General features: G+C 38.4%; 1 protein-coding gene across 8 annotated transcripts; it reads right to left on the bottom strand.

Annotated features, from left to right (window-relative positions):
- Positions 1-1,247: 1,247 nt before the first annotated feature.
- On the bottom strand, positions 1,248-97,563 carry LOC450461 (putative inactive neutral ceramidase B). 8 transcript variants are annotated; one of them, XM_054659598.2, is made up of 23 exons: positions 97,542-97,563; positions 95,466-97,054; positions 69,797-69,912; positions 66,891-67,053; positions 63,632-63,864; positions 61,611-61,760; positions 54,291-54,467; positions 52,828-52,955; positions 51,591-51,668; positions 36,967-37,087; positions 33,198-33,323; positions 31,428-31,514; positions 29,494-29,598; positions 29,287-29,368; positions 24,431-24,546; positions 23,308-23,402; positions 22,090-22,129; positions 21,283-21,378; positions 17,507-17,602; positions 15,233-15,379; positions 11,111-11,170; positions 7,953-8,041; positions 1,248-5,941 (listed from the first exon to the last, which is right to left on the bottom strand). In XM_054659598.2, the coding sequence occupies exons 4-23, from the start codon at positions 67,015-67,017 to the stop codon at positions 5,752-5,754; spliced, it is 2,343 nt and encodes a 780-aa protein (XP_054515573.2). In that variant the 5' UTR covers positions 67,018-67,053; positions 69,797-69,912; positions 95,466-97,054; positions 97,542-97,563; the 3' UTR covers positions 1,248-5,751. The 8 variants fall into 8 exon arrangements, 7 of the variants coding, with proteins under 7 accessions (XP_054515573.2, XP_009456737.2, XP_009456738.2 ...); XM_009458462.4 differs by lacking the exons at positions 11,111-11,170; positions 95,466-97,054; positions 97,542-97,563 and having other exon boundaries at positions 69,797-70,067; XR_010146888.1 differs by lacking the exons at positions 1,248-5,941; positions 7,953-8,041; positions 11,111-11,170; positions 95,466-97,054; positions 97,542-97,563 and adding exons at positions 15,775-15,815; positions 16,761-16,829 and having other exon boundaries at positions 15,320-15,379; positions 69,797-70,067.
- Between the last annotated feature and the right edge of the window lie 7,952 nt (positions 97,564-105,515).

Consider the following 105,515-nt stretch of genomic DNA (forward strand, 5'->3'; position numbering starts at 1 on the left):
TTTGTGTCTCTATTTCCTTCAGCTCTGCTCTGATCTTAGTTATTTCTTGCCTTCTGCTAGCTTTTGAATGTGTTTGCTCTTGCTTCTCTAGTTCTTTTAATTGTGATGTCAGGGTGTCAATTTTAGATCTTTCCTGCTTTCTCTTGTGGGCATTTAGTGCTATAAATTTCAAAACCGCTCAACTACATGGAAACTGAACAACCTGCTCCTGAATGACTACTGGGTACATAACAAAATGAAGGCAGAAATAAAGACATTCTTTGAAACCAATGAGAACAAAGACACAACATACCAGAATATCTGGGACACATTTAAAGCAGTGTGTAGAGTTCTTTCTTTTCTTTATACAACTTCCTATTTATGTTCCTCGGTTATAAATGAAGTTCTAGTCCCTGTGAGATTTCTTGCATTCGTGGATTATTGACATTAAGAGAAACTGAGAAGAGACAGGCAACAAGTCAGCACAATACAGTCCACAGTGTAGGAAAGCCTTCCAGAGGTTGTATTCTCCTCATAATAGTGGAATCAACTTTATAAAATCACAGATACTAGTTTCTTGAAATTCCACCTAAGGGTGTCTTTCTCCATGTTATCATCACTGTCCCTTGGCCATTTAGGGGATATGGTTGGACTTTGTCCTAAGCTTGCAATTGCTGGATTATTAAGTTCTTTTGTCTGTTTAGCCTATTTTGGTCTGGAAAAAAAGGGTAAATCTTTTATACTGAATATGAAAAATACAATGAGACAGAGAAAATGATCAAGTCAATGTTTCCAGATACCTGATTTCAGACAGGGATAGTAGATCTTCTATTCTCCTCTAGCTAGTATTGTCCCCATACCCCTAGGCTTCTAATTTTTCATTATGGTAAAAAAAATCCAGAAATAGGACTAACCGAAGCTGGGTCCCTGATAACTTGGCAGTATGCAGGCCAAGATGCTTTCAATTTTATGTGGGTGGCTCAAATTTTTAGCATTCACAAGTATTTATGAACTTGTAAGGCTGGAACTCTGAACCCTATCTAAAGGGAGAGAATGGTCTTCATTGGCTATACTTGCCATTTTAGCAGGTACAACAAACAAACGAACAAAAAACAAAAGAAATCATAGATTTGGAAATATGAAATTGACATAAGCAAAAGAAGTCTCTTAATAAATTCAATTCCATGGGTTTGTCTATGGACAGGGTTATAGCCCTGAAGACAGAAGCATGACACTAAGTGGTACTGGAAACTGGGAGTCAAGGTAAGTTTTTGGTTATAGAAAGTGTATTTTATTATTAGAGCAAATGGCAAATACATTCAAGGCCATTGATGTTATAGGGGAAGAGTCTCAAGGGGGAAAAATGTTAATACAAGTATAAAACCAAATTGCTATTTATGAAGGTAAAGTTTGGTGCTGCCTCACTGTCAACTCTTTCCTTATACTCTAACTATAGTCTTGATAAAGTACTCAATATTCCCTCTACATGGAATAGTCTATTTGCCCAGTACACAAACACAAACACACACTAATACACACATACATGCACACACCATTGCCTTTCTTCTAGCTAATTTCTACATAGCTTTTAAGTCTTAGCTTATATGTTATTTCTTCCAGGAAACTTACTGAAACATCCCCAAGACCATATTAGGTGCCCTCTCTAATTCCCTGAACAATAACAATATGGGTCACTCTGTACAGTAATTACCTTTTCATCCGTTTGCTTTGTTCGTTAAACGCTAAGTTCCTTTTGGCAGGGAATAGCTTTGCCTTCATTATTGTTTCATTCTTAGGATTTAGCATAATTTCTGCCATAAAGTATATAGGTGCTTGATATAAATCTGTTAAAGGAACGTATACATTTTGCAATACAGAAAGCAATTTTTTCATCATTATTCCAATGTGTGTTCTTTTCCAAAATATATTTTCTAGAGTAAAACGAGTTCTAATTATTTCAAAGAGCAGTTAATTTGGATATGCAGATATTGCTTGCCCACTGTGGTAACCTTCAGGGCTGCTTGCAAATATCCTGGTTCTGTCACCTGCCCAGTGAAAAATGCACAGTAATGTGGAAGCTTCACGAACTATTGCATGATTCTCCCTGTCCCTTCCCCCTAATCATGGAAGTACCTGTTCCTGTTCCCTCACAATGGAAGAATGTTTAGAATGGAAGTCTCTGTCAGCCTGTGAACTCAAATGAGATGTGGAACAGATCCTTCAGCTAACCCCAATGGACAGGTCATGAGATCAAGAAATAAATCTTTAATGTTGTAGCATAACTAATCTGTCTTGACTAACATAATTTTATGACAGCTACTTTGGCTATCTCTTCTTTCTTACTATCAGAACTTGCCTCACTCTCTAGAAGCACAAAATACTAAATATTCTTTTTTCCAGCCTCCCTTGCAGGTAAGAGTAGCTGTGTGGCACAGTTCTGAACAAAGAAATAGAAGGAAAATTCAACTTGTGTTCTTACTATTTTCCACCTTCTAAAAGGGGATTATAAAGAGAACTCTCTCCTCCCATTTTGCTGCTGCATTCAATTATATGTAGACTTGAGGTAGCGATCTTTTAGCTAAGAGGATAAGCCTAAGAATTAAGTCAATGTATTAAGAAGAGCCACTGAGTGGCTGCACCAAACCTGAATTTATCACTTCAAGATTTACTGCTATGTGAGGTTATAAATGTCTTTAGTGTTTGGATGGATGCTGATCAGGAATATTTTCTGAGTTACAGCTGAATGCATACTAACAAACTGCATAAGGAATGTGCAAATTTCCCTCTCCGATACCCTATCACTCTAAAATTTTGGAAGCCAATATAAACCAGCAAGTCAGGTTGGATACCCAGGAAGCAAGAGCATCATTTGGAAGAACTAAACACATGAGAAGTTCATCTAGTGATGAAACCTTTTGGCTAAAGATAGAATCCATGTGCTAATCTTAGAAAAAGACAGTAAGCTTGCTTACATTGGAGGAGAAGCATAAGAGGGCACATTAGAAAAGGACATTCATAAGTAAATTCATTCTTGGTCTTTTTGTTCAGAATTAGCACAGGAAACAATTTCATAGTTAGCTACCTGCCTAGGAAATTTTTTTGCCCAACTAGTAAAAAAGAGAAAGAAAATAAAAGAAATGCCAACCATACATGTGTTTTACCAGCAGTACATCTTCAGAAGTTAGAAAGGAACTGATAAAGAAGTGGTTCCCTTGTGCTTCAGTGGTTATTTACAAGTCATTTGTATCACTTTCCAACCTAATTTACATGTAATCTACCACCTTTTGTTCCACCTCTTTTTTTAAAAAAGTGTTCGTTTGTCTACATTACCTTTCATTAGACAATACTTTTATGAGTGTAATTCTTAATTTATTATTAAATAATCCATTGAATATTGACAATTTTACACAGTACTCATCAAAAAATCTAGACCTGGAAAAGAGATTATTCAGTGCTTTTCGAAGAAGTCAAAAAATCCTTAAAACCAGAGTAGGCAGGGTACAGCAAATAAAATGCAGACACTTTAACATGAGAAACAAAATCTCCAAAATTTTTCTCCTACCTACCCAATCTGCCATATTCCACTTTTTCCACCAATTTCAGGAGTTTCCACCACATGGTTTGGCTCCAATGAGCCAGTCCCTGCAGCATCCACAGACACGAATTGGATCTGTGTTTTTATATCAACAGATAAGTTCAATTACTTCATGATATTCTTTTATGCACAGGTAAAGAACTGATATTGATAATCCAGGAATTTGGTTTTATTTTTACACATGAACTGCGAACATAGAACTGCATGCCCTAGAAGGAATGACAGCTGGTGAGAAAATAGGTTTCTGTGCATTATCTGGAGCCAAGAGTGCTAGGTGCAGAAGGATCAGTAGATGATACAGTGGCCACCTTGGTACAGTTGCCAGTGAGCTATCAGGAATCACAAGTAGATTTGAGGAAAGCTTCAATAGAAGGAATAGAGGTAGTGGAAACTGATTCATGAACCCTTCTGAGTAATAACAAATACTTTAAAAAACCATATCATGAGTTCTAATATAATTTTCTTGTCTGGAATCAGCTACTTTCAGGATCACTTGTTCTTTTAGGCTTCTGAACTTTTACACTGAAGACTGTGGCATCATTAGAAAAAAGATCACAACACTTGGAATCCCTGATTACCTAATCCTCCAGCAGTTAATGCCCAAGGAAACAGCCTCTAGGATACCAATTCATCAAAAAGTGTTCCAGGTTCATTCTAATTCAATAAATTATGTTGAGATTAAGTTATACATAATAGATGTTAATACTACCATTATTAATATTGTTATTATTTTCAAACCTCAAAGTTTACTTTTGAAATACAGATTGATTTTTTTCCCTAAAATGCTAAAGCTTTTACATACATACAAAAGTATGACCTGGGGTTTGGAAATTTGCTTTGCAGTCTGGGAGCTTGTAGTTAACTTAAAGAATTGTAAATGCAATTAGTACTTTCAGACAATCGATGTCAGATTGTCATATCTTATTCTTTGGGGTATGAAGCAAGGTATTTTACAATGCCCAAAAATAACTTTCAAAATAGTATTTAGCAAACTGTCTGGAGCCTCTTTCCCCCCAAATTAGAGTATCCAACACAGATGATACACAAGATATAACTTAAAGATTACTGATTTTTTAAATGCCTCCCCAGAATTTACATATTAAATCGATTATTTTCTCCTTCATAATAGTTACCTTTTGACACTTACACATTCACCCCAAGTACAAATTCACTAATTATCAAGGCCTAGGCACTATTATAATTCTGGGCATATAAATCTTAAATATTCTATGATTGAATGGGTCCATGAGTGAGTGAGTGAGCAAATGGTAAAAGAACAGATAAATTAATTTAGAACCTCTGCTTTGAGGAGTGCTTTCCCAGACAGTAATATTTTTAATATCTACGCTAATGGCAAAACTTTCTGGTTTGGGGTGAATTTGATTAATGAGAAGAGTCAAAAAATCATTTGGAATAAGTCTTGGGAGTAAGAGACACAATCCAGTGGGATAAGGACACTTAGGAAAACACAAGGCATGATCAAAATATTGCAAGTCTGACTTTCTCATAATTGTGTCCTGAAGGCAATTCCAGAAATGATTTGAGCATCCACAGCAGCTCTGAACTAGGCATGTTAACTCCAGAATGACTGCTTAGAAAGACTATGTTATTTTGAATGAAGGAAAGACACATGCTGATTTTCTGTTTCTCTAATTAGGCTCATACATTTATGGTCAAGGTTTATATCATATTTTGTAAATGTGATTAGAAGAAAAGACCATTTTTCTTATATGTAAGATGAAGGGTAAGACTAGATGATTTCTATAAACTTTCCCAGTACTAATATTCAGGAATTCTATATATAAATAAATAGTTTAAACATTGTTCACATTAGTGAGCCATTCTCACTAATATTTCAGAGGTTTTATATTGAAGGGACTCTCCTTTAAACAACCCCAAGACTTCAAGGGAAATCATGCTTTAGGCTGTAGACCACAAGATATATGGCTGCTGGAACAAGATATATGGGACAAACCTCTCTCTGTCTCTCTGTCTCTCTCTCTCTCTCTCACACACACACACACACACCTCCACCCCATTAGCAGTAAACTATCTGTCCCCAAATAGGGACGATTATAGAAGTCAACATAGTAGTTCACTAGTTCACATTCATTTGAAATCACTTATATAATGTGTAGAGAGTAAAGCTGTTCTTTAAATGATCTATCAACTTTTCACTAAATAGTTACAACTTCAAAAGCCGGGGAAGTGCCTTCAAATGAAAGTACGACAGCAGGCTTCAGAATGTCCTGCTTCCGATTGTGTCCAAAATATCTTATTCTGTAGATTCCAGGCTGGGCAGTGTCTGGAATATGCCATTCCACTGTTGCATTACTCAGACCCAGGAGTCCCTTGTGCCAATAAAAACTGTTGATAAAAAACAAACAAGCAAGCAAAACTCAATTTTACTCTTAAAAATGTTTAATTAGAAAAATACATGATTATTCATTTAATGAATATTCAGGGAATACCTACAATGAGCAAGGCACTATCAAGACATTGAAGATACAGCAATGAACAAAACAGACAAAAACATCTATTTTCTAGAAGAGAAACTTTAAAGAACAGCAATTTGTAGAAATAGCTTTACTTGTTCTACCTTTCTACCTACCTAAATTATACTCACCCCAGGAAACCTTACCTGATAGCCACAAGATGTCTCTCCTGCTGTAGAACTGCAAAGCACTCTTTTAGCCCTTATCTGACACTTATTTTCACATCTAGATTCATTTGTTTTCTATATATATATATGTGTGTATATATATATACATATATATACACACACACACATATATATATATATATAGAAAATGAATACATGTCAGACTCTCTTCTAGAAGTGCTGAGGGTACAGTAAGGAGCAAGATAGATATGGTCCCAAGTTTTATGAAGCTTATGTTCTACTGAGTTGAGGATGGAAATAAATGCAATAAACAAAAAGCAATAAATATAAAAATCTTAAGAATGACAAGTTTAATGTAGAAAACAAGACGGAAGTTTTTTTAGGGAGATGTCATTTAAACTGAGTCTGCAGAAATCTGGAGGAAAAAACATTCTAACAAGAAGGAACAGAAAATACAAAGTGTCCAAAGCAGGAACAAACTTGATGTGGCCACAAAGCAGAAAGCAGGTCAGTTGGTACAGGGAATGGTAAACCATGGAAGAGTGCTTGAGATGAGAGAAACAGGTGGAACCAGATCATGTTGGCCCCTGCAGATCACAGCAGAGAGTTCAGACACTCTTCTAGACTCAGTGAGATACAACGGGCTAACTGATATCCTCAGTTATGCTGAAAGTAAATCTCTTGGGCACAGAGAGTGTGCTCGACATTCTGTGTTTCTCAGTGATGGGTTCAGTACTCTCAACAAATATTTGATTATTCTGCTTCTAATGAACAAGGCAGAGATCTAAACATATCCTCAGTATTGACTGCTATTAGCTAAAAACTTTGAGCATTTAAATATAAATCATTCTTTTTATTACCTGTATAACCTTTTTAATGATACGTATACATTACTTGTTTTAAAATGTACCTATACTCTACAGCTCTAAATACCAAAGAAAAATTTTGCCCATATTTGTATATGGGCCATGGTCAAATTCCTATTTTCAATTAACCATCTGAACCATACTAACATATTTACATTTAACAAACTAATATCACTTAGTTTGAGGCAATCTGAATTAGACCCAAATTGCCAAAAACTGTACCTACTTCCATGCCACTGTCATGGAATGTTAAATTTATAGACTTGGGAACAGAAGTATTGTCTTATTTCAGACACATTATCAAATCTTCAAAATATCTATTCAGCTCAGGAATTTGGTAGCAAAAGGCAAAGAGATATGTCTCTCCGGAGAAATTGCCTGAATATATTATCTCCTCACTCAAGTCATTAAGAGTTAAACACCCAAGCCTCTAGTGTTTTAGTAACTCAAATGAAGAATTATTGATCATATACAAACATGCAATACATGTCAGGTATAGACTCATTTTCCCTATAGAAATATCAAGCTCTACAGAGACATCTCAACACTTTTACTCTATACTCCTTTCAACCAATTTGCAAGGAAGCTAGTTAGATTTTACAAATAATACCTGTGTCCATGGGGAAAAAAAACAGAACAGATGTCTGTAAGAATGGAAGCCATAACCTCATTAGCACCTAATCTTACAGAAGCACACACCACACTGTTTTGTAGAAAAATGAATCAAAATGAAATCTAATAAATCAACTAAATATGTCCAGAAACCTCCTTGGGAATTTGATATCATTAATACCTTGTACTGAGCCAGTCTTTTCATTTGTCTTCCCAGCATTACAAGCCAACTGGTTTCGAAGCTTGAAAGACAAAAATATTCAATAAATGTGCTCACCGAGTCTCCCAGGAGGCATCGTTACACACTATCTGCCACGATGTTGAAGTAGCCTCATATTTCTCCACAGTGAGGAAGGTCTGATGGGTCTGAAATGCAATTAATAAAACTGATCAGGTACTGCACAGTCACAGAAGGAACCTGTTTGTAAATACTCCCCTTGTTGACCATATGTTAGCCTACCAATACCTTGTGTGAAAATGTGTTAGAATTTCATCCAAATTCTTAGGCTTTCCTCTTAACATTCTATGCAATGTACTCAGAATGTTAATTTATCCAGTCTATTAAAAAACATGATTTTTTTAGAAATGTGAAAGAAGTATAATTTTAGAGTTAGTAGCAAATTTTGGAAATTAGGGCAGAAAAGAGGCTGGGAATAAAACTTACTTGAGATTTTAAAAAGGTATAAGTCAAGCCTTTTCATGATATGTTTATTGATCTATATATCCCAAGACTTTCTCTAGTCACCTCAAAATTTAGAAGGGAAAATGGTAAAGTTTAGTCTACTTTCTGTCTCCAGGTGAATGAATTATTAGTTAACGTACCTCCCTGAGTGAAAGAATTGAAAAGAATACATAAATCTTCCCTATCCTGGGGTACTAAAGGAGGTCTTTAGATTTTTTATAATAGATTTCTAGAAACCACGTCATAAAAAGATTTTATTTCCCCATTGGAAGATTATTATAATAGAAGAATTTGTTTCAGACCAAGAATTCAGCTTCAAACAAAGCACAGATTTGAATGATATGACAAGTTAATAAAGACAAAGGCTATAAATTTCTAGTATCCTTTTAAATCCTTGAGATTGTGACCCTAAAAGGCACATGTCTAATGCACCTATATTTATCACAGTTCTTTATATCTGTCATTTACTGGTGTTCAAATAACCCCTTGCTAAATGTATCACCTATTTACATGTGGGCCATGGAATTGTTTAAAATTCTTCTTTAAGTATTCAACTGATGAATTACATTCAATAAGGAAGTTTTCATAACCATAGGAACTTGTAAAGAGAGTTATTTCTGTCTATTTATGGCAAATGACGTTGGGAAGGCCTTAGATGGAGAAGATATGGTGGGCTTTTTGAATATGTCTAGAGTATAGACTGAAGAACAAGTCTAGGCCTCTGAATACCAGGGATAAAACATATGACAATCTTTTCCCAACTGCTCTACCGTAATCTCTTCCAGATGCATAATTAGGTACTGCATACACTAATTATGCATAATATAAGTTACTTTATCTCTCTAGGCCTCAGTTTATTCATCTGGAAAGTAGGGGTAATAAAACTTAACTCATTGGGTAGTCGTAAGGATGGAATTAATCATGTGATAATGCATATAAAGCACTTTAATAGGAATACTTGCAAATACTACCTGCAAAATAGTAAGCATTCCATAAATAGTGATGATAACTACTAATGAAGAAGGGTGATAGAAATTGTTTTATACCAAGTCCCAGAGCATTCTTTGAAATTAATTCTATTACCACTATAGTAGTTTAAAGGTTTTGTTCTCCTGCTTCTCCATGGCAATAATGATGATAGAATTTCTCTACCCTAGGGATATCAGGTGACAGCTAAACATGCAGTTTTGATATAACACTTTGATATCTTCAGAAAATAATGTTATAAACACATAACTATTGTGGCACAGATTCACTTACTAAAGAAATTACTTCAAACAGGTGCATATTGACTACCTAAGAAGTAGAAGACTTTCCTCCAATGTCATATTTGAGAATGTCATATTGCCACAATTGTTATCTTGGCAATAATGACATTTTAATGAACAGGAATGGGAAGGTTCTTTTGGAAGGAAGGTATTTTTGGATTATAAGTGACTATAGGCCCTGGGAAGAACAGCTAATTGATATAAGGAATGCATCCTCAGCCACAGTGAAAACCATGACCTCGAAATCACAGTCACATGCCCACTCTTTTTCCACTATAAATTCCTTTATTATTTGAGGTTTTACAACTAGAATGTGTCCAGTTACTGCTTGTGTAGTTATAAGTATATTTTAAGGAAGTTATACAAGTATACATTAATTTTATTAATAGATATATTACATATGTATATAGTTTATCATACATATGATAAAATCAAAAAAGTCTGAAATGCTTTATTAAAAAACTCTTAACAGCTATTACCTCTGGAAAGCAGGTTTGTGGGTAGAAGAGCACTTATATATTCTATTTTCTACACTTCTATATTGTTTTAACATTGGGCATGTATTTTGAATGTCATTTTTTAGGTTTAATAAATAAATGCTCTATTAGCACCAGTAGTAAATAATAGGGAAATGGCCGATGCAAGATAAAGTAAAGCACATGCACCAGGACTCCAAGCCAGGAGAGTATACACCCGGGGATCTGTGACCGTTCCACAACAGTACAGGTAGGACAAGAGATAGTAGTGTAGAGGAGGAGGAGAGAGCCAAAAAGAGAAGAAGAAGCCAAAGACACACATCCTTCAGTTGGCCCTTTGACTATTTCACAACATTTGGTAGAGTTCTATATATTTGAATACAGTCATATATCGGATAAATCCTGAGAAGTGCATTGTTAGGCAAATTCATCATTGTATGAGCATCACAGACTTAGACTTATACAAACTTAGATGGTGTAACCTCCTACACACCTAGGCTATATGGTATAGCCCGTGGTTCCTAGGCTACAAATTTGTACAGCCCGTTACTGTATTGAATGTTGTAGGCAATTGTAACACAATGGTAAGTATTTGTGTATCTAAACATACCTAAACATAGAAAAGGTACAGTAAAAGTAGAGTATTATAATCTCATGGGACCAATGTCATAAATGCAGTTCATCTTTGACTGAAACATCATTGTATGTGGCGCATAATTATATATATGAGATTGTATTCAACTTAACATCTTCTTGACAGACAATGCAGTCATACATGCATTATGCTATACTTGGTCCTAAGTGAAGCCAATTTTATGTTTCCTGTGTGCTTTTACCCAGACTCAATCCACATTAACTACCTATTGAATATTTTCCCGTACCTACAAAATAAGATGGAAAACAAGTTGGAACATTTTGTCTTTATGTTATTAACCTCTAGAGGGATATTTAAATGAATGAATGGCTAAAAAGTGGATTACATTTGTAAAAGAAAATCATTGATACCTACCTGGTTTTGTACTGAATTCTTCGGGTTAGCACCTACAAATATAACTTCAGCAACTTCCCCCTGAAAGTAAAAATTCATTTAATGACTTCTAATAAAAGGTTTTTTGCTATACTCATATTTTGGACATTATTTATTATAAATTCTATAATTTAGGGTGCCTTTATAGGTTTTGTTCTATTTAATCAAGTAAGTTATCTTCTAAGAATATTAACCCTTGCAACAATAGACATAGGAATGTTTGGCCAATGAGTTTGCTTTGGGTAGACTCAGATACAAGTGAAGATCTAGAGCTGTAGTTTATATTAGTGACAGCATATTAAAATGGCTTCTTCAGGCCTTGATAATTCCTCACACCTCCCTCCCAACACAAATACAGGGAATATTTGAATCAAATTAGAACAGTCAAAACTTTCCACAGATGACTCATATTTATGCTTACATTTATAGTTAAGCTTTTATTTTTATAAGAGATGGAGTGGCAGGATGTGTATTTATCCTCCCACCTGAAACGACTAAAAAACTGGAAAAAATATATATTAAACAATGGATTTTCAAGTGACAAAGAAAGACAGTGATATTTGAGTGGCAGCAGACAAACAAGAACCCTGTAATCCACCAGCTCAATGTCATCAGAGTTTACGGGCCACGGCAGAAGGAGGAGAATTCAGGCCAAGTCTGGCAGTCTAAGTTGAGGATATGGAGCTGGGTGTCCACAAAAGCCAAACAGTCTTGAGTTTATAGCACAGAGCATCATAGAGAGGATAGCTGCACAGAGACAGAAATCTGGAGATTTGCAGAAAGCTCCCCTCAAGTTTGCATGCATATAAGGGAACTACTGGAAGCCAGGAAAAGAATGGGCTAACAGAATTACAGAGAACAGTCCCCAGGCTCATAGAGTTGTGACAAGATTCTGTTCCCACCAGGCCAGACTGGAAAACCTCATAATTCAAAAGAATTTTACATTAGTGTGTGAGGGGATGAGGGGTGCTGGGGGAAGTGAGGAAGGGATTTGCTCAAGATGAAAATCTGCTCTGGTCCTGCCTAAAAAATTTAGTAATAGGTAATGCAATAGGTAAAAGCAATAAAACTAAATGCTAGTTCTTTGAGGACACAAATTACCAAAATTAGAAAGAAAGAGGGGATATCATTGTCAACTCTTCAGAAATTAAAAGGATTATAGGGGATTATCATGAGCAACAACAACTTTTATATTACACCAACAAATTAAACAACTTATATGAAATGAGAAAATTCCTAGAATGATACCAATTCCTATAAAGATAAATTCCTAGAAAGACACAAAATTGACGCAAGGAAAAAAATAGGACATATGAATGGGCATATAACAAGTAAAGAAATTGAATTAGTAATAAAAATTTTGCCATAAAGAAAAGCCAGGTCCATATGGCCTTGCTGGTCAATCCAATCAAATATTTAAAGAGTAAATAATGCCAATCTTTTGGATACTTTTTCAGAAAGTACAAGAGAAAACATTTCCCAACTCATTCTTTGAAAGCACTATTGCCCCAATACCAAAGGCAAAGACAACACATAAAAAGAAAACTAAAAATATCCCTCATGGACATGAGTAGAAAACTCCTTACAATATATCAGCAAATCAAATTCAGCAACATCTAAAAAGGATTATACACCATGACTAAATGATATGGCATTTATTTAACATATGAAAACCAATGAATGTAAATACCTTATTAAAATAACAAAAGACAAAACCACATTGTCACCTCAGTAGAAAAAAAATTGCAAAACTCCAACACTGATTTCTGACAAAAACTTGCAATAAGCTAGGCATAAAACATGAAAAAGAGAATCTACAAAAATCCTAAAGAAAACATCATACTAAATGGTGAAAAACTGAATACTTTTCTACTAAGATTGGAAACAAGACAAGAGTGTCCAGTCTCACAACTTCTATTTGACATTGGATTGGATCTTCAGCAAAAAAAACAAAGATGAAGGTACCACACAACCTGACTTCAAAATATACTACAAAGCTATAGTAATCAACACAGCATGGTACTGGCCTAAAGTAATCAACACACCATTGGTACACATAGACCAATGGAGCCCAGAAATAAGCCCGCACATTTATGATAAATTGATTTTTGACAAAGGTGCCAAGAACGCACAATGGGGAAGTGACAGTCTCTTCAATAAATGCTGCTGGGAAAACTGGATATCCACATGCAGAAGAAGGAAATATAAAAATTAACTCAAAATTGATTAAAGATTTAAATATAAAACCTGAAACTATAAAACAACTGAAAGAAAACCTAGAGGAAAAGCTCCATGATGTTGGTGTAGGCGATGTTTTTTTTTTTTTAATATGACCCCTAATGCAAAAGCAACAAAAGCAAAAACAGACACATATTACATCAAACTAAACAGTTTCTGCACAACCAAAAAAACAATTAACAAAGTGAGGAGACAACCTAAAGAATGGGAGAAAACACTTGCAAACTATGCATCCAATAAAGAGTTAATATCCAAAAGATATAAGGTACTCAAACAACTCTATAGCAAGAAAACAAATAACCCAATTTGAAAATAAGAAAAGGACCTGAATAAACATTTCTCTAAAGAAGACATACAAATGCTCAACAGGGTATTTTTTTAAATGTTCAATATCAGTGATCATCGAAGAAATGCAAATTAAAACTACAACAAGATATCACCTAATACCTGTTAGAATGTATAATATTTAAAAAGACAAAAGACAAGTGTTGATAAGAATGTAGAAAAAGGTAACTCTTGCACACTGTTCATGACAATGTGAATTAGTGCAGCCATTATGAAAAGCAGCAAGAGGTTTCTCAAAAAATTAAAAATAAAACTACTGTAAAATATATACACAATACCATTTCTGGGTATATAGAGAAAGGAAATGAAATCAGTTTGTTGAAGAGATATGTGAACTCCCATGTTTATTGCAGCACTGTTCACAATAGCCAAGATATGAAACAACCTAAGTGTTCATCAATGGATGAATGGATAAAGAAAATGTAGTACATTTACACAATGGAATACTATTCAGTCATAAATAAGAATGAGATCCTTACATTTGATACAACATGGATAAACCTGGAGAACATTAGATTCAGTGAAATAAGCCAGGTACAGAAAGATAAATACCACATGATCTCACTTACATATAGAACCTTAAAGAGTTAAACTCATAGAAGTAGAGAGTAGAATGTTGGCAGAAGGTTAGTTACCAGGGGCTAGGAGGTTAGGGGGTTGGGGAGGTATTGATCAAAGAATATAAAATTTCATTTAGACAAAGTGAATAAGTTCAAGAGGGCTACTGTACAACTTGATGGCTTCAGTTAAAAACAACATATTGTGTTTTAAAAATTGTTAAGAAAGTCTCAAATTTTCTCACAACAAAAAATAATAAGGATGTGACATAATGTATATGTTAATTAGCTCAATTGAGCCATTCCCCATGTATACATATTTCAAAACATCATCTTGTACACAATAAATATATATAATTTTTATTTATCAAGTAGAAAATTAAATAAAATTTTTTAAAAAGCAGAACATTCTATTGAAGGTTCTAGCCAGTCCAATAAGGATAAATAATTAGGTGCATTTAGAAAAGAAATATAGAAAGGAATAAATAAGCTTATTTTTATTCACAGATGACATGATACTATATGTAGAAATTCCTAAGGAATCCAGACTCCCCTCTTACTCAACCCTCCTCCCCCCAGAAAAACTGTTGAAACTAATAACTGATTCAGCAAGCTTTCAGGACACAAGATTGATATAAAATAGTAATGGTACAAATTCTGCTTCATTTCTGTATGTTTTTCCTATCCTTGACTTAAGAGACAACTCTCAGTGCCAGTGAATAGTTCCATGATCATTCACTTAAGAAAAGGAATAATTTGGATTCTAGAATTTCAATTTGACACAATTACTTACAAAAAATAAATATTTCCCCATTCTCATTACTTTTGCAGAGATAAGAACAATTGTCAAAATTATCATTGCTAACAGTTGGTCTACAGCATAATTAGAGGCAAATGGTGACACTAAGTGACATCCCCCAAAACATCCCTCTAAAGGATTCCAAGGTCTGCTCATGAGTCTTACCACTCTGTATTCAGGTTTTGCTGGCTGCAGGACATCCCCAAAAGTTCTGCCTTTTGGTGCTCTATCCACAATACTAGGAATTAATGGAACTATTAATTGTTTGAAAAAGGGAGGTTCTGGACCTCTGCTCAGGTTGGCTACCGTGTCCTGGAACAGAGAGCATTTGTTAAGGAGTGCACAGGTAGAGTCAAAGACCCTTTCCCCAGGCCTCCAGACCCAGAAATGCCTGCATTAATGGAAGACTGCACACACACATATACATACTCCAAGAGCTAACAACCTTGAGCAAAATAGGAAGGTAGCCTTGCTAAGCATGAGCCTAGAAATTCATAATTTAAACTCTTGTCACTGGGAGAAAGTTTTGGTCATAGGCAACTCTTTTATTCCCCTGGACAACATAAGGACAGTGACCAGAGTACAAGGTTGGAAGCATACTTTCAAATTGTCTGACTTTGTACAGGGGCCTAACATGCAAAAAGGTAATTATACCATGACAGTGTAATTATTATTTTAATTTTTAAAAAGTATTGAGCCACTCTCACCTGGAGTGAGTACCAAGTTTTTTCCTAGCTTCTTGTCTGTGCTAATAAAAGAATATAATAAATATATTTTTAATTTAAAATTTAAGATCATCCCACATCCTGACTGGTTTAATCTATATTGCCCACAAAGTTTACCATTTTTAATAGTGTCATAAAAATACAAATCTCAATTTTCAAATATCCCTATATCTATATTAGGTTGGTACAAAAGTAATTGGCATTTTGCCATTACTTTCAATGAATATTTAACGCTCTTTATTCCTCACATTATAGATTTAATCTTTACAACTGCATATGAGATAGGTTATGTATTACCATTCCCATTTTGCAAATGAGAAAATAGGCTTAGACATATTCAGTGGTTTTTTTCAAGATCACATAGCTAGTTTTAAGGTGCTTGACCAGAAATTTGACTGTAAAACAAATTTCCACCAAATTAATTGCATTTTTCTTCATTGTCACTACAAAATTTGAAGAATCTATTTTCTTGGGAAGAACTATAGACCTATGAGCATAGTGACAGTTAAACAGTAGTTATCTCTAGGGATGGATTATAGGTTTATGCTTTTCTGTATAATCTAAATGACCTACAGATAGATTTGGATTTTATAATAGAAATAAATAAATAAATACAAACAGTTATTCAAAAAAAGTAACCTAAAACTGAGACCAAAATTATGATAAAATGAAAATAAACATCAATTGATTAAAATATGTGCAAAGAAATTATATAAAATACTGAAATTTCAAACACACAATCAGTAACTAATAATACAGGCATATGAAATTTTCAACGTTCGATTGATGCAACCTACAGAGACAACCATTTCATTTATTTCAATTTAATATATCCAAGCTTTTTCATTAAAAGGGCTTTATTTTCTTTGCTATGCCACAATTGTTTCACATTTTTTACTGAGGCTTACATATTATTATATAAGGGGCTGCTTATTATTTTAAGCTCTTTATCTTGTTTGTTGACTAACCTTCTGACATCACAGTTGCAGCTTCATAAACAACTGCATCCAAAGGGAAGATTTCCACAAGTGAAGTTCCTTTAAATCAAGTAAACTTGTTCAGTGGTATATATTTTAGGTAGATGCAATGTTTTCATTCCAAGGCACCACTATTTTTACATCAAATCTAAGCTTCCATTGATTTAACAACTCATATTATCTTTTGAACCACCAAGAAAGTAAAAGCATGCTACTAATTATAATAATAAGCTTCCTCTGATTGGAAAATGCATCCCAATTTCCAAGATATTATAATGTGGAAAATGGGCATCTTAGAATGCTGACCTACTCAACTTTTGGAGTGAGTGGGGAGAATCTGGCAAGGATTAGAGAACACAGGTTCAACTCCCAGGTGTAGTAAGCTTCATCACTTATCTTCAAGCCTATGTGCTCCTCTGAAAACTGGGGAGAAATGATATCTCCTTAATTTCACATGATGGTTGTAAAAATAGTGAGAAAATACATATGAAAGAAGCTGCCAGCATGAAAGGATGTTAACTAGATCCAAAATTTGGAAAGAAATTTTATTTATTTTCTTAGAGATACCACAAAACTATAAATTTTGTAAAATATAAAGGTTGTCAAACTGAACACTTGAAGCTAAGGTTCTCTTTCACTTCCCTCTGCATTTTCTTACCCAGACACAGACACATACAGACATACACACACACACACACACACACGCACGCACGCATGCACAAACAATATTTGATTACCGTAGCAATAGCCTTAGCAAGGTTTCTGAAGAGCTGAATGTAAGCAGATAATGTGTGCGGTCCATAAATTGTCGATGCTGCCTCATATCGCTGAGCCTGCAGGAAAGGCAGGGAGAGTTGTATATGGTTCTGCATATTTAAATCCATTTACAGAGGTGTAGCATTTTGGGTAAGTGTGATGCTTGACATCTCACATTATTCAAAACTGGCACAATCTTCAAGATTATGTATGACAAAAGAGGATGGGCATTTCCATTTACTGGCCAAGGTAAGTGACTCCTATGGACTACCTGTTAAAAGCAGTGGGTTCTCTCTGCTTATGCCATTTAGACTGTCACTCTATTTACTATGAAAGAGGGTGCTAGCTCCTAAGCTTTAGTCTATTGTAAGTACTTGTAATATAAGTGCTTTCCCCCAGGGCATATATCAGAAGAAAAATAAAACAAAGAGTCCTAGTAACTTCTGGATAAATAGTTAGAAGGTGCTAACTGGAGAAGGACATTTAATCCATCACAAAGCCATGAAATTGAGCCAAATGCATCTTTTAGCTGACCTCCAGGCCTTTGGTTCTTCTACAGGAACTTCAAAGTTATCAAATCTAAAACCAACCTCACCACTTCAGACATACCAGCTTCCTCCACAACATTCTCATCTCAGCGAATGTCATCTTTCCAGTCTCCCATGTGAGGATCAGCCGGCAGTTACCTTAGACTCCTCTCTCCCTCATCCTGTATCCTATCAGTCTCCACATCTGGTAATTCTGTCTCCTTCAAATCTCCTGAGATCTTTCATTTTCCTGTCTTACTTTCTCCTAAGGTACAAATAGATTTCACCTTAGTTCAAACCCTCATTTCTCACCCAGATCTCTTTTTTTATATTTGTATTAGGTTCAGAGGTACATGTGCAGGTTTGTTATATAGGTAAATCACATGTCATGAGGGTTGGTTATACAGATTATTTCATCATCCAGGTAATAAGCACAGTACCTGATAAGTAGTTTTTTGATCCTCTCCCTCCTCCCAGCCTTCACCCTCAAGTGTGCATGTCCATGTCTTGCCCAGATCTTAACTACACTATGGCTTCTTAATCAGTCCTCTGCCTATACACAAGCCCTTCCAATTCATTTTCTACACTGCCATCTATTGACCTTTCTAAATCACAAAATTTTATCAAAGCATTCTCTTGCTTAGAATCCTACTGCAGTTCCCCCAAAGCCTTCCTTACTGAGTGAAGGCTCAGTAGCATAGCATGCAAGACTATCCATCAGCTAACCTGTGTCTCCCACTCTGGCTACCATCTCCTTACCATCACCCTCCGCATACTTACTCCATGCTACTCAACTAATTGTGGTCCATCAATGTGCCTGCCGTCTGGACCTTTGCATATATAGTTTCTTCTATATAGGATACATTCTTACTCTTTATTTGCTTAACTCTCACTTGTTGTCAAGAACTCATACAGATGTTACATCTTCCTGAACAGTCCCAGTCCTCAAATACCCAGTCTGGGCTGGTGCTCTTTCTCTTTATTTTTATAACACCTTGTGCATGCCTTTCATGAAAATGTAATCATCTGTTCTGTTTTCTGTCTTCCTACTAGACCCCCGGCTTCCAGTGATCTTGAGGGAAGGGACAGATTCTTTTCATCATTATGCCCCAGAAAGTGGCTAGCACAGTATCTGTCACAATACATATCTGTTGAATGAATGAAGTAATTAATAGTAATACTTGCCGGAGTATATCCCTGTGATATGGACAGGAGACAGGAAAATACTGGGTAGAAGAGAGTGGTTCCCTGGCAAAGGCCCCACCCTTAAGCCTGGAAACCTGTGGCCCTAAACAAGAACAAGCATTTCTGCTTTTGCAACCAAACATTCCTGTTTTGCCTTTTTGTTCACTACGCCCCCCTATCCTATACCCATATAAACCCCAAACTCCCAGCTCCACAAGCAGACAAGGAGATGAACAGAAAAGCAGAATGGCAGAATGGCACAGCAGAGAAAAGAGAAGGAGCATCTGAACTCTGAGAGGAGTTCGGCTGTGGATGGTTGGAGAAGAGATTGGCCACTGGACAGCCAAACTCCAGGGGAAGATCATCTTCCCACACCATCCCCTTTCCAGCTCCCCATTCATCCCACGGAGAGCTACCTCTACCACTCAATAAAACCCTGAATTCATCCTTCATGTCTATTTGCAACCTGATTCTTCCTAGACACTGGACAAGGACCTGGGTACCAAGAGGGCACTGAGCTGTTTAACACTTAAGCTATCTGCAGACAGGAAAGCTAAAAAAGTGCACTGTATGTAATACATGCCCACTTGGGCTTCTGGAGTAGCAGGCACCCATACCTAGATACTGCTGCAGGGACCACATGGAATTTGCTCCTGCCAGCACCCAAAAGCACTTACCTTGGCTCCTGCACCTGCCTGTCTGTGTGCTCCCCTTCCCATTAAGGGTTTGAGCATATACAGCAGCCAAACAGATGAGCCACACCCCTGTTGCACATACTGCAGGGGGGTTCAGGGAACTTTCCCATCTCACCTGGACCAGGAGACAAGCTAGTAGGGGTTCCTAACCTTGTTTGTGACATGGACTCCTTTGGCAGCATGTGGAGACCTAAGGACCTCCCTCAGAATAATGTTTCTAAAGGTGTAAAATAAAATACATGGAATTGACAAAGGAAACCAATTAGGTTGAAATGTATTTACCATACTATAATAAACCAATGTTGTGATACAGTAATGTATGTGCTTCTTTATTATGCTATTGAATAACAAGATATATCTGTGGATCTAATAACTATTGTGATTATAAAATAGCAATAAGAGTAAAAGACATTTCTAGACCTGCAATCACTGTATGTGATATGAAAATATCTGTGGTGCCTATTGGTGACAGAGGTACTGCTAAAATAATTTGTTTGTTTCCTATGTTTATAATTGACTGAAATGCTTAATAATAGTTAGACGTAGTGAAGAAAGGATGTAATTATTCCTATCCAAGTTTAGCATCATTAAGATCCCTTTTTCAATGGGAATTCCTAGAAGGCAGGGACCTTCAGGAAAGCCAACAGAGGGTAGCAGGGCAGAGTCTACTCTTAGTATCACTGAATATTTACCAAGGGGTAGACTGTATGCTTCTGTATGCGCTGCTGTTATATACCAGCAGATATATTATTAACAGAAATTATTAATTATGAGACTCTGGACTGTTTTCATGTTTTACTTAAAAAGTACTTGGGCTGCTTTCTGGACTATTTATAAACAATGAAATATTACCAGCTACCAGCCTCCCTCAAACTCTCTGGGACTCTGTTTCTTAATATATATCATCAATATAATAACACCCTACTTCTGGATATACTGTGAGGATTACTTTAAATAACATTTGCAAAGTCTTAACCAGTGCATTCAATAAACGGCTACTAGTAGGAGCTTTCTCCAGTGCTACAGAGGCTTAAGGCATCAAATGCATTAAGAATAGTGTTAGAAATGTTTTATGCCACAACCCAGGCTTATTACCAGTGCCCCTGACAAAATAATTAATTTCAGGGAAAATGTAAGTCAGTAAAACTAGAATTCTGACCTGGACTTAAAATGATGTATTTGAAACTCTTAAATACGGCCTCTGGCTTATCATCCTCTTACCTGTTATACCTGAAACATAATCATCTCTCAGAAACATGACTAGGAAAGTTTACAAAGCAAGTCTGCATTTGACACAATAGTCTTTACTGGGGTATAATTCATTTAAATGATGAAAACGTTTTGCTTTACCTGGTATTCTTCATAAGTGGTAATGTAATGTGTATAGACATTGCATAGACCTGAAATAACAACAGTCATGTTCTGCATCCCATGAGATGCAAATTCCTAGGAGAGAAAGGTAAAACCCAATAAAATTACTCTTCATCTCTAAGTACATTTTCATTCTGTTATCCTTAACACACAAGCATTGATTACACTATTAGTTTAAGATATTTTTCTTAATAAAATTTTTCTAACTCTGCACTACAGTTGGACAAGTCAATGGATCTACAAATACCTTGATGATCACAGTTGCAGATGTAGAAACTTCTTACTACTAAAATAGGGGTTTAAAAAATCAACTTATTACAAAATCTAATGGGTGGCTATTAGCTAACCAGAATAGTAATTTCCAGCGCTAACAAGACATTTTTGACATGTCATTTTAGAACCATTTACAATACTGCCTGAATATAAAGAAAATTCAAAATACAGCACAGATAAAATACAGAATTCCCAAAATGTAATACATTTTATTTAGACTGTTCACAGGAATTTAAGATATTGAGGTACTTAGAGGTTACTTAGTATTTAATGTGTACAAACATTATCAAATTTTAAAATATTAATACATAAATACCAATAAAATATTTTTAACCTAATGATAATTCCCTTATGTTTTTTAAGTCTGGTTCTTATACTACCAATATTTCATATTAACCATAGCCATTAATTTCAAGAAATGTGGAACTCTAGATATAGGATCATAGGGATAGGATATACTTTCCTCTTCACCAAATATGAACATGTAGATATGTTATTTTATTTTTAACTTACTGCTTGAACTGCCTCTCGAAGTCTTCGTCCAGACATGGTCCTGAGTCAAGAAAACAATTATGTAAATGTTTTCCTACTAGACGTATGCAGAGTACGCAGAAACACTTGCAGTGAAAGCCAAAAAATTGCCCTGGCTCATCACACAATAGTAAAATATGTAGGAACCCAATGATTGTGAAAAGCTAAACTTGAACTTTTTTTCGCCTGTCCTAGCTTCAAAATAAATCCTAAACTGAAAACAGTCAATTTGACTAAAAGAAGGAAACAGAATCAGTGGTTATCACTGGCAAAAATCATCATTATTTTCCATTCTTGAGTCAACAAAATGATCAGTTGCAGTCTATGTTTATAAAAGCTGAGGTAGGTAGAAAATACATTACTGTATAAGTGTAATAAAGCCAATGTGGCTGAATCAGAGGTGAGTAAAGGGGAGAGAGGTGAGAAATCAGATATGAGAGCTTGATGAAGAACAGATCATGTAGGAGCTTGCAAGTTTGAGGATTTACCTGGAATGAAATGAGAAGCTACTGGAGGGTTTTGAGCAAAGACATGATATTATTTAATTTATACTTTAAAGGGCTTAATCTAGCTGCTGTGTTGAGAAAAAAAAACTGCAGAGGAGTAAAGGCAGAATGAAGCAGACCAGACAGCAGGTTATTGCAAAAATCTGTGTAAAAGATCGTGGTAACTTAGACCAGGAAGGGAAGTGACAGAAGGTGTTGGGTAGAGTGTACAAAATTTGCTGAAGAATTTAAAGAGGAAGAAACAGAAAAAGAGGGAATTCAAGGATGACTCCAAGAGATAGGACCTGCTGGAAAGATAAAATTGCCAGTTACTGAGATAGGAAGACAACATATCAAGGAGTTTTAAAACATTCTTCCATGCTTTTAATACCTAATCTGATTATTTCAAGTACCTGTATTTTAATATGACTGCAAATCTTTCTACTGATATAATAACTCATGGCATCATTTTAATTTGGGATAAGTTTTTTTTAATTTTCATGTCTGCTTCAGGTTAGCCATCAATAATAAGCATAGAGATAGTTATTCTTCAGAGGCCCCAGCAAAAGAGGGTAGGAATATTTGCCACTGTCACCAAACAGTACAGTAGGATACCAAGGGGTCAATACAGAATGATCTTTTCATGATAAGAAGCAATTCCAACAGAACATACAACAAACACATTTTTAACTAAGTAATAAAAAGAAAAACTTACGTAAACTCCCCGGGGATGGCAGTTATGGCCAAGGACCCAAGGGTAATAATCTGAACATCAACAATGTCTGGATGCCAGGGGTGAGGTTTTGATAGCTGAGAACCCAAAACAAGAAAATTATGTTAGGGATAACACTCGCTCTATGGTCAACAGACACATAGTGGTCCCAGAATTTCCTCTAGTTTCTAATTTATGATGTAGTATTAAATATTCTATATGGGCATTTATGTCCTAGTCATAACATGAGAATTTCAAATGCCAAAGCCCCATTCACCTGCAGAAATCAATGAAGTTTTTGGTGGATCTCTCATCATGAAATCACAATGTGTAACAGATAACCAAACATTTTCCTAGAGTACTGTTGGTGACTATTCTTATACACAATAAATAAGGAATTCCATTTGGAATAGTTTAACTTAATAATTTCTCTTTTTATTATAATCGCACTTTAAGTTTACAGTTTCCAAGTCTTACTTTATTTTCCAAGATTTCTCCCAAGAGAATTTAACCCTTTCCTTATTCAGAATACTATAGCCTGTCCCTCTATTCCTTCCTTTCCTCTCTTCTTTCAAGAATTTTAATAGGATATTAGGGGAAAAAATGTATTTTTAAAATGCTTCTAACTCAACAATCCAAGTTTTTATGAATACTGAAATGACCTTTTGACATTAAGAATGCAAAATATATGTTTCAAAGGAGTGTAAAAGAAAATTGCTTTAGTTGATAATGTTGCCTGAACTGTGAGAAAATTTAGACAGGAACATGTTTTGTTTTAGATGACCTGAAATGTTTTCTTCTGCAGAAAATTTGGTGCTGACTCCCTTCTTGGAACCAACAAAAATAAATTCTGAGTAAGATAAATGTTCATCTTATTCTGCCTTTCCCACTGTCCTAATTGTTGTATTTATTAATCATAAGGGCAATAGGTAAATCAATATAATTTATTACCATAACCTTCATTCCTTAGAGTCATGGAACCCATTTTTTAATATTAAAAACTTGATATGGGAATATCTAAATAAGACTTCCCATCTCAGTAGATATCTACCATTCATTACCTGACAGTTCACATATTTAAAAATAACAATATGCTGATTTCACCATGATAATGAAAATGCATTACTTCTCCGGTGTGAAGAAGGATGGGCTTTGGTTTATGACATTCTTTAATTTCTTCAGATGGCTTTCCCAGGATCTGGTCCCGAATGGTGTCCCAAAATGGATCCCCTTCTCTTTTCCCTATTAGAAATGTTAGGATTAGTATACTTCCTTGAACCAACCCTCTCAAAAAAGTCATTATCTTGACAAATATTGTACAATAATCTTTTAAGGAGTTTCAGAGATTTTATTAAGGTTGTTGTTCAATTATTCCAAACAGTTTGAGTAATAGAATAGGAAAAATGTCCTGTGCATCCTAAGACATGAGCCATTGTTTAATTAGATCTTCAGTGTGGTCAAGAGAACGACAGAGTATATGTTGTCAACGTCCTTAAAGTTTTGTTTCTATTACTCCTGCTCATTCATGTTGCAAATAAAAACAGTTTGACATAATTAACTGCAGATTTGTGGACTAAATCACTTTTTTCCTGTTTTGAAAATGAAAAATTACACCTCCAACTCACAATACCAGTTGTCTGACTTATGGTCCCTGAAATAATTTCTCCTGAATTTAGTTATCTACACACACACACACACACACACACACACACACACACACACAAAGCAGTAAAAAACAAAAATAAACTTCATATGCATAATCTGGGGTAAAAGGTTTTGTAACTATAAAACTTATGAATTAAGAATCTATACTCTATTCAAAAAATGTAATAATTATAAATGTCTGTGTAACATAAACTGAAAACTCACAGAAATGAAGAAAGAAATACACATTTCAGTAACAATACTGAAATTTTCAATAACCCACTCTCAATCATGGATAGAACAACTAGGCGGAAGATCAACAGAAAACTTGAACTAGACCTACCAATCTATAGAATACTCCACCCAACAATAACAGAATATACATTCTTCTCACGTGCACATGAAATATTATCTGTGGTAGATCATGTGCTGGCCAAAAGACAAATCTCATTAAATTTTACAAAGTAGAAATAATACAAAATATGTTTTCCAAATACAGTGAAATGAAATTAAAAATAAAGAATAGGAAAAAATGGAGAAGCTTACAAATATGCAGAAATTAAGCAGTATGATCTGAAATAGCTAATAATCAAGGAAGAAATCAAAGGAAAATCTGGAAATACTTTATCATGAATGAAAATGAAAACACAACACATCAAAACTTATGGTATGCAGTGACAGCTGTGTTCAGTGAGACATTTATAGTTGTAAATGCCCATATATTAAGAAAGAAGAAAAATCTCAAACCAATAACCTAATTTCCACCTGAAGACATTGGAAAAGGAAAGTAAACTAAATCAAATGTTGAAAAAGAAGGAAATAATCAGTATTCAAAACAAAATCAATTAAACAGTGAGTAGAAAGAAAACAGAAAAATCAATGAAACCAAAAGATGGTTTTTTGAAAAGGTCAACAAAATTGGCAAAACTTTAGCTAGATTGACCAAAAAAAAAAAAAAACAGAGAGAAGACTTAAATTATTAAAATCAGAAATTAGAACATTAATACTGACTTTAAAGAAATAAAAAGAATTATAAAGGAAAACTATAAGTAGTTGTACGCTAACAAATTAGATAACTTAGATAAAATGGAAAAATTTCTAGAAAGACAAACTACCAAAATTGACTCAAGAAGAAATAGGCAATCTAAAAAAAAAAACTATAAAAAGTAAAGAGATTGATTCATAACACATTTTTAACTACTTACAACAAATAACAGAGCTCAGATTGCTTTACTGCTGAATTCCACCAACCAAAGAATTAGTACTAGCTTTTCCAAAACTTTTCCAAAATAATAGAAAAGGGAACACTTCCTGATTCATTCTATGAGGCCAATATTATCCTGATATAAAACCAGACAAAGATATCACAAGAAAAGAAAACTACAGAACATTTTCTCTGATAAATAGGACACAAAAACCTACAACAAAATACTAGCAAACTGAATACAACAACACAGAGAAAGAATTGTTATAGAACATGACCAACTGGGATTTATTCCAGGAATACAAAGTTGGTTAAACATTCAAAAACTGATTAATGCAGTACAACATATTAATATAATTTTTTAATTACATGATAATCTGAGCAGATACAGAGAGAAATATTTGCCAAAAAACAATACCATTTTATGACAATAACACTCAACAAACTAGGAATAGAAGTAAATTTCCTCAACCTGATGAAGGATTAAAAACCCAGAGCTAACATTATACTTAATGATGAATGACTGAATGCTTTTTCCATACTATTAGGAACAACACAGAATATACACTCTTTTCACTTTTATTCAACATTGTTCTGAAGGTTCTAGGCAGGCAATTAGGCAAGAAAAAGAAATAAAAGGCATTCAGATTGGAAAAGAAAAATTAAAACTATTAATATTTCTATTTTAAGATGACATGATCTTGTATAGAGAAAAATCCTAAATCATCCATTAAAATATTAGAACTAATAAATGAGTTCAGCAAGGTTGTAGGATATAAGGTCAATACAGCTATCCATTGTATTTCTATACGTTTTCTATGAACAATCCAAAAATGAAATTAAGAAAAAATTTCCATTTACAATAGCATAGAAAAGAGTGAAATACTAAGAAATAAACTTAACAAAAAATACAAAATTTATTTTTTGTATTTGTCTTAAAATTACAAAACATTGTTGAAAAAAATTAAAGAAGGTCTAAATGAATCCTAAAACATCTATGTACGTGGATCAGATTACATAATATTGTTAAGATGGCAATACTCCCCCAAATTAATCTGTAAATTCAATGATATTCCCATCGGAATCCCAGCTGACTTCTTTGTAAAAATTTACAAGCTGATTCTAAAATTCCTGTGGAATCTCAAGAAACTCAGAAGTCAAAACAATCTTGGAAGAGGAGGACAAGGTAGAAAGACATACTTTCTGATCTTAAAGGAAACAATAACCAAGAGACGGTTATACTGGCACAAGGTTAGGCATATAGATCAATGGAATAGAATTGATCATCCAGACATAAAGCCATGTGTCAACTAATTTTTAACAAGTGTGCCAAGATTATAGAACGGGTAAATAATAATCTTTCCAATAAGTGGTGCTAGGATAACTGAATAGCCATATGCAAAAGAATAAAGGTAGGCCATTACCTCCATGATACACAAAGTTTAACTAAAAATGGATCCAAGACTTAAATGTAGAGCTAAAACCATAAAAATCTTATAAGAAAATAGGGGTAAATCTTCATGACATTGAATTTGGAAAAAGATTCCTATATATGACACAAAACCATGAGTAACAAAAGAAAATTTAGACTTCATAAAAATTAAGAATGTTTGTGCTTCAAATGATACAATCAATAAAGTGAAAAAACCTACAGAATGGAAGAAAAAAAATTTTTTTTGAGACAGAGTCTCACTCTGTTGCCAGGCTGGAGTGCAGTGGTGCAATCTTGTCTCACTGCAACATCTGCCTCCTGGGTTCAAGCGATTGTCCTACCTCAGCCTCCCGAGTAGCTGGGACTACAGGCGTGCGCCACAATGTCTGGCTAATTTTGTATTTTTAGTAGAGACAGGGTTTCACAATGTTGACCAGGGTGGTCTCAATTTCCTGACCTGATGATCTGCCCACCTCAGCCTCCCAAAGTGCTGGGAAAATATTTTTATATCACACATCTGATGAGAGAACGTATACAGAATACACAAAGAACACTTATAACTCAATAATAAAAAGAAAAATAACCCAAATTTTAAAAGAAGAAAACTACGGAAATGACATTTCTCCAAGGGAGATATACATGTGGTTAATATGCACATGAAAAGGTGTTTGACATCATTAATTATTAGGGAAATGCAAATCAAAACCACAATGAGATATCCCTCCACACCCACTAAGGTAGCTAGATTCAGTAAGTCAGATAATAACAAGTATTGGCAAATACATTAAAAAATCAGAAAACTATACACTGCCTGTGGAAATGTAAAATGGTGCAGCCATTTCAGAAATAGTCTGGCAGCTTTTCAGATGATTAAATATAGAGTTATATATTCCAGCAATTGCAATCCTAGATATATACCCAAGAGGATAGATGAAAACAAACACCCACATAAAAATCCCATGAATATTTATAGACTATTTATAGATTCATAATAACCAAAACATGGGATAACCCAAATGTTCATCAACTGAGGAAGGTTTAAACAAACTGATATGTTGATACAATGGAATATTATTCAACCATAAAAAAAGAATGAGGCTGGGAGCAGTGGCTCACACCTGTAATCCCAGCACTCTGGGAGGCTGAGGCGGGCGGATCACTTGAGGTCAGGAATTCCAGACCACCATGGCCAAATGGTGAAACCCCATCTCTACTAAAAATACAAAAATTAGCCAAGCGTGGTGGCAGGTGCCTGTAGTCTCAGCTACTTGGGAGGCTGAGGCAGGAGAATCGCTTGAACTTGAGAGGTGGAGGTTGCAGTAAGCTGAGATGGTGCCACTGTACTCCAGCCTGGGTGACAAGAGCAAAATTCTGTCTCAAAAAAAAAAAAATGCATGCTACAATGTCAATGAACCTTTGAAAGATGATGCTAAGTGAAAGAAGCCAAGAAAAAATGTCACATATTATATGATTCCATTTGTATTAAGTGTCCAGAATAGGAAAATATGGAGACAGAAATATTAGTGGTTGCTTAGGTCTGGGGGCGGCGGGTGCGGTACATGGTCATGTACAAACCTGGAAAACCAGCAGACCCTGAGTTTAAAAATTAATAAATGTATTGGCTACAATGAAACCTGATCAGAGAACAGAACCCAGAAGCTTCAGAAGCTGAAACCATAGATTTTACTGGACTTCACCTTACCCTGTGTAAAATTGAGGCCTCCAACTCCATCAATAGTGCCAGCCGCAAAACTGTAGCCCAATGCTGGTTTACATGTTTTTGACTAAAGGAAAAGTTTTAAAAACAAAACAAAAATGAAAAAGACAAAAGTTAAGCTGAAAGTAAATAATGAGATCAAACCAAAACTTCACCCTTGGGGCATAACCAGTGTGTCTCAGCAGCACTTACTGCATGTGTGGAATTGAGCCAGACGGTCACATCTGTCATATCCACCCACTGGTGTGCTGAAGCCAGTGGTCCCGTTACCTCCTGGGAGGCAGAGGCATAGAGTTCCTAGAAAACACACAGGCTTATTATTCCAAGCAAAAAGGCTAAAGTGAGTATCTCCAACTGTACTCAGGAAGTACCAATTTGATGCAATTTGGAAATGCATCTCTCAGCAAAGCTTTTGTTTTGCTGGTTGCTTAGAATTGGCCACCAACCACATGGGTCTCTCTCTACCAAACCCAGGAGTTTCCCAGAAGCTTGAAGTCTCCGAGGCTGTTGACCTGTGTCAACTCCCCACAAAAATGAAATTATAGTGATACAGGCTGTGGCACAAAAGGCCTCAATCTCACTTGAAAGATCACCAAGAAAATTTAAGATTAGGAATAACTGGACCAAATTACTTTCTTTGCTAGAGTGAGAGTGTATCTTTGTGTGTTCTTATAGGGTCTTCCTTTCAGAATACTTGAGTCCTGCAGCAGGTTGGGGCCAAAGGTAGCTTGGAAGACTTCAAGCCCTGCTTTGTCTGCAGCACCTCGCCCACCCACAATCCACTCTTCGGTGCTTTTGCTTTTGTGTTTTAATATGGTCAATTGATGCTTTTTCAATCTTATGGGAAACATGAGTCAAAACAAGTTTAAAAAACTCTTTGTTTTTATTAATTCGCATTATATAACATAGGCAAATCCTGTTTCATCAAACGTTCTCTTGCCTGACACTTAGCTCATTTCCACTCTGTCCCCACCTCAGTTTCAATGGCCACATGAGAGCTCTCATAAGTCATCAGCAAGACCAGCTGCAGCCTGCCACTCCTAATTAAGAGAGAAGTTGTGCCTTGCTGAGAAGAGAATGCAGAATGTGGGTCAAATCTCTATGACTCTCCTGCTCAGAATGGGAACAAAATTTCTGACACTAAAGTGTGTCATGGGTGCACACCCTAAATAGAATCTGTGAATTTAGAATAATCCACTGATAATACCACAGTAATTAAAAAGAAACTGCAGCAATTAGGCTGGCTGTTGCTACCAATTTTGTGTCAGATTGTTCTTTAAAGGTGCTTTTGTCCTTCCTTAGTTGCTCTTGAAAGATTTTAGAACCCTTGGAATAAACTATTTAAACACACACACACACACACACACGCAGCAAAGGTATGAATAAGCTATGAAAAGAAAGAGATTTAACCATATCAAGGACATCTCAGTTCGAGGTAATTTTTTTGTCTTTTTGCTTAGAAATCTGTCTCCATAGAAGCTGAAACAAAATATGGGGACAAAATGGGAAATAAAATTCAGGAGGGGGAGGAAATCAGAGTAATTCATAGTAATCTCACTGGAGACCAGATTTGATGAAGAGAGCTTCATCAAAAAGTTTTGTAAAAAGAAAAGAATAGATGGATGATCTTTGCATATTGAAGAACACCAGGAACTAATTTAAATCCAAGTTTCAAGAACTGGAGTTCTATGGCTCAGCTTTCTCTTGTCACCAAAGGAAAAGTTAAGAGATAGTTGGGTGACTTTTGGCAAGCAAAGGCCTTAAAGACTTCTGAGAATTTGAATCAATCTGGTCATATCTAATGCCACAAGAAATTGAAAATCTTATAGTCTATGTTCCTAGTGTCTAAGCAAGCACTCTGGCTTTCTAGACATTCTAAAATAGAATGTTTTCCTGATTACTTGGTTTTAAATTTACTTCCTATAAAAGTCAGACCTGAGCAGTCAGACAGAGGTTCCCATGTGGATTGCAAAGGCCACCTCCCAAGCTGACCTCTTCTAGACTCCCCAGCACAACCTGAGCATTTGCTGTTTTCTTTACAGTATTCAACTTCCTAATGAACCAAGTCAATGGATTTTAAAGGACAATTTTAAACGAAGATTAAAGGAGCGAGGCCCATGGCTTACCTTTGCTCTCTGATACATGGCCCGTCCTATAATTTGTGTGCTGTCAAACATATCCTGTCCAGGTCCCTTAGCAATGCACATGCTAGGCTGGAACAAAATAAGATAGGATGCATTCTTGGCCAAGTAAGAAATTATTTTAAGGAATAAAGAATTATAACTGAATCTAAGCAAATAGATTTTTAAAACCACATTCTTGCATTTCTTTTCAGGTAGTCTCTCAAAGTACAAACAATAAAAACAAAATCATACCTGGAATTAGAACAGTGAATGTCTTTAGAAATGATCTATTCTGGAGCCTTTCTTTTAAAAATAAGGAAATTGAGGCTCAGGTTAAAAGATGTGTTGCTGATTATGCAGGTATCTAATATCTGAGCTAAGACTTGAAGCCAGGTCTTTCTATTGACTGCACATCTTTCTACTTGCTTGTTCTTGCCTCTGATTCTTACTCATGATCACCTTAAACTGAAACTCGATTAAAATTATATTGGAACAACTAGCTGGACTTCTGGGGAAAAAATCAATAAACAAATCTGGCTCTATTTCCTACTTCTTATGTCAGAAAAAATTGAGATTGATCAAGCACTTAAATATTATAAGTGGAATCAAAAAATTACTAAAAGAAAATATGAATAAACATATTTTGTAGTATGAGGGTGTGGGCAGACCCTCCTGAAAGTTATCTAGAACAAGCTTAGTTAAACTGGACAGGTTAAACATCTTAAATTTCCACAGGGGGCAAAAGACATAAATAAGACAGAAAGACAACTGATAAACTTTAGGAAAACCTTGTACCATTTTGACAAAACTAAGACTTTAATATATTAGGAGCTTTAAAAAGTCGATAAGAAAAAAATCTTTATTAATACTGGTTTAACCCCGTTGGGTGGAGTTGACTGGGATGGAATAAACATCCCAGAAATAGTATACAAAAAAAGCATTATCACAGGTGAAATGTTCTACAAACACAAAGAATAAGAACCCAAAAAGTAGCATCTACTGCTCATGTCAAAGTTGAAAACAAAGCTAAATGAACATTGTGGGAGTTAAATAAATGATGGTATAGCCTAACTTGCTGTCTTTAAAACATATCACACAGATCTGGATATACTCGTTGAAAAGTTTCTAAGACAAATTAAGTGGAAAACTCAAGTCCTGGATACAAAACTCAAAATCCATAAATAAGTCATATAATGTTGTTTATAAATGCATAGGTAAATACATAGGAGGAGGTATGAGAATAGTAACTTCCGGGAAGAGCAAAGTATAGAGGAAAGGGAGGCGAAGACGGACTTTCACTTTTTACTATTCTCTGTACTTCCACATTATTTGAATTTTTACAGCAATTTTTTTTGCTTGTAATTTTTAAGAAAGGAGAAGCAATTTAGGTCTTATATTAAAAACCCTATAAACTTTATAATCCGTGAGAAATGTCTCAGGCAGGCAATTTTTACTACAAACTTGTGACTTCCAAAATGCCAAAGCAAAATGTTTCAGATTGAACAAGTTGGGGAAGGGTAGAGTTAATCTCTGACAGTTACTGAATTGTCTCATCATTCAAAAAACTTAACAGTCACTCAAATGGAAAAATATAACTTCACTCAGTTAAAATTTACTGGGTTTGGACAGGTGCTTTTGAGAAGGGCAGATGTTAGGGAGAACTAGGCCAGTGTATACTAGAAGACAAGGTATTTGTAAATTAATGATAAATATTCAAACATAAAATGTTTTTGAGATGCAAAAACAAAGATTTCATGTGCCATAATTACCTACCCCACCAATGGGACAAGTGCTATTGGCGTTATCACAGGACTCTCCTGTGTTGATGCAACGTGGTCCAAGAATGTTGGGGGACACATCTCCTAGGTTTGATGAAGCAAAGGCTGCTACAAATGGCCCCTGCCAAAAGAAATGCCAAGTTGCCTTTTATTCTTTCCTATTTCCTGTAATGAATGCCATTAGAAATACAAACATTAAATCCACTCTGGCAAACTATTCAAAATCATTTGCAGGCAATAAAAAGAGGATATAAAATATTCTGTAGGTTGCCTGTTCACTCTGATGATAGTTCCTTTTGCTGTGCAGAAGCTCTTTAGTTTAATTAGATCCCATTTGCCAATGTTGGCTTTTGCTGCTATTGCTTTTGGTGTTTTAGTCATGAAGTCTTTACCAATCCCTATGTCCTAAATGGTATTTGCCTAGGTTTTCTTCTAGGGTTTTTATGGTTTTGGGTCTTACGTTTAAGTCTTTAATCCATCTTGAGTTAATTTTTGTATAAGGTGTAAGGAAGGGGTTCAGTTTCGGTTTTCTGCATATGGCTAGCCAGTTTCCCCAATACCATTTATTAAATAGGGGATCCTTTGTTGCTATTGCTTTTGGTGTTTTAATCATGAAGTCTCTACCCATCCCTATGTCCTAAATGGTATTTGCCTAGGTTTTCTTCTAGGGTGTTTATGGTTTTAGGTCTTACATTTAAGTCTTTAATCCATCTTGAGTTAATTTTTGTATAAGGTGTAAGGAAGGGGTCCAGTTTCAATTTTCTGCATATGGCTAGCCAGTTTTCCCCACACCATTTATTAAACAGGGGATCCTTTCCCTATTGCTTGTTTTTGTCAGGTTTGTCGAAGATCAGATGGTTGTAGATCTGTGGTGTTATTTCTGAGGCCTCTGTTCTGTTCCAATGGTCTATATGTCTGTTTTGGTACCAGTACCATGCTGTTTTGGTTACTGTACCCTTGTAGTATAGTTTGAAGTTAGTTCAACCATTGGGGAAAACAGTGTGATGATTCCTCAAGGATCTACAACTGGAAATACCATTTGACCCAGCAATCCCATTACTGGGTATATACCCAAAGGATTATAAATCATTCTACTATAAAGACACATGCACACGTATGTTTATTGTAGCACTATTCGCAATAGCAAAGACCTGGAACCAACTCAAATGCCCATCAATGATAGACTGGATAAAGAAAATGTGGCAGATATATACCATGGAATACTATGCAGCCATAAAAAAGGATGAGTTCATATCCTTTGCAGGGACATGGACGAAGCTGGAAACCATCATTCTCAGCAAACTAACACAAGAACAGAAAACCAAACACCACATGTTCTCATAAGTGGGAGTTGAACAATGAGAACACATGGACACAGGGAGGGGAACATCACACACTGGGGCCTGTCAGGGGGTGGGGGGCTGGGGAGGGATAGCATTAGGAGAAATACCTAAGGTAGATGATGGGTTGATAGGTGCAGCAAACCACCATAGCACGTGTATACCTGTGTAACAAACCTGCATGTTCTGCACATGTATCCGAAAACTTAAAGTATAATAATAAAAAAAAATCCAGAAAAAAATATTCTGAGAAAACTTTTTATTCCGGTAAAGGCTCACATTACAGTCGGTATACATATTATTACTGAAAATATTCCAATTATCACTGATTCAAGTGGGAGAGTTTCAAATTATGCCTCAAACAGAAATATTTTAACCAGAAACACTGTGTGCAACAACAAATTATAAAATGCTGACCAGTCAATCTAGTCTATTGTGTTTTATCTGGAGCTCAGAGATCCCTTTGCCCTTTAAAAATAAATATGCTCTTGGCTTAAACAGAAAAAAGCAAATACAGACTTTCCTGTTGCACAATGAAACTAAATATACCATCCACAATCTGGACTTGCCCTTGATGTGTATTTTCTCTCTCTTTTCAACATAATTAGAGCCATGCAAGTCCTCTGCCTCAAACCAACCACTCTACCATTCTACCTTAAATGGCTCTAATTTTCTTAGGGAAAGAGATAACTAAGTATTGGAGATATAAATCTTTTTTGATACTAAAGAGATAATTTATTTCATAGTGCCTAGCACTCAGGCAGTGATCATAAATAGAAAACTCTCTTCTTTTCCCTAAAATGCAGGCTAAAGTGAGAAAATAGTAAGAGTGAGTTTTGCCAACAAAGGAGCTTGCTTTGGTTTGGATGTGGTTTATTCCTGCCAAAACTCATGTTGAAATTTGATCTCCATTGTGGCATTGCTGAGAGCTGTAGCCTAGTAGGAAGAGACTGATCCCTCCTGAATAGAATAATGCCCTCCCACAGGATGAGTGGCTTCTCACTCTCTAGGGAATGGATTGTAGTAGTTCTTGCAAGAGCAGGATTGTTAAAAAAGAGCCTGGCTTCCTCAGTTTTTCTCTCTTGCTTCCTCTTTCACATGTGATCTCTTTGCACATCCTAGTTCCTCTTGTTTTCTTTTTGTTTGTTTGTTTTTTTGAGACGGAGTCTCGCAATATCCCCCAGGCTGGAGTGCAATGGCACGATCTTGGCTCACTGCAACCTCTGCCTCCTGGGGTCAAGCAATTCTCCTGCCTCAGCCCTCAGCCTCCCAAGTAGCTGGGACTATAGGCACACACCACCATGCCCGATTAATGTTTTGTATTTTTAGCAGTGACAGGGTTTCACCATGTTGGCCAGGCTGATCTCGAACTCCTGACCTCGTGATTCACCCACCTCGGCCTCCCAAAGTGCTGGGATTACAGGTGTGAGCCACTGCATTCGGCCTCCTCTTCTGTTTTCTATCATGAATATTTATGTGCAATATTCTGAGAAAATTTTTATTTTATTGGTAATAGCATGAGGCCCTCACCAGATGCAGTTGTTCAGTCTTGAACTTTTCAACCAACAGAATCATGAGCCAAAATAAACCTCTTTTCTTTATAAATTACCCAGTCTCAGTTATTCTGCTAACAAAACAAACTAAGACAGAGCTAAATGATCAGGCTGAATGTTAATGGAAGCTAATATCTTTATAAGGGAATATTAATTGTAGGTAAGGGCCTGGGACTCTTATCCCATTATATAGTCTTCCAAATTTGGGCCTGGAGCAGTGGCTCATGCCTGTAATCATAACATTTTGGGAGGCCGAGGTGGGCAGATCACTTGAGGTTAGGAGTTCAAGACCAGCCTGACCAACATGGTGAAACCCTGTCTCTACTAAAAATACAAAAATTAGCTGGGCGTGGGGGTGTGCACCTGTAATTTCAGCTACTCAGGAGACTGAGGCACAAGAGTTGCTGAATCTGGGAGGCAGAGGTTTCAATGAGCTGAGATCGTGCCACTGCACTCCAGCTTGGGTGATAGAGTGAAACTCTGTCTCAAAAAATAAAAATAAAAATGGTGCTTAATCCTTGTATAGCTCTAAAAACAAAAGTAAATATCAACAGTTTGTCATATTTTCAGCTTAATCAAAAACTACTGTTATTATAAAAATCTTGAACTTTGCCCTTCCTTATTCAACTAATAACTTTATGAAGCAATGAATATAAGGACTATGTAACACAAAAAGCAAATGGTTAGTACTCATTTTTTATTTTTCTTTCCACATTAGGGAGGATGGTAAATGCTGTCTATCCAAGCATACCAATATGTGAGATTGATGATGACACTTTATTCTGGAGATTTGAATCACCTCTTCTGAATGCAGCATGAATGATGACACTCAGTGAATCAAGATGAAGCTTTCAATGATATAAATTCTCACCTGTCCAGGTAGATATCCTTTGTTCTTCTCTTGCTCAAGCAGGTAAGATGCATAGCCCACATTGTCACTGTTTACAAGATGGTTACTGTTGTTCATGCTGACCGGGTGGATGGCAAACCAGCTGTAAAGGAGCAAGAAGCTCTAAATTAATCAGGAGAACCAGAGAACTGGGACCAAGAACTATGACTGGGAGCTTAAGTTTTCTCCAGCAGGAAAAAATATTTTTAAATGATAGACATTCTACATCTAGATTCTTTCATTGTTCATGGGCTTAAAAATACAATGCAAAAAATGTACTCAAGAAGTCTGATCATTTTCTTAAATTAAAAATACAAAACTCCATTTTCATGACTATTTCATCATTGGCATCATCATTGGACTGGTCAGTTACCAGATGACATACCTAAAGAACTGTATATACATGGACTTTGTCCTTCAAGATAGGCACACAGGTAGTAATTGTTCAAATTTATCCAATCTGACATTTACTAAGGGTTACCTGTATGCTAAGCACTGAATAAACTGTGGTTTACTTTCAGAATCTCACCAAAGACACAGATGTGAACAAATGGCTTTAACACAGTGTGACAAACGTTGCGAAGAAACAGGCATAAAGTGTTCAGGGACCACAGATGACTAACAATTAATTCTTGTGGGCATTACAGGGAGAGGAAACAGCAGGGTAAATGCACAGAGGCATAAAAGAGGATGTTAGGCATAATTCAGTATATCCTTATGCCTAGTAATACCTTGTTTAAGTGTAAAGTTATACAGTTTACAAACTAATTTCACATCTGTTACCTTATTTGAACTTCACACAACTCTGAGAGACAGGCTGTTTTACCTCTACTCTGCATAGGTGACCCAGAGAAGCAAAATAATGGTCCACTGTTCACAGAGGCCCAGGACTCAAGTCTGGGTCTTGTGACACCGTGTCCAGTGGCCTTTGTAGGCTCAAACCCTCACACAGGTGAAAAGGATATTTACAGAGTGGAAGGCAGTAAAGCAGATTAACTGGAACGCTCAAGAAAAGAGAGATGCTAGTTCATAAACTGTCAGGTTAACTTAGAATTTAAAAAAAATTGTTGATTCAATTCTTTGTTGAAAAATCTTTAAACGTTTTTGCTTACATTCCTACCTAAGCACTGTAATGCACAAAACTAAGCATCTATTTAATGGCTAGGAAGGGTTTAGGACTTCAAGATCATCTTTCAAGCATCAGTTCTTATTGCCTATCAGAAGCAGATGTAGGGCAGAGGTGGCCTGCTCAAAGCCCATTGGCGCTAGGCAGGCAACACAAATGAGTCATGCTAGTTGGTACAATAGGGACTGGTGTGGACTGTAGAAAACTTGCAGTGTCTAAAGTTCACAGCCTCTACTCAGCTCCAGCCAAGTGTTGCATTATGGGAGTATAAACCAGTGCTGCCAGCTCTTCTCCTTTATTCAAAAGGGGCCACAAATCCATGTTTTCATATGTATTTATCAACTTTAAAATTCTTCAGGAAGTAAATGGCATGGAAACAAAGGACGGGAACTGCTATACATTAAGAGACTTAAAACTTGTAGCCAACAAATGTAGTTTGTGATCTGATTCAAACAAAACAACTATTTGAAACAAACAAACAAAAAAAGACTTTTTGATATAATCAGGGAAGACCGAACACAGATTTGGTGTCAGATCATATTAAGAAATTAATTTTAATTTTGTTGGTTGTAATAAATGATTGGGGTTACATATGTTTTAAAGTCTTTATCTGATGAAGATAAATACTGTAATATTTATGAGTGAATTTTATCTAAAGACACATGGACACGTATGTTCGTTGCAGCACTATTCACAATAGCAAGACATGAAATCAACCTAAATGCCCGTCAGTGATAGACTAGATAAAGGAAATGTGGTACATATACACCGTGGAATACTATGCAGCCATAAAAAGAACAAGAATATGTCCTTTGCCGGAACATAGATGGAGCTGGAGGCCATTACTCTTAGCAAACAAACACAGGAACAGAAAACCAAATACCACATGTTCTCACTTATAAGTGGGAACTGAATGATGAGAACACATGGACCAACAGATGCTGGGGCTTATTGGAGAGTGAAGGGTGGAAGGAGGGAGAAGATTAGGAAAAATAACTAATGGGTACTAGGCTTAATACCTCGGCGATGAAATAATCTGTACAATGAAGCCCCATGACACACATTTACCTATGTAACCAAACTGCAAATGTACCCCTGAACTTAAAATAAAAGTTAAGTTTTTTAAAAAGAAGTATATTATGTCCTGGTATTTGCTTTCAAATACTCTAGCCAAAAAAAAAAAAAAAAAAGTGAGGGGAAGGATATAACAGAATGACAGAGTCTTGCTAATTATTGAATCTGGGCAATAAGTTATATGGAGAGTCATTATATTAATCACTGTAGGCATTCGAAAATTTCTGTGTCGTTTCTTTTTTCATGTTGGCATCCATTTTGAATTTTTCGAAACACAATGTCAAGCCAAATCACCAATGAGTGAGCTGAATTCAGTCCCTGACATGGCTATTTGCCCCTGTGCTAAGGAATAAACATTTATTGGGCTGAAGATATTCTAAGAGTCATCCCCTCGCAGTTATTTGCAAGGTGTTTACATTTAGGAATATTCTTCTATTAGGTTTGTGTGTGTGGTTTTGTCTCTTTCTCTTAGAACTCAAGTATCAGGAAATTCTAATCAACTAGTGTTTTCCAGTTACATGGATTTTGCTTTTTTGGAGTTTCTTTAGTTTGGAAGAAAATGTGGTGGTAGCATTTTGGCTTCCCAACCAAAACATTTCCATCTGATACCATCACACTGAGGTCAGCCAGCTTCAGCCAACACTGAATATTTCCATTACAATCAAACAAAAACCATAGAACTATTCTGCTGACATTATTTAGCTCTTATTAGACAAAGGACTTTATGTACAAGATCTCATTTTATTCTCACAGGGAACCCTTTGAGTCAAGTACTATCATTATCTTCATTCCGCGACTAAGAAAACTAAGTCCCAGAGTGGTAACGTTACCTGACCTAGGTCACACAATGGTAAGTCAAGAAGCAGAGCAATGAATTCAGGTTGTGTGTGTGTGTGTATAGATAGATAGATGATAGATAGATAGATAGATAGATAGATAGATAGATAGATAGATAGAGATAGAGATATATGCTCTTATCCACTGTGGAATCCTGGTTCTGTCCCTTCTCTTCATTCACTTGCTCATTCACTACACATTTGGTTAACTTTGACTCTGTGCCAGCCACCAGGAACATAAAGATAAATGAGGTATCATCTTGGCCTTGAGAAATGCTTCACAAAAGATGTGACACTTGAGCTAGGTCTTAAAAGATGAGGAAGAGCTACGCAAAGGAATCACTAGATAACGAGTACTCCTAGCAGAGGAAATAACATCTGCAAAGGCATGGAGATATGAAGGAGGGCCCTGTGTTCAGAGAGTGGATAGTCAGGGCGGCCAGAGCAGAATGGATATGGACAAGGAAAGATGGCAGCTGTATCATTCATTCAATCAGAGTGAATTTATTGGGAATCATGTTGATTGGCATTGTGTGAAGGATCGTAAAGAGGAATCAGATGCATTTCCTACCATCAAGGACCTTGCACAATTGGCCACAATGGTAACTGTGGAGAAAGCATGTACTAAGAATTTCACTCTACTAGTTAGATATAGACTTGATTTCTTCTTCTTTTGAAAAAGTGTCTCACTCTGTTGCCCAGGCTGGAGTGCAGTGGTGCAATCATGGCTCACTTCAGCCTTGACCTCCCAGACTCAAGTGGTCCTCCTACTTCAGCCGCCCAAGTAGCTGGCACTACAGATGTGCACCACAATGCCAAGTTAATTCTTTTTATTTTTTGTAGAGATGGGGTCTCACTATGTTGCCCAGGCTGATCTCCAACTCCAGAGCTCAAGTGATCCTCCTGCCTCACCTTCCTAAAGTACTGCTTTTACAGGCATGAGCCACCACACCTGGCTTGATTTCTTCTTTATTCCATTTATTTTAAGCCTCAGAAAATAAACTGAACTTTTTCTCTAGAATATTAAAATAAGTGTTCAGAAAAAAGTTATTTAAATTGAAGGAAAGGAAGATGTCATATTTTTCCTCCATTGTCCTTTGAAATGTGCACTATTAAAATAGCAAACTTGTCACAGCAACCAAAGTACTATAGTTATGGATGAATATTTATAAAGATATGCAGGAAGGTGATCATTTTAATTTTAAAATGCAGTACTTATATTTTATTTTATCTGGCCAAAAAATATTTTTCCAAGCAAAGTTCAAAAGAAAGGAAGAAAGCTTTAGTTTCAGAAGTTAAGAATTCAGACATAAAAGGATGAATACATCTCTAATAATAAGCATTTTTAAATAATGCTTATGTCACAGCTAAATGTAAAATAGGAAGCAAGGTGCTACTTGAATCAGCATGATGTAATTAAAAGTACAGCAGAAAGTCAAGAGATTGGGGACCTTATCCTAGTTTGTAGCAAAGTTAGTCAAAATTTCTGGACTAAAATTTAAAAATTATTGAGACTGAAAAATAATAGATTTCAACGATTATAGAATCAGTAAACAACATATTAATATAAAACACTACAATTTTTTTTTCCTTCTGTGTAAAGGAGGCATTTGGAGAAAAAGATCTCTAGTGATTCTTTCAATTCAGACATTGCATGTGCCCTACTCTGAAACAAAGGTAAAAGCAGATTCCATGCACTCAGACCTGGGCCTCCATGTCCAGTGTGCAAGTTGTGCCCTGTACAAAGAACACTGGCAAAGGGGATAAGTAGGTGGTTAAATCCAGCCTCTGTGCAGCTCACTGAGCCCGGCACTTCAGCCAGCCCAGAAAAGAGGATGCGTTTGTGTAACTTAGACAAAGGTTCTACATACTAGCATGGCCCTCCCCGACCTAAATGTCCACAAATAGGGAAATAGAATACTGTGTATCCATTCAGAGGTACTGTTCATGAAGATTCATAGCAACATGGGAGCTCTTTAGGAAATAAAATATAGGAGGCTGTAATGGGTTGAATAGTGTCACTCAAAAATGCATGCTCATCTGGAACCTCAGAATGTGACTTACTTGCAAATATGGGTTTTATAGATGTAATCAAGGTAAAGATTAAGTGATATTATACTGACCACATGTAGGCTCTAAATCCAATGACTAGCATCGTTACAAGAGGGAAGGAACAGAGAGAAACCCAGAGACATAGAGAACAAGGTGATATGAAGATGGGGGCACAGATTGGAGGGATGTGTCTACAAGCCAATGAAGCCAAGGATTGATGGCAACCACTAGAAGCTAAAAGAGATGCAGGGAACAGATTCCCCCTTAGAGCCACCAGAAGGAACCAACCCTGCTAATGCCTTGAATTTGGACTTCTGGCTTCCTGACCTGTGAGAGAATAAATTTCTGTTGTTTTAAGCCACCTAGTCTTTGATAATGTGTGGCTTCCCTAGGAAACTAATACAGAGGCTAATATTGTGTTACAGTAGCTGAAAATACCAGCTCTGGGGTCAGACATGAGTTACTTAATTTATTTGAACCTCAGTGTTCATACCTGTAACATAATGATAATAGTAGTACCTGCATTTGACAATTAAAATAACTAATACATGTGAGGTGCTTAGCACAAAGACTGGCTGATACCAACAATGGAATAAATGTTCACTACAAGAATATTGGTGATGCTATACTGATACTACTGCTGCTGCAGCTGCAGATGATGATAATGATGATAAAGGAAAGAGATACAAAGCTCTGAGCATAAATAAATATATATATACATATATATATGATTCGTAAGATTAATACAATGTTAAATATATGGGGGCGGTGTTCAACATTCGCAGCACATGTATATTCAACCCACATGGTATGGGCATGAAATGATTCAGTGAGGATAGCCTGCCCTCTTGTGACAGAGACGTGAGTGCTCACAAAATGCCCATGTGCTCTTCTATTTCCCAGTCTCATTTGCAAGGTGGGGCGTGTGAATACCTCTGACTAATAACATGTGTGCAGAAGGACTACCCAATCTTCACTAGCCTTTCCATGAGTGGAAAATAAGTCTTCAATGTGTTAAGCCACTGGAATTTCACATTCTATCTTGTGTGGCACTTGCCATTAATTACCTTCACACCCTCGTTTTCACTCCCTCACAATCATCCTCACCCCAACCCACTGCAAACTGTTTGGAGAAGAAGAGGAAAGGGTGTTTCATTGTCTTATACTGGAAGGATTACTGGGCCCAGACTTTTACCTAAAGGGCAAGCTAAATTTTAAACCAGCAGAAGAAAACAATACACACCGGACTGCTCAGATTTTAAAAAGATAATGAGCTCTAGCCAGAAGAGCCCTCCTAAAGTTACAGGCACACCTGGGACAAGCATCCTGCAGAATATTTCTACCAACTCCACCCCAGAGAAGTGATGTATGTTCTCAAGGAATCCTTTTGTTATCTTCAAAAATCCTGAATGACAAAGACCTTCTAAATAACAATATTGGAGAAATATCTCATTAGGGTAAATTCCATTAAGTTACAGCAGTCAAAATCCTTGCACCATGCCTTTAGTCCCAGCACTTTGGGAGGCCAAGGCAGGAGTTTGAAACCAGCCTGGCCAACATGGAAAAACCCCATCTCTACTAAAAATATAAAAATTAGCCGGGAGTGACAGCGCACAGCTGTAATCCCAGCTACTGGGGAGGCTGAGGCAGGAGAATCACTTGAACCCCCAGGAGGCAGAGGTTGCAGTGAGCTGAGATCACGCCACTGCACTCCAGGCTGGGCGACAGGGCGAGACTCTGTCAAAAAATAAAAATTAAAAAATTAAAAAATCCTTGCACATTACATGGTAAGTGCAACAAGAAACAGGAAATGGCCAATAGACTATTGTTTTTTTATTTGAGCCAAACCGTGAATTGAAGAAATTCAAAGGAAAACAACAGTGATTTGACTTTTTTAAGCCTGTTACTTGGCAACAGTTGTAAAGCATGGTAATACTAAGATTGGCAAGGGTATGACAAACAACATTCTGCTCAAGTTTGAGTAATGGGAGAGTAAACCAACAAAGGGGTGTTTGGCAATTTATAGGAAAAGCTTTAAAATATAAACATTCTCTTTGGCTCAGGAATCCCATTCTAGGAATTTAGCTTAAGGAAATCATTGGCAAATATGTATCTGTTCAAGAATGCTTATCATAGGCCGGATGTGGTGGCTCACAATTGTAATCTCAACACTTTGGGAGGCCGAGGCGGGCAGATCACCTGAGGTCAGGAGTTTGAGACTAGCCTGGCCAACATGGTGAAACCCCGTCTCTACTAAAAAACTACAAAAATTAGCCAGGTGTGGTAGTGCGCAGCTGTAATCCCACCTACTCAGGAGGCTGAGGCAAGAGAATCGCTTGAACCCAGGTGGTGGAGGTTGCAGTGAGCCAAGATTGCACCACTGCACTCCAGCCTGGGCGACAGAGCAAGACTCCATCTCAAAAAAAAAAATGTTTATCACGATGTATTTTATGATGGAAAACACTGTAAACAACCTAAATAAAAAATGATTGCTGATTAGTTGAGTACATTATGATACATAGAATGAAATACTACATGGCAATTTTTAAATGGTGATTTAAAGAATACTAACTGGCATTGAAAGATATTCATAAGGTATTGCTAAATTAAAAATAGAGTTAACAAACTGTAAATATAATGAAATCCCACTTTTTAAGAAAAATATTATAAATGTGCTTAGAAAAAGTCTGAAAGACTATGTAACAAACTTTTAATAGAAGCTGGCTCTGAGTGTCAGGATCCCCACACGATTTTTTGACTTTTTAATTTTTTTTCTTACTGTGGAAATTTTAGAAAATATATAAAAGAAAAGAAGATTTTAAAAATTACTTGATACAACACCCAGAATGAACCCTAAGGTAAACTATGGGTGATCATGATGTGTCAATGTAGGTTCATCAGTTATAAGGAATGTACTACTCTGGTTGGGGATATTGATAGTGAGGGAGGCTGTTCATGTATTGGAAGAAGGTGCATATAGGAAACCTCTGTACTTCCTGCTCAATTTTGCTGTAAACCTGAAACTGCTTTTAAATATATAGTTTATTAATTAAATAATAATAAAGTCTACTGAAAAAAAAAACTATGCCCAGCACTGGCACGGTATCATTTCTGCATTGTTCTATTGTTCAAAGCAGTCACAGGACCAGCCAAAGTTCAAGAACTAGGAAAATAATCTCCACCTTTTAATGGAGAGTGGCAAGGTCCCTTTGGATAAAACATGGAATAAGAGCAATTGTTGTGTTGTTGCAGCCATTTTTATAAACTACAATCTGCCATGTAAATATATATTTTAAAAATAGCTATCAATCCAAAAAAAGTAAGAGATGAGAAAGGAGGAAAAAGAAGCACTGAAGAGGTGAGACAAATAGCACAAAGTGAGGAGATACAGAAAAGTTCAGATATAATCATCACAATTCCCGAAAATCCACTAAATTCACTTAAAAAACAATGATTGTCAGAGTACAAAGAAATAACTAAAGCTATATGATATTCATAAGAGACACCCTTAAAATGTAAGAATAAAGAAAGGTTCAAAGAAAATGATAGAAAGATATACATGGCAAATTCTGGGTTAGCCACATTAACAGACTATGTAGACTTTAAGACAAAAAAAACACATTATTAGATAAGAAGAGGATCACTGCAAAAACAAACAGATACTTGATGGTCTCAGTACACGGAGATAACATTGTTAATATTTTTATAGTATTTTAAAGCTTCTAGTGCACAGTGAGTGAAACCAAGTGAGCATTCACGTTTACAGAATGAGCTTTTAGTCATGTGTATTTCTTATTATATGTTCCACATGGAAAAATGAACAGAAGCAAATGCACCTGAATATTAACCATGATTGATTCGAGGTAGTATAACTTTAATTTAATTTTTCCTTCCTTTCTACTTTCTTTATTTTTCAAGTTTTCTATGGTAAGCACACACTATTTTTATACTGAAAAAAAACTTAGAAAAAAATAATAATCTCCCAGATTTTTTTCAGGTTAAGTAAGAACTTTCCAGAAATCTAACAATCAAGTTGTCCAATATCTCCAGCCAACTATTTTTTTATGGCTTTGGTTTCTAAACTTGGGACAATTTAAACTACACAAGGCTGATCAATCTTTGTTATCAGTCAACAGTCACCATCTTGGTCATCTAAAAGCCCTTTTAGGCACCTTCACCTACAGGGCAGGGGAGAGGGGTGAACCTGACCCAGGATGAAAGCTCACTTCACAACCATGACCAAGCTCCACTGAAGAAGAATACAGGCAAACAGAAAGTAAAGTTAGAGCAGGAAGACAGCATCAAGCTTCACAACATGGAGCGGAACAAGAAAAAGAGGTTCAGTGAAAGATACAGAAAAAGAAAGCAGGGGCCAAGCACAGTGGCTCAGGCCTGTGATCCCAACACTCTGAAAGGTCAAGGTGGGAGGATCCCTTGAGGCCAGGAGTTCAAGACCAGTCTAGGCAACATAGCAAGACCCTGTCTCTATTTATTTTTTAAATAAAAGCAATAAATAAAATAAACAGAAAGGAAGGCTTTATAAATCAGAATTCATGCTAATGATAGAGAAGGCATTTAGGAAGACAAAGACAAGACGAGATGAAGAAAAGAGAACAAGAATGGTTTGGTAGAGGGCAGTCACTAAGGTTTCAGCATTTGCAATTTGAGTGGGGTTAAGTGGATGGAGGGGAGAGTATAGAGTCAGAATAGAGAAAACCATAGAGAATAAACAGTCAGACATTATAATTCAAGAAAAATAATTCAATTATTCTGTGTCAATTAAAAACAAAACAGTTTTATGTAAAAAAAGTTTTTAAATAAAGAAGTCATAGTCATAGATGATAGAGAAGATTTATATATATACTGCAACTGAGTTCTGTAAGTCAACACCATTTGAATAAATGAGTGTAATAGCACAAATAGGATTTTTTTAACTTTTTACACAAATGATTCAAATAGCTTACACAAATCACTGCCCCTGTCATCTTAAAAATATGCCTTTAAAGGGCTCCCTTACAAGACCACTGACTATAAGAATAAAAGGGTTTGCAATACATAAATAGAAGGCAGTGGAGAGGAGAGGAGAAGAGAAGAGAGGAGAGGAAGAAGACGAGGAGGAGGAGAAGGGGGATGAGGAGCGAGGAGGAGGAAGAAGAAAAGAAGAGGAAGGAGAAGGAGAAGGAAGGAGCAGAGGAGTCCATGTGACTGCTGCAAATTCAAGGAAGAAAACTCGGCGGAAGAAAAGAGGAAGGCAAAGAGAAGAAAAGCAAGACAAAGCCTTTTCAGTTGCAGCATCCTTGAAGAAATAAGTCGGCCTCCTCACCTGTCTCAGAGCTGCCTTCATAAGTGTAGCTATGTGAGTAGTAGCTCTTCCACTGACCACAGCTACCACTCAGATTATCTGCACTTGTGACTTTCTTTTTGATGTAGACATTTGAAACCTGTTTTGCTTTCTCCCTTCATGTTTTCTTCACACACATAGCGTCTTATTGCATCCGAGACTCTCAAGGTTCTGTTTATTCTCCTCTATTGGATGACAGACTCTTTGAAGTACCTTACAGAGTCTCCCAAAGTGAATTTTGTAAATGTTACACAGCTTATATTTTAATTCACCATTCAGAACATCCACAACATGTTCTCCATGTCTGGAGAAAAAAAAAAACATTGAATGCTTTCGTGTAAGGGGAAAAAGGCACAAAGATAGCAATATTTTTCTGACATAGAATTTTCTAACATAGATTTTTCTGACATAGAGCAACTAGAGCAAATGGTGGCTTCACAATTGTAGAGGGCTTAATGGTTCATGGAATAGTTTCAGGAACATAATTTTATTTCATTCCTCAAGTCTACACTCTTCCCAATCCTTCGACAGCCCCAAATCCCAACCCAAGTTTGAAACACTTTAATGAGTTTTCATTCCTCTTGGTATAGAAAAACAAATTCTTCGTCATGCCATCTAATCTCTATTTCTTACTTTGTCTTGCAACACCCTGCCCTGTTGACCTCTGCACTCCAGCCACACACACCTTTTACCAGTTCTTCAAATGCTTCCCCATTTGTGTTAAATGTTCTTTTCCAATCCCCCCATTTTGCCAGTTAATTCCTACTCCAGTTTCCAGCTCCCATTGCTGTCACTTCCTCAGGGAAACCTTTCCCAATCTCTCTGACAAGGTCAAATTCCTTTAAGAAAGTTCTACACACCTGCCTTTCTTAGCACTGAGCCCAATTATAATTTTACATGTATTGTATGCCTATCTGTATGCCTTCTGTCTCCCTCAGTAGACTGAAGTCCTATAAGGGCAGCAACTCCATCTATATTTGTTCATCAGTGTATCCCATAATAATCTCTGTGTGGAGAGAAGATATGATAGCCACATTTGAAAATACGGCAACTGAGTCTCAGAGAGTTTAATGGATTCATTCCAGTAGCACAAACATGGGTACTAGATTCCTTATTTCAAGGCCAGGGAATACATCATTCCAAGGAAGTATTGCGTGGCTCATAGTAGGTCCCTAGTGCAGACTTGCTGAATGAAAAACTGAAAACAAAAATGAGAGTAAGAAGGAATGAATTATGAACTCAAATATGGTTTTCATTGTGAAGAAGATAGTCTTGGCTGTGATGATGGGCAGGTCACATCACCTTTCTAGGCCCTTGTTCCTCTGCTGAAGGTTGAACTAGGTCATCTCCATGCTCTGTGATTCTGAGTTGCTGTGCTTCCAAACTCCTCACACCTTGGGATTCTGTCTAACAGCAGGCATCTACATATGGTGGGTGAGTTACTTAGCAGCCCACATTTGACTTTATATTTTGGATCATTTTTAACGTATTCAAAGAGCAATTACACTATGCAACAAGAGGCAATTGCAGGAGCAATTACATCAAAGATAACATACGGCAGCTCAGAAACAATGGAAAGTTATTGCAGGATGTTAAGCACAACAGATGGAAAAGCTTTGCTATAACCTTGACAGTTGACCGAAAGACTTCCAGATACATGATATAATTGTATGTATGGAAGCAAAGAACATCTGGCCAAAATAATAGTATTTTTGAATTTTCTGTTCCAGTTATTAAATGATTCAAAAACTGGCCAGGTGCAGTAGCTCACACCTGTAATCCAAGCACTTTGGAAGGCCGAGGTGGAGGATCACTTGAGGCCAGGAGTTTGAGATCAGTCTGGGCAACAAGCAAGACACCATTTCTACAAAAAATGTTAAAAAATAGCCAGGTGTGGTGGTGAGCACCTGTAGTCCAAGTTACTAAGGAGGCTGAGGCAGGAGGATCACTTGAGCCTAGGAATTTGAGGCAGCAGTGAGCTATGATCACGCCATTGCTCTCCAGCCTAGGCAGCAGAGCAAAAGCTTGTCTCAGGAAAAAAAAAAAAAAAAAAGGTTCAAAAACTACTAAAAGGGAATTGTAAATGGTCTTGGTCCTTCAGCCAAGAGTTAAATAGAAACTATAAAGGCAAGTCTATCTCCTTGTCCCAACAAATTTGGGATACTCAGTGTAACTAGCAGAGATGTATGCTGTTATCCTGCCCTTCTTGTAACTGAATGCCCCACTAAAGTGCTCTAGAATCTGGACCTGTCTTACCTTTCCAGTCCACCTTTTACCAATGCCCTGACCTCACCCACACTCTGGCCTTATGGCTCTGTATTTTTCATGACTCCGTGAGAAATCCCATGACTCCTTGAAGGTCCAGCTCAAATGTCATTTTCTCTTGGAAGCCTTCCACAGTGCTCTCAGGAAAAACTCAGGGCTACCTCCTCCAAACTCCCACAGCATTATTTATGCCCATGGGATAGCACTGCTGGTCATCTGATTCATGTTATGGTTACTTGTCTATATATTTGTCTCTGTCTCTTGCCCCAATCACCCCACCAGCTTGTGAGACCCTTAAAGATAGAAACCTTGCCTTATTCATCATAACATACCCCACTCACACAGTTACATGCCTGACATTTAGAAAGTGTGCTGAGTTAAATGCTAAGGGGCAACTAATCAAGAGGTAAGTTGATTGTAATAGAAGAATAAGTCCTGTTATGTCAGCCCATATAGCAAATTTTATTAGGGAGTTTTTAGTGACTTCACTTTTAACACAAAAGAGGAACTCAAATGCTAAGAATTTCAAGCATTCTAATATGCTGGTAATGGAATTATTCAGAAGAGGTAGAATATGTTTTCTATTCCTTTTTAGCTAAAATGATTAAGCTTTTTTCTATGTCAGGCACAGAACTAGAGTTTTGTATGCATTATCTCATTTAATCCTCAGACAACCCTATGGGGTATTACTATTCCCATTTTCAAATAGGATAGTTAAGGTCTAAGTGAATTAAGTTACTTTCTCCAGGCCACAGGGTTAGTAAGTGGCAGAGGACTGGGACTTGAAGCCAAGTCAACCTTACCTCAAGACCTGAACTTTTTATTACCATGTTGTTCTCCGCCTAGTTTTAGGGCCAACTGTGGTGTGTGAACTGTGAATCATAGTTTTTAATGTTTTTCTTCACCACTTTGTCAATTTTACTGCAAGTTTTATTCGCATAGCATCTTTTACTTAGATATTTTATAATTCTATTTGGCAGACCCTTTATCATCTTTCTAATCATTATTATCAACATTTTAAATACTTACTTTATCCTATGGTATGCACAAAAATGCTTAGGGATGAGAAACAGGAAGACAAGGTAGTCACAGAACTTGTCTAAAGTCACATTGCTAATAAGGACAAGAGCCCAGAGTGAACCCAAGCCATTTGACTGTAGCACCCAGCACTATTTGGTACTTCCCTAGGGCATGTCTGCATCATTTGCAAGTCCATAGGTCAAAGAGTCTGGAACCATGTTACCCACCCAGTCAATTCCTGAGTCAGGCCAGTTGCAGTAACCAAAATCACATATGAATGCAAATTCCTTATTTTCAAGAAAACAAAATCCATGTGTTTTCCTAAATGCTGTCACTCCCAGATAATTGTGCTAAAAGCTGGCCCCACCTGTAATTTTCCCTCACTTGCTTCCTTTAGGTGTTCTCAGTTCTATTTTATCCCTACTTGCCATTGTCCTGCATTGGACTTAATCCTTTTAGGGAAACACAGGTAAATAATCTCAAAGCCATAATCACTTTCCTGGTTGGTTAGATTGTTTTTTCATTTTATTAGGAGATAACTGTTTACCATCATGGAAGTTCCACATATGAGATCTTGATAACATAATAAGTGTTAATGTTTACTGAATTTTTATATCATATGCGAGATGCTGTGCCAAGCTCTTCACCAAGATCTCTCATTTATCTTCCCTGTATTAAATCTGTTTTGTAAGTGCAGAACTAAGCCCTGAGAGACTGAGAACCCTGTACAAGGCCCTTGGCTGGACCCCAGTTGTGTCTGACTCCAGAACCTGGACTCTTAACCACACAACTTATTCTCAGTGTGTGCTGGTACTATTCTAGTCTCTTTTCCCTTCTCTTTAATTAAGAAAAGCTACCCGACAGAATTATTTTTAAAAAGGAAATACAGTACCTGATAAGGCCCAAGTCGTCTCCATTCAAATCTACCATTTTCAAGACTATCATTTCCTTGTCTGTATTTGAAGAATACCTAGTCAGTAAAACAGAAAAGCACAGTCAGTTCTGTGTTAGAGCCTAACCCTCATATAAGATGAACAGTAGCAGCTGACACAAAAACAAAAATGACTCTCAGTAAGTGAGATGTCTTGACAAGCAGTAGTTCTGTGAACTGTATCCAGTACCTCATTTATCAGCTAAGGAAAGGGTATGCAATTGCCATCAAAGTTTGGGGGACTAGGTCAAGCGACTGGAGCTGAAATACACATATTTTTATATAACATACAATATTATATAACATATATGTATTTCTTACAAAAGGGATTTGTCTTTGAAATTTCTACTCATATAAATTTTTAATGAAATCTCTTTAAAAGAGCAGGGAATTTGCAAAATCAAAAGCATTCAAGACCTGCAACTTAAGTGTTCTTTTATGTCTTCTCAAGGGAAATCAGATTACATTTTCTAAAAATCATCTCCTTTGAAAGCTATTTTAAAATATGCAGAAAAATGTTAAATGTCAAGTGGTCAAGTGGAAACAGTGATATTATTTTACAGTGTTAGAGTAACCAAGCACTTCTCTTCTGTTACAAACCTGGTTCATCACTTAAAAAAAGACAAAAAGGCAAAATAATCCTCTCCCTTAGTTTTTCCATTCAAATATGTGGGTTTATTTCTTACTCTTCTGTCCATATTCTTTATCCTTTTATTTTCTCTGTCTTGCCACACTCTTGTGGACTAAGATGATTTATTCTGGATAACACATAATAAAAGAGCTATTCATTAATTTAATAAATATGCATTGTGCACATTTTTATCTCCATTTTACTGATGAAGAAGCTGAGTGACAATAAATTAAGATAAGTAAATCACTAAAGGTCACATTGCTAGAAAGCAATAAAACTAAGCTGAGACCACAGTTGTTCCTGATTTCAAAGCCCAGAGTCCTTCAAACATCCACACTGGCTCCCATAATCAACAAAGTGGAAAGATACATTAATAAATTGGTGTTTGTTTCTACATTCACTTTTTGTTTCTGCTTGTTTTAGATTATAAAGATGTTTTTAAGATATCATAGCTGTAATACTCTCTTGGGACCTCACCATATTCATCAAGTAACAGCCCTGTACTTAGATTTTGTTGCTGTTCCCTAAAGGGAATGAAACGATTTCATTTTGACGATTCCTCCTCACCTTGCTCTCTCTGACTGCGGATTTTGAAGGTAAGAATACGGACTTCTGTTGATCTGCACACCATCCACATTTCCTTTATTGATGAAGATTTTGCCTGGTTTCATATTTGTGTGTGCTATGTCAATGCTCTGAAGGTTAAAAAAGAGGGGGATGTTATAAGCTTAGAAATCCTGGTGGGGACAATAACTTAGTCAATATAAACAGAAGAGCCCTGTGAACAATTTCCTTTGTCTCTAATGTGTCCACATTACGGGATAAAAGCTGGAGAACCACATCGCTGTTGCCAATCTGGAGGTAAACAGAAATGGCTTTCAAGGTTGAGATAAGGGAAATGCCGTGTTATACGGAAGCACGGTACTGATTAATGCCTGAGCTCACAAAAAGTCTCAACTCCTGCTCTCTCAGGACTGCTAAATGAGGTTCAGTTTGTCACTTCAGATAGCCAAAATGGGAGACTTGACTCCTACAACACTAATACAAGTTTTGCTAACATGTAACTGTTTCCACCTCCCTACCCTTGCCATTCTACCACCAAGGCAGAGTTGTTCAAACTTTTTTGACAGTGAACTACAGTGAGAGATACATTTTTCATCATAACTTAATACACATCAACATATGCATCCCAAAACAAAAGTCCACAAAGCAAACTATACCCTGACTGTGTGTCATACACTATATCTTACAATCTATTCTTTAGCATTTTTTATGTAATGTTTTTTGCAATCCATGAAATTGATTTCATAAGCCTTTAATACATTGCAAGCCTCAGTTTGCAAAACATCAATGTAAAGCAATTTCTGCCTATGCCAGCTGGATCTCTGAATTTTGGGGGTGACATTGTAAGAAAAAATAGAGAATAAGCCTGGAATACAATAAAATGAAGCAAAACATTAGCAAGGATCCTATGCAACAAAATAATAAGCTGAAAGACAGAAAAGAGAGGAGTATAAGCTACTGAAACCAGAAACAGGAGAGGAGTTTAAGGGTATTTGTCAGGAGCACCACGGAGGTCTGTATCTATACTAGAGAACTTGAAAAATTGGGATGTGTGTTTATAAGTTGGATTCTCTTTGTACTTTGGGAAATATTTTAAAATTTTAGAATTATTTGTAATTACTTTTGGCTCCTTCATGGGTTTCTCTTTGTGTGACTTTGTGCAAAGAACAGGCCATGTAGTGCCCTCTATAAAGAACCCCAAACCAAAATGTTTTCTGTCTGTTTAAATAACTACATTGGGCTTAGTCCCATAGAAGCCTTCTTTTCCAATCATCCATGCCTCATCCCTAACAGCCCATAGCTCAGAACAAGAAGCTAAGATAGAGTCAGGGAGGAGAAAGAATTGTACATGCTAATACTATGCTCAGACCCAAATCCTATAGGGATTCTTTATATGACATCCAATCACTCCTAAAATACCTGTAAGCAATGGTAAAGAACAGCTGCCTCTGGGGCTCTTTGCCTACCTTCAAGATACCAGTGACCATGTGCTGAAAAGTTTGATTGCTAAATCCTTCACTGGCAATTACAAACACGGTATACTGGAAATATCCTGCAGGACCTGAATGAGTGTGAGTGCCACTCAGGATGACATTATCTCTTCTGTACAGGGAGCCATATTTACTCTGCAGTCTGTTCAGGACCTTCAAGAAAAAAAGTAATTGAACTAAGAAGAGGGATAACATAGGAGCTCAACATGAGAAAAGGCTTTGATGAGTTCAATCACTGATCCATACCAATAACATCTGTATTAGTCCATTCTCATGCTGCTAATAAAGACATACCTAAGACTGAGTAATTTATAATGGAAAGAGGTTTAATTGACTCACAGTTCAGCATGACTGGGGAGGCCTCAGGAAACTTATAATCATGGCAGAAGGGGAAGCAAATATGTCCTTCTTCACATGATGGCAGGAGGGAGAAGTGCAGAGTGAAAGGGGGGAAAGCCCCTTATAAAACCATCAGATCTTGTGAGAACTCACTATCATGAGAACAGCAGCATGGGGGCACCCACCCTCATGATTCAATTACCTCCCATGGTGTCCCTCCCATGACACATGGGGATTATGGTAACTAAAACTCAAGATGAGATTTGGGCGGGGACACAGACAAACTATATTAACACCTCTTTCAAATGGCCCCTCACTGTATGTTTGAGGATATTATCATAGTAATAACAACAAAATAATAATAACAATACCTAACATTTTATAGATTCTTACTATAAGCAAACACAATGCTAGGTATGTTATATATATTATGTATTTTAAAATCTTTATTACAATTTCAAGAGCTACACAGGTATTGTTAAGCCCATTTTTAGCTGAGAACATTGAATTATACAAAAGTTAAATAATTTGCCTATTGATCTAATAAGTAGCAGAGCCAGACTCCAGACCCTCGTCTAACTAGAGAACCAGTACTCTTATTCATTCATCATTCAACAGGTGCTCTAAGCAAAAGAATATATGAGGTTCCTGTCTTGAAGATATTTTTTTTCTAATGAAAGACAAAGACAGTAAGCAAGCAAATAAATATTAAATATTATATCATAGAGTGATAGATGCTATGAAGAAAAACATTGTTGCATAAGGAAAAAGAAAGTAGTGGGTGTTAGTGAGGAAAGATCTTCTAATGAGGGGCTCTCTTTTAGCAGAGGCTTAGATGAAGAAAGCAAGTCGGCTGTGCAATATCTGGGGGAAAAGCAACTCAGGCATAGTGAGCATAAACTGCAAAGGTTTTAAGCTACTCTAGTACCTCATTTCCCAAATGAAGAATTCAGTGTGCCTTGAAACGAACTCTTAGACTTGTTGGTCTAGAGGATGCCATCCACTATGATGCAAGGACACCCTAATAATCCTGTGGAGAAGCCTAAGTGGATAGGAAGCATCCTGTCAGCACTAACTTGCTAGCCATCTGAGTGAGCAACCTTAGAAGTAATTTCTTCCACCTTGGTCAAGCCATCAGACAACTGCGGCCCTAGCCAGCATCTGAGTGCCACATCATGACACAGAAGTGATTATATATGACTTGTTCTAAAACAAGTCAGAATCGTCTAACCAAGCCACTCTGGGAATCCTGACACACAGAAGCCTTGAACAACATTTATTATTGTTGTTTTAAGCCACTAAATTTTTAGGCGATTTGTTGTACAGCAATAGACAACTAATACAAAGAGACTCAGTAAATGTTTAGTGAATGAGTTGATCAATGAACATCCAAATGCATGACTAATGTCTTCATATGGTGCATACACATCAAGAAAACACCAGAGAGAATACTGGTGATGTTGCTGAGTATCTGTTGCTGATTATGCTTTAATAAGCTGCAATCTAAAGTTTGGTATCATTGTGTCTTTTTTGTGAAAGATAATTAAAAAATGACCCAGCAGTATGTAACACAAAGGATAAATGCTTGAAGGGATGGGTACCCCATTTTCCATGATGTGACTATTAGGCATTGCATGCCTGTATCAAAACATCTCATGTACCCCATAACTATATGTACCATGTACACACAAACATTAATTAAAGAAAAAAAAATCCAGCAAAAGTGTCAAACCCAAAGCAATTGTTAGCAATGTTTACCTTGAGTGTGGCATAGACACTCTGATAAGCTGTCTCTCTGGAACATACAATAAAATTAAAAGCCCTCATTTGTATTGTTCACCAATTTCTGTGATGTAAAAACTCCTCATCATGATCAATTTCAAGCTACCAAAAGCTTAACAGCCAGCTCACAATGTTTCTGAATATTTACAAATTGGTTCTTATGAGCTTGTGCAAGCTAGTTCCAGCTCACTGCTGGTAAGTGGGGAGTAGCAGCTTCTGTGCTATGTACTTGATATACATGAAGATAATCATTCAACCTCTTCTATTGCAGGTGAAGATCTACACCATTCTCATTCCAGTCATAACCACCTTGCCTCATTAACCTCTCCTTGTCCCAAAGACTGATTGTTTGGTTACCATGTCCACATAAGCAATTCTATGATGCAAGACAAATACAGAATGGAAGTATAATATAACAAGACTAACATCCTTCTGTATTCCTTCTCTTTGGTCCTAACTCCAGCCCCAATCCCCCACCACTCTCGCATATTATTCCATAATGTAACTACCACACTCATGAAGAAGAAATGTCTATAAAGAGAAGAGAAAATGATCAATGAAGGGACATCATGAAAGCTGAACTAAAGTCAGAAGCTGATGTTCTTAACAATTTGCAGCTAAGACAGGAAGGTAGTAGAGAAAAAGAGCCACAAGTCAACTTTAAAGCTCCCTAACCCCATCCTATTTATTCCTAAAGAACTGTGACATTAGGGCTTTAGAATTAAATGCATTTCTTCATGTCTACTCAAGAATCAAGCCCTTAAGAAGACAGAAATTATGAATCTTGAATTTTAAAACAAGAAAGACTACAAACGGTACACAGGAATTTTATTTTAAACTACAGTCTCTGATATGAAGCCAGACATATGGGACTTCTAGGGCGGAGAAAAAAGAAATACATAAAACCTAGTCATATAACAATGCCAGGAAGATAACCATTAAAAATAACATGTTTCCCAGTTCATGAAAGGAGGGTATTTTAACACAGGACAAAGCAGCTACATTTATGTCTACCGCTCACTTCTGTCTTCAGTTTCTATTCCATTTCGTCTCACTGACACTCTTGGGAGCATGACACAGAAAAACCTAGAAAGTCCTTCTGTTTTTCTGTCATGCCTCACTGCACAGAGATCTTCCATAATCTTCATTCTGTGCTGGAAATTTCATCTATCTTAAAGCTGACACTGAGAACCTACATAGAAGCAGGTGTTATAAATAATATTAATGGCACTTATTTAGCTACATTTATTTTTCACACCTTCCTTTGGGTTAATTTGGGAAAACTAAGTGGGTTCATTTAACAGCCTTCCCACTGGGTCTCAGATTGCACAGGGATGTAAAAATAGGAAGAGATAGAAAAATGGTGCCCACTATTGACTTGATAACACCTACAAAACAACACATTAAACTCCTCCCTACTCTACCCACCAAAGTCTACCTTTTGGTTCTTTTATTTCTGCTAATGACCATACTATTTCCCAATTAGAGCCATCTCATTTTTCAGAAAAGCAGTATAGTATAGTAGAAATGAGCATGAATTCTGACACCAAAACACTTAAGTTTGAATCCCAACTCTGACAGTTCCTAGCTGTGCAACCTTGGATAAGTTACTTGGCCCTCTGCAAACTTGGTTTCTCAATCTGTCAAATGACATAATAATAATACCTCCCTCATAGAGTCGTTTGGAGGAATAAGTACATTAATCCATACAAGGCACTGACAAGAGTTCCAGACTCAGCATGAATATTATGTTAAGTACTGGCTTTTATGTCTATTCATCTCCAAATCTCACATTTAATTTTTTTTTTTTTTTGAGTCAGAGTCTCACTCTGTCACCTATGCTGGAGTGCAGTGGAGTGATCTTGGCTCACTGAAACCTCCACCTCCCAGGTTCAAGCCATTCTCCTGCCTTGGTCTCCCAAGTGGCTGGGACTACAGGCGCCTGCCAGCATGCAACTGATTTTTGTATTTTTAGTAGAGACAGGGTTTCACCATGTTTGCCAGGTTGGTCTCGAACTCCTGACCTCAAGTGATCCACCCGCCTCAGCTTCCCAAAGTGCTGGGATTACAGACGTGAGCCACCACACCCGGCTGACTCACATTTAATTTCCTATCCCACCACCACGTAGTCTCACTGCCACCACATTGGTTTAAGATCTTTGTGCCAGTCTCACGTGATAAAGGGGGAAATTGTTAGGCAAAGTTACAAAAAATAAAAACCCTTCCAGCAACTCCAGCTTCCCTTTCTTGTTCCTTCAGCCTTTTAACATCTTGTAAAACTCCCCTGGGTGAAATCCCTCTGTTTGAAATACCTAGTATGATGATAACTGTTTTCTTAACTGGACCCTCACCAATAAAGCCTCAGTATCACTTTAAAGAATCTGCTAATTTTTGTCCTCACTTCTAGTTCCACTCTATTCCAATCCATATCAAACATCTCTACCTGCTTAATCATCCTAAAACAAAATGGTGTTTACATCACTCCGCCACTCAGAAGATTTCTCAGAGTCCATATCACCCACAGAATTAAAAACAAGCTGGCATCTCAAGGCCCTCTGCAATTATGATAAACATATCTTCCAGATACATCTCCAACTACATGCCTCCATATGTCCTAATAGATCTCCTCTGTTCCCTCATGAAAGAGTCTACATCCCTCCTTTGTGTCTCTCTGTGTTCATTCTGTTTCTTCCATCAGATTTCTCTGCCTTCCCATCCTAACCATTTAAAATTCTGCTCACTCAAGTGTCATTTCCACCACGAAAATGTTTTCCTAATTTGCATTCCTGAATCCCTATTGGTGATCTTAAAAGACCATATGTCCACAAAGTCTCAGATATTTTGCCCTTCAAGAAGTAAAGCTTACTTTTTCACCACTGAGTGTGAGCTGGACTTAGTGACTTGCCTGATGAATAGAACAGGGTGAAAGTAACGGTGTATAACTTCTAAACCTGGGTCATACAATGCACTGTAGCTTCCTCCTTGCTCATTCTCTTGGGTCACTCACTCTGAGGGAATCTAGCTGCTGTGTCGTAAGGATAGGAAGAGTGAGGAACTGAGGCCTTTGGCCAACAGCCACATGAACAAACCATCTTGGAAGTGGACCTTCAAGCCTGGGTCAAGCTTTCAGATGACTCAACCTTTGCCATCACCTTGATTGCCATAGAACCTAAACCAGAGCCACCTAACCAAGACAGAATTCCTGACCCATAGATCATGTGAAATCATAAGTGTTTGTTGTTTTAAGCCACTATAGTTTGGGGTAATTTCCTACTCAGTAATAGACAATTACTATCCCACTGTACCTTCCTTTGGTTAATTATAGCTAACTGTATATTTCTGTGTATCTCTATATTTCATAGTCCTTCCTTCTATCCACCACCTAGAAAATGACCTCATAAGGGAGATGAATTGTGACATATTTAGTTGTGTGTCCCCTGAAGTGACACTAGCAAAGTACCTTACAAAAAGCAAGTGGTCAATGCATTTTTCCTTCTAAGAGTATAGAATAATGTCACTTTTAAGAATGTATCTGCTATAAAGACACTTGCACACATATGTTTATTGTGGCACTATTCACAATAGCAAAGACTTGGATCCAACCCAAATGTCCATTCATGATAGACTAGATAAAGAAAATGTGGCACATATACACCATGGAATACTATACAGCCATAAAAAAGAGTGAGTTCATGTCCTTCGCAGGGACATGGATAAAGCTGGAAACCATCATTCTCAGCAAACTAACACAAGAACAGAAAATCAAACACCACATGTTCTCACTCTTAAGTGGGAGTTGAACAATGAGAACACATGGACACAGGGAGAACGTCACACACTGGGGCCTGTCGGTGGGTGGAGGGCTAGGGGAGGGATAGCATTAGGAGAAACACCTAATGTAGATGACAGGTTGATGGGTCCAGCAAACCACCATGGCACATGTATAGCTATGTAACAAAACTCCACGTTCTGCACATGTACCCCAGAACTTAAAGTATAATAAAAAATAAAAAAAAAAAGAATGTGGACTCTGGGATTAACCATACCTGTGTTCAGAATCCAGCTCTACCATTTGCTAACTGTGTGAAATTTGGAAAGTTACCTACCTTCTCTAAGACTCAGTTTTCTTATCCAGAAAATGGAAATACCAACAAAGCCACCTCACTGTTTTGTGGTAAGTGCAGAAGTGAGGAAAACACTTAATCCCTTTTTCCTCATGTGGGGATGCTTCCCACATGTGATGGGGGAGGCTTCCGCTCTCCTCCCCAAGAGGGAGCAATGTTAAAGTGATGCTTTTAGGCCATCTCATTATCCCTCTCACTGGCCCCTTCACACAGCAGGAGGAGAAAAGTGTTTAATAGGTTAGACTAGTAGAACCTGACATTGCATGATGGACATTTATGGTCATTGTTCTGGTCAATGCTCCAGCCGCTCTTCTTTCTCACATTCATGAATGTTAGCAGACATTAACAGAACACATTCTCTCTTAGTGACCTGATTCCATGCAGAAAATAGTACTGGGTCAGGGCTTAGAAATTGCCTTAGAAAGTTAGAACTGGAAGTTTATCATTCAGTGGCTTGGTTGGTTGCTTGCTCGCTTTCTATCTCTCTCTCTCTCTCCGTCTCCTCCTCCTCCTTTTGTATGGATGTGACAATTTCAAATTTGTACAAAAATAATCAGAATGCTATAATGAATCCCTATGTGCCTATTACCCAGCTTCTATAACTACCAATTCACGGTCAACCTCATTTCAATGTTGTGTTTTAATTCGCATCCGATTCCTCACATGTATTCTCAATTGTCTGAGAACTTGAGGAAGTGCTTAGTGATTAATGGGTGCTCTCCCAACTTCTAACAAGGAGGATTAAATAAGGGAATATATATATAAAAGTCACCTGGCAGATTATAAGCTTTCAACAAAAACATTAGCGTTAATAATGATGATGAGTCATCAGCAGAAGTGAAAGCAAATTTTGACCAAGATAACTTAGACTGAAATAGTGAAGATCATTCTCCTTGTAAGATTATCTGCTATATTGTCCAGAGCGTATAATATTGAAGGTAGTAGAATTTCACTGAATGAGAAACCAAGAGGAATTATTTCCTGTCACATTCACCCACTTTTCCTTAAACCATATCATTTCTTCATTCATTTCTCCTCTCAAATCACTTACCTCCAGCCTGAGCCTTTGGGATACCATGCCTATGTCGATGCTGACAAACACTGTTCGATTGGACCCATCAGGTTCTGCCATGATGAAGGCACGACTGTATAGCCTGGTGAGGATGCCCTGTGCATTCTGGCTGGATTTGCCATAGCCCATCTAAAGAGGAAGAGACCATCAGAGCTGCTCTGTCTCATTCCCCTGCTACTAGAAACCAGGCACAAACATACAATATAGACGACTGCAGAAAAACAAAGAAAAACATCCACATGACATGGTGGCTCTGAGTGAGAGGATATATGTTTTCAAAAATTAAAAAGAAAAAGGAACAAAGAAAGCCAAAAAATATCATAAAAGAGGCTTGAATCCTCTGTGTAGAAAAATGCAAACGCAAAGAATCGATCAGGTTGGCAGAAGCTGTTCCCTGGCTTATGGGCAGGAGGGAGCTGGTGAGGCTTTGGAAATTCTGCTACTAACACTAACACGGGAGATCTTTCTGGCCTTTCTGGTTTTGGCAATGGCTCTTTTTCTCCTGCCTTCTAAGGTACTACAGGAAAAAATATTTCCTCTACTTCCATCCCACATTGCCCAGGAACATTTTAAAGATTGAAGGCTTTCCCATGTTTGTTGTTTAGTGTATGATTTTGTTTTCTGAAGAAAGTGGTATATTTATAATTAAGTATTCTTCACAGAGGGTACCTCGCCCTGGCTTTTACCATAGTATCATTCCTGTCGTGGGTGCAACAGGCTGGTAAATTCCTTTACTGCCCATGACATGGGGTGGTAAAGAAATTTACCAAGACAATCATAGGTAAAGAAAGGCAGATTTATTAGGCAAAGTATGAAAATATGTTGCAAGGGCTCAACGGGCAGCACAGCAGAGAAGGGGCTGTCTGCAAAGAAGCAGGGGCTGGAGGGAAATTGTATAGGGTCACGCTGGAGCAGGACATATGCAGAACAACGTTGTGCTGCTGGGGCTACATGCAGAGTGAGGTATTTGGGAACAAGATGTTGTGGCAGCAGGTTGTCCATGATTAGCCATCTCTCAGAACAATTGTTCTCCCCAACCCTGGGACTCCTGACTTATCAGGACTCTACAACTCCTTAAACCAAATCAGATCACATACACCTATCCCAAGCCACTTCTCTCACCATGTCATAAAATTTACCCATAAAACTACACCCAGGTCTTTAGAATGCCCCCTCTACTGTTTGCATTACCCCTCCTGGGAGTGTTTATTTAGGGTTCACATTCCAGGATCACTTTTCAGAACACATAGTCAAGAATCATACCTGGAAAGTAAAGATTACTTGGAGGGAGGGAGTGAATCCCATCAGACAACTTCATGCTCTGGTTTCCTAGGGAAGCACTGACATAAATGGGTATTTCCATCACATAGCCAAGACTAGCAGTCAATAGGGCCACACCCGACACATAGAAGTTTTATTTGCTTTCACAGTATTAGTCCAACCTAGGTTCCCAGTTTTAGCTAGAGTTGGCTTTATTTTTTAAGTAAGAGATTTGAATCTTCAACTCTTTAATCTGGGGATTTGGGGGCTTCTTTTAAAAAACTGCAAGATAGGGCAGCCCTGAGCCCCCATTTCTTACACGGCAACAATCAGCTAGATCCATATACTTTATTTGTGCTTTTTTTTCCCTCAAAGTTCCCACCATTTCCTACTACCTCCTACCCCCAAACTGAGCATTCACTAGACATTTCTTATGTTACACTGGCCTGGTGATGTCATTTAAGGTACCTGCTCACCCCCTGTAGTATTTGAGTTTGCCATCTCTGCCACTTCTGCTCATGAAAAAAAAAGGCCAATGGATTTTACAGGGGAGTTGTGATTGAATAAAAGTTTTCCTCTTCCTTCAAGTATGAAATTCATAGTGCTAGACAGCAGCAAGGTCAATTAAAAAGCTAGAAGAAGATAATGATGATGTTGTAATAATCAGAAATGAATGCAGGTTGTAAAATAATAAAATTACTTGTTTCACAGTCTCCTTAAGGAGCCCATTGTCTACTTGCCAAATTGATATCTGCTACTTGTCCTGTGCAGTCAGCTCGTCCAACACCAATATGGTAGCCACTGAAGTTCTGAAATAGAGGAGACTCTGGGGTTAAAGTCACTGGAGAAGTTTGAGTGGCTGTGGAGCTCTGGGTGGCTGTGGAATGCTGGGTGACTGTGGAGCGCTGGGTGGCTGTGGAGCCCTGGGTGGCTGGAGGGCTTTGGGTGGTTGAAAAAAAATGGCCTCCTAAATCTAAAACAGAATAAGAGATTTGAGAAACAACATTTCAGCCCTCTTATTTGTCAACATCAATTAGAACACAATATATAGGCTCAGGTTCATAAGGAAAACTATATATTTTCTTATACATAAAAATATATAGACAGAAACAGCTCAAGAACCTGTTTAAAAATAATAATCCTAAACAGGATGAGAGATGTTTCAGACTAACAATCAAGGCCTCTGTCAAATATCCTTCAACTCCTCATCATGAGCCATTCGTTGTCAAACTCACTGCCTTCACTCAACACCCTGCTCTTCTTTTCCAGCTAAACTAAACAGGTGCCAGGTTTACTAAATCCAATATCTGGGGATTGGTTTCTTCCATTTTTTCTATCCAGACTCCTCACTCCTTTCCTCTCCATCTACCAAACTCCACCACCTGCTTCAGAGTTAGTCCATTTCCATCACACCTAGATCCGACTCAACTCCTCACCTGCAGGATGCCACCCCACTGGCTCTACCTTGGCTCTGATCCTCTTTGACCTTCTGAAGACTTATTTTTAATGCAACCTAGATCACTGTATACATGTTGATATAATTTCATCTTAATTATTCTAGTATTTATATATTCATATCTATATGTGTACATATTTATACACATATATACTATATTAATGTATGCATATATATTTATTATACACACACATACAAATATCAAGGGAAGCAGAATGACATATAGGATTTTTGTGAGAAGACAGATGCAGAAACAAACTGCCTGGGTTTGAAACCTGAATCTACCACTTACTAAGTGATCAAATCGCTTAGCCTATTTCACCCCAATGTTCTCAGCTATAAAATGGAGATTATAATAATATCCTGCTTCCTGGGGCTGTTTTGAACAATAACTATGTTCACTAATATTATAAACTTAGAACAATGGCTACTATGTAGCTTTGATTTTCTTTACCTATTTAGACATGTTATATATTCATCATTTTGTTTATTTCCCTTCCTCAGACGATAGTCAGGAGTTGCCAAGGCATCAAATATCAGTGTCACAAGGCATTTGTAGTCAGAAAGTACTTAGGCAAGAGATTTATAGCTGATTCTTTCTGAAATCCTGGAAATTCAGAGCTCAAAAAACTTAGAGACCACCTAACATAATCTCCTCAGTTTTGCAGATGAGAAAACTGAAAGTCAGAAAAGTGACTTAACCAATAGTTAATGGAGAACATATGATGAATCTGGTATGCAATCCAGATCCTCAAACTCAGGATCTGATGCTCTTTTGATCAAATTCTAGATGGAGTTAGAATCCATGTCTTCTCATTCCCAAGCCGAGATTTTCTTGAAGACATCAAATATTGCAAGGAGTGGAGCAGGCACCTTCACTATTGCTTCACTGCTACCAGCATAGGAATGTCATGCCAACTAAAGCCAAACCTAACACATAGCCAAGGGTAAGTTATTTACAATCTCAGGGTCTCCGTTTCCCCAAGTGTAAAATGAAACTAATGTAAACAGTAGGACTAGCATCCACCCTTATAGGATTTTTGTGAGAATTAGATGAGAAAATATTCTAGAATTCTCACTATAGTGCTCAACATAGAAACCATTTAATAAACAGTAACTACTGCCATAAGAATAGTTGCTATAATTAATAATAACCTCCCTGAGTCTCAGCCTCCTGATTTCCTAATTTTAAGAGCTAAAACTGAATAATTATTTTTCTTTTTTTTTTTTTTAAATGGAGTCTCACTCTGTCGCCCAGACTGGAGTGCAGTGGCGTGATCTCAGCTCACTGCAACCTCTGACCCCTGGGTTCAAGCGATTCTCCTGCCTTGCCTCAGCCTCCCGAGTAGCTGGGATTACAGGCGTGCACCACCACAAACAGCTATTTTTTTTTTTTTAATTTTTAGCAGAGACAGGGTTTTGCCACATTGGCCAGGCTGGTCTCAAACTCTTGACCTCAGGTGATCTGCCTACCTTGGCCCCCCAAAGTGCTGGGATTATAGGCGTGAGCCACTAGGCCCAGCCAAAACTGAATAATTCTTAATGATCCTTTCACTTCTATCAGTCTATGACCCTGCTGTGCCTACTGCTGGATCAGAGGATCTCTGATCCTCTGTGTTTGCCAGGAATTCAAAGCCCTGGGACATGGTAGAGAATGTGCAGGAAAAGAGACAGGCTCCAAAAGGGAAAACTGAGGTAGAAAATATCATCTTCTCCATTTGGCCTAAGGCCAGCCCTGTCTTTACTTTGGTCAGAGCTTCAATCTTTACCAGTCTTCTCTACTCATTTAACAGTTATGTAACCTAACACTGACTGGAACAGAGGCTCCACCAAGACCCACTGCCAATCTTTGTGTAAATGTAGCCTACGTTGTTCTCAAAAACTTTGTTTCCAACATTTTAAAAAATCATGAGATATCTAAAAATTCCAATTTCCAGGTTCTCTGGAAAACTCAGGAGATCTGAGATCATGTGTTCTCTCTACAACAAACAGCTGCCACCTGGGAGAGGCTGCAGGCCTTCTTCACAAGAATTGCACCTGTCTCCTCCTTGGTCCACCTCCTCACTCCACCTCATCTGCAAAACTTGATTAGCCCTTGTAAGGATTTACGTTTGAGACCCCTTTCTCTAAAGCTCTTCACAGACTAATTGACATTCATTCAGTGAGTCTTTCATTCTCCTTTTGCCCCCAGGAGAAAATGATGTCTACAAGGAGGCAAATTGAAATATTAGAGGCTCATGGTAAAAGCTGCCATTACTAGACCTTGACAAATCTTGAGCTGTGCTTAGATCAATGGAAAAACTAATGGCAAACAAGTACATGTCAGAATGCCTGTCCGCTGGCTATTGGGGACAAAGGTAAACTTGATAAAAACTGCTATCAGTGCAGAATGGGCAATTAATGCAAAGGGAGACGGCTATTCCAGGCTGCTTAAGTACACGTAGAACTATCAGCAGACACTGTTTTTCTCTTTGGTGTCCACAGTAATCAAGAAGTTTCATACAGGCCTAAAAATTGCATCTAAGAGAGCCCATGACACTTGCCTTTGTGGTTTTCAATGGTCCCACTGGTGATAAACAAGAGGCTGAGAAGGGCCACTGTGATGGCACTCATCATTACAAGGAGGAAAATCAGGAATGTCTCCAAGTTAGAGAAGGTGTGTTTGGCCATTTCTTCTCAGATACAGCAGAGATGGAAGAAGAAATACTGAAGAGGAAGAAATCACAAATTAAAATGCAAATGCTTTAAGCCAACTGAGGTTAAGATATCTTAGCTCTTTCATATTAATAGACTATACCAAGGACGACAAGTACAGAGCACTTACCACTCATTCCATAGACCAAGCCCATGGCAGACAAGACCAATCAATTACAGCATTCTTTTTGAAAAGCTCGAATGTGGTTTCCAAATCTTTCTCAACACAACACTCCTCCTGGCAGCAACCATTCATGATTTAGCATTGGCCACTGAGCTCAACTGAGCTAAAATCTATTTGCATTCCTCAGCCATATCACACTGCTTTCATTTATGGCGATGATGCTGTTTATGCATCTGTACATGGGTCTGGGCTGAGAGTGCCTCTGTTAACAAGGATGACTGATGCACGCATACTTCTTGTATTTGGGAGAAGGCTGGCTGGGGTTAGGACAGTACTCTGTGGTCATGGACTTAGTAGAATTATCTTGTTCACCTGGAGGTGAAACCCGTAACTTTGGCCTTTACACTCTATGTTTTAACTTTCAATTACTATCTGGTGAGAAATGGGCATGGAAAAGGGAATTAGTACCTCTGGTCTGAAGGCAGGCATTACAAAAAACATCCCCCTTCAGTGATCAGAAGGATCCCAAACACTTTGCAAACCCTGTATCAAAGGATGAGAATTTAAAATGTTCCTATGTTCTACAAAAGTATCAAATGTCATTACAGATTCCTTAAGATGTTTTAAGGGAGGGAGAATTAATCATTACTCAGAGGAACTATACAAGTTAAAACCCCATATAATGTAATAGAAAGAAATATAATATGGTGGTTAAAAATTTAGTTTTGAAATCTGACTCCAGCAGTCAAATTTCATTTCTGCCACTTACTGGGTGACTTTGGGAAATCCTCCCCCAATACTGAACATCAGCTTCACCATCTATAAATAGGAATATGATTATGATCATCTTATCTCAAAGTTCTTATAAAACCTATCTCATAAATTTCTTATAAAAATGAGATGAAGCAACAGTACTTCTTTTGTTCAATAAATGCTCAAACTGGTAGCATTTATTAATAGATTCCAAAGTAGCAAAGAGTCTGTGCTCTTCCCTGTCCTTTAAGGGAATTTACAGGAGGCTAGTGTTAAAGGATGATTGGAATCACAGGTGGGACCTTCAGAGCCCATTTTCTTAACCTGTGCTTTAGGAAGCCTGAGAGGTGAAATGGTATTGGAATCCCAGGATTTGCCCCCAAAATAGGGGATTTGTGGCTAAGATGCTGCTACCCCCAAGAGTTAAAAAATGGCAACAATGTAGATGTATTTAGTACAGTCAATTTTTTATTCAATTTGACTTAGGTAACAAGATATAAAAAAATAGCATTCAGAGTTTATAAAGAGTTTACATTTACAATCCTGAAATTTCAAATTATCTCCTAAAATAATTCATAAAATATGATGACACTGAGCCAGCATTCCCATGTGCCAAGAGTTTCCTAAAACTCAGTGCTGTTGTTCTCTTTAGATGGGGGATATATTCTTCAACCTGCCAATCTCTACCCAGCAGGCCTTATTTATCTAAGTTACTACCTGGTCTGTGCAAGCATTTGATTTTGCAATTCCTGGGCTAGAGGTGAAAGATCAGTCTAACAGCAGACACTTCAGAGGGTAGGCTGAACTGGGAGTGGGCAAAGAGACTGGAACATCTTCCCAAAATTTCTGGTTATTGGGAAGCTTTCCTCATCCACTTATCACCACCATAATCCCCTTAACCACCAGCAGCAGGGACAACTTCAAATGTGGAGCAAAACAAGTCAGATCTGTGACTTATGATCAACTTCTATTGTCAGTTTCCAGGAGTCAGGAAACACATCTAAGACATGCCTCTGAACTCTAAGGATCTACAGAGAATTACTACTCATTAGCAGCTGTTTCACCAGCAGACTTCAAACCCAGTATCTCTAGTTTTTGCTCAGAGCTTTGGTTCTCTAAGCCTTCCTACTAGCCAAGATGACTGACAGCTGGACCTCCCAACCCCAGAGCATGGACAGGCAGATTGTGTATGTAAATGTGGTCATGTGTTAGAAGCCTGTGTATCAAACAGAGAGGGTACAAAATAATACTTCTTTTTTGATTCTAGTTTTGCGTTGGTGAGCTGATGACATTTTATACCACTCAACAATGGCACTTGATTTAACATTAGTGTTTCCACCTATTACATGGACTTGAATGATCTACCTCATGTGTTTCACCATTCTGTTTAGCTGCCAGAATTGTTGCCAACACAGTAACATTCTTTTTGAACCACTTTAGCTGACTTGACCACCACCTTTAAGGAAATTAAAACTTGGGTTAGCACTATTTATTTCTCATTGGTGATTAAAATCTGAATTTGAATGTTAAAGCAGATGCCTTCCCTGCCTTTAGAATGAAACACTCCTTGGTAGAGCTAAGCCAATAATTATATCTTAAAGGATTCTAGATTTTATAATGGTTCACACTTAATCTGTAATAATCCTGAAAACTCAGTAATGAGGCTCTCATGGCACAATAGCAAGCCATTTGCCACATCTTCACATAACGGGGTCCCTGTTTTTCAAGGAGAGAGTAAAAGGTAACAATTTGGCAAAAGAGGGTTCCAAAGCTATGAGATAAATTGAAGCTTTAGGGTCTCTTCAAGATCTCTGAAACAATAGGATAATTCAAGAGCCCTCCTTCCCTCCTTCCCCAAGAAAACATAGCTGTCCTTACCTGATTCTAGTACTCAAAAGAGGTTTTGCATCCCAGTGAAGAAATGGCCATCCAGAATCCTGTCCCCTTTTCCCTTGCACGTTGCTGGGCTTACACCTCTCAGCACTTTCTGAAACCTACGAGAAAAATTTTCAGTCAAGTCCAGGAGTGTTCGAGCTCTCATTAGCATACCTTTGTGGGCTTGGTACAAGTATGAGATTAAAGAGTATTGATAACAAAAGGCTTATACATGAACTCTCTCTTAGAGCAGACTGTTATCAAAGATAGAAGTTGCAGAAGGCCTGCTGGACTGAAGGTCATTTCACTTTTTCTGTAACTTTTCCAGCATGACAAGTTCTGTGCAAAGCTTATAACCTGAATCACAAAAAAAAAAAAAAAAAGCACCTACTTCATTTAACACTGGTCGTTCTACAGCAAAGAGATTAGTAATATATGCTGGACATCAGTGTGGGCTGTGGATAGCAATGGGCAATATTTCCACCAATTTCAGAACAGAAAACTAATCAATTTTTATGAGTGCTCATAAAAAGAATGCAAAATTTTAGATTTACTAAATGTGAGTAGTAAATAATACAGCAAGACTGCTATGCAACTATTAAAAATCACACTGAAAATAATTTAATGACATGCAAAAATTGCCAAATATTAAGTAATTTTAAGTTTACAAAACAATAGGATCCCATTTGTAAACATTACATATGTTTACTTTATATACATCATATACTTTATATATATTACATATTAAAGACTGTAAGTACAGGAAAATGTTAAGAGGTAATTATCTGGTGATTATGGGTGGTTTTGTTTTCATTGTTTTGTCTCTTGGTATTTTCTATCATAGGCATGCATCACTTTTGAAATGGGGAAATAAAATGTTTTTCTTCCTCTTGGAGAATATAGACTACAGCATGAAGTTAAACAATGGACCACGGAGACAAAGGAAGCAATAAAGAAACCAACCAACCCATTCCCTTTTTTTCCCTAGTAAAATCTAAGCTGTCTAGGACACATTTTAAAGGCCATAAAAGCCGCTTAATTCCTTGCAGAGTTTGATCAGAGACAGGCCTGCAAAGTTCCAACTGAAGTATTAAAGACACAAGTTCCTTCAGGTAGGGCATTTAGTAATGCATCTTAAATTTCTCTCTGCTGCTACAGAGGGAGAAAGATTAAATCATGATATTAAACAAGGTTTTTTTAGTGCATTTATGTTAGAATTCTTGGTTGCAAGCAAACACCAAATCTAGTTAAGGTAGGAAAAGAGGGGAAAAAGAGACAAAAAGTAAATTCACTGGAAGACAGCAAGAAAAGCTGCAGACCCAGGATCAGGATGGCCAGGAATCAGGGCATCTCTGCGTATCTAGGTAGCAGGAGCTACCGAACAATCTCTTCAGGGCATCACCATTGAGATGGATGGACTGCAACTACTTTAGGTCTTGTGTTGCTCCACTCAGGAGCCAATTTCTGAAAGACAGCTATATAATAACTTTATCCTTTCATCTGAAGGGATACTTAACTGGGAATCTTAAAAAAAAAAAAATTCACAAAGAGAGAAGAGTAGTTCTCCAAAATAAAATCAAGGTGCTATAGCTGATGAGCCAGTAAAAACAACAAATACCCACTAGTGACCTTCCATTGGATTTCCTTCTCCCACCTTTCTCCCTTGCAGTGGGGAGGCCTCTTGACTGGCCCTGTGGTCTCCTCCAGACTTCCCCAGCCATCTTCCCCATCATAAAAAGGAGCCATGCTATGGCCCATTCAGAGTCCTGCTCAGTGACTCACAATCTAGACAGATGAGATTATTTTAACCAGGGTTTTGGTAGACAACAATGGCATAATGTGTCACCTTTCCTAGTCTACATTTGAGGGTCCATACCTGAACAATAATGGGGTGAGAATTGAGAAGATTCCAAGCTCCCATCAAAACAACTGACTCCTACAGACAGGAACAAGACTCAAGACTCCCCTGGGGTGAGATGAAGATACGGTCACTGTGAATATTTTAACTTGTGCACATATTTTATTTCTGTCTGGAATGATCCTCTCATGAATCCAATTAGATAGGATAAGCTAACTGTTCTTCTCCACACTACACCCCCCAAAATTTACTCATGTAAACATACTCTACCCATTTTACAGAGGAGGAAACAGACACCAATTTTCAGAACACATAAGGGTGGTTAAAAGTGAGCATGATTCAGCAATGGTATTCAAGGATGTAAGCCCAAGTCTCCAGACTCCTAGACAAGAGCTTTTGCCTCTCACCAAATTCTAATTGTCTACATCATCTTGACCTGAACCTTGGCATGGCAGCCTCTGAGGATATGAAAGTCTATGTGTTCACTCCTTACTAGCAATTGATGAAGCAAACCTATGTCCTCTGTCTCTTAACACCCCATCACAGAGGGAAAAACTAATCAGCACAAAGTAAAGGCAGCTGATGAATAATTGTATTCAAGCTGGAAGAATACTTCTCCCAAAACCCTAACTCCTAAATCATTAAGCAATAATCACTAGCATCACAATTGTTCTTAATATTTTACTTATGCAGTCTTAGAAGGCATGGTGCTAATTTCATATACTTTGTGCTAAGGGTCATATTCTTTCATTATTTAACTCTTGAGTAATTAAAGATTAAATAAATTCTGGCTGGACTTGGTGGTTCACGCCTATAATCCCAGCACTTTGGGAGGCTGAGGCGGGCGGATCACGAGGTCAGGAGATCAAGACCATCCTGGCTAACACGGTGAAACCCCATCTCTACTAAAAATACAAAAAAAATTAGCTGGGCATGGTGGCAAGCACCTGTAATCCCAGCTACTCGGGAGGCTGAGGCAGGAAAATCGCTTGAACCCGGGAGGTGGAGGTTGCAGCAAGCCAAGCTCGCACCACTGCACTCCAGCCTGGGATACAGAGCAAGACTCTGTCTTAAGAAAAAAAAAAAAAAAACTTCTAGAAAAAATATACTGTTATATATAGCATCCAGATTGTCATCTCTAAATAACATTTCTTGCTGAAAGAAACTGGAAATCCTTGGAGAAACAGCTGGTTCTGGGTCTGGGGCAGGAATTACATGAACTAAGCTGGGAATATTTTATTAAGCCAGAAGTCAAAAAAGTCATCAAAATTAGGAAGACAGTATCTAAAGAACTAGAGCGCTTCCCACTAACCAAAGATTGTTTAACTTTAGCATCAATTTAAAAAATAACTGCAATGGGTTGAAGCAAATCAAATATGCTTAAATCCATGATGTCACAATGATACTTTTTAAAAGATGGTAGGGAACCAATTTGTTATTCTTAAAATTGGTTTAAAAAAAGGACTGGAGTAGGAATCAAGAAGTCAAGGATATACTCTGCTTTTCCTTCATGCATGTACAGCAGGAAAGCCAAATAGTTGATGAGGGACAGTTTCTCATGATAAAAGTATTCCAGCTAATAAATGAGGAAGGAATGACAAACTTGAATCTAAATATTTTGCAATCCCTGATGAAATGATGGATCTAGAAAAAGATCATCAATAGCTGATTAAGTCACCAATAGAGAAAAAGAGAGACAACAAGATACTGCAGCCTCTGAACCACGTACACAACCGCATACTGCAACCTCTGAACCATCGGTACAACATTCTCAACGTTACCAAAAAGCGAAACCTAAATCGGATCAGCCTCTAGATCTAAGTGCCTGTTCATAGGAAATACAAAAGACAACTGAATATGTATGTTAAGGACAACATGGGGGTACAGAAGGCAAAATTTAGACTGTGAGAGAGTAAGACCAATGATCCAGTTTGTTTAAAAAACATGTTAGAACTGAAGAGAAAGAAGAAGAAGTAGGAAGGGGGAGGTGGTGAGGGGGAGACAAGAACAAGAGCAAGAATGGGTTGGGGAGGGGAGAGAAGGGCAGAGGCAAAGGGAGAAATGGCCAGGGAAAGGGAGGGCAGAGGAGAGGAAAGGTGAGAAGAGGCTGCAGATTAAAAGAGGCTTAAGAGACAGGTCAAACCACTGTATGTTGTAGGCTCAGAACCAACATTATTTGGAAACTGATTCAAACAAAAACAAAAAATTTACAAAATGGGGGAAATTTTAACACTGACTAGATATATAACAATGTTCAGGGATTGTTTAAAATATAATAATGGTATTGTGATTATACTTTTTAAAGAAATTTTTATGTTTTAGAGACGCATTCTGAAACACAGATTTAAAAAAAGAAATGGTATATTAATAAAAATTGCAAACATCAAATGGATGGATGGATGGACAGATGAATGGATGGATGGTTGGTTGGACAGTTAGCAGAACAGATGGGAGGACAGAGGATGGACATAAGCTTTGTTCTTGAAAATGCTAGTTGACAGGAGATAGGTAGGTAAGGAGCACTATAGCAGATACTGCAGAACACTCCAGTCAACACCCATTTCAAATTCTAGTGTACAGAGAAGCTGGACCCCCATTTGCCTAGAGTTCCAGATAGAGTTTAGGTTCTGCCTTTCAGATGCATTGGCATGATACTTTGATTCAGAACTGAGCCAGTTGGGGAGTGAATCAGGGCATGGGCCATCCATTTTCATGGTTTGGATCATGGCAGCACAGCTCTGAACTGGTAGTTTGGTGGCTGTTTCCAGATGCTGCAGCCTGCTTCCTTGCTGTGTGAACATGGTCAAGGTAGCCCACCACTAAGAAGCTCAATTCTGCAATTTAAGCTGGGGAGTTGTTCCTGGGGGCTCAGCTTCAACTCTCTGACTTCAGCCTTCACAATAATACTGCAAGTTATCTCAATCCCTTAATAAATCCTTTTCTTTTTAAGTTCCCTAGAGTGGATTCTGTTATCTCCAACTAAGAACATGGCCAAGCTGAATCTCACAGAAGTGAGTGTTGGACCTCACTGTAAAGAATACATGCATTCTAATCAACTGGACTCTGTGTATGCACGTTGCCTCTGGGAACATTTTTAAGTTAAAAGTAGTGTGCAGTCTGCCATAATGCATTTTTATTGGATCCAAAAAGAAATTTGTTTTCAGTACACAGGGATGCTATGGTGGTACTTTACTACTTCATGGGTTTTTCATAAGACTGAAAAATCTCTTTGACCCCCAAAGCAGTCTCATCACAAGTTCTTTAACTGTAGATTCACCTTTCCAATGGTCTCTATTCTACTTTGAACTCAAGCTGCAAGCAAGAGAGGAGGAGCATCTTTTGTTCTGAGCTGAAATGAATGTTTCTTATTTAACCCCTTATGCATCCATCATATATTAAGCCTGAAAGCCTGAGACTGCAACTAAAGATGGCCCAGTGTGGTGCAGATCCCAGGTTGATTCTGTGAGGGAGTTCTCGGCTCTGACCAAAGTGGCAGGGCTTGGAAGAAAATAGAGCATAACAAGAGAGCACATCATTGCCCGCCTTCCCCCAGGAAATTTACAAAGCCCGTGATCCCAGCAAAGAGTACAGGTAGATGCTGACAATCTTCTGCTTTTCTCAGACAGCAGGGCAGATAAAACTACTCCAGAATTACAGAGTTTCTTCCCTCAAATTTACGCCAGTTCTGCCTTCAAAACAAAGGAAAAAGATAAAGGGAAGCATTGTGGATATAAAAAGAACTGGGATTTAAATCTAAAGTTTAAGATGTGTATGTTTGCATGTTTGTTTGTTTGTTTTCAGTGACCTTAATTTCCCTGAGTTTCATTCATTTCCTTATATATACATAAAAAAAAACCACAGAGACTAACGAGAACCTACCTACCTTGTTAAAAGATCACATAGATAATATGTTTTTTAAACTTCTCTGTTCACTCTATAACAGGAAACAAATTAGTTATTTTTTGAATTATGGACTAATTAATTCTGGATGCCCCAAGAGTGGCAGGTTGTGTGCATTTTAAACTCTATAGCACAGTTACCTTTTCCTGGTATATTCCTCACACTTGGTTCTAAAGATATCCCATTGAACTTTGATAAATTCAACCTTAAGGGAAAAAAACTATCTTTTGCTATTTTTGACACATCCAGAGAGTTTAAATTCTGGATAAAATTAGAATTGCAAAATGTCCCTATTTCTCCACTGTTAGATAAACACTGGGGGGCTGTAGAACCTTTTTCAGAGTCTTTGGAAATTATTCTCTGATGATTTATCTTTTTCTAAAACCACAGATAAGAATTTATTTCATTTGGCAATGACAAATTTGACCTGTGTGCTATACAAGATTACAAAGGCAGATTGGGAGAAAGCAGGATGCAGTCGCATTTATCATTATTTCAGGGACAGGGTGGCAATATCTTCTGATGTAATGCTTGCCCTCTATATAAATCCCAGATGGTTCATATCTCCCACCTGTGCTGTGCACCTGTGGAAAAAAGAATACCACACTGTCCTTTGATAGAACTTGAAAAAGAAAGGGCCAAGAGAAGCAGAAAGCAAATGATAATATCAAAGTCCACCCTGACTCAATCGATGCTCCCTCAGGCCAATGTGAGGAAGGAGGGAGGAGAGTCTGAGAGGAGCTTGGCGTGGAGGCATGTGGTCTTTCTTATATTGGGCAGAATCAAACCTAAGGAGGAAACCCACCAGGTAAGAATTGTTCTCTTTCCTGGAGCAAACTCACTGGCAACAATTCAGAGAATCCCCCCATTAGATCAGCCAAGAAGTAAAAGGGGAGGGGAACCAGACCTTCCCAATGCCAGGAAGTGAATGTACAGCATTTCTCACATTCTCTCTTGCTGCAATGGTCTAACTCCTTCCCAAGGACAATCCACTCTAGAACCAGGAAGAAAAAGAAAAAGTTATTGCTCATGTATATCTACCTGGAGGGATAATGCCTGCAGGAGGACTTAACATCTTGGATTTATCACTGATGTGGGATGGTTATAAGGGCCAGGAGACATCTGAAATACCAGGCTCAATGGTGCAGTCAATGAAATAAAAGTAGGTGATGTAGGAAGTATGTGATGTTACCTCAACTTTGTGGAGGCCAAGACATCTGAACTGGAGGCTGACACAGGTGTTGGATCCTAAGAGGCTGAGGTTAGGGCAGGAAGTTCCCACCTGAGCTAAGTGGGTTCCCTAAGAGTCAAAGGGGCCAGCTCAGGAAAGTCTGTGAGAGAAAGGCAGAGCTCAATGACAAGGGGGAAACCACGAGGAATTTTGAGCTTGCAAGAGCCAAAGGTAGGATCCAACTCAGATTTCAGAGCCAAGATGAGTCCAGGCCAGGATGGAATCTAAGCTAAAGCAGATAAGGCACAAGTCCAAAGAGGTTGGCGGTCTTGGCCCCAGGTCACCTACAGGTAGTATTTGTGACTCCATTTTATTAGTAGTCAGTAGATTAGAGAGATCTGTGTGGGTTGGGCTGGCTTATCCAGCCAGAACAAGAAAGATGATCATTAAAACAACAACAATTTATTGAGCTCTTACTATGTAGATACTTATCAAGTGAGGGCAAGAAGGACAGTCATCTTTTTAAATAATAAAACATAAAATGCAATTAACTTACTGAACTTATAATGCTCCAGACACTGTTCTGAGGCTATTACAAGAATTACTTCATTTAATATTCACTGTAACCCTGTGAGGGTGGTACTATTCCTATCCTCATTTTACATTTGAATTAAAAAATAACAACTAAGTCATAGAGAAGTCAATCAAAGAGCTGATAGTTGGAGGTCATATAGCCTGTAAGAGATCAAGCTGGATTCAAAATAGATCATCTGCCCTCAGAGTTCTCTAGCTTAACCATCAGCTACATTATGCAACATAAGCATCTGCCTTCTACTGGTATCAATATATTCATGTTTTTATTTATTTATTTATTTGAGATGGAGTTTTGCTCTTGTCGCCCAGGCTGGAATGCAGTGGTGCAATCTCAGCTCACTGCAACCTCCCCCTCCCGGGTTCAAGCAATTCTCTTGCCTCAGCCTCCCTAGTAGCCGGGATTACAGGCACACACCACCACGCCTGGCTAATTTTTATATTTTTAGTAGAGATGGGGTTTCATCATGTTGGCCAGGCTGGTCTCAAACTCCTGACCTCAGGTGATCCACCCGCCTGGACCTCCCAAAGGGCTGGGAGTGAGCCACCACAACGGCCTATATTCATGTCTTTAGAGTAACAAAAAGATAATGCATGTCAATTTGTGAAAGCCATAAAGCTGTTGTAAGAAGAAATCAAACCTTTTGTCTCAGTGATTGTGAGAAGAGGTAACGATTCTGAAGTCATCTAGGCCAACCCCCTTGTCACAGAGATAGTCACTCACCCTAGGTCACTGTGCTGGAGTCTTGCAGTGACCATTCATATCTGGTTCTCCATTCCTTTATGGGCATATGGGAAGATTATACTTTCCAGCCTCCTGTTACTGGCAAATGGGCTATGAGTGGCAGTGACATGCATCACTTCTGGAATGAAGCATTTAGTGCTGAGGCATTTGAGAGGGGGTGTGTGTTCTGCATGCTCTCCCTTCCTTTGCCTTGGTGACCCTGAGTGTCGCGTGTCCCAGATGACAGGTTACAAGTTCCTTGAGATATCTCTTGGAAGCAACTGACCTCCAAGAGTTGCCAGACCAAGAATGGGTTTTGCATAAACAAGAAATAAATGTTTACATATTAAGCAACTAAGATTCAGGAGATTTATTTGTTACCACAGCAAGCTTCCTGCCCATCCTAACTGACACGCTTATAATGCCAGCTTATTAAGATGACTTCTTAGCTAAATTATAAATCTTACTTTTAAATTATTTCAGTCCAATAAACATCTCAATCAAATGATTTTATTTCTACTTTTCAAAACATATTAAAATCCCTCTAATTCGGAGATAAAATTTCATGCAACCTCAAATACAAAACATAGCTAAAAACATAGAGGAAATATAAAAGGCTTATAGGTTACAAAAATTCATGACATAAAGTCCACGTATTTTACACTACGGGAGAGGCTTCATTAAGATAGAGGTAACTTTAATTTACATACAATTCTAACCACCTGTCCTTTTTCTTTCGATCACAGAAAATTAACACAGGTTTCTAGAAGCAGACACACAGGTAGTAAAAGTGATAGCTTAAAGAGACTCAAGTGAAAATTACTCTGTGCAGGACAATAATTCGTGGTCATAGTGACAATTTGAGTCTTTTAACAACCTCTAAAACAGCAAAATCTGAAACCCGTTTAAAAGACTTTTTTCTTCTAATTTTGAGGTTTAAAAGAACTCCAAGTTCTAAAGCTACCCATAATATGAAGAGGGAGACAAAGAGACAACTAGACTAATCCATCTCAAAATGTAACAGTGTTTTGTTAGCATGGGATTTAGGGAACTCTTTACTTAACCATATTTAAATTTTTTTTGCAATGATAATGTATTACTTTTGTGATACAAAGATAATTTTTTTTTAAGGGTTGAATTCTGGTGTACATAAAAGTCACATGGAGTGAATAATTCCCCAGATAGGCTAAAAAAAGGAAGTGTCAACTCTACTAGCCTATTCTTATGCATCATCAAATGAAGAATAACCACTGCTAAAAATAGTTTCTGTTTCTTTTCTTAAACATATGAGGAGGACTGTGCTGACCTCAGATTCTATCTCAGATGAGCTCAGAAGTCAGTGATCTGGGTGTGTGGGACTTTTAGAAGTAAAGAATCATCAACCAATTCATTCAGGACTAATGGAACAGAACAAGTTCTACTGCTTATTCATGTCACTAATCAGAGAACAGGCTGAGCTACCTATTCATACCCAGATGAGCTGAACCTTGGATGCACCATAAGAGATAAAGATTCTTCTGAATAGGATAATTAACATGGTGTTTACAGAAGGGATTTGATAAAACCAGGTTGCATGGAGCTGTGACCAAGTTGTTGCCTCATAAATGAGTCCAAAGTTCAAGATAATCTTGAAGACTAGTATTTTTTCCATTCCAATGTGCTGGTTCTATGACTGATATATTCAAAATATGTAAATACTGGTTCAGCCTGGGCACTGATCAATCAGAGAAGATGCAAGAGTACACATGTGGTAGACCTGTGTGGATGTATCCCTGCTGAACTTCAGCCTTGGTGAGCTTCTCTTTAAAACGTGGAGTTATGCATTGGCTGAGGGGTTTCTTCCTTCCAAGTCCCAATTATTGAGTTATAAGCCTTATAAATAGAATGAGTAGTCATTTTTTAAAACCTTCAGTTTCATCATCTCACACTGCTGAAAAACTACTTCAATCCATCATAAGGGGGACATGCCACCCATAGCACTTATATGTTGCATCTTAAGAGTACCACTAGAGGGAAAACCATCAGAAAACTGGCTGGATGGCCAGGCGAGGTGGCTTGCACCTGTAATCCCAGTGCTTTGGGGGGCCAAGGCAGAAGGAGCACTTGAAGCCAGGAGTTCAAGACTAGCCTGGGCCACATAGCAAGACACTGACTTTACAAAAAAAACAAAAATTATCTGGGCATGGTAGCATGTGCTTATAGTCAAAGCTACTTGGGAGGCTGAGGAGGGAGGACTGCTTAAGCCCAAGAGTTTGAGACCTCAGTGAGCTATGATCATGACACTGCACTCCAGCCCTGACAACAGAGTGAGGCCCCATCTCTAAGTTGGAAAAATAAAATTAAATAAAATTAAAATAAAATAAAAAGGAAAGCTGGCATGACATCTTTCAGACCTGCCAGCATGGCTGGGTGTGAATGCTTCCAACCAAAGCACAATTGCTGCCCTAATAAAACTGAATTACATGACAAAGGAAGAAAACAGTTTAGGCAGGTTATAAGCTGAATTTTCCTTGAAAGCCCTTTGGAGGGAGAGAAAACAAACCTAATTTGTAGAAGAGGAAAGTGAGACCATAAGCAATGCTTAAAATTGTGCCCAGGAGGGAGGCTGCCTACATCACACTCATATTTAAGGCAGAAGTAAATAAGTGGGCATATTTATCAAGTGCTCTCCTAAGTGCTGAGTGCTTTACAACAGGTAAGTATGTGAGGGAAACTTGCAGATGTCTGCAAGAGAATGGCACAGAGATGGCCAAATAAGAACAGCTCCAGTCTACAGCTCCCAGTATGAGAGATGCAGAAGATGGGTGATTTCTGCATTTCCAACTGAGATACTGGGTTCATCTCACTGGGGAGTGTCGGACAGTGGGTGCAGCACACCGAGTGTGAGCCGAAGCAGGACGAGGCATCACCTCACCCAGGAAGCACAAGGGGTCAAGGAATTCCCTTTACTAGTCAAAGAAAGGGGTGACAGATGGCACCTGGAAAATCGGGTCACTCCCACCCTAATACTGCGCTTTTCCAGTGGTCTTAGCAAACGGCACACCAGGAGATTATATCCTGCGCATGGCCCAGAGGGTCCTACGCCCACGGAGCCTCGCTCATTGCTAGCACGGCAGTCTGAGATCAAACTGCAAGGCAGCAGTGAGGCTGGGGGAGGGGCACCCACAATCGCTGAGGCTTGAGTAGGTAAACAAAGTGGCCAGGAAGCTCAAACTGGGTGGAGCCCACCACAGCTCAAGGAGGCCTGCCTGCCTCTGTAGACTCCACCTCTGGGGGCAGGGCATAGCGAAACAAAAGGCAGCAGAAACCTCTGCAGACTTAAGTGTCCCTGTCTGACAGCTTTGAAGAGAGTAGTGGTTCTCCCAGCACACAGCTTGAGATCTGAGAATGGATAGACTGCCTCCTCAAGTGGGTCCCTGACCCCCGAGTAGCCTAACTGGGAGGCACCCCCAAGTAGGGGCAGACTGACACCTCACATGGCCGGGTACTCCTCTGAGACAAAACTTCCAGAGGAACGATCACGCAGCAACATTTGCTGTTCACCAGTATCTGCTGTTCTGCAGACTCCGCTGCTGATACCCAGGCAAACAGGGTCTGGAGTGGACCTCCAGCAAACTCCAACAGACCTGCAGCTGAGGGTCCTGACTGTTAGAAGGGAAACTAACAAACAGAAAGGACATCCACACAAAACCCCATCTGTACATCCCCATCATCAAAGACCAAAGGTAGATAAAACCACAAAGATGGGGAAAAAACAGAGCAGAAAAACTGGAAACTCTAAAAAGCAGAGCGCCTCTCCTCCTCCAAAGGAATGCAGCTCCTCAGCAGCAATGGAACAAAGCTGGATGAAGAATGACTTTGACGAGTTGAGAGAAGAAGGCTTCAGACGATCAAACTACTGCGAGCTAATGGAGGAAGTTCGAACCCATGGCAAAGAAGTTAAAAACCTTGAAAAAAACATTAGACGAATGGCTAACTAGAATAACCAAATGCAGAGAAGTCCTTAAAGGACCCAATGGAGCTGAAAACCATGGCACGAGAACTATGTGATGAATGCACAAGCCTCAGTAACCAATGCAATCAACTGGAAGAAAGGATATCAGTGATGGAAGATCAAATGAATGAAATGAAGTGAGAAGAGAAGCTTAGAGAAAAAAGAATAAAAAGAAACGAACAAAGCCTCCAAGAAAAAAGTGACTATGTGAAAAGACCAAATCTACGTCTGATTGGTGTACCTGAAAGTGACGGGGAGAATGGAACCAAGTTGGAAAACACTCTGCAGGATATTATTCAGGAGAACTTCCCCAATCTAGCAAGGCAGGCCAACATTCAGATTCAGGAAATACAGAGAATGCCACAAAGATGCTCCTTGAGAACAGCAACTCCAAGACAAATAATTGTCAGATTCACCAAAGTTGAAATGAAGGAAAAAATGTTAACGGCAGCCGGAGAGAAAGGTCAGGTTACCCACAAAGGGAAGCCCATCAGACTAACAGCTGATCTTTTGGCAGAAACTCTACAAGCCAGAAGAGAGTGGGGGCCAATATTCAACATTCCTAAAGACAAGAATTTTCAACCCAGAACTTCATATCCAGCCAAACTAAGCTTCATAAGTGAAGGAGAAATAAAATACTTTACAGACAAGAAAATGCTGAGAGATTTTGTCACCACCAGGCCTGCCCTGAAAGAGCTCCTAAAGGAAGCACTAAACATGGAAAGGAACAACCGGTACCAGCCACTGCAAAAACATGCCAAATTGTAAAGACCATCCAGGCTAGGAAGAAACTGCATCAACTAACGAGCAAAATTACCAGCTAACATCATAATGACAGGATCAAATTCACACATAACAATATTAACCTTAAATGTGAATGGGCTAAATGCTCCAATTAAAAGACACAGACTGGCAAATTGGATAAAGAGTCAAGACCCATCAGTGTGCTGTATTCAGGAAATGCATTGCACATGCAGAGACACACATAGGCTCAAAATAAATGGATGGAGGAAGATCTACCAAGCAAATGGAAAACAAAAAAAGGCAGGGGTTGCATTCCTAGTCTCTGATAAAACAGACTTTAAACCAACAAAGATCAAAAGAGACAAAGAAGGCCATTACATAATGGTAAAGGGATCAATTCAACAAGAAGAGCTAACTATCCTAAATATATATGCACCCAATACAGCAGCACCCAGATTCATAAAGCAAGTCCTTAGAGACCTACAAAGAGACTTAGACTCCCACACAATAATAATGGGATATTTTAACACCCCACTATCAACATTACACAGATCCACGAGACAGAAAGTTAACAAGCATATCCAGGAACTGAACTCAGCTCTGCACCAAGCAGACCTAATAGATATCTACAGACCTCTCCATCCCAAATCAACAGAATATACATTCTTTTCAGCACCACACCACACCTATTCCAAAATTGACCACATAGTTGGAAGTAAAGCACTCCTCAGCAAATGTAAAAGAACAGAAATTATAACAAACTGTCTCTCAGACCACAGTGCAATCAAACTAGAACTCAGGATTAAGAAACTCACTCAAAACTGCTCAACTACATGGAAACTGAACAACCTGCTCCTGAATGAATACTGGGTACAAAACGAAATGAAGGCAGAAATAAAGATGTTCTTTGAAACCAACGAGAACAAAGACACCACATACCAGAATCTCTGGGACACATTCAAAGCAGTGTGTAGGGAGAAATTTATAGGACCAAATGCCCACAAGAGAAAGCAGGAAAGATCTAAAATTGACACCCTAACATCACGATTAAAAGAACTAGAGAAGCAAGAGCAAATACATTCAAAAGCTAGCAGAAGGCAAGAAATAACTAAGATCAGAGCAGAACTGAAAGAAATAGGGACACAAAATACCCTTCAAAAAATCAATGAATCCAGGAGCTGGTTTTTTGAAAAGATCAGCAAAATTGATAGACCGCTAGAAAGACTAATAAAGAAGAAAAGAGAGAATAATCAAATAGACGCAATAAAAAATGAAAAACGGATATCACCACTGATCCCACAGAAATACAAACTACCATCAGAGAATACTGTAAACACCTCTATACAAATAAACTAGAAAGTCTAGAAGAAATGGATAAATTCCTCGACACATACACCCTCCCAAGACTAAACCAGGAAGAAGTTGAATCTCTAAATAGACCAATAACAGGCTCTGAAACTGAGGCAATAATTAATAGCTTACCAACCAAAAAAAGTCCAGGACCAGATGGATTCATAGCCGAATTCTACCAGAGGTACAAGGAGGAGCTGGTACCATTCCTTCTGAAACTATTCCAATCAATAGAAAAAGAGGGAATCCTCCCTAACTCATCTGATGATGCCAGCATCATCCTGATACCAAAGCCTAGCAGCAACATAACAAAAAAAGAGAATTTCAGACCAATATCCCTGATGAACATCGATGCAAAAATTCTCAATAAAATACTGGCAAACCGAATCCAGCAGCACATCAAAAAGCTTATGCACCATGATCAAGTGGGCTTCATCCCTAGGATGCAAGGCTGGTTCAACATATGCAAATCAATAAACGTAATCCAGCATATAAACAGAACCAAAGACAAAAACCACGTGATTATCTCAATAGACGCAGAAAAGGCCTTTGACAAAATTCAACAACCCTTCATGCTAAAAACTCTCAATAAATTAGGTATTGATGGGATGTATCTCAAAATAATAAGAGCTATCTATGACAAACCCACAGCTAATATCACAATGAATGGGCAAAAACTGGAAGCATTCCCTTTGAAAACTGGCACAAGACAGGGATGCCCTCTCTCACCACTCCTATTCAACATAGAGTTGGAAGTTCTGGCCAGGGCAATCAGGCAGGAGAAGGAAATAAAGGGTATTCAATTAGGAAAAGAGGAAGTCAAATTGTCCCTGTTTGCAGATGACATGATTGTACATCTAGAAAACCCCATCATCTCAGCCCAAAATCTCCTTAAGCTGATAGGCAACTTCAGCAAAGTCTCAGGATACAAAATCAATGTGCAAAAACCACAAGCATTCTTATACACCAATAACAGACAAACAGAGAGCCAAATCATGAGTGAATTTCCTTTCACAATTGCTTCAAAGAGAATAAAATACCTAGGAATCCAACTTACAAGGGATGTGAAGGACCTCTTCAAGGAGAACTACAAACCACTGCTAAATGAAATAAAAGAGGATACAAACAAATGGAAGAACATTCCATGCCCATGCGTAGGAAGAATCAACATTGTGAAAATGGCCATACTGCCCAAGGTAATTTATAGATTCAATGCCATCCCCATGAAGCTACCAATGACTTTCTTCACAGAATTGGAAAAAACTACTTTAAAGTTCATATGGAACCAAAAAAGAGCCCACATTGCCAAGTCAATCCTAAGCCAAAAGAACAAAGCTGGAGGCATCACACTACCTGACTTCAAACTATACTGCAAGGCTACAGTAACCAAAACAGCATGGTACTGGTACCAAAACAGAGATATAGATCAATGGAACAGAACAGAGCCCTCAAAAATAATGCCACATATCTACAACTATCTCATCTTTGACAAACCTGACAAAAACAAGAAATGGGGAAAGGATTCCCCATTTAATAAATGGTGCTGGGAAAACTGGCTAGCCATATGGAGAAAGCTGAAACTGGATCCCTTCCTTACACCTTATACAAAAATTAATTCAAGATGGATTAAAGACTTACATGTTAGACCTAAAACCGTAAAAACCCTAGAAGAAAACCTAGGCAATACCAGTCAGGACATAGGCATGGGCAAGGACTTCATGTCTAAAACACCAAAAGGAATGGCAACAGAAGCCAAAATTGACAAATGGGATCTAATTAAACTAAAGAGCTTCTGCACAGCAAGAGAAACTACCATCAGAGTGAACAGGCAACCTACAGAATGGGAGAAAATTTTTGCAATCTACTCATCTGACAAAGGGCTAATATCCAGAATCTACAATGAACTCAAACACATTTACAAGAAAAAAACAAACAACCCCATCAAATAGTGGGCAAAGGATATGAACAGACACTTCTCAAAAGAAGACATTTACGCAGCCAAAAAACACATGAACAAATGCTCATCATCAGTGGCCATCAGAGAAATGCAAATCAAAACCACAATGAGATACCATCTCATACCTGTTAGAATGGCAATCATTAAAAAATCAGGAAACCACAGGTGCTGGAGAGGATGTGGAGAAATAGGAACACTTTTACACTGTTGGTGGGACTGTAAACTAGTTCAACCATTGTGGAAGTCAGTGTGGCAATTCCTCAGGGATCCAGAACTAGAAATACCATTTGACCCAGCCATCCCATTACTGGGTATGTACCCAAAGGATTATTAATCATGCTGCTATAAAGAGACACGCACACATATGTTTATTGTGGCACTATTCACAATAGCAGAGACTTGGAACCAACACAAATGTCCAAAAATGATAGGCTGGATTAAGAAAATGTGGCACATATACACCATGGAATACTATGCAGCCATAAAAAATGATGAGTTCATGTCCTTTGTAGGGACATGGATGAAGCTGGAAACCATCATTCTCAGCAAACTATCCCAAGGACAAAAAACCAAACACCGCATGTTCTCACTCATAGGTGGGAATTGAACAATGAGAACACATGGACACAGGAAGGGGAATATCACACACCGGGGCCTGTTGTGGGTTGGTGGGGAGGGATAGCATTAGGAGATACACCTAATGTTAAATGACAAGTTATTGGGTGCAGCACACCAAAGTGGCACATGTATACATATGTAACAAACCCGCACGTTGGGCACATGTATCCTTAAACTTAAAGTATAATAAAAAAAAATTAAACATAAAAAAAAAAGAGGCACAGATGTGATGATCAATAACAATGGGTGTGGATGAGACAATAGGAACCCCTGCCAGACTGTCACAGTCAGAAAATATGTGCCCCATCTAAAGGGAACTGTCACTACTCATTGGTGCCATGAGAAAATACAGGCCCAATGTTGACGGATCCTCCCATTTCTTTTAATGACAAGTCAGTAATGCAGGCGTTTATCTCAAATTTCTTGATTTTCAAATGTCGGCCAACAATTCCTAAAAAAGAAACCCAAACATGTTTATCACTCTTCAGATCAACACTATGCAGGACAAAATGAACATAGGTTGTCCACAAGTTGCAACCTCTGATTTAATCCATTCTTTCATTCACAAATACTTTCCGAGCATCTGTGGAGTACAAGACACTGTGCTAGAACAAAAGGATACAATTCATAAGATGAAGTTCCTGCCCTAAAAATATTACAATCAAATGTCAAAATAGAGATGATGTCCAAGTAATTACAGTCTTGAACTGTGGGTACCTCTGGGGTATGTAAGAGGAAACCCTAACCCAGACTTGAAGAGGATCAGAAATAGCTTTGACAGGTGGAGATCAGAAAGGTAGCTGTTAACTTAGTGCAACTCTGGCTGCATAACAAACCAACCCAAAAGGTAATAGTTTAAAATAACAACAATGTGTTATCTCATAATCTTGTGCATTAACAATTTGGGCTGGGCCTGGCTAGATAGCTCTGACTTGAGACTTTCTAATCCATCAACCAACAGAGAGCTGTTGGGTTGGTTGTGTGGGGACTGTGGTTTGGGATAGCCTCAGCTTGGACCACTTGTCTCTCCTCCACATCATCTCTCATTCTCCAGCAGGCTAGCCCAGGTTTGTTCACATGGCAGCTGAACAAGCTTCCAAGAGAATGAGTGAAAACATGCAAGCCTTTTGATGCTGAGGCTCAGAACTGGCACAATGAACTTCCTCTGCATTCCCTGTTACCAAAATAAGCAAGTCCCAGAACCAGCCCAGATTCAAGGGGAGGGGAAATTGTCTCCACCTAGTGATGGGAAGTCACACTGAAAGGTGTGGTCACAGGGGTGGGTGAAGGACTGTGGCTATTTTGGTAATGTACTTCACCTGATAAGAAGGCACGATGTGCGCAAGACCTGAAGATTATTGAGACAGAACATGGAGTTTGGGACATTCCAAGTTGTTTAGGATGGCAGGAGCAGAGAAGGCAAAGGGGTTTGAGGGAAGGCATGACAAGCATGGTCAGAAGTCAGATCATAGAGGACCTACCATGTATGCAGCCCAGTGAAATAGAGAGTCTTGGGTTTTTTGTTTGTTTGTTTTGTTTTTATGGCTTTCTCGTAAAAAAAAAAAAAAAAGATTATTTTGCCTTGTCAATACAAGACAATAATTGCAAAATAAATACAATGTAAGCTTAAACATAGCATCCTAAATAAAATGTTCTGGGGACTCATAAAGAAGATATATCTTATCTAGTTTGAAAAATTACAGAAGTTGTCATTAAAATGTAGAATTCAAACTGAACTTTGAAGAACAAAAAGGATTTTGCCAGGCAGGGTTACAGAGGTGAGGCAAAAGATGAGCATCCACCAAAGTGCAAGAATGGGAAAACCCAGAACATATGGAATCGCAAGCATTGTGGCTTGACTAAGACGAGGGCAGCAGTTCTCAATCTTATTTTACATTAACCTCCTGAAAGATGATATTCATATGTAACTCTCCCACATTCATACCCTGAGTATGCCAGAGTTAAGACAGGCTATGGAGTTATGCACAATTGCCAGCAGTCGGACTATAATCCCACCCTCTCCCGCCCCATGGTCCATTGTGAGGCTGAGTCTGAGATCTACTAATGCAGGCTTTTGTAGGGGAGCCATGACGATTGCACCTGAAATAAGTTACGGACAGAGCCTGGAGGTGCTTAAATGCCAGGCTAAGGGATTTAATGTTAGTGAAGGCAGTTAAGAGTCCCTGAACATTTTTAAGCAGGACAGTACAAATAGAGCTGCGTTTTGCCAATATTCATCTGGCAGAAGTGGGTAAGTAGAGCAGGGAGAGTCTAAGAGAGGATGCTTCTTCCCTATCCCTGAGCCACCACAGGCATGATGAATCGATCGAGGGACTTATTTCTGAGAAGCCCAAGTAGATCCTCCAAATTCTTCTCAGCATAGTGTTCTAATGGCGGGGGAAGGGGTGGAGCTAAAAAGTCAATTGAAACCTAATGGACACCCTTGGACTGAAGACAGTCAGCTCTTTAAGAGGTGAGACATCATTTAGGTGGGAAGCAGAGCCAGGGCAGCGTTTGGAAGTGGAAGTGGAAGTGGAAATGAAAAGGAAGAATACTTTGAGAAGTGTTAGCAAAGTGTGTCTGTATGACTTGGCACTTGTTTCATGTTGGGGGGGGGTGAAGGGGAGGGGCAACTTAATATCATTCCAATTTTTTGAGCTTATGAGAGAATATGGAGCCATTACCTACAATAAGAAATGAGAAAACAAACTGATTAGGAAGGGAAGAAGAATATAGATGGAGTTTGAGTCTTTAGTATAAACTTCAGGCCTAAGATTATTAGAATGAAGGCTGAGGCTAAAGTTTGTAAGAATAAACACATAAACATGAATCTCATGAACACGGGATTTCCCCCAAGATACTCAGCAGCATTGAATGAATGCATAGGGGAGAGAAGTCAATTTCTTATTTCCCCTAAAAATACTACATTATCACTCAAGAGTCCTGGCAGAACCAAAAACAACTGGAAAGGAGAAAAAGTAAATGCAAAAGAGTTTTGGGGTTTTTTTTCTGCATAAGAGAGGAGTAGGAGAAATGGCTCCTGCATTGAACACTTGACCATGGCTGCACAAGTGGAAACCACAGCATCCTACCCCGTCTTTCAGCCTTTGCTCTGTGTCTGGAGTTTTGACATAATAGGACATGTGAAAGACTTGATCAAATTATGAAATGTATTGTTCTGCTACCTCCTGATAGAGATAGTTTGTCATGCAACAAAAGTGAGTGCCTATGTTCAGAGGAGGGGAGCTGAAGTTTGAGTCATTCCCCTTTCAAGGAGGCAATAAATAATTGTGGGTTTTGAGTATGGATTCTGGATTAAGATTTATTGAGTTCAAATCCCAGCACTACCCTAATATGAGGTTCACTTAATTTCTCTTTGCATCCATTCTTTCATCTGTAAAATGGGCCTAATAATAGTATCCATCTCTTAAGGTCATTGTGAGAAGTAAACAAGAAATACATATTAAGTTCACCCAATTATTAAATACAATTGTTTCATAATTACCTTTTTAGTATAGATGCTCTTATCAAGTGCTAATGAATAATTCTTATACATTAATATAATCCATGGAGAGTTCTCACATTTTCTAAAATGAAAATCCCTTTGGTTTAGGTTTAGCATGACTGGATGAGAATCTTTAAGGACCTGTACATGAATGAATGCTTCCTATAAAGAAAGCTCTTAGAGGCTTCCCCAATCTCTGAGAAGACATAAAGTGATCTTAGCCATAGAGTTCATCTGCTATGGGGTGCCAGTCATACCCTGTCTCCATGGATATGAGATTAGGAAGATGGATTTTGAAAAATGACCTTCCACATTGGGGTTTGGAGAACTTCTTGTTTCTACTTCCATTAACTCAGAAAAGGTAAAGGAGCTAAAAAGTATTCAAGTACTCTTCATTTCAGCTACAAAGATTTCCTTGTAAATTTTTCGTCCTTAGGGGAGACCCCATCTCTAAAATAATAATAATAATAATAAAAAATAAAAATAATTTAGCCAAGCATGGTGGTGCACGCCTGTGGTCCCAGCTACTAGGAAGGTTGAAGTGGGAGAATCTCTTTAGCCTGGGAGGTTGAGGCTAGAATGAGCCGTGACTGCACCACTGCACTCCAGCTTGGGCAAGAGAGCAAGACTCTGTCTCAATTAAAAAATGTAAATTAAAAAAAAACTCCCACTCTTATAGTAACATACAGATGGAATTATGTGACTGATTAAGCAGGATGAGAAGTTTGAGCACTTACGAAAGTGGTAGCCTTCCCTGGAAAGGTGACTTGCCCAGAATACTCCCCATTTGCAAACTCTTAAAGAGTTGTCTTGCTAACAAAAATTGATCTTGGATCTGTCATGATGTCCTATAACAATACAAAGCCATTTTTTCCTCCTAATTTCTTAAACCAGAACATCATGTCTTTATGAAAGAATTTCTGCAAAAATATTGGCAGTGGCGTGATGCTAAATGTTAACACCTGGCTCTTCAGGAATAAACGCTCTAATGTGTAACATTCACCCTCCTCTATGGTGTGAATACTCCTACCATAATTACTTTCAAACAATCAAATGACATTGCTGAAAGTGAAGCTGGGAAGGTCTGCACACAATTGGTTCTGACGAGCCAATATGAGCTGTCCCCAACACGCCATTGTCCCTGTACAAGCCACCTCTTAGGCCACCAATGAGGCATTTCTCAAGTCAACTTTCAGATGACAATGCCGCCCTCGGAGCTGGAAAAGCAATGGGGAGCAGGAATTGAGACTGGATTCTCCAGGTGGTGTCAAAACCATACCCACCCAGTGCAGACTGCTTTGTTTTGTATCATGAATAGGTTTTGAGGCTTTTCCTTATGTCAGCTGCTTTTCCCAGACCAGGCCAGTCTAAAAGAGCAATCAGGAAATGTGGGTAACAATAAAAACAATATTGAAAACAGTTCCAGGAGATTCTCTGAGACTTTCAGGGGTCTCTTTCCTGGCAGAGTCCCAAAAAGCTCATGTCACACTCCTGAGTGGACAATAAATTCTCCTTCCCAATCACCAGTGGCATTATCTGCACTGCCCTCTGGTGGCTTCCGTGGCTGCCATAATCTGGTGATGACTGAGCCCTGACCACCTTCTCTTCAAATGTCTTATTGTGGCTGAAGCTTTTCTCAGTAAGGTGTGTAGAGAAGCCTCACTGAATCATAGGTACAACCGTTATTGGACTCCACTTTTCTGAAGGAATTTGGGACAAATTCCCTCATACTGAATGGGAAGACAGTTGAGCAGCACAACTTAGAATTAAATTGGCTTTGAGTCACATAGTCCCTTGCTACAAGGAGCTCTGGGGTGTCAGAGTTCCCTTCTCGCTCAGATGATCCCTGACACTCAAATCTAGTGATATGGGGTGATTCCTGTTTTGGAGTCTTGATCCTGGAGAGGAGTAACTGGCCATCTCCAGGCTTCTATTTCCATTTTTTCATGGGTACCCATTTCACTCTGATGCTAGCAAAACTCCTAGTGCCTACCACAAGGGACAGTTCAGATTAGCTTGGTTCCTTTCCTCCCTCTCCATGATGTATTTGCACTGGAAATTAGATGTATCCTCCACTTTTCTCACCTACGTTGACTTGACCTTGCCTCTTAGCAGAGAAGCAGGTGCTTCTTTCTCTGAGGAGGACATTAAGAGACTGGCAAAGTGTCACTGCAGAGAGGCTCTGGAAAGGTGCCAATCTGGAAGAACTTCAGAGTCTGCTCCTGGCTGCTTTAACCAATGAGGCAAGATTTCCAGGTATCACCTCACGTCGCAGCTCTTTTCCTTTGTCAGCAGTGATAGGAATGGGGCTTGCCTTCCTCATCCTCCTACCAAGAATCTACTTCACAGGACTGTGGAGGCAACACAGAGAAGGAGTGTGTAATAGTGCTGTGTGAACTACAGAGTGCTCAAAAGATGTTATTTATTGGAATGATGATCCCGCAGGCAAAGTTAATTGCATAATCCATTTCTTCCTCTTAAGCTTTGTACACTCTCCTGTTTTGGTACTCAATATGTAATGAGTGTTTGTGTCTCCATTAGATGATTTGGGGTTAGAGTTCCATCCTATTCCTCTCTGTCCCCAACACCTATGCAGAGGTTGGCATCCAGGATCCCGATTCTACAAATGGATCAACTGAACCCCAAGAAAGTTCAAAGAGCTAAAAAGTTGCAGATATAGGATTTGAATTCACATCTCTTGACTCCAACTGCAGGGATCACATCACCCTGACATGTGATAGATTCTCAAAAAAAATGCCTAATGAATATATTTGTGAATAAACCTTCCTCTTCTTTAACCCTTGCCTTAGGATATCTGCTCTGGTATTGTACATTGAAAGAGCAATCAGGAATTGTGGGTAATAACAAAAACAACATTGAAAACAGTTCCAGGAGATCCTATCTTCACATAATTAGACAACTACTAAATACATCAAATAAATTAACCAGCTGGTTGACATATGAAGTGGTGTAGAGGCTGAACAAGGATACTACAGGAGCTTCAAGTTGTAGGGAAAAGTAGCAGGATGCAGGAGGCACAAAACCGGGAGTAGACTTGATGGCCATCTGAGGGCAGAAGCACTTGCTATAAGACAAGGGTCATCTCACCTCAAGGATAATGCACATCAGTGGCTTTTACGAGGTTTCACTTATGAAACCCCTAAAAGAATTTTTTAATATCATCTACTCCCTTGCACATTTTTTGGAAATGACATCTAAAACTCTTATAGGCTTAAATAGAACTTAGTTGCAAGACTTATATTATCTAATTTTCTGTATACCGTACACATATTTTAAATGTAGTTTGGCTAATACTTTGAACAGCAGAATCAACATATTAAATTTACAGAAAATATCCACCACAGATGCTAATTAGCCAAACCAACTTCATCATCAAATCAGGCAGTGCAATCAGAATTGTTGCTTAAAAAAAAAAAAGCCTGCAATTTTTACTTCCAATAAAGGCATTCATACATATACCCTGTCCCCATGATAACCTTCTCACTCCTCAACTATAATTCTAAGACAGTCAGAGACAAGGCACAGAGCCTTTGGCATGAGTTTGAAACCAGGACAAAATGAGATACGATCTGTTTCTTTTTGCTTTGCTCTTACTGAACCCTTCCTCTGAATCAATGTGTACTGAAATCATCCATTTGTGTGACACCAGGAGATCCCTATACTCCTTGGGACTGTCCCACAGTGAGATTCCAAGTGTGTGAGAAGTTCATCTTTATTTTCTGAAGCAGGAAAACTCAGATGAATTCCTGGGCAAAAAAAAAAAAAAAAAAAGTTTGGAAAAGAGTTCAAATGGAAGTTGAGGACCTGGACACTGATTCCCTCCAATGTTGACTATTCCCAGGGGCCCCTGAAAGTCTTCAGTCACCTTCACCTCTACCACTATACACAGTGTTTTCCAGATCCTGCTCTCATGCCCCAGTTCCCCTCTTTCCAGGACGCGGTAGTATCCTCAATCTGGCTTCATTGACCACCACTGAGGCACCTGCCCAAGTTGTTTTTTTTTTTTTTTTGGTTGCCAGCCCCCAGCTTTCAGAGCCCAGCCTCCAAATTCCTGGTTCTTGCTACCTTTCCTTCCTCTTGGCAATGCTCAGGGACAGCAATTTTAAAGAGGCATTAAACCGATTTGTACAAAAGTATTAATGACTAATAGCCTGCCCAAGTTTTAAGGTACTGTTTGCATCTTTCAAAAGAAACTTGTTTACCAAAGGAGCCTCCCATTGGTTGGAAATTCAGGATAATATAAGAGAAGCTGTGGGGGCTGGGGAGAAAATATTCTAGATGATTCCAAGACAGTTGAAGACCATCTTGAATGCTGTTCTGGGAAGCAGTCACTTGTTAGGTAGGATCTAAGCCTGACAAACAATATTCCATATTTTCAATCTGCAAGGGATGCTATTTCCTATAACTGGGAAAAAGTCCCCAGTGTCCTATAGTCAGTTGGTGGCTGATACTGCAGTGCTAGGATTGAGATAGAATGAGATCCAGACAAACTTTACTTAAGTCCCTGTATCCTTGGAAATTTTATCAAATCCAAGTCTTTTTGGGTAGTTCTAGTCTACTCTGAGTCTTAGATATTTTTAAATTCATAGAAAAGAAAAAGACATTCAAAGTGATGGGAAAGGCCAGTGAGTCAATCTCGGAGACTCATTAAAAGAACTGGGAATCTGAAGGTTATTTCAGGGCACACTGCATACACCTGAGGCCGAATTTGTCAGGTTGTAAGAAAGAAAATGACCATATTCAAGATGAAGTTTCTCTTATTCAGGCATATGGTAAATTTGGAGAAGTTTGTTCTCTAAGTCTAAGGATTTGATTCTTGCCTTCCAAAATGGCCTAGGAAGATGGATTTATGCCACTTAGCTTCACCAATTCAGTAAATAACTCTTCAAATGAAATCCATATCTCTGAATGTAAATATGAAGATTCACAGAAAGAACAGCAAAAAGATATCGTTTGAATTAGACTGTAACCATGACATTCAAATGACCTGACCACACAGCACTAGAATCCAGATAGAATTAAAGAAAATCTGCCATTGCAATCAGAAACATAAATGAATATGAGGAAACTACCCTTCCACTCCCCTGCTCCCAACTACTTATTTTCATGATAAACAGCAGGTTAATAAACATCTGTTCCTTCTCAGTGTCCAAGGGATCTTGTTTGCAAACATCAACCACAATTGCTTTGTTCTCTCAGGAGAAAACAAAACACTTTCAATCAAAGCAAAGCTACATACCCAGACCTGCTGCAGCAGCTGCTTGTTCAAAACCGCATGTCATTCCCCTGCAAGCCAGAGTGCTGGGACGCCTTGGTATCCTCTGCCCCTGCTCTTCTGAGCAGTGCTGCAGGTTAACTCTGGGAGGCTGGACACTCTAACCAGGGAAGCCCAAGCCTCGCCAGCTTAACTACTTATGTGCTGACTCATGCGCAGGGCAGGACACACCTCTGCTGAGCCTGCTGATGGACAAACCCCTGCACCATCCTTGGAAGGTCACACCTAGAGTTCTTCATTTTGCACCCTGAACAAACGTAACCTAGGAGATGGTCATTCATTTTTTCATACTGACCTGCTTGTCCTATTTGGTTTGGAAAATAAATATTTAATTCTTTCTCTACCCTATCAACTACATACCACTGAGAGGAGACTTTACGGGACAAATCAGCCCAGAGATGTAAGTTAAGACCACTTTGGATGGATGAGTTAAGCTCTGGGAGAGAAGATGCCCCCATTTTTCTAGAGGAATTACAAATATATGGAGGAAACTGATTGCACGTAATCACCTTGGTACTTTTAGGAAGCAAACGAGACCATGTTTACATTTTCCTGTTGTCCTTTCCAAGCAAAACCAAAAATCAACATTCTGCAGTATTGCCTTCATTTTAATCTACCTGGAAGTTGGTAGGGTTCCCAGGGGAAAAGTTCATTCTTCTAACCCTTTGGGCTCAGATTAGCAGGTATCAAAGGTAGGGAAAAGAAAGCAGAAGTTTTTAATGTTTGATTAGATCTTTGAAGTTTGCTTCATTCTACCCATGCCAACATGCAAGAGGCTCAGAAGCCTAGAATTCCTGAAGGAAAATGGTGCTGTTTTTCCAGTTATTGGTGGATCACTTAGAATAGCACTATAGAGGCAAAAAACTTGCCTCCCAGCCTAGAGCAAATATATAGTTTTCTTTAGGCAATGACAGAGTCCACCATGGGACTTGCATGGAAGTAGAAGTTGAGTGCAAGGCAGACAGGAGTGGTACAAGTGTTTGGTTAAAAAAAAAAACAAAACAGGAATTGTTGACGGCAAGCATGAAGTAGACATGCAGTCCTGTGGGCTTTGGAGTGAGAGAGTTACTGCAGAGGCTCTCGCTTCTTCCCACTGACTGGAGCTGCAGTGTTGCCAGCTGAGCTTCATTAGCTACTAATTGGGCTCCAAGGCCCTGGGGCTCCTTTATCTAAAGGTCAAGGGGCTACAGAAAAGGAAGCGAAAATCCACCTGTGCACAGAACACAACTTGTAAACTGATGTGTAATAATAGTAATAATAATCACAGTGATAACTATAACAGCAGACACAACGTTGAATGCTTACTGTATGCCAACAAATTGGCTGCTTTACTTACATTCTGTAGCAAGGACTGTTACCTCTTCAACAAAATCTGTTTTTCCTTCTCCTTCCCAGCCTGCCCTGCCATCAGGATAGCCATATAACTGAGATCTGGACGATGGAAAGTGAGGAAAATTGAAATGCGCTAATTCCATTCTTGGTCTATAAAATCATCCCCATGTGTGATCCTCCAGGTTCCAGGCACAGACTTGGAGGGACAGATCCACCATGACCTTGGAGATATGGGAGAAAGAAAATGAAAAGCCTCCATCAAAATGAATAACCACATGGAGGAGAGCTGCTGACCTTTGCAATTACTTTTAACTTATGGGGGGAAATGAATGCCAATCTAAAAATGTGCTTTTCAAAATTATTTTAGGGCCATGTAAGCAAAACAGTTTGGAGACCACTTGTATATAAAGACTAGAATCCTTAACTAGGTGTCTTAGTCCGTTTTCCATTGCTATAAAGGAATATCTGAGGCTGGGTAATTTACAAAGAAAAGAGGTTCATTTAGTTCAAGGTCCTGCAGGCTTTACAGGAAGCAGGGCACTAGGATCTGCTTTTGATGAGGCCTCAGGAAGCTTCCAGTCACGGCGGAAGGGGAAGCAGAGCTAATGTGTCACATGGTAAGAGAGGGAGCAAGAGACAGAGAGAGAGGAAAAGGATGTCATGTCCTTTTAAACACCCATGTAAATGGAGCGAAAACTCACTCATTACCGTGGAGGGCACCAAGCGATTCATGAGGAATCCGCCCCTTGACTCAGTCACCTCCCACAGGCCTCACCTCCAACAATGGGGATCAAATTTCAACATGAGATTTGGAGGGGACAAACATCCAAAAGATATCACCAGGTATTCATATTCACCCTAACCCAACCAAACCTTTTGCTTCATATTTGACTCTGACACCTCTCCTGGTCATTCTCTCATTCCAGACACACAAGTCTCTTTATGGTTCTTGTTTTCTTTTTTTCTCCTCTGCTGTCTCACCCCGACTGTAGTTCAGTGGCACAATCAGAATCCACTGTAACCTCGAACTCTTGGACTCAAGTCATCCTCCTGCCTCAGCCTCCCAATCTTTATGGTTCTTGAATGTATCCGTACTTTCCTGTCTCTGCTCTAACTTTTATTCTCCCCCTAAATACTTTGCCAACAACCCTCCTCTTAACTGAATCTTATCTTGATGCTGAGGCAGTCTGAAAAACACGGCTGCTAACCCTTTGACCCTCCATCTATCAAGAGGTGGGGCTCTGTGTCCTTTCCACTTCAATCTGAACAGGTTTGTGACTGTCAATACAGAATGTGAAAGTGATGTCATGTGACTCTTGAGGCTGGGTCACATATGGCCTTGCAGCTTCCTCCGTGTCCTGGAAAATTTACTATTAGAACTCTTCACCACTTAAGAACTCTAGAAATTCTGAAGCTCCCACACTGGAGAGACCACATAGCTTTGGTCACTGTTCCGGCTATGCTCATCCTTCCAGCTATCCTCACCAAGGTACCAGATATGTGAATGAAGCAGCAGTGGACCTTTCCAAACTGGTCCATCCACCAGCTGAATACCTTGGAGTGAACTCATCAATGCTACATCGAACAAAAGTGTCACTCAGCTGAGCTCTGCTCAGGTTCCTGACCTACAAAGCCATGAGCTATAATAAAAGGATTATTGTTTTAAGCCACTGTGTTTGAGGGAGTTTTTTTGTAGTAAGAGGTAACTAGAACACCCCTCCTTTAGGACCCAAGACAAGGGTTCATGTTTTGCAGAAGCATTTTCTGAACCACTTTCTGAGTTTTCCCATCCTTTAAATTCTGGTCTTGAATGATTTTTCTTAATATAAGGTGTTGTCCTATTCCACCTGGAGTCATGCTCCTTTTATTTCACCATCTCTGTTTTTAGCACCTTATATAATAGGCCTTTGATAAACATTTGTTGAGAAATAAGAACGGTATTCATATAACATGAGGCATATCTGTAACTGTAAGATGGAGAGGCAGAGGCTGGAAGAAGGTAGTGCTCACTAGCTGTCTTTTCTCTTTCCGGGAAACAGAATCTTGATTGTGATGGGCAGGTAGCATTTATCCAATCTGGTATTTATTCATGTATTTACTAAGTGCCTACTATTTGCCAGGCACTTTTTTTAGGCCACAGTGATAAGAGTAATGAACAAAACAATGTCCTTTTCATGGTGCTTCCATTCTAACTGGAGGGGGATAAACAAAAACTAAAACTAAGTATAATCTAGTATGTTATAAGTGCTAAGAAGATGAAAGCAAGACAATAGGTAGAAAAGTTGTTTTATGTAGCATAACCAGAGAGGTCCCCCTTATAAGGTGATATCTCAATAGACACCTGAAGGAATTGGGAAGAGAGTGTTAAGGCTTGGTTCTGCCTGGGGAAAAAGCATTCCAGGAAAAAGGAGTGGCAAGTGTAAATGTCCCCAGAGAAGACTGATGGACTGAAGGAACAGAAAATGGCTAGGGTGATTTGAGCAGAGGAAAAAATGAAGCAGCAGTAGCGTATGGGGTCAAAACTTGCAAGGTAGAGGTGCAGGGGTTGAAAGTCTGTAAAGACCTTAGAGAACAATGTGAGGACTAGATTTGCTCCCAATGAGATGGGAAATCATTACAGATTTTCAAGCAGGACAGTAGAATGATCTGGCTTTAGGAAACGTATTCTGTTATATGTCACCTAGATTCTGTGCAGATCACACAGTGCAGAGGGTCAAGGTTAGAAGCAATAAGTCTATTTTGGGGGCATTTGCAATATCTAAGCAAGAGACTTAGACTAGAGGGCTAGAAGTGGAGATGATGTGAAGTGTCACACCATGAATACATTTTGAAAGATTTCCTGTTGGTTTTAAAATATAAGAGAGAAATAGGGATCAAGAATAATTCCAAGGCTTTTTGGATTCTAGTACTGACAGAAGGGCATTGACATTTTCTAACATGGAGAAGAGTGTGACAGAAGTAAGTTTGGACAAAGAGAATCAAGCCTTGGGTATCTGCAAAATGGGATTTTTAACTCAAGACCTTATCAAAATGACTTACTACAATTGGTTGACAATAATCTAATATCTGTAAAGACCATAATAGACAAAGGTATTTCCCAAAAGGTGATAGGTTTTTAGGTAGTACAGAGTACACATTTTTTAATTATTACATATTGATTTCATTGTGAATTAGAAATATACAATATATAGAGTAGGGCTAAAGCAATTTTTAATGAAGTCATTTAAAGAAAAACATTAGTTAAATAATAGTACAAGTGGTAAATAGTTATGGGGAAAAATCATGTTAGTTGTACACTAATAGATATATTTTGGGAAATACTGAAATACAATTTAATATCCAATTAATTCAAGTATCTGTAAAGATCAGTCTCTGCCACTGAATCTTTTCTGATCCACTACAAATTCTTATTCGTCTTCAGTTGGCCACTCGCTGTCTATGACACCCCATCACCACCATTTTTTTTTCACATGAGGACTTCTCGGGGGCAGTGTGTCCTATACCAAAAGCCAAAAATAGCGTGTGTAGATTATTCCCACTCCATGTTTATATATGATTGCTCAAAGTTTGCTCTAATTGGAGTTCTTAGTGATTTGATTGATTTATAGACAAGAATTTGCTTTCCTCCAATAAATGCTGAACAAGGCCAGTTGCTGCCTTAACCCCTCTCTCCTTAGACAGCTCTAAAGGCTGCAGGCAGCTCTGTCTTCAAACTTTAGCAAGTGGCTCCATTTGGGTCTGCCCCTGTGCTGCCAGTGATTTTCAGTCTTTCAGTCTTTCAATCTTTCAGATGACTGTGGTTGGTAGGAAGAATCACCTCCTGCTTAGAGTGGAAACCAGAAAGAAACTATCCCATGAACCAGAACACGGTCCTTGCTACCTACTGCCCCCATAATACATTTAAGCCCTTTGCACTCAATCGCGAAAGACAACCCTATAAAGTAACTACTATTATTCTACTCATTTTACAAATAAAATAATATCTGAGGTTCAAATAGCTGAGTGTCCAAAGTCATTTGGCCAGCCTAAGTGACACAACTTATTCTCTGACCCCTTAGTTTTCCAACAGCTTCAGTGGGGACAATAAGCACTTTGCAGGGTTACTTTATCATAGTGGTCCTTCCTTCCCAACTTTCCTCACCCTGAATCCAGGAAAACTTGAGGAAAATTCAGAGATTACTATTTTAGCTAAGTATAGGGCTTTTCCCTTGCTGAATGAAGTGTGCAGACCTGTATTGACAGCGTGGCTAAACGACAGGTTTGGAGGACGGAGAGAAGCCAGGGGAGAGAAAGAATATTTGAGTAAGAGTGAGGGAGGTCTAATTTCATTTTTGTAGAAAATTGGGTTCATTTCCTCCTTAAATACTTGGTAGAATTCACTAGTGAACCCGTCCAAGCTTCTAATTTTTTTTTCTCATTTCTAATTTTTGTGACATGTGAGCTATAGTCCCACTTCCTCAAGGCCACCCTGGTGCGGGCAACATTGTATTTCTTCACCTGGAGGCCAGCTACTCAGGTATATTCAGTCTGTGAAAATTAATATCTATGTGCTTTTCTGTATATATGTAATACTTCAGTAAAATTTATAAAAACAATTTTACTCTATAAAATTAAGAAGGAAAAGGATCTCTGATTTAAACTGGCTTAAAAAATAAGGAAAATTGTTAACTCAAGAAACAGAAATTCCAAGGAGAACAGCCCCAGAGTTGGTTATTTCAGCACCCAATGATATCATTAAGGATCCAGGTCCTTTCCATGTGTTAGCCTTTCTCCAGAGCTACAAAAGTTCTATGTATTACATCTAGACACAACATTGCCCAGAGGAAGTGGATTTTCATCAGTAGGTATCTTTTCAAGAGCAAGAAAAATTTTTAGAAGCAGGTCTGGTAACTGCTTCTAAAATTAAATGTACATTTACCCTGTGACCTTTCAATCCCTCACCTGGGTATTTACGCATGAAAAATGAAAATGTATATACATACACATACATATATGTGTGAGCACACTCATGCACAGATACACACAAAACATATACAAAAATCTAAGCTACTTAATTCATAATATTCAAAACTTATAAACAGTCCAGATATCAATCTATTGAAGAGTAGATAAACAAACTGTGGTACATTCATTCAATGGAATACTGGTCCCTAATAAAAAAAGAATGAATTACTAAAATACAGCATCAATGAATCTAAAAAATATTATGCAGCATGTAAAGAAATCTGCCCACCCTCCCCTCCACACACACATATACACACACAGACACACATATATAAATACATGGTGGAAAAAAATCTATGGTAGAAAACTAGTGTAAATACAGTGAATATTTACCTAAGGGAGTGGAGGAGAAGAGGGCTGGCCAGGATTGAGTGAGAAGAGGTATAGGGAACTTTCTCCATATCTTGAGAAGTGTTTAAGTTACTTAGGCACATGCATTTGTCAAAACAGCAACTATACAGTTAAAATTTGTGCATTTCATTATCTATAAATTCTATGTCAAAAGAAAAATAGACCATGATCAAATTTTGAATTTCAGTTTACTATATGCATGGCAAAGGATTTAGGGAGAAGTGCACATGTATCTTCAGTTTACTTTGAAATGCATCCAAAAAAATACGATTAATTGATAGATGGATAAAGAGATAGAGAGTTTGATATGTGGTAAAGTAAGTAGAGTAAAATACTGGGAGAAACGAGGGGTAGTTAGATGGATTATCATTGTGAAATTCTGCTCCAAAGCAGAACAGAAACCAGCAGGCTTTGCTATTGAATTTGGCTGCCTTTCCTGCTCTGACCTCTTTTTAGCAGTGGGAAGATTGCCATCAATGCCTCATCATTTTTGTCAAACGAGAAAGGCTTGGATTTGGGCCCCCTTCATTTCCAACAAGAAAATAGATTTCCTAAGGCCTGGGTAAATTCATTGTTGTTACTGATTTTAATTGATGATTCAGCCCTGAACATCTTGAGAATTTAAGCCAGTGTTGATAGCCCAGATCTGCAGGAAGCCAAATTGCCCCAGTTCTCCATACTTGCAGTGTGTTAAAGTGACCTTTCAGATAGCTTCCCATCTAATTTGGGGGACTTTTTGTTTGAATTCACATTTAGTGAATGTTAATAGTGTGTGGGGGTTATGTGTGCTGAATACATTGACATTTTTCTCTCCTGGAGGAAGAATCATTTCCTCCCTTTCTTTCCATCCTCAACAAATTTTACTGTGTGTTCGATGCAATCGGAACAGAGATTGTGGGACAAGACCTTCTGGCTATTTCCCTATCTTCAGTTCCTCTGCCCTCCTGCAGTTGCATGCCTCTATGCTCAGAAACCAGGAGCCCCAGGGGAAACCTTGTTAGGCAGCCACTTGCCCATAGGGGTTCAGAGTGTCCACTGTAAGCTGCATGGGAAGGAAGAGCAAGTCCTGTCGAACAATCCCTCTGGTGTCAGCTCATGAGCACAGGAATGTGCACCCAGATCCTGCACAGAGACATTTCCAAAGGGGACATGTGCCAGCAGCACTAGTTGGACACAATTCCTTTTCAAGCTGTTTGCTGTACATGTTCATCCCTAGAGCCTATGGAGAAATGAGCTAGCAAATGCCTACAAATTCATCTCCTGGCCTCTGGTATGGAGCCCATGAGGCTCATGGAAGCAGCTGTAATGTTGCCTGCTAATGTTGCCTGCTGTGAAAAGGAAGTTGGTGCCATACCCTCACCTGTTACCCTCTGCTAGGGGAGCCTGTCACAGCCAAACGCCAGCCAGAGGTCAAAAGCCTCCCTTGGCCAATAAGGCGGGTAATGAACACACTTCCCATAGGCCTGACAATGACAGGACTTCGGCCAAACTCAGAGCCAGTGATTTTAGAGAAGCCTTCAAAACAAACACTTTAACAGCCAAATCATGCCTGTTCCAAAAATGATTTTTGTTTCTTAATTTTAGGTTTTTTCCCCCAAAAACATCCTTAAATAACAAGAAGCATTTCTACACATCCCCAGAGGGAAGCCAGATATGTGCCTTTTCATGGACACAGGCTCTTCATTAAAAAGAAAATGCATAAGAGGCAGTGTGCTTTGACTGAAACTTCTCCTCATGGTACTAAATACTACTAGAAGAAAGCAATTCAAACTCCACCAGTTCCTTCATGTGATGACACAGAGCTGGCAAGGGAAGCAGCCTTTAGGTGCCAATAAATCATGGTGGCCACATGTGTTTCTGCTTCATTGCTACCCTGTATGGGTACTCACCCTCCAAGATCCCATGCCATGCTATTTCAGAGTCCATCAATACTCCAGCAACCACTGTCCATGCACATCAGGCTTGCAGAATGCTAGAGCAATTATGTTACCAAAGGTTATAAGACGTAAATATGTTTGGACAGAAGTTCAAATAAAGGTTGAGTCTGGGCTTGCCCCAGTTTGCCAACCAAGTTGGCCTTGCTGTATCTGGGGCCCATCTTTCCATTAGCTGGGACTTCTTTCTTGGCTCCACAGGGGCCTCCTTTTCATTTCTCTCTTCCCCATTTTTCTCTCTATAAAAACAGTGGTCATTTACAGAGCATTTAGTCTGTACTCACAGGCCATGACTGCCCCACATTATGCTACAAGATAGATTTCTATCTATCTACAAGATAGATAACATTGTCCCTAATTTGTCAAGAAGAAAACTAAGGCTCTGAAAAGAAAATAGTCATTTTCTGTAGGGCACAATGCCTGTAAGTTAGTCATTTTCTGCAGGGCATAATGCCTGTAAACAATAGAGTTGGGATCTGAACACACAATTGAGTTCCCAGTCCACGCCCTCTTGGATACACCATACTTCCTCTATCTCCTTCTGTAGTTTCTTTTTTCCCCAGGGTAACTACTCTCATTCTTCATAACATGGTAGAGTATGTATATTCACTATCAAACCTTTATTCAGTGCCTCAAACACAAGTTAAACAGGAAGAAGGTGCCTAGCTCATTTCCCAAGCAGAAGTATTTTCTTTGAACTTGTTATTGCCCCTCTTATTCACTCCCCAAAGGCTTTGTGGATCCCCCAGACAAGTGGGTACCTGCACAATCCACTGTGGTCTGCAGAGTACATTTCATTCCCAAACAGCACAATGATAAATGGTAACACTGATTTTAAGGGTTTCTAGTTGTGATGGTGTAAACTAGAGCAGCTTCTAGGATCAGGAGGCCTCTAGGAGATTAGATAACTCTATTAATGATATGATATGTGCCCTTTCAGAAACTACTCTGAATGATATGTGCCCTTTCAGAAACTACTCTGAGTTTATACAGATGTCCGTCAGATTGTGATGGGATTATGTCCTGATAAACTCATAGTAAGTTGAAAATATTGCAAGTTGAAAATGCATTTAATATACCTAACCTCCTAAACATAGGTTAACCTAACCTCCTAAACATAGGTTAACCTAACCTCCTAAACATAGGTTAACCTAACCTACCTTAAACGTGCTCAGAACACTTACCTTAGCCTGAAGTTGGACAAAATAATCTAACCCAAAGCCTATTTTATAATAAAGTGTTGAACAGCTCATGTAATTGATTGACTACTGTACTGAAAGTGAAAAAGAGAATGGTTGTATGGGTACTTGAAGTGTGGTTTCTGTTGAACTCATATCACTTTCACATCATTGTAAAGTTGAAAAGTTGTACGTCAAACTATTGTTAAGTCGGG

This window comes from Pan troglodytes, chromosome 8 (assembly GCF_028858775.2).
Source record: "Pan troglodytes isolate AG18354 chromosome 8, NHGRI_mPanTro3-v2.0_pri, whole genome shotgun sequence".
In the NCBI taxonomy this organism is placed as follows: Eukaryota; Metazoa; Chordata; class Mammalia; order Primates; family Hominidae; genus Pan; species Pan troglodytes.

What these genes read in the sequence shown, in the direction of transcription:
- LOC450461 (XM_054659598.2), bottom strand. Translation starts at nt 67,017, where the DNA reads ATGGCCAAACACACCTTCTCTAACTTGGAGACATTCCTGATTTTCCTC. An exon ending in CCGCAGTCAGAGAGAGCAAG is followed by an intron (nt 51,669 to 52,827) that starts GTGAGGAGGAAT and finishes TTTACTGACTAG; the next exon opens with GTATTCTTCAAATACAGACA. An exon ending in CAAAACCTGAATACAGAGTG is followed by an intron (nt 11,171 to 15,232) that starts GTAAGACTCATG and finishes TTTTACTTTCAG; the next exon opens with GGGGAAGTTGCTGAAGTTAT.